Genomic DNA, 144179 nt, shown 5'->3' with positions numbered 1-144179 from the left:
AGGTTAATTGCATCATGAAGTTGCTCAACAAAGTATTTGATCCTGTTGGAGGACGATAGCAACAGCCTAATACTACCTTTTTGTGTCCAATGGAAAGACCTACCCATATTATCTCAAGATCAGATTTTATGTTTATCAAAAAAGATTTAAGATCAGGCACAGCTGCTATCAAAACTCCGCCTCCAGAACGTTCCCTGCGGTCATTCCGGTAAACATCAAAACTTTTACTACAATGAAATATTTCAGAATCCTTAACTTGGGAGGAAAGCCAAGTTTCAGTGAGCACAACCAAACCAGCATCACATGAGTCAATCATTGAGCATAAGTCAATCATTGAGCATAAGTCATCGCGTTTTTTAATCAGACTTCGAATGTTAGAAAAAACAACTGGCACATTAACTGGTCCCCCGCCCCTCTCGGACCGCTAGGCGGAGCCAGACGGTTGAGAAAGGGGGGCTGAAATTAGTGGAAGCACGCTAACATTTCTTTCAGAGCGTTGGAACGAGGTTGACACACATATTCGGTCTTCTTGGGGGTTGTACGTATAGCAGTTGTTATTTTGATAAAGCTTGTTGAAACGCAGTTTGAAAGTACTTCCTTGGGATTTGCCAAATTCTATTAGTTTTCTCCTAGCCAGGCGAGTAGCAAAAGAAAAATCTTCACTGACAGTCACGCCTACCGTTTTTAGTTGCATTTTGCAAGATAAGATAAGATCCCTTGTTTTGAAAGAAGAAAACTGTACGATGATGGGGCGACATTTGTTCGCAGCAAATGCCCCTAGGCTATGTGAGCGCTCTATACCAAATGTTCCGCTTAGGGAAGGCAAGGAGCATTCGGAGAGCAGGAGCCCTAAACTCGTCAGATAGAAAGTTGTAGCCGAAAGTTCGCGGAGCGCGCTGATTGGATGTTGACGAGAAAAACGCGAAGTCATTGTCGTGATTGTCCAATCGGCGCGCTCCGTCAACTTTGCCTCCAACTTTGTATTTGACGAGTTTAGGGCCCCTGGCTTGTTATCTTTTGTTCAGCGTCACTCCACGTTTCTGAAGCAAGATCAGGAATATCGTAAAAGATAACGTGGTTTCGACGAGACCGGTCCTCCATATCATCAAGACGCTCCCGCAGAGCGATGTTTTCGCTCCGTAAGCTATCAGCTGCTTGACCGGCGACACCGTATTCTTGCTGTTTTGTTTCAAGAAGGATTGTTTTAGTCTCAACGACATGCAACCTTTTGTTAATGTCAGCCACCTCTTCTTGCATAAGTTTCTGGTTTTCCTTTATCTCATTTACACTGGTAAGCAGCCTTGCCTGTCCCTGTTCAAACTGAAGCGAGCGAGCATTCAAGCTCTGTAAAAGATCATACATTTGGCTAAACTGCTTAGCCTGAACATCGCTCATGGGATACGGATTGGCCTCAACGTCGCCACAACATAGCAAAGACTGAACAGTGTTTCTGACACACTCAAAAAAATGCACATATTGGTGTGGGCAAGAGACCAGCAGTAAAAAACGATTATCAGATCGGTAACAATGATCATTCCTTCTACCACATACCTGGACAAAGAAGAAGACTCGTTTAAGCATGGTGAACGAGCTGCTGCTGTCCTGCCCACTGGCGTCGAAGCCTTGTCCGAAGGTTTTTATGCCGTCGATGTGCGCCGTAGTCATCCCGGTTGGGCGTCACTGAGTAGCCCGTAAACACGTGACCGCGGTTGTCGTTGTCATACAGAACAGTCTCGGGTATCGGGGAAGATTGTGCTTCAGCACAAATCACGGTACCCGTCACGTCGCTTGGAATCACCACGATGCGATCTTGAAACTGTTCGTCCGAGGCCGCAGAAATCACTTCAAGGTTCCCGAAAGGCAGCAGCAAAATCTGGACAAAGAAGAAGACTCGTTTAAAGGGACCATGAAATGACTTTTTTACTTTTTCCAGATAACTTTTACAATAAACCGTCAATGTTCACTGAATGCCGAACAGGCATCCGTTTTCGTCTCGGTTTATTAACTTCTACACAAAAAATTAATGAAATATCGACTTTTTCTTGACCGCAAAACAAGCCGTGACGTACGATGCTTCCGGAACCGGAAGTTCTCTCTGCAGTAGGAGATGGGAGCGTTAGCGAGTTGGGGTGCGCCGGTGGGTTTTACTGCGCCGATGTCACCGACGTATTTTCTGAATCGGCGCCTTTCATCGCCGCATCGCAGCTGAACGAAATTCAATGAGATACGTTGCGCTACAGCGACAGCATGGGACTAGTCCCATACGCCGGTATGCCTGTTGGGAAGTGCAGATGGGAACAATTTGCCGCGGCGTTTTTCGCGGTCTCGGAGATGCAGGAGCGAGCCGACGTTAAAAAAGATACGTTTGAACTGTCAGCAAGAGCCACGTAAATACCTGTTCACACTCGGAGCGGACGCGCGCGTTTGATGAAGTGCTGTATTCGCGCTGTTGGTAAGCGCTTCGGGACCGATCTTTTACAATTGCAACTCGATACTGACGCGACTCTCGGCAAAGAAAGGTTGGACCGTATACCTCCCACGAACTGTTACAGCTCGACAGTGACGTGCAGTCTGTCAGAATAAAAATGGCATACCAATAACAAAGTGTACATACCGTGCTACGAAGGTAATCCATACAGCGTTTATTTCAGCTCTATATCACACAAAACAAGGAGAGGATCGACGAGGGTCCCTTTTCGACGAGTGTTCGTCAACACTGCCTCGGAAAACAAGGGGAAGAGATTGACCTCACCTCTTAACCTAAAATTGAGGTCAGCGATCAAACTTATAATACGGAAGGGTTTACAAGGGTAGCGCGGGCATATTCCATTCAGTACGCCAGCCGGTCGTAGGCAGACGGTCTTGCGACGAAGCAACGCTGCGCCGAGTCGGAGTGCCTGCTAGGCCTATATTCTGAGAGTTTCGTCGGAGCGGGATTCGCGGCTGTTGTCGCTCTTCTCGGGTGTTTGTGGATCCAGCGTTCTTGTTCGTCGTGGTTTGTTTTAAGTACATTTCTTTCTTGCTGCTTGAAGTCGGCACGCGCGAGATGAACACGTAGAAAAATAAACGTTCAGTCAGTCCGAGTTTTGAGAGGAAGGAAACCAAAGGAAATAACCGTTCTCAACTTGGCCCTGCCCTACTGCGCACGCGCAGTAGTTGCTTCGTTTACCACACGATAGATGGCGCTTGGCTCTCAGCATTATCAAATTTGGCAATTTTCGCCACACATCTCTAATTATGCTACAAAATGTGGATCTGAATATTATTTAACAAAACTTTTAGGAAACATTCGCCGGCTATTTATTGTTTACGATCGCGGTGCTGGTGAGGTAGGCTCTTACCCAATAGGCGATGTGGATTCGGCTGACGTGCACCGATTCTGCGTATGCATCGTAGTGAAAAGGCAGAGCTTTCGAAGGAAAGAAGTCGCAAAAGAGTCCAGTTTTCTTTTAAAAGTTCTATAGCAAATAATTTTTTTTGGCTCCCTAGTCTTGTGTTTTTGTGTTCCTTTTCACACCTTTTACGACGTGCGGTGGATGAAATTCGATGTTAAAATCATTTCATGGTCCCTTTAAGCATGGTGAACGAGCTGCTGCTGTCCTGCCCACACATAATGACGTCAAGCTCTGATTGGATTTGATTGAAAGGATACTGGGTAAACCTCAATGCCAAATGCCTCGAAATCTAGTCACTATTTTTCTTTCTTTTTTTTTTCAATCAGCGAATAAGAGTTTGTCGTTCCGACACCATCGCAATCCCTGTCCAAGAAGCAAACGAACTTCCGCTCCTCATAGTGAGGTGTCTCTTTTTGACGCGCTGATTGGCTCACTGAGGCCGTAGCTTTTCGCCGTTTGCCAAGTTACAGTGGTACGGAGTGTAGGGAGAGAGACTGCTGACTGGACATGGTGAAACCCCCCTCCTGAAGATTGCGGTGTAATAATCGAGCCAATCTTCTTTAGCGATAAAGACGGGTGTTCCCCCTTGAAATGTTGCCGATCGTTCCAGGGTCCCTGATGATAATCAGCTGGATTCTTTTAGTCAGCGTCGGGATTCTCCTCGCCCGTCACTTCAAGAACGTCTGGCCCGCTGAGACCCTGTGTAACCAGAAGGTCTGGTTTGCCGTGAGTAGCCCAACTTTCTCGTCTCCTCAGCTTTGGTGTCGACTCGGAGGAACAGCGTGCTGTCAAGATCAGTGTCACACTAATAACCCAGTATCACGGGCATCCTTAAGCGCAGTTAAGTCTGACCACATTCAAACTTAAAGGGGCACTGACACCCCAAAGGTCGTATTTATTTTTATTGTCTAAAAAGATGCAAGTTGTAGTCATAGACACGCAAAAAAAAACCGCATCGCGAAAAAAAATTTTCCCGCGCGCGCGCGCGCCTTTTTATTTTTGTCGTTTGATTTTCCCGCCTCTCGCCTCCTCGCTTCTTTTGATCGGTGACGTCAAAAATCAGGAAATTTAGAAACTTTGTAGGCGACATCTCTATAACATTTAATTACGGCAATCTTAAAACATGTTTTTTAACGCAATTGCGAACGCACTACGGCCCTTCTTTTTGAAATACCAAAAATCGGGAGTTCGTTGTGGTGCCGTCTCCTGGATTTGTATCCTCCAACGGAAAACAGGCGACACCGCTCAAAACCGGTCCGCCGCAACGCCGGCGCTAGCCGGCGCTCGCTCCTATCCTCCTCGCTTTGGGTCGCCATGGCAACAGCAGGGAGTGGTGACAGGAAAGTGGACTCTCAGGTCTCCTCAATTTTTGACGTCAAGGCACCGGCGCCGATCGCGCGGGAACTTCGAATTCGGCATTTGGAAATTGTTTTTTTACTTCACGAATACTGAATTCCCTAATCTCAAATTTTGAGGGTAATGTCCCGGCATCGTTTTCAATCGTTTCGGATAATAAAAAAAAAAATATGATTTTGATGTGTCAGTGCCCCTTTAAGTTCCAGACTTGGGAAGTAATTCGTTACAAGTAACAGATGACTTGTAATCCGTTACCTTTTCAAGCAATTTTGTAATTGCCACGTTACTTTTTTTAAAGTAATTTGTAATGTGGTTTCGTTAAAAAATTTTGGTTACGGATTACTTTAATTACTCGTTACTTTTTCAAAATATGAGCATAACACAGTAACTGGAGCAATACGAGCAGCACATTCAGCAAGATAAAAAACGCAAGAATCAGGAAGAAGAGAATAGCCGAAACCAAAACACGATTTTTTGTATGATCGGTCACTAGAACCACTAGAAAAATGGGCAAGGCATGTACAAATATACGAAAGACAAATACATATCTAATAAGATAACGCCAAGTAGGCCCTCCATTGCCTTCCATCGTGTTTTTTTTTCTTCTCCCGGGCAGAAGAAAACTCTTCATGTTTTTGTTTTGTTTTGTTTTTGTCTTTTACACCGTTTCACCCTTTCCAACTTCTTCGACGTCTCCCGCCACCTGCACAGACATCAAACGCGGGTCCGTACACCCTCGTTTCGCGGGCTCACAACTCTTGTAACAGACGATGTAGCCTCGTGCGAGGAGGTGGAATTTTCTTTGTCTTTGATGTGCGCTACTTTATTCTTTCTTGAGGCACGTCTGAAAAGCACCCGGCGCGAGGCTTAGAGCATCGTCTTCGAGGGTACGGACGATACTTCTTTTGGTTTTACTTGTCTGTGCATGGTGGACGAGTCCAATTCTCATTTTACAGGCAACTGTCAACATAAAGGGGGGGGGGGGAGGGGTTAGGCCATCTAAGGAGTGCTGGCAGAGAGAAAGAAAACGCGTAAAACTGGTGTGATACTCTATTATTTTGTGAGACCAATGGCCACCGCTTCTATCGCTCTCTATGCCCCCCCTCCCCTGGCCTCCACGAATATTGGTATGAAAGTGAGAACCGATGACCGATCCATAACCCGTAGCCGCCAGTTTTTTTTCTGATTGGTCGAGTTTCGGTCATGGAGTGTCCGTCGTCTCCATGGCCATTTCTTATTGAGATGTTCGAAATTCAGGGCATTAAGGAGAACGGAAACCTGGAGTTTCAGTGCATACTTTGCTTGCCGAAAAACACACATTGTCATCAGCAAGACCAACAAACTCTAATCTACGGGAACATATCAAGGTAAGCTGGGACACCTGCATACTGCATTGTAACGTTAGAACCAAGTTTTTCTTTTCTTGTGAATAACAGGCGAAACACCCGAGTCAAAAGGGAGCTTTCGTAGATTGCTTATATAGCTCTGAACCTCGTAGTGGAGATAGACGCTGCTACTGAGCATGCGCAACGCTAGCTTTGTTTCCGCAATTCCAGGGCTCGTTTCCGGAGGCCGCGGGTATGGTTGCAGCTTTCGTTGCCTTGTCAGCTTACAGGCGAACTGAGTGCGCCTACACTCTTTCTAATATTTACAATACAATATTTTATTTTTACAAGGACTATCATAATACGGGCGAGCGAGAAATGAAAAGTAGAGTTGCAGAATTTTTTTTTTAAATATCAAAATTGATTTAATTTTTTTCTTGATAAGTGTACGGAAAAAGTAACCTGAAAGTAATTTGTAACGTAACGAGTAAAGTAATCTGTTACTTTCCAACGAAAGTAATTTGTAACGGTAATCCATTACATTTCAGGCTCGGTAATCTATTTAATGACATTTTTCAAATACGAGTACAAGTCTGCACCTAACTGCGGTTAGCAGTGCCCGTGTACCTAGGGTATAAGACAGACAAGTTGGTTTCCGTTTATTTGGAGTATTGCGACATGCGACATTTTGTTGGTGACCTTGGATGTGTTTGTCTTTTTGTTACCAGCTTTTAGTTTCCTCGCGCGTTCATTTGTTGTATTTATCGGTCCGTGTGTACTGCTAGGATCGTAGTTCGTAGTTTATTGGTGTGTGTATGTGCGCGTGCGTGTGTGTGTGCGTGCGTGAGTGTGCTCGTGTGAGCGTGCGTGTGCGCGTGTGTGTGTGCAGGGGCGTAGACTTTCCATTTACCCGGGGGGGAGGGGGAGGGGGGGGGGGGCAGGGGGGGGGGGGCAGGCTGAGAAGTTCTTCGGGGGAAAGGGGGGGGGGGTGATTTTCCGCGCAACCTTTTTTACACCGGCAATTATCAGCAGTTTATTTTAGGGGGTACTTTTTGCAGCCTATGTATATCGCCATGTGTCCGTCGCTGTGTGCTCGTTACATGGCTCGTTAGAAGCTCGTTACATGGCACGTAAACAGCGTCTCGGTAAGGATCATGGTCCGGGGAGAGGGGAGGGGGGCTCTGCGCCCCCCCCCCCCTTACCCGTAGTCTACGCCTACATATATATATATATCTGTGTGCGTGTGTGTGTGTGTGTGTGTGTGTTTGTGTGTGTTTGGAACTTTGTGTCGTCTGTCGTCTTTTCTTCTTGTTTTGGGGTCACTATGTCTGCCTTTAGCCAGCCCGTCTCTTCTCGCCATAGTTTCAACGATCCAGAGTACGGTGTTTTAAATAACAACAAATAGATCGTGAGGTAACATTTGTATTCAGATGTTATACGACGACCGCGAACATACTGCGGAATATAGTTCGCGAAACCCTAGAAATCCTATCATTTGTAATGCGGTTTTTGTGTCTCGAACACGTTGCCTCCTTCGCCAGGTGGCGTTATTTTTGTTTTCAATTTCCTCGCATGTTCCATACCAGTAAAACTTCACTCGAACATCTGCCAAAGTTTCAAAAACAAAGCTAAAAAAAAGGTCGAACCTGGCTGAACTCGAACCTTGAGATGTTCGCGACAACTCTGGTCCGTATTGCGCTTATGTGAACTCTCTTTCGCCTGATGACTAGAGCAAGGCAAAGACTTGTTAATTTAAGGTTTCTAAGGTACTTCCAGTGGACGAACACGCTGACTGAATCTGCGTCTTTTGTGGCTCGTAACCTCGCCCCCCCCACCGTTCCCTTCCTGTACATTAAACTAAACGTACGTGGCACGACACGAAGTCTCTTCGTACTAGCACTCGTTACGTCATTGTTTCGTGGCCAATATATAGCTTTGGGCTGACCGTGGTACGTCGGTATGAAACTCCACCAAAGAGTGCGGCTGCATTAGTAACATTGAAAATAAATTGTTGAGGGTTTTCTTTTTCTTTTTTAGTTTTTCTATACGACGAAAGTTTTTTTTTTTTTTTTATTATTATTATTACGAGCACTTAACACAATAGTTGTCCGCATTCGAGGCAGGCATTCAAATTTACTGTGATTCTGTTTGTTTTCTTTCGCTAAAACGAAACAAACTCCTTAAGATAGACCCCTTCCAAATCTCCTTCAACGAAGCTTAGGCGGTCGCCATTTTTGGAGGATGACGCGTGTGATTGGGCCCGTGTCCACGCCGAACGGTGACGCCACACTCGTGTCTAATAATATGCTCAGAATATACGTGCATAAACAATAGCGGACTCAAATAATCGGAATCGCAACCACCAGATGGCGCTCACTTTCAAAAGGGGTCCTTTGAACGAAGTAAAGGCGCATTCACACTGAGCAAAAAACGCGCGTTGCGGTCGACGTCGACGCCGGCGTCGTAAAATACGAAGCAGTCACACAGGACCACCCCACGGCGGCGTCGTCTCGGGGAATCTCACGTTTGTCGAGAGAACACGGAATTTTTTTATTCGTCTGCTTCGCACGATTGTTGCCTTGCCTTCGCGATTGCATATCCGGTGGGAGACAACCGTCTTCACTGAATGGACAACGGTGATGATTATATATACGTTTACACTCCAGTTATATGCAGCATTGGCGAAAGGCACGGACTCGAACGGGCAGCTTCAGGTGCTCTTTTGCCGCGTTTTTGTGCAAACAAAGCACGGTGCTACGCCGGCGCGTCCCAGAGCCTTCGCGTCCGTACCTTTAACACTGCACGCAGCCTGTGCGAAAGTGTTTTCGATGGAAGACTGTTGTATTCCGTAGTGATGGGTGTACACAAAACTACACAACACATTGGGAGTGATCGCTCCTGCACAGTCTGAGGTCGGAACACACCGCGAACTTCGGTGGCAGCTTTCGCGGCAGCTTCGCGCAAACCGATGAAGAGTTGCTTCACGGCGTCCTACACGCACATAAAACACTGCTCACTGTCAGATGTTCCAATCGGCTTGCTTCTTTCCACGCTGAAATGCTTCCGGCCACGTTTGGCGGCGAGTGCACGAATCCCCCGAGCTCTCTGCCTTTTCGCCTTCATTGTGAGTCGAAAATAAAAAAAAATAAAAAACAGCAAAAACATGTCCTAACCGGAAAAGGGCGTACGTCACGTCCGGACGCTCGCTGATTGGCTCAAGCGCGCGCGTCGAGGGAGAAATTGGGTTCCGAAGCGTCGTCTCCCTGCGTCGTCCTCCTCTGCGCGCGACTTTTTTCAATACAAAAATAAGCAAAAAATTCCCCCCACGACGCGCGTCTTTCCGCTGTGTGAATGCGCCTTAAGGGCGACGACTAGAGCTAACGTTTGACACAAGTCTCGGGTTGCTACGTGCATAGTGCCGATCTTTCAACCTAATGGTACACTGTTAGCAAGTCCCGTGTATTTGGCGAATATTTGGGGTGAAAAACACGCTATTTACACAAATTACCATAAATTTACTCGATGAGTAAAGGATAATTCGTTAAGAAATCATGCGAGGTTGCAAAAAACGTGTTTTGGTTCGGTCATACACGCATAACCGTGTAGCCGACCTCGATAACACGCATCGCCCCCGGCGACGACCGCGGCATTGCCGGCTATCGAAGCACCGGAATGCTTGGGGACACACTTATGGTGAATTCCACTCGTAGATCTGGAGCGCTTTCCAAAATCCGCGAGGGAGGCAAAATTCCGCTCCGTGGGACCCGCTCCGTATCGACGAGGGGAAGATAAACTTGCATTTTTGGAGCGACCTCCCCCACACCCCTCCCACCCCTTCTCCTTCCGCCGTTCAAAATGGCCGCTGCTCGAACTTGACCAGCCCACCAACGCCTCAGCCGGCTAATCTTTCCGACGACCAGTGACGACTGTCACTGCTTAGCTGCAGAAGTAACACGCGACACAGGCCGGGCGGAATTATATGTACCACGGCGCCCATGTCACAAATAGCGAAGACGTCCGCGTTCGGCACCGTCACATACCTTTCGGCCGCCTCGAAGCGGCGGGGCACGGACAGCGATTGCCAGCGGTGGAGTTCAGACTTCTGGTACGACTTTAATAAACACAGAGCTAACAAACCATCACTTGCGCGGTCGTTGCCTAACCACATCTTGCTTTATTTCACGGGAAAACGCCGATGGAATGCAGTGTAAAAAGGTAAACAATCACTGGCTGCAGAATGAATAGGCCTAACCTTGCGTCTGCCGCCGGCTTTTCTGTCGTTCTTTTTTTCGTTCTTCCTCGGTGATCACAGATGTCAGCGCTTACGATTTGCCACGCTCCACATTCCCGGATTTTTATCCCTGATCTACGCGAGGTAGAAGCGTTCGAGCCGTCACAGTCCAGAGTAAACAACCGACGCACCCGAACAGATCCAACTCCACCGACCGGCACGCCGATCCAGTGTTGCCAGATGGAGAAAAAAAAAGTCAGCAGATTGATCCCCAAAAAGTCAGTAGATTTGCACAAAAATCAGTAGATTCCACGAAATATGTGTTTTGCCATGTTTTGCTATCTCCATTAATACACACTTCAAAGAAATAGTATAGAGTAACAAATAACATGGTAATAAACACAAATAAAAATGAAAGAAAAAAACAAGACCAGTTCTCAAGTAACTTTATATGAAGGACAAATTAAAATGACACCATAAATGTTTTTGTTTTAGTCATTATTGACTGTTTCGAGGATTATTCTTTAGAATCGAGACTGAGGCACTTTTGGGATCACAGATGAAGGCGACAGTGCGACGTCACCTGTCGCTATTATTGAAACAAAACCGAAACAAGACGCTCCGGCAAGTGCGCGCGAACATGTCCAATGGAAGTCCTCTGCATGCTGCCATCTTTCCTCACTGGGCTGTGGAAGGTTTTTGAAGCAACGCTGTTGGTCCGGAGCACTGTTGCGGCTACGCGTTGTCTGCTACGGGCTTATTTCTTTTTCGCCTGACCCAAAGTTTGCGTTCAAACGTGGCGAAACTTCATTCGTTAGCTTTTTAAGCCACCGAGGAATAGGATTATATCATTTTCTTGCCACAGCCTGCCAAATAAAAAAAAAATAACTGAAATTTGGATGACGATCCCATGCATTCCGCCGAACGAATGAATGAAAATTGCGGCTCTCTCCGCTCAACTTGAAGCTATTCTAGTAGATTGTAGAGGAGCAGCCGAGAGTTCAGGCGCATGCGCAAATACCTCTCGCTCTGAGCCGCGGGCTGATCGGCTCACTCGGGAGAGGGACGTTACGGCGAGATCATAGACTAGCCAAACTCTCTCCATATATGGCTCTGGCCCGGATGTCACCATCGAACCTGCCGAACCTGCTCTGGGTGAATAGATAGATGAATATACGACTACGTCACTCGAATAGGACGGGCTTCTGGGCCATCTTGCCAGTGCTTCGTTCTTAATTCTGGGACATTATGAGTTTCCTTTGATGGGCTGCACTGGGAACTGAAGGGGCCATATAATAAATTTTTAATATGTTTACTAAAAAAAAAGTCAGTACATTTTCTTGTTTTTCAGTGAATCAGTAGACCCGGAACGAAATCAGTAGATCTACTGATAAATCAGTAGACCTGGCAACACTGCGCCGATCTCTCCAACCTCGCCGCGCATGCGCACCGCCGATTTAGACGGAAATCACGTGGGCCGCTCTGTCAATTTCCGGAGAGATCTGTGAAATCCCGCAGAGCAAGTTCGGCGGAGTTTGGGGCGCTCCGTGGAGCGGGCGCTGCCAGAGATCTACGAGCGGAAGATGACCAACTTGAGCCAGATCTGCGAGCGGAATATAATAATAATAATAATTTTTATTTGCACGAGAAAGTTTGCCCACTCAGCGGCGTGCAAGGCTAGACAGAAAGGTTTGTACCCTTACGCATGTGCGCCTGCTAGCCCGCCGCTGAGTAGGTGTAAACATAAACAGTAGTCGTAAATACAAGATAACATATATACATGTATAAAAACAAAGAAATAATCATAACCCAGAGGGGAAGATATGAAACCTCGCTGTGCCCCACCCCACCCCCACGCAGACCACGGCGGAGGCCCCAGCCGCAAGCCCAAACACGCGAGCGCACCGCTGTGTGCGGTGCACCCCGCCCAGCCGAGCCCGCAACCGCGGCCCCCGCCACGCCCCGCCCCAGGGTGACACGGAGCACGCGCGAAGACCCTTGGGCGAACCTCTTACGGGCCATCAACTTGTGAACAGATGCTGGCCGTATCGTTTGCATAGCTCATGGGATTCCTCCCTGCCCCGCGGAAGAGGCTTGCGCTCCCTCAGCGGAACAGAGAGAAGCTCACTTACGCCTGCAGGGATCGCAAACAGACCATGTCTTACAGTCCTGGCATGCAGTGGCTCAGGCTGGCCAGTACGTCTATTCACACGCACTGCCGTTGATAGGTACGACCCGGTCAGTGAGCCGTCCAGCGTGCGGCAAACCAGGCGCACGCGAGCCATTCGCCGACGTTGCTCAAGTGGCCGCCACCCCGCAAGTTTAAGCCTGGTTGAATAATCTGCGTCCGTGGAGCCCGAAGCGCGTGCGCAAAGAATCCGGGAACCGCGTCTCTGCACGCTCTCAATGCGGTCCACGAGATGCCGCTGAGACGGGGACCACACTGAGCCACAATACTCCAATGACAATGACGGCAGCACGATCGATGTATACAAGGTGCGGAAGGCCGAGGGTCCACATGGCCTGGACACCCGAGACACAAACCCCATGGATCGTCGAGCCTTGGCCACGACCCTGGCTATGTGGACAGAAAAATCCAGTGTTCTCGTAAATGTGACCCCTAAGATGGTGAGAGAGAAGTTGGGACGCCTAAAGTAGGGGCTTTAGGGACGCCCAGAGCTGTGGCGTCATTTGTTGCCATCTCGGGACCACTTTTGCCAAACTATGGTGGCTAGAGGACTTCTTCCAAAACCGACGCGCCCCATCGCGGCGAAATACCACGCAGTGCACTCTGGGAACTAGTTGGCCACTCAGTTTCGCTTTCGACTGAGCAGCTCCATCTCATGCTATCACGCCGCGACCGAACGGGCTGCTTGCGTTTTCGATTATCTGACTTTTCATGAACGTACAATACACTTATTCTCGAGCGATACAAAACGAAGACCGGGGCACTTTCCTTGGTTCCCGAAGCAGCGGATATTATGAGTGCGTGAGCAAACGTAGTAAGACGTGGCTTAGTCACCTCACCCCCCAGAGTGCATCTTTGAGTTCAATTTCAATGATCCCGTCTAGTACTAGCGAACTAGAACTGAAATTTGGTCATCTGGAGCCTTACACGTATTTTGTTTGCTAAACGTCCGCTTCTTGTTACTTAGCGAAGAGCAAGCCGCATCCTCACAGGAGAATCAAAGTTGAGCCCAGCGTTGACGCGTGAACTTTTAAGGAAACGCAATAAATTCGACCTCACTACTGCACAAAAGTTACTATGATGTCTTCATCGTGTCATCATATATCTCCCACTCAAATTTTATGCTGATAGAAGATTAAGTTTTCGCAAACGCTGAGATCGGCTATATAGCTACGACGGAGGCCCTAACAAGCGTCCCCTACTCCTCGCTAAGCCTTTTTAGACGAGCATTACTGAAGCCCAAGATCTGTGCATGAACGGTGTGTCTGAAATTATCTCGGCATACTTAGGCAGGAAGAGAGCAAACGCATAATAAATATTATGGCCATTAGCAACCGTCAACCGCGCTTTGAATAGTTTCGTTCGTTTGGTTCATGCCCGTCCGGCGCACTTCCGACGAACGGTGCAACATTCTTCACACAACTGCTCGACTTTTGCTTTCTTAAAACGGTCTGTATGTGCGAATGTGCCTATATGATTGGCAGGATAACTTTATGCGCATACGCGATGTTGAAAACTAGCGGAATGCAAGCGGGTAAGAACTTCACTTCGTGCAGTGCTGCGGGTCAGTACAGATAAGAGATAAGTGAGTTAAAATTAGGGGTGTCGCGAACTTTTGTCGAACCAGATTTTTAGGTCGAACTTTCGGGGTTCGACTGGGTCGAACCGGTACGACGAACCTTCGAACTTTTCCCCAGATTCGACCGGTTCGACTTTGTGGACACTGTGGCCAGACCTTGATACAAGCATGTCTAGGTTTGGAGAATTTGTTTTTTATGCAAAGGGTTATTTTATTTTATGAACAGTTGAAAATAAAAGAAAACAATTCTAATCACTAAAGAAGTTAATAAATTAATCTTCTTGTACTGCATTAACTGAAATAACCAATCAGCGCTGCCCTTAATTCTCCCCATAGCCATCACCATCCAATCCAAAGCCAACTGGCCAGCCTGTCGCGCATGCGCACACGAGTCGAACCTCAATACAAGGTTCGTCGAAATTTCCAATAAAGGTTCGAAAAAGTCGAACCCGGTCGAACTTGAACTTCGGCTGGTTCGCGACACCCCTAGTTAAAATTGAGCTTTTCAATGGCGCCTCCGAGTATTACCTCGCGTACTCGGGCGTATTAAGAAAAACAGTAATTGCAAAAAGTAATATTTCGTCTGTGGACGCACGAAACAAACAAACTTCCTGATCAACCACACCAATACCAATGTAAAGGCGCGAGCTCCATGTATGCATACTTATTGGTTGCTGCAGCTTGTTGATTCGTACACAAGCAAGATTCCCGAGCTTCGCAGCGTCGAAATTCCAACCACAATGACGCACTCGGGACCAGAAAACATGAGATAATGACCGTTAAAAGTCAACGCTCTGTGTATAATCTCTTGTCGACGTGTCGATCGAAACCGAAACCATGCCACCCTCCTCCCTGGCCAACTAGTTCCCAGAGTGCAACGCGCGCCGTGTTGTATGCAGGGCTTTATGGAAGTAGTCTATTGCGCCAGGTCGCAGGACGTTGGCGAAACCCGCGCTTACTAGGGGTGTCGCGAACCGGCCGAGGTTCGAGTTCGACCTGGTTCGACTTTTTCGAACTTTTCGTGGAAATTTCGACGAACCTTGTATTGCGGTTCGACTCGTGTGCGCATGCGCGACAGGCTGGCCAGTTGGCTTCGGATTGGATGGTAATGGCTAATGGATGAATTAAGGGCACCGCTGGTTGGTTATTTCAGTTAATACAGTACAAACAAAATTAAGTTATCAATGTCTTTAGTGATTAGAAGTGGTTTCTTTTAATTCCAACTGCTCATAAAATAAAATAACCATTTGCATAAAAATAAATTCTCCAAACCAAGACATGCGTCTATCAAGGTCTGGCCACACTGTCCGCAAAGTCGAAGCGGTCGAATCTGGTAAAAAGTTTCGAAGGTTCGTCGAACCGGTTCGACTTAGTCGAACCGGTTCGACTTAGTCGAACCCCGAAAGTTCGACCTAAAAATCCGGTTCGACAAAAGTTCGCGACACCCCTAGCGCTTACTAGGGGTGTCGCGAACCGGCCACGGTTCGAGTTCGACCAGGTTCGATCTTTTCGAACTTTTAGTGGAAAGTTCGTCGAACCTTGTATTGAGGTTCGACTCGTATGCGCATGCGCGACAGGCTGGCCAGTTGGCTTCGGATTGGATGGTAATGGCTGAGAGATGAATTAAGTGCAGCGCTGATCCACTATTTCAGACAATACAGTACTAAAATTTAAGTTATTAACTTATTCAGTGAATAGAATTAGTTTCTTTTACTTGCAGCTGTTCACAAAATAAAATAACCCTTTGCATACAAAAACAAAATCTCCAAACCTAGACTTACTTGTTTCAAGGTCTGGCCACACTGTCCACAAAGTCGACAAAGTCGAGCCGTTCGAATCTGTTGAAAAGTTCGAAGGTTCGTCGAACCGGTTCGACCCAGTCGAACCCCCAAAGTTCGACCAAAAAATCTGGTTCGACAAAAGTTCGCGACACCCCTAGCGCTTACCATGCTTGCCCAACGCTCGCCGCCATCTTCTGGTCGATGGCAATGCGGCTTCCCTCATGTCGCCCATGTTTGTATTTAGTTTAGGGGTCCTGATAACAGTTTCTTAGACACCACAAATAAAGTCATGGGTCTAATTATTCGTTCCAAACAGTTAAAATGGATATAAAAAGCGTGTCCTCGATGTGAACACGTGACATTGCAGTTGGTTTCGTTTTTGCTTCAACCTTCAACTGCAAACGATCTGGCCACGGCGCAAGCGCAACGCCGATGTACGCTGGAAGCAAGCGCCGGTTGGCTTTCGTTGTTTTTGTTTGACCGGAGAAAATCTGGCAAGTACGCATGGCGCCGCTACTGTTTTGGTTTGACGGGACGCGAGAAGCTTCGCATAGAGCTTCGGACTTTGCGAGCACATAGTGAAGACGTGACCGGAGAAGTGCCCCTGTGATGTTCCTGGAAGACGGAAAGTAGCATTCGTAATCGTCGTGTGTGCTTTGAAAGCGAAGGGAGTCAGGGTCCACGAGTTCGCAACCACAAGCCAAGGTTCACGACAGCGCGGCGTTGACTTCGGCGATCTCGTTCTGTTTGGTGCAACCCGGCGATGCGAAAAAGAGCTGAAACATTCGTCGTGTGTGGTGCGGTGCTTTGTATTCCGGGTCTGTTTGAACCACGCTTTTAACACGGAGCGCAAATTGTTTGTTGCGTGGTGGAGGTTCAACGGGTACAGTCCCGTCGTCGTCAGCTGATCCGGTCCAGCTGGTCCGGGAGGACGCAGCGAGCGTTTTTAAAAGTAAATCTTCCTTCGTTCCGTTTCAAACTGTGGAAGTATCCCGACACATACCGTGAGTAAGAAGCAGCGGGCGTTTTCAACAAAATTACGGTGTTTTAATTGAATAATGGACTCCGGATTGTTGTCTTAAATTTGCCGTTTTTTATGCTTCGTGTTGGACTGCGTTTGCATAGCGACGCACACCGCTCGAGTAGATGATTCGGTCCTGCAACGAGTTTGTTGCGCCAATCATGCGGCGTGAATAAATTAGGGCAAGGTTTCCTACCTGCCCACAGATGCATGTACTGAGACCATTTTTATGTTGTGAACGTAGTGCTCTTTCATTATTTTGGAAGACGCGTTGGTGCATTTATTATGGTACAATCACTTGAGAGTTGAGAAATTGGAGAGCGAGCAAGCTTTCCCAACTTTGTCTCTTTCTCTCTGGCACTGCCCTGTTTCAGTTTCAGTAGGCATATCTACTAGCAGGTACAAACTGCTCTAAAGCAGGTAGAAAACGGGAAGCTTAGGACGGTGCGGACTCCGTGTTTCGCGCTTTTCGCGAGGTGACAGGGTAAATGCTTTTGTGAGATATGCGGAATATGCAAGCGATTTTGTTATGCCCGTCGTTTGCGTCTCTCCAGCAAAACGAATAAGATGATCTACTATAAAGGCGCAATCACAAGCCAAGATTTAAGATAGCAGTCGCTTGCTTCGGTGATCCGTGTAGCTGTATTTTACCCTGCTCTCTGCAACACCGTGTCATGACGAAGAGCTGGAACGGTCACGGTTTGTGCTGGCCTCCCGGTTGACAGAAACCCGCGTCGCCCGCATCGGCACCGAGTGCGCTTGGGCTGTTGATGCTCAAGCCTTTCATCCGCGGCTTGTCGCCAGCTCATCCTGCTGCTCAACGGTGAGGAAGCGGCGAGAGTAACCTCGGAAGTGAATGTAAATCCTCGTTCATTCAGTTATCCGGTGTCAAAGTGTGGAAGATGTCCAACGTGTACTGAGGGCGGGAACTACGAGCGTTTTGCCTTGCTTTTATAACCGAAACCAGACCAACGAGATAACTGCCTTGCGTACTCTAAAATGACGGAAGCAATAAGTTTCAGCAGGTCGAGTACGTCACCGGGGATGTAGGCGAGACGGTGCACACTGTTTAAACGCTTGCAGTATCCACGAGTGGTACCAGGAAAGCGACGTCAACAGAGAAGGAGCTCGCGATTCAGCATAATGCACTGCTACGGGCCCGTGTATCTTCAAAGTTCGGGGTGGTGGCAGTATAAAAAAAAAAGACGCATCAGCGCCCCACACCAGTGTTCACGAATAACACCGGTCACAAACTCCCAAGCCCCACCGCTCTTCTCGACACCGACACGACATACGACAACAAACTGCATCAAAACGCCCCAAAAGTGAAGGCGTCTGCTCTCGTACTGCAACTGCTGCAGCTAGCGGAAGTGAAGTGTTGGGCGGATGTCCGGATGTCCTTCACAAGAACATATAAAAAATGCTTTGCGCAAGGATTATTTTCATTTATTATTGTATACGTAATGACAAAATCCCAATAATTTGTTTTCCTATCTGATTCAAGCTAGTCGGACTGCTCATAACACTGGTCAAGCAAGAAAATAACAAAAATTTCAACTTTTTCGTGACCGGTTTAAGATTTATTGTTAACATATCGTTATTTATTGCAACGGACTAACATTATAGATTTTGTCTCCATACTTTTTAAATGCAAGCAGTTCTAACACACGGCTGTCCATTGCGCCGTGTTTTGTGTATTCTTCTATAAATCTGTAATGGTCAGCGACCAAAGAGCTCACCCGCACATGTCAAGCTTATACACCAACTCATGTTTACAAACAAACCGGAGCGCCCGGAGCGTCCCTAGCGGACGCCACCGGCGCCGCGCATGCGCGATGGGGGTGTGGGCAAGAATCTCGCCGTCGCCCATAAACAAACCATTGAAATGCGATGTTGTCGGCGTCGGTGTGAGTCCCCCTGCCCTTTTTCGCGTTCAAATTGTTGGTTCTACGTCTTCCTGGCGATGTCTAACTATCGTGAGTGGCGCCAGCGAAATTACCGAGGCTCGTTACACCGCAAAACTTCGCGTGAATAATGTGACATGTGGCGATTCATTCCGCGTGGACGTCGCAGATTGTACGCTAAAGCCTGATTCACACGATGAGATTTCGCTCGGAATTTTCAATAGCGACGTCGCTCGGGATGCCAAAGCGTGGACCGTAGCTGAGATGGTCGACGACGATACTGAAAATTGCAAGCAGAATCGGACCAACTGAATTAGGCATAACAAGTCGGTGTTGGTCACTGGTAACAATGACCAAAGTCTCCTTGTATCTTCTGTTCACATCGAGCCTGCTTACCAACCTTCAAACTTAAGTCTTTTGAGGCCTGCACTCACTTCTTATCGCAAGTACCGGGCCAACATTTGGTCTACGGACCGGCGTCGTCTAAGAGAGCAGACGACAAGCAGGAACGTTTGAAAGCAGACGACAATTCGAACAATCAGGCGGCCGATTGAACTTGAAGACGCACTGAACGTAGACAGGTGGTCCGCACAACTTGAGTTTTCTGGCGTTCATGTTGGAACAAAACAAATAAATCTGATGACCACAAGTATCCGTGAATTCATGCCCAAAGTGCTTCTCGCCCAAGCAATCGTTGTCCGGTGGTGTCTGCTTTTCCCTTTTCACGGCACATTTCCAGATTCTCGGACGAACCGAGCACGTGAAAACTGACCTTCAAACCTTTCTCGGCACTTTTGGTATGGCCCCAGTCGCGGCGTTTTGACGAGAAGGCAGGTTTTTGTCTGGTTCCTTTCAAAACAACACAGGAATACACGTCTGGCATGGGGACTTCTGCCCACAGCCCCAGACCGGAAGTGCGACCGACGCGCCACCACCGCGCCGTGACGTCACAGAGATGAGTTCGTGTATATGCGCCGCGGGGAGAAATGGATATCGAGTAGGAAGTGTCGGGCGTGGCGTCGGTTGTTGTGTTTGTGTACATGTCGGTGCTGTGTAGCTGTGTGCTGTGTTGCCTGCGTTGTATGTTGTAGGGTTGCTGTGTAGTCGTGGTCGTTCGCAGTGTTAACAGACTCGTCTTTTTTTTAAAAAAACAGGCTGCTAGAAATCTCGATAGGTGGCGCAAGTTATTGCCCGATTCTAAACAGTTTGCTCAAGTTATTTATCCATGTAAGTTCGGCAATCGTTTTTTTTTGTATTTTTTTTTTTTTTGTCTAGCGGCTTGTCGAAGCTATTGACGCCGCCGACCGCCGACAACGCACGTACGTACCTTTGCAAGTAGCTACGTCCGCCGCTTGGAGACTTTACTGTGTATAGAAGACATCGAACGAGAGCTAACGCGCCCTGTGTGCTTTCAATTCGGCTGAAAGGCGCGCGGCTCGCTGGGCTCGTCTCTCGCCTGTTCTCGGCCGCTGGCCGCCATGTTTCATAAGGAACCCGCTCGAAACGGTTTTGCGGAAGGCAGACACGGTGTAGCGTGTTACGTTTACACAGCAGCTCATGTGTAGACGAAAAACACAGATGGCCTCGTGTCAAACGAACACGTTTCGACGTGTCCGCTATGGGACAACGGTTTACACGTCTGGGCGTGTTATTTTTGCTAACAGTGTACTTCGTGTATTCAGAAGTTTGTATATGCCACCCTCCCGAATTTTAAACAGAGGAAAAAAGTATTTCCACTTCGGATTCTTTAGAAATGGTAAGGCGCGTTCCCGGTCCAGTTTCACCGATTTAAAATGTACCGGCAGTGTTAACTTTTTATTATTTCCAGGGACACGTCGACAACATTTCCTGTACCTTTTAGTTTGTCTAACGCCACCTGGTGCATGTTAACTTACGTAGGTCCATCGCGGCCTGATGCTAGCCTCGGTGAGCATGATGGTGGCGTCGCTGTTCATCATATTCTACAGGGTTGGAGGCTGGTCGTCGGTGAGCCCCCCCCCCCCCCCCCCCCCTTCTCTCCCTTTTTTCCCCCTCTTTATGAAGCATTGATAATCGTGTTAAATGTTCATCGTGCTAATATTTTTTTTTTTTTCATTTTAGTTTACCAATTTTCATCCTATCCTCGGCGTCATCTGTTCCACCTTGGCTGTTTTGCAGGTAGGACGTGGTTTCTTTAGTCAGTCTTCGAAGACTTACGAATCTGAAAGAGGTATCAAACGAAGCTTGGAATTGTTACGCGACGTTTAATTAAAAAGCTTATTCCTAAAAAAAAAAAAAGTGTTTTGTTGTTGTTTTTAAGACGGTTTTTTTTTTTTCTAGTGTAATTTGGGAAATATAAGTAAATCATTTAGTGAATTCATCAATCAATTTATTTGCATCCATACGTAGCAGAGTTACCCATATAGCTTTTGGATATGGCCGATAAAATAGATACCCGCTTGTAGCTGTATCAGATTTTCAGTGTCTCATTGGTCACATTTTGCCTCGTAAAATACTAATACTACTTTGCTCTTGGTTCTTATAGACCGACACGCGGGCTTGACGTCACGGAGCTGCAGCGGCGCTGTGATCGCTCCGGAGCCGGGTGGTGTGGGCAGAAGGGCGCGCGCTTTATATGGGCGTCCTCGCATTTCAGCATGCCGTAAAGCTGTGCAGCCGTTAATTGCACCGAAATGTACAGCAAAAGTAGCGGAGTGAGTTTCTAGAAGTTTCGGGTGGACTCGGACAGGTGCAGAGGGTTGCTAATATCCGTGGTTCGAAAGGAATCGGTCGCCTCGCCCGGATGACCGTTTGTGCGGCAAGCACTTTCTTGAAGGCAAGCGTGGCGGCCATTTCAATCTCCATCTCGAGGCTTGCTTATGGACAGGGAAACCGTCGTCTGATTGAGACCAACCAGATTTTGTTTCCATGGTGTTCGCGCACAAAGCACCAGCCAAGCGTTCGTCGGTTGCTCACTACGCCCGTGGTACCGAGCGGAAGGAGATCGGCGGCCGAACCGAGAAAGAGTTACCGCTTGTCGTGCCTTGGGGTCATCAGGGTAATCAAATATCATACCTTGACTCGAAGGACGCTGTGTGTATTTCATCAAATAATAAGTATACTTCTGCTGACCCACAGTCTTGAAGTAATCGTAGGCCACGAGAGACTTGTACGCCTTCACCGTGTCGGTCGTGAACTGGCTTGGCGAAAAACCTAAATAAACGCCGACGTGAGCCATTGGCGTCAATGGCAGCAACCTCACATCGGAACACCAGCAGGCCGTGTTTACGGCGTACGGATCGTCGAAGGCAACGCCGTCCACGCGCAGTTTGTCTCGACACCGCTGCCGTTCAGGCTCGGGTAGCAAGCTCAGATAGTCAGAAATAACATAACGACATACCTTGACAAGAAATACGATGCACAAATAAATCTAGAAGCGTCTATATAACGTCAGCAACGAGCGCACGCCACAGAACGCAATCGCGAAAACCCGGAGAGCCTGGCCGCTTCTGCCCACATAGCTCCCGCGCATGCGCGGCTTTCCGGCCGCGTTGGTAAACAAAGCAGCACCGCGTGTCGGTCTATATATGAGTGGCATCCACAATGATGGGCTTGTTCTCATTGTGTTTGTTGTTTCCAGCCGGTCACTGCTTTTTTTCGTTGCCACCCTGGTGACGAGAGGCGGTACATATTCAACTGGATACACTGGTTTAATGGAAATGTAGCCCATCTCACCGCATGTAAGTTTACACGAACAAGCAGTCGCCGATATTTTTCTTCGTTCTTTCTCTCGTCCTTAGAAATAAGCGAAAATCATCATAGTTAGTAATCTTTCGTGAAAATTGCTCACTTGGTGCTTTTACTCAAGATCGGAAGTATGAGGCTTTTCAACGCCACGTTCGAAGAAAGAAAAAAAGCGTCGTTGTTGCGTTCCCGCTAACAGTGTCTCCCAGTGTACATACACAAAGAAGTATGCGCAATGACAGATATCCCCAACTTCTGGCTAGCAATGCAGGTGCGGGTTTAAAGCCATAACTCGAATGTGCTGTTCACACTATCGAGTGCTTTTACACGAGCTAAAGGAATGCGACTATTCCAAGAAACACAGTGATTATCAGAGGTTGGAAAGAAAGCGTCAATAATGTGTGTACTGTAAAGTACTGATCTCCATAACGGGCGTGGTATACACAAGACGAATTGAAATAACGGCGTGAGATTTGAGTCGAAACCGTGATGAAATTTTTGCTAGGAAAGAAAGACAAATTCGTTAGATATTTCTGGACACTGGATAAGCCACAATGTTGGAATAAAATTCATTAATAAGGAATACAGATTTCACAAATTCCTAAAAACACTTGTTATATAGCACAAAAAACAGAAAAGGCTTTTGGGAAATGACTAAGGGCGGGACAAATGGTTTTCACAAAAGTGTGTATGTACATATATATAAATATATGTATACATATATGCGTATTATATTCACACTTCTTATGAAAGCCTTTCGAAAACAGATTAAGAGACGATCTGCATTCCTCAAACATTTTGTGACTATAATGGCGACGACGTACGGTATGCAACAGGCCAAAGATATACGATCGAAGTCATAACTCCTATCAGATATCTTTTATATGAGTTATAGGAGTCACATATCAAAGATAAATTGCATATAAAAAATAGGAGTTATGTCAGTCTATATCACATATCAACGATCTCGATCGGAGTTATAACTCCTATCCCGCATCTATATGTAGTAATCGGGAAACCGCGGCGATGCGTTAAAATTATCACTCGTGCAGAAGGCGGAAGGCTGGCGCAGAGAAAACGTGGATGATAATAAAATCAGCCGCGTTTTTACATCCTTGTATATGGATCAACTTGATTACGAAGAAACAAAGAAGGTCAAGCTCAGCTATTTTTTACAGGTATGCACCAACATACCCAACTCTTGGCCGTTTACACATCGCCAGCCCTTCGCCTGCTGCACGAACGGCACTTCAATAGCGCAACTCCGCGTTTTCCACGAGCGTCACGTTGTCCTAAAATCGACCGATTTATATATATTTTTTTAAGTCTTCGCTGTAACATTAGGGACTTACAACGCCCGGCGTTGTCAAAGCTGTCTCTACAGTAGAGTTGCTATCGGTTTCAGTGGCGACCATATTTCTCGCCACGGGGCTGGACAAGGCCAAGCTCAAGAGCTCCGCCTGGTTCGTGTACGTGCTGGCCGCCTTCCTCATCTTCCACGCCCTGGTGCACACGGGCATGCAGGTCTACACCGTCGCCATCAACAAGGCTCGAGGTACACGCGTACACTTGGGAAAGGAGTTTGTCCGCGTGAAACCGATATGTGAGCGAAACTTCATAGCAATCGGCGTTGTCGTAGTGAGGGTAAAAACATTGCCGAGGATTTCCAACTGCTCGCTCGGGGTCACGTGGTTTATGGAGCGTGTCTCCAATGCGAGGACGCGACGCGAACGCGTTGATCGTCTGCAAGCGTCTCGGCTTTTCCGCCCGCCTTCCTTCCTCGCCACCCATGCTGCAGCGCATGCGCATTTGCGACCCGTGTTTTGGCAGGAGGCGTCCGCCATTAAATTGCAAACGCTTCCCCCCGTGCTTTGAGATGGACGCGTCACGTCGACAGCGGCGGTTGCTATGGTAACGCCACTCATCGTCGCGACGCCACGCACGCGAGTTTCGCTCTCATGTGTTTCACGCTCTATGCGGAGATCAAAAGTCGTCTGCTTCTTGCTCAGGAGTTGGAGTGACGTCAGACGGATGTCGGGCTCTGATTTTCTTTGATTGAAAGGGTCGTGAGTAGACCTCAATGCTAGATGCCTTGAGAGTCTACCCACTATTTTTTTTTTTCAATCAGCCAATAGGAGCTCGGCGTTTTGACGTCTTCGCAACACCTGTGCTAGTGAAGCAGACGAACTTGCGCACTGCATACTGTTGAGTTGCAAGAAGAGAACATTTCTTACGATAAAGTTTGCCTTACCTTCGTCTACGGAATTCGCGAAGTGACGAGACCTACGTGCTTTATTGAACAGTGTGAGAATCGGCCCCGCCATCACCGTGAGTGGACGCGGGAACAGGACCGAGCTTCATTTTCTTTCCATTGCGTGTTGACGTTTGCACGTGTGCCCCTGTGTGTGGGTGAACTGGCGACGCTCGTGCGAGCTGGGGCAGGGGACGTTTTGAGAAGAGAAGAAGACGAGGACCGCACGTGCTGTAGCCTTTTGAGACATTCGAAAATTAGCTTGGCTTGTAAATAGACGTGTTTTTTTTCCTCCTATCCGCGGAGTCCTGTCTGGTTTATTCTTCAGTCAGCGACCATCAGCTGCATGCGTCGTCGGGTCCCGGCGCAATCTCGAAGAAAGAACATCTTTACTGGTGCAGTCGACAGGATTGCGTCAGCGGACCCCGGCGGCGTGATCTTCACAACGGAATCGGCGGGCAGCGACTTGACGCGGCACTGGTGGAGCCTTCTACAGAGAAGACTGGACCACCGAGCTCCTTGAAGATTCGACCACCGAGCTACTTCGTGGTGACAGAGCTACCTCGGACCGGATGCCGTCCCACTCCAGCGAGGAACGCCTGAATCTACAGCTCGGACATCATTTTCGTGCCTGACTATTCTGAGCAGCGGGCTGCGTCTGTGATCCAGCGGCAGTAGTTGACCTTACGGTAAGGTGATTCTTTGACGTGTGCCCGCCATGGATACAGACAGTGCAGAGCGGCGGATGCCGGTTCTAATGCCCGAGCAGAATAGGGGTCGGAACAGGGATGTTGACGGGCCAGGTGAATCGTCACCTTCGTATGGATTAGGGGCAAACTCGCAGACTCAAGGGGAGGGGAACGGAGGATTTTGATCGGACAGCTTAGTTGAAAAGGAGATAGAACTAGTGAGGGAGAAAGAACGGCTAATACGTCTCGAGCTAGAGCTAGAACATCTACGCTCAGGGAACCAAACGCGAGCCAGTGGAGGCGGCATGGAGTTCAACCTCCGAGATGAAGTTTTAAGTTTCTCCAGATTGATGAAAGGAGTATTGACTTCTATGCCATCGTCCGAAATATTAGTGCCGAGCTGGTTTGACGGTGTAGAACAGGTCTTCGAAACGTATGCACTCCCTGAGCGGCTGAGAGGATCCCTGGTGCGACCATATTTCACGAAGCGCATGCGTGCTCTGGTGAATAGGCTGCCCGTGGGGGAGGCAAGTGAATATAAGGCAGTAAAAGAGCGGGTTCTATTAGAGCTCCGATTGTCGCCGGCAGAGTACAGGAGGCTCTTCCTTAAAGCCACCAGAATGGAAAGAGAGTCCTGGACTCAGTTTGCGACGAGGGTTGAGAGCTGCTTCGAATATTATGCTAGAAGCCGCGGGATTGAATCTCTTGAGGACTTAATCGCACTGATGGTGTCCGATCGCATCAGGGACTCCTTGCCCGCCGACATGCAGTCATATGTAACCCTCAACGAGGTGGGTGACTGGTTGAAACCCTTGGAGGTGGCGGTACTGGCTGACCGTTTCGACGAGGGTGAGCGATGTAAAAAGCGAGATCACCCGTCAGGCTCTAAGAGCCGCGCATACGACGCAACAAAGGCCACTTCTCTCGAGGAGAAACACGAAAACCCAAGGCAGGTCATTAAACCTGACAATTCCCGGGTGAAGTGTTTCAACTGCAAGGGAATAGGACACTTTTCTCGTGACTGTCCACCGAAGAAGGCAGATGGAGAAGGAAATAACCCCGTGGTGGGTAAGATCTCAACAAATTTGACACCATCTCAACAGAGTATGTCCCAGGACATAAACGTCAATCAGAGCAGTACACGCGCTGAGTTGCGGAGAGTGGAGGTGAAATGCGGCCCGAGGATGGTGCAGGCGATTAGCGATTCCGGAGCGGAGATTAACGTTGTGCGTGATGGGGTGGCGCCTGAACTGGAGGGGTCGTCCGGAAGAGTGACACTGACCTGGGCGTTCGGGAACAGCGTGAGCGCCGTTCTGCGCCATATACCGATGACTCTTCCCACAAGCTATGTTAAGTACGTTCCTCGGGAGGTGCCGCTCTTGTGCGCCGTTACTGAAAAATTGGTTAACGGCATAGACATGCTGTTGACGTCCGATGACTACGACAGCCTAAAATTGGCTTGCGGGAGGGTTGACTTGGAACCGATGGTTTGTGAAGCTGAAGACCCGCTTACTCACGAAGGTGGTGAGGCCGCAGAAAACGACTGTAGCGCTCGGCTTCGGCTTCTACAAGAACGACCTGCCCGAGGACAAGGTGCGCGTGAGGGCCTTCGTGGACATGGCCCACTCGGTGCTTCATGTGGCGCTTGTGGCCTTCAACAAGGATCGGCTCAAGATGCTGGCCACCACCTTCGATGGAGTCGGGGGCCGCGATTCCGGCATGGTGCTGGTGCGCTACTTTGTACAGGAGTTCATGGAGCGCTACAAGCTGGACATGGCCACCAACCGGTGCGCCCTCATGCGCCTCATCACCGAATGCGAGAAGCTCAAGAACCAGATGTGTGCCAACCCGCACGACTTGCCACTCAACGTCGAGTGCTCCAAGAACGACCGGGACGTTGCGGGCAAGGTGAAGTGGGCGATCTTCGAGGCCATGTCCACCGAGCCGCTAGCGCGTGCCGAGCGCACCATGGCGTGGGCGCCGACGGTGGCCGGGCTGTGGCCACCGGACGTGAAGTCGGTGGAGCGAGTCGGGGGCGGCACCCGGGTGCCGGCGGTCAAGCAGCTGTTCCGCAAGGTGTTCCAACGGGAGCCCTCAACGACACTGCACCAGGACGAGGCGGTGGCCCGGAGCGGGGCCCTGCAGTGTGCCAGGCTGTCACCCATCTTAAAGGTGCGGGACTTCGCGGTGGTGGATGCCCAGCCCTACCCCATGGAGCTGTGCTACGACATGGGCAAGGGAGAGGACAGCCAGGCAGAGGTGTACCCCCGCTGGCACCGGCGGCCCTTCATCAAGATGCTCACCTTCTCCCGGAGCAAGCCCTTCAACCTCGAGGCCAGGTACCCACAAGAGGCGGTGGTGCCCCACCCGGACCTGCAGCTGGGCAGCTTTACGGGGAACAAGGTTGTCTCCGCGGCCGAGGGCGGGGCATCCAAGATCAAGGTGAAAGTGCGTCTCAACCTGCGCGGTATCTTCTCGGTGGTGTCCGCCTCGGCCGTGGACCGCAAGCCCGACGGTCGACAGGCAAGTGCTGGGCGTGCAAACGATGGCGACCTAGCGGTGGCGGGGGCTGTGAGTGGCGAAAAGGCACCCCCACCGAGGGAGGAGACCCCGACAAAGTGGCCGAGGGCGAGCCCGTCAAGAAGGAGGACCGGCCCAGCCCAAAAGAGAAGCAGGCCAAGGCCACGGAGATTCCAGTAAAAGTCCGGGTGCCGCAGCTGAGCGCCTTCGAGATGGACCAGCTTGTGGAGCGCGAGGTCCAAATGGTCCACATGGACCGCGTAGAGAAGGAGTGGGTGGACGTCAAGAACGCGGTGGAAAAGTACGTATAAGAGGAGCGGGACCACCTGTCGGACCGCTACCAGCCGTTCGTGGTGACCTTCAAAAAGGAGGCCTCCCTGGGGGCAATCGACGACGCCCGTGGCTGTACGCCGACGGCGAGAAGCTTATCTAAGGGCGTGATAGAACGTGTTGCGGGACAGCGTAACAGCATCCTTTAGAAGATTTTATTGACTCAACTAGATATGTTACAGCTCATCGTGAGAAGGGATGACGAAAACACTTCTTCTGTTCCTATTTTTGTTCATTAGTCTTGTATCGGTACCTTACACACGTAACGTTTCCTTTTTTTTAAGTCCCTGTTTTGAGTATCAGTATATTATGGGTGTGGACACAAGGCTGGTCATGATAGCATTAGAGCCTTGGCGGGCAAAGTAAGAATCACTTTACTAGCGTGTGATTTGCATATTGGTGGAAATTTCCCTTATAGTTTGGATTCTTGCGGGTCGAGTCACTAACTCTGTGCAAGGTGTGACTGATATGCGTTCGCGTTTGAGTTTAGGTGTTATATATATTATTTTTGACATTTCGGGTCTAAAAAATATACTTAGTCGGGAGGTGTGAGAATCAGCCCCGCCATCACCATGAGTGGACGCGGGAACAGGACCGAGCTTCTTTTTCTTTCCATTGCGTGTTGGCGTTTGCACGTGTGCCCCTGTGTGTGGGTGGACTGGCGACGCTCGTGCGAGCTGGGGCAGAGGACGTTTTGAGAAGAGAAGAAGACGAGGACCGCACGTGTTGTAGCCTTTTGAGACATTCGAAAATTAGCTCGGCTTGTAAATAGACGTGTTTTTTTTCCTCCTATCCGCGGAGTCCTGTCTGGTTTGTTCTTCAGTCAGCGACCATCAGCTGCATGCGTCGTCGGGTCCCGGCGCAATCTCGAAGAAAGAACATCTTTACTAACAGATTGTTTTTTGTTTTTTGAAAACATGCGCAATATTGTCGGCAAATATTTTCTGCTAAGTTATAAGCTGGGAAAGAAGGAAACGGGAGGTTTGCAAGTAGTGAAAATATCTGAACGGCCGGGCTGTGGCAAGCGAGAACTGCACCGTAAACTCTAAAAACAAGTCCGTGAGTCTGCTTTCCCGCGCAACACTCGGAGAGCCAATCACCGCAACTTACGGAGGCAGCTCAGCGAATGACAATGCCGAAACATCTGTTTAGACCGAAAAACGCAGTCTGAGTTGTGACATTAAGCAATGCAAGCGTGACATTTTGCATTGCTTAATGTCACAACTCAGACTGCGTTTTTTGGTCTAAACATATGTTTCGGCATTGTCATTCGCTGAGCTGCCTCTGTAAGTTGCGCTAATTGGCTCTCCGAGTGTTGTGCGTGGACGTAGATAGAGCACTATATAGCTCCTACGGAGCAGAGTAGCTCAATCCTTTGAACCCCGTGTTTTGCCGACAACATGGCCGACAGAGCGGCTCGGCGCGAGTCACGTGGTACTCACGGTTCCAGGAGGCGGCCCGCCCTATGGGAGAATACATGGAGATCGACATAACACGGCTGATTAAAAAACTAACGGCGAGTTCACATTTTTCAAAATTAGCCTGTCGTGAATTTAGTAAAGCGCTAAACACTTTATCAAAGTTTTAATAATATCGGATGCGTGTGCAAATTTTGAGAAGGCAATTTCCAAGGCAATGGCGTTTGAAGCAGACGATTCTTGCTCGCAGCGGAGATGGGCTTTTCGGGTTGGCCGGAGCGGGTCACGTGAATGGTGTGACGTCGCCGTGTCGTCTGCTGCATGATGCCGCTCAGGCAATTTTTTAAAAAAAGTTACGTCCTTGTATGGCACAAAACTTATCGCATATTATTCTAAAATGTTTCATTATTATGTCAAAAATGATTTCCATTCCGCAAATCCCCACAAAACTGAAGAAACAACGATTTTCTCACGTTCTCCATGCATTTCTGACCGCAGTTGGAACCTCCGGGCGTTCGCCGCTAGTCGCCGAGAGGCGGCGTTCTAGATTGCGCTACTCTGCTCCGAAGGAGCTATATAGTGCTCTAGACGTAGACGCACAGACTTTTTTTAGAGTGTACAATACGTGTGCGCTTGTACAACGGGCGGTAGGGTTAATAATATAAATATCATATAATACCGTTGATCTCCATCGATTATTGATGGGCAGTTCAAGAAAAAAAAATATAGTGTGCAGCTTGAGTGGTGCTCAAACCCCTAGAATGGTCAACGTCAAACGTTGTACAAATACACACACACACAAGTATTACACACATAATAGAACTAAAGTGTAAAAAAAAACTAATTGCACGCTTAGAAAACTCGCAAACCTATAGCAAAATAGCATACTTCGCGAACTCATCTACAAAAGTTCAACCTTAAGTCGACCGTTTGGATCAAAACTGTTTACACGAAAGTTATTTATTTAATTATTTAATGTTGTGACGTGAAACGTAGCATCTGAGAGCCATAAATTGTTCTCTGAGTGACCATCCTTCGATTCAACACTGACACATCTAGCGTGCTTAGTTCTGTTTTGTTGTAGAAATACCGTTATCTATCGCGCTATTCCAGATTTAATCGAGGCGAAATTACGTCTCTAAAATTCACCCGTGCTCCGGCGTGACTTACGTAAGAGGAGTCGTACGTTTCGTACATTACGCTTTAAGGATCCGAGCCGGCATGCTGTTGTGCCGTAGTGAAGCGGCCCGAAGCCTCACTGACAAATGGAGTTTGCCCGGAAGTCTACTCGCCGTCATCAATCCTCCGCCATCCACAAACATGTCCAAAATCAGCGGTAGCTTGTAATTCCCGCACCTCAATATCTTTTTTTGGTCTATCTTGTTCTTTCCTAAATTCTTCGCCGATTCTGAGTAAACTAATGGTTGTGTAAGTTCCAGCATCCTTGCGATGCTTAGAACAGGTGAACGGTTGGCGATAAGAACTGTAGCAACCAATTTCTCCCGCTTGTTCTTTATTTCCTTAATCCTATTTTTACTAATGGTCGTGGAAACGCGCCGCCAGTAGCAGACGGCGTCAACAAAAACATTACTCGAAAAAGAATGGAAGAAAGTTTGAGGAATGACGTATCCATGATAGTAAATTAACCCTAAAACGCTTAAGGCGTTTTAAGTGCTTCTCCTCTTTTGGAGCGCTAAAATATTATTAATTTTTTGCTACATGATAGCGAGGGAACTACAAAGCACGTCTTAAATTAGGTTATACAACCATAACATATCACATTTTCCTGGTAACACGTTACTCTCTTTCGGAAACGTAAAATTCGAACGTGCTACACGGTAACACTTTCCACGGGAAATGTGCTTACACAATGGTTGCTTGGCAACGCTGGAGGAATTAAAAAAAAAAAATGGAGGATTAGAAGATGATATGTTACTAATATTTATAGGAGGAGTTTTTTTTTTTTTTTCAGAACATTTTTGCAAAGTGAAAAGAAAAAAAATTATATATATATATATACAGGTTTTTTTTTTAAGTTTAACAGATTTGTTTTAAAAAAGCCGTGAAAGTTACACTTATGCCGCTTGTGGAGGTGAGTTATACGGCCTGGGGAACATATTATAGGGGCTAATCGTAAGAATAAGTCGACTAATTAACTAAAATTTGTTAATTAACTTTTTAATTAATGAAAATAGACATCTGGTTTTAATTAGAAACTTGCTCAGCGTCATCGAAAAACACTGAATCAGTCATTTTAAGAAAGACTTTGAGCGCGTGAGAAGGGTAGTAGTGCGCTAAAGTTAGCACACGTGAAGCAGGTACAAAGCTAGCGGTTGCGATAAGGCGCCCGCGCGATTTTTCTATCTCTTATCTAGCCCCAGCCTTGTACCTGCTCGACGAGTGGTAACTTTAGTGCACTACTACGCTTTTCACGCGCTCAAAGTCTTTCTGAAAATGACTGATTTAGTGGTTTTCGATGACGCTGAGCAAATGTTTAATTGGAACCATATGTCTATTTTCATTAATTAAAGAGTTAATTAACAAATTTTAATTAATTAGACGACTGATCATTACGATTAGCCCCCTATAATATGTCCCCCTGGCCGTATAACTCAGCTTCACAAGCGACATAAGTGTAACCTTCACGGCTCTTTTTAAACAAATCTGTTAAGCTTAAAAAAAAACACCCTGTATATATATATATATATATATATATATATATATATATATATATATATATATATATATATATAGAGAGAGAGAGAGAGAGAGAGAGAGAGAGAGATACTCATTTCTGGAGAAACCCCATGGCCTCACTATGACCCTACATTGCACCGCATAACGCGAAGAATTCTCAGGCTGAATCGACGTACGTTGGAGTAGTTTGGGATCTCACAAAGTCCGTTTCACTTTAGAAATGCAAGGAGTGGCATTTATTTCTCCCTTTTCTGAATACAGATGGAGCTCAAAGTCTTGACTCATTCGTCGATTAGTCGCGCCATCTAGAAGTCCATAACTGATCTACGATTCTGTGAGCCACCCGCAAACTCCGCCACGTCGTTCTTTTTTTCTTCTTTTTTTTTGACGTAGCAATTTAAGCAGCGCTGAAAAGTGCATTGTAATGGCGCTTGTTGTCTTTGTAGCTTTGTTATCATAAACTAAAGCAATCACGCACAGGAAAACAAATTGCAAAATGGCGGCACATTCATTGTTCGTAATTGATTTAGTCGGCAGCAAACGAACGCGCAAAAACGATTAGCGTCCTGACGGGGCTTTTTTGACGCTACTTGATTTCGACTGGCGTTATATTATAGCGTCGGGTGCGCTAAGACTGAAGGGGCAACGAAGTAGAACTTCTGTTTGGGAGTAATTAAGAGTACTTATCTGGCGTATTTCGTGTTCCAGACGCGACCGACATCCGAGCAGCCAAGAGGCCCGCAGCCGATCTGGACGCTAAGACGCCTTCCGGCTCCGAGTCAACCTCCGAGCCACCGCTTTCGGGCGAACAACCTGAAAATGCCTCACCACCGCCTCAAACGCCGGTGAGCTTCACCCGTTGCCTGCCAACTTCGTTCTTCGCTTTGGAGCGGTGTGCGTTTGCCCCTAACGCTTTTCGCAAGTAACTACGAAGTAGTTACGTGCGAATGTAACTACGAAGACCGGTACCGTTGAACGGAACTATAGTAAAACAGAGTAACTATGAAGATCGGTACCGTTGAACGACGCCTGAGATGTAGATCTAGTCGCTGGCAGATTGGTGGAGAGGTCTTTTAGTTGTGCCGCCTCCAACGAATGCGCAGCGCCAGTTCGTCTGCTTTTTTGGCTCTGATTGAAGGTTCTTTTTTTTGGCTCTGATTGCTGGCTCTGATTGAAGGATAGTGGTTAGACCTCAAAGCGGGCTGTCTCGAGGTCTACCCACTATGCTTCAGTCAGAGCCAATCAGAACTCGGTGTTTTGACGTCATTACAACCCATACAAAAGAAGCAGATGAACACGCGCTCCGCATACCTTCGATAATGCTTCGGCGTCTCGTAATTTTCCAGGGCGTACGCAACACTAAAGCACCACGGAAGGCAACGAGCACCTACTGGAGTACGAACGTCCAAAAAAGCGTTCTGATTCTTTGAATGGCTGTACCAACATTTATTTAAAAAACACTTAAAAAGGACATTTGGCCGTAAAACAAAGAAACCCCAAGTATCCTTTCTTGTTTTCGGTTCCGTTACTGCGGTGTCACGATAATTTATATTTTGCCGCGATCCATCTAGTGAGTAAGAAGGAACAGACACATAACCCTGCCTTGGAGTATTACGCAAATAGGGGCCCAAAACATTTCAACCGCGAGGTGTTTGTGAATTTGTGAAACCACTCGCCTCACAAATTCGTAGGAGATCAACGTCCAACTCCCGCCGTAAGAATGATGCGCGTGTAAGCTGTCAGGAACCGGTCGTTGCTAATCCAGAGTACCTCGAGTTCGTATACCGACATGCACAGAGCACGACACTGTTAGCACCAACACGCCGTCGACGCTTTTTCTTTGTTTTATATAAGAAAATATTTTATTCCCCCCCCCCCCCCAAACAAATTGGCCTTCTCTTTTTCTCACCTTCTCCTTCATGGTGCCTCCTCTCATGCTCAGCACGAGCAGGCGGGGGTCGTGAACCCCTCTGTATGTGCGTCGTCGGACTACGGGCGGTGTGATATTAAGTTGTCCCGGCGGACACGCGCGTGTCGCAGTTCACTTCGCTTTATGATACAAGTCGCAAGCTCGCTGGAAGTGTTCTGGTCGTCTTAACAAAATGTCGACGAGGCGCTGAAAAACAAGAAAATGGCGTTTGACTAAGGACAGAGTTGCACGGCGAACTCGCTCTGCTGCGACCGAAAGCCGAGTGACGCAACGAAGTTTGTCTCAATTTAATCTGCGAAATATGGCCTCCGTGGAAGGAACAAATGCAGCCAAGCACCTCACAAACGCAGCATCGTTTTTTTTTCTTTCTCTGGAACACTAGCACACACACACACACACACACACACACACACACACACACACACACGGACTATCTCTCTCACACGCACAAACACACACACACAGCATAGATGAGTTTATCTTTATTAGAACGAATAGCGTGCTAGAATGTTTCTACGTTCAATACCATCCTAGGCGATCAAAATTGAGGTACCTCAAATGTCTGGCAGGTTGATACTTTCGACCCATATTACTGTTAAGAAAAACGATCGCAAAACTCCGGTCTAAAAACATGCTTTTTGTATTAGGCTTGTCAGATTATGAAGCACTGGAGAAAACCAGTCTTCTGCGTTAGGTCCTTACTTCGAACTCTTTTTGTTCGCGTTCCGCACATTGAAAAGCATGCGGAAAGTGCCTTTGCACGCACCTCGTATCGCTGCGCCGCAGTGCTTTTCCATAGCATAAAGGCCGTCTGCCTTTTTTTCCGCACGCTGTCTGCTAGCCAGAGTTTAATATTTTTGTAATGAGCAGCCGCAGGCTGTAGCCGCGAAGCATCGTGATCGCAGGCGGGGGTGGGGGAGGGGGGTGGAAGGGGGGGGGGGGGCGTTTGTTTAACATGCTCCTTAGTGGTACACGCGCCGTCCGAAACGGTCATTCGGCGTTCGTTGCCATGGTGGCGGCAATGAAAGCAGGCGGCCTTTTTGCTGCAGAAGAACACACTGCGGCGCAGCGATACGAGGTACGTGCTGAGGCACTACCCGCATGCTTTTAAGTGGGCGGAAAGCGAACAAAAAGAGTTCGAAATGGGGACTCATCACAGAAGGCTTGGTTTCTCCAGCGCCTCATAATTTGACGAGCCTTACACAAAAAGCGTTTTTTTTTTTTTTTTTTGCCATCCATCGTCTTGTTATTGTTTTTTTATTTGTAACATGGGGGATAAAGTCTCAAATTTCCAAATATCCTCTGTCTGAGAGCAATGCGGAGAGCATGTTCGTCTGCTTCTTGCAGAGGGGTTGCGATGATGTCAGATCGCCGAACTCTTATTGACTGATTGGAAAAAAGATAGTGGGTAGACCTAAAGGCAGCTAGCATTGAGGTCTACCCACTACCCTTTCAATCAAAACCAGTCAGAGTCCCATGTCGTTCTGACGTCAGCACAACTCCTGCGCAAGAAGCGGACGACTTGTTCTCCGCATAGGAGAAAGCGCCAATGTCGCGCTAACTGTGCGACGTAGTGTTCACTTGTTCGTAAACAGTCTTCGGTCCTGAATTCCTCGTCTTCGAACAGTTGGTGCCACCGCCCACCGGAGCAGTTGAGTCGGCAAAGAAAGGCTCACTCACGTTCCTGTGGGCCAGTGCCTTGCCGCGTCCGCACGACGGCCCTCTCGGGGCCGCCTCGCTCGGGCCCCCGACGGTGGAGACTCGTCTGCTGCCGTCGGTCGCGGACGGCTTCCATCGCTTCAGCTGGCAACATCGACGACCGACAACGGATGCCGGTTGCGACGCCGCCGCTGTCTCGGGGCACGATCCTGCGTCCAAAATGGAACGCCCACGCACATTCCTGCTCCAGGTTAGCCGAGATTTACTGCTTGCTATCGTTTCAGTCGCCGATGTCTGTTGTAGTCACTGACAACATAAGAGCGGCAGCGCTTGTCCTTTAGAAGCCCAGCTTGCAGCACTCGCTCGCTCGTTCGAAGAGACGCTAATACAGGTTCGAAAAGACGCGAAATATTATCGGAGGCAGGAGAAGCTCGCTCTGGAGGGGTGGCGACTTTATGACCTCCCTGCCGTCTGTCAGTGCACCAACTCATCTTTACAAACAAACCGGGGCGCCCCTAGCGGGCACCACCGACGCCGCACATGCGCGATGGGGGTGTGGGCAAGAAGCTCGCCGTCGCCCATAAACAAACCGTTGGAATGGGATATTGTTGGCGTCGGTGTGAGTCCCCGCTCTCTTTTTCGCGTTGGAATCGTTGATTGTACGTCTTCCTGGCAATGTCTGGTTACTTGAGCGGCCTCAGCGAAATTACCGAGGCTCCTTACACCGCAAAACTTGGCGCGAATAATGTAACATGCGGCAATTCATTCCGCGTGGACGCCGCAGAATGGACGCTAACGCCTGATTCACATAGTGAGGTTCTGCTCGCTCGACCTCGTCAAGTTGCTTTATGCAGCTTTTTGTCCTTGCCCCTCCGCTCCCTGGAGGGTAAACAAAGTATTATTATATATGTATTATTATTATATTTTCAGTCATGACGTCACTCGGGCTGCAAAACCGTAGCTGAAATGAGATGTCGACGTCGATACTGAAAATCGCAAGCAGAATCAGACCGAGTGAATCGGGCATAACAAATCAGTGATGGCCACTGGTAACAATTATCAACATTTCCTTATATCAACTGTTTACACCGAACCTGCTTGCCCGAAGCAACTTTCAAACTTAAACGTCTTTGAGGTTTGCACTTCTTATCGCAATTACCGTGTCAACATTTCGACTACGGGCCGCTGTCGTTTGAACGAGCAGACGACAAGCAGAAACGTTTAAGGGAGCAGACGACAGCTCGAACGATGAGGCCGCCGTTTCAACGTGATGAGGCACTCAGCGTAGTCCGCAGGTGGTCAGTGCAACTCGACGGTTTTCCCGCGTTCATGTTGGAGCAAAACCAATAGATCGGACGACCACAAGGATCCGTGAATTCAATCCAAAGTGCTTCCCGCCCAAGCAATCGTGGTCCGACGGCGTCTGTTTTTCCCTTTTCACGGCACCTATCAACGTTCTCGGACGAACCGAGCAGGCAGAAAACGCGTGAAAACTGACCTTCAAACCTTTGCCGACTTTTTTGGTACAGCCCCAGTCTCGGCGTTTTGACGATAAGGCAGGTTTTTGTCTGGTTCCTTTCAAAACAACGCGGAAATACACGTCTCACATGGGGACTTCCGCCTACATCCCCAGACCGGAAGTGCGCCCGACGCGCCACCACCACTCCGTGACGTAACGGGGAGGAGTTCGTGTATATACGGCGTGTAAGTTCATCCGCTTCTTGAACACCTTGTACATTTGTTTGTCGGCCATACAAGCCCTCGGGCTCCTGTTTCCCCCCAACCTCAATCAATGACAGCGCGAAGTTGTCTGCTCATCCTCACGCGCTTCCTGCGCGATCTTCATGTTGTCCTTTGATTGGCGAACGCCTTTTAACGTTTCAATGTGCCAAAGACGCGTTTTGACACTTGCTCGCCGGCGCCGTATATACGTTTACGAGAGAAGCTCCTGCGCGCTTCCATTTTGCGCGACACTCGCGGCATCTAACGTCTTCGCGATGTCGGGGCGGGTCAGAGCATAGCCTCGTGTATACTAACAAAACCTGGCAGATCGCCACGAAAAGCGGCCGCCGAAATGGAAAAGGTGGAGCGGCAGACAACGGATGAGAGGAGAGCCACGTGATTGGCGCCCCACTGCGGCAAGACGCCGAAACACACTTCTCCCGAGCGAACAAGTGTGTTCCGAGTCCTCGCCGCTGCAAACGCTGTGCTCTGACGTCCAAGTTCCCCGAGAAATGGCTCTCTGATGCTCTGTGCTACCGGATCCTCGCGCTCCAAATCTGCGACCGGGCACTCTCTGACTCTGTCGTCGAACTGCCAGGCTTTGTGAGTATAGAGGAGGCTATGACCAGGGGCACGTCGCTGGGGCGTGCGAATATGGACCATCCAATAAAGGCAGTGGTCTTGGCGAGCTTTGTAACGCGTGGGCCTGTGAAAGAGAAAGGCGTTAGCACAGCCAAGGGCACACGAGGGGTGCTTCCGACACTTGATTGTTGGGCCTGCTCGGATAAAACAGGCCGAGCAATCTTTGTTAAGCTTGTGAATGAGCGGTATATGCACCGATCCCCGGAGACGTCAGCGTTACGTCCGCCTCGCTAGCGGGCTCTTTGCCGATTGCGGAGGTTACTGGTTACCGATTAGTGGCAGTAACGAGGATGAGGAGGGAGCTTCTGGTACGGCAACCACTCAATTCATGCGTGCGGTATCTCAACGCATTCTGTGTCCTTCGGTCTTCGTCGGAAAGGTCAAACTAGTGTAAATTTTGTACATTATGTGGAAATGCCTGTCCTTAGATAAATATTCATAGCGTCTATTCGTATAATGTAAGCTGCTGTCTTGTGCGGTTTTTGTTTTGTTCGAAACACCGAATCTCAGAATAACAAGATAATAGTTTGTAATTACTACTTAAACAGAAATGCTCGACGTTTCTATTGCAGGAAAGCGACTTCAAGAAGCTGGCACTTGGCATCTACGTGCTTTTTAGTGCTCTCGCTGTGGCAGCCCTTTTGAGTATAATCTGGTTCGGCAGCTCTTGAGGAGCTGAACACCAGGGGGCGACACACAATACCCATACGCGGCGCTCGTGACCTCACTCTGTCTATATATACGAGCGAGGCCGAAAGCATATTATTGGTTTAAAAGAGAAAATAAAAAGTATATGATCGATAGGTTGTAGATCTGGCAAGAAAATCGGCGTCATTTGTTTAGTTTATGTTGGAATTTTTTTCAGTAATTTTGTAACTTATTTTAATCTAGTGGCGCGTTATACCGAATTGTGTATGTCTTTAATGTTTTAACCTGCATTTAAATGTTAAAAATTCTAAAAGCTAATCCGAACACTATGTTTTGCCCGCGAAGAGTGACAGGAAAGATTTAGGATGCCGTAAAATTCTCCTGGCTTGCGGATAACTGATAGTTGTTGTTGTTTAAAGATTCACAACAATTTCAGACGAGCTGCGTGTTCCTAAACTTTTTCTTTTCTCGGCGCGTGGGTAAAGACCTTAGCAAGGTACAGAAAAAACTCCGCCTCTCTTAATTTTCATATAATGATGGTGATGGTTACTTCACGGGAGTCAATATATGCAAACATTGCCGCGGAGAAAATCGAATGCCGGATAGCGTATAATTGCGAGAAATAAACGTATATCAAAATGTTTCCTTTTGAATTATTTTTTTGTCATTTTATGCACCATATTACAGAGACCCAACAAATTCAGAAGCGCAAGAAAAATACAATTTATTCCTTTTATTAAAAAAAAACGCTACGTATTCGCACGCTGGAGTTTTTCTTACTGCCCTATTGAATGTGAAGAAAGTCGAGGGTTAAAACAGTAAAGAAAAAGCCCGAAATGGTGAATCCAGTTCATTGTTATTTACGAAGGACAAACAAATTGTACTGGCTCAACCGCATCTGGTTGAGACGAACATCGCAATTACTTTGAGAAAACCTTATCTCCTCAAGAAGAGTAAATTACATCAAACTGTTTCTAATCCTGGTTGAAAAATTAAAACGTAAGTACTTTACCGTGGTTTGGTTTGTAAACCGATCCTTCATTGCAGCAACGTCTGGGACGTTTATTTACTGTAGGCCCTTACTAGTATTTTTAGCGACATTTTCCAACCTCGCGAGAAAGACGTTTAAGCACGGTCCTCCTCGCAAAAGTTAACTCAACTTGTGGGCGCCATTTCTTTCTGTTAATTAACCCTGTTAACATGATAGGCTTGTTCTCTTTAGACGTGTTTTATATATTAATGCATTCGCTCGTGGTAAGTACCCCCGACAACAATGTCCTCTTAGCGACGCAAATGCAGAACAAATACCTAAATAAAGAAATAACTTATTTAAACCGGGCTTATCGGAGTGTCGGCAGGAGTGTTTCAACAGAAGAAAGACAACAAAGGCGCGAACTTTCAATGCGTGTCGCCGCCCCCCCCCCCCCCCCCAAAAAAAAAAAAGAAAGAAAAAACCGAACACCGAAAACAGACACTTTGTTATCAGTATCCCGGCAGGAAAGGACAACGAGGCCGGCGACTGCAACACGACAAGGTTCATAAATCGCAAACATTGGAGAGAAAAAAAAATAACCTATTTGTTCTCCATAAGATTGGAAACCAAACGCGCTCCGCGTGGAAACCACGCCATCTGTTCTACATGAGCAAAGCACGTGCGTGCGTATATAAATATATATATGTGTGTGCGCGTGTGTGCGTGCGTGCGTGCGTGCGTGCGTGCGTGTGTGTGAAAAAAGAAAGGCGGGAGCTGTAATGGGTGAGTAAGTACACAAACAAATGACCAAATGGTCCATGGTGGACCCGCTTGCTCGTTTTATACATGCTTGGGAGCTTTATATTCTGCCTGTCTTTTCATTTTTGCTTTAATAGTCATGTGCGTCTATTCATGTGTTGATGACAGTCTCTAGGGAACTCCTTTGTCGTGTTCTGTGACCTCGGGCGAAATCGTCGCAAAGGCAGCCATTCCCGTGCACGACAAAAACCCTTCATTGAAGTTAAGTCTTTATTTTTTTTTCTGCGCTTATTTGTATTATAATTACGCGACCAACTGTATTGTATATCGTAATAAAGAGCGAGAAAATGACCCAAAGAAGGGTATTAGCGGGCGACAGAATGTTTAATATCAAAAAGTAAGAAGGGGACTATTAAGATAAGTTCCGTTTGCTTCTCATAGTTTTTTTTAGTTAATCTCCTAAATTAGTTTATAGCGCTCAAACATAACAACTCAGTGTTTCCCCGTGTACTTATTCCATACGCAACCAAAATACGCGACATACAAAAACGAGAAAGTCAGCGATGAATTCTCTCCGTTCATTTCTCACCACTAAAGGGCCGTTTCCACCGAGGCAGCTCGTCAGAATGTGCGTTCGAGCAACAAAGTTTATTTAATATTTATTCATCCGATTACGCGGACACTCTGGAATCCACAGCGTGGAAGTTTGATGATGAAATCATGCTTTTTGACACTAACCTGCAGCGTTTCGCGCAAGCGACAAGACCACCGCCTGTATACGGTATAATCCATCATCTGTTATGATGGTTGCGTTAAAACGCAAGGCGTGTCGTGTTGCTGGCATGGTAGTATCTCCGTGAAACCTACCAGATTGCAGCATGATTCGAGGATAAGGTGGTCAAAGAGCGAATCCCAAGCGAGAAGCGTGAAGATGATTTTTCAAGCGCACGGTGACTAAAGCAATTGTACAAATCACGCATAAGGTCCGTATACGGTGTCGCCTATTACGCACACCCTTCGTCGCGTCGTGTTTGGTCAATGGCCCAGTCAGCTAGTGGCCATATACGTGCATACAAAATCTGACCTCTCATTCAGTATAGCCCGACAGCACGATCTGTGGCACCAATAACCTTATACTTTAGCCGCGCACGCGATGGATATCGGTACAAAATAAAACGGAATTACAGCGTTGCCTAAGAACGAAAAGGGCATGCGCGAGTGCGAGTGCTTTGTGCACTCGGCGGACAGCTCGTAACAAAATGGTGGGCGAAATTTGGGGTCCATGTAAAACACCCGCCAGATTCAACGAACGATTCGTTTTGCATTTACTTAGAGCACGTCGAAGGCCACACTCTCGAAGTCGAAGCAACGAAACGTGCCGAACCTGCGTGCTTAGGTGCGTCTTTCCGTGGCTGTGCGGTCAAGGGTATAAGGCGTGCACGCATTCTCCTGGCGCAATAAGTGTGTGTGTGTGTGTGTGTGGGGGGGGGGGGGGGCAAACGCATGTGAGTGGAGTAGGCAAACATGCACACTGTATAAGGCAGTGTTGCTAAATGGGCATGCTCCCCTCCCCCCCCCCCCCCCCCCCCCCATTTCTATTCCATTCCGAGTAATTAGAGTTTCCGACATTTCCATTCCTTTCAACTCCTCGGAATGGAGATACTGGGTCCATTTCCACTCCTGCAGTGGCTGAACTTTACGATTCCATTCCTATAATCCCTGAAGATGAAAAGATATCCACTGACAGCCACATTGGGTTACTGTAAAAATGAAAGACGTTTACAATTATCTGTAATGCCGAATTAGAGCGCAGCTCTTGAGGAGGAGGAGGGGAGGGTATTTCCCTCCTCCTCTTCTGCACCCCTCCCATTTAGCGGGAAATTTTTGCTAAATATTCCACTAAATTTACCGGAAAAATTTCCTTAAATTTTCCCGTTAATCTTAGCCTAAAAATTTCCCGCCAGATTTAGCGGGAACATTTTTCCCTTGTGACGTCATTATAGCAAACGTCTCATAATGCAACACGCGGTTCGGTTACACCGACGGCGACGCCGCTCCACTCGCAAACGGGCGCCTGAGAACTGCGCTCTAAAAAAAGCAGCATAAATCTTCTACCGTAATCAAACGCGGAGACGATTGCAAAACTATGCAAAAGCATCCTCAAAGTACTTATACACCAACTCATGTTTACAAACAAACCGGAGCGCCCGGAGCGCCCCTAGCGGACGCCACCGGCGCCGCGCATGCGCGATGGGGGTGTGGGCAAGAAGATCGCCGTCGCCCATAAACAAACCATTGAAATGCGATGTTATCGGCGTCTGTGTGAGTCCCCCTGCCCTTTTTCGCGTTCGAATTGTTGATTCTACCTCTTCCTGGGGAATGTCTGACTACTTGAGCGGCCTCAGCGAAATTAACGAGGCTCGTTACACCGCAAAACTTCGCGTCAATAATGTGACATGCGGCGATTCATTCCGCGTGGACGCCGCAGAATGTACGCTAAAGCCTCATTCGCATGATGAGATTTCGCTCGCAATATTCAGTCGCAACGTCGCTCGGGCTGCAAAAGCGTGAACCGCAGCTGAGATGGTCGACATCGATATTGAAAATCTAAAGCAGAATCGGACCATGCGAATCAGGCCTAACAAGTCGGTGATGGCCACTGGTAACAATGATCAACATCTCCTTGTATCTGCTGTTTACATCGAGCCTGCTTAATAACCTTCAATTTTAGGTCTTTTGAGGCGTGCACTTACTTCTTATCGCAAGTACCGGGCCAAGGTATGGTCTACGGGCCGGCGTCGTCTAAGAGAGCAGACGACAAGCAGACGACAAGCAGACGACAATTCGGGCGATCAGGTGGCCGTTTAAACTTGAAGACGCACTGAACGTGGTCAGCACAACTTGGCGGTTTTCTGGCGTTCATGTTGGAATAAAAGAAATAAATCTGATGACCACAAGTATCCGTGAATTCAACCCAAGGTGCTTCCCGCCCAAGCAATTGTTGTCCGACGGCGTCTGCTTTTCTTTTTTCACTGCACATACCCATATTCTCGGACGAACCGAGCACGTGAAAACTGACCTTCAAACCTTTCTCGACACTTTTGGCACGGCCCCAGTGGCGGCGTTTTGACGAGAAGGCAAGTTTTTGTCTCTTCCATTTCAAAATAACGCAGGAATACACGTCTAGCATGGGGACTTCTGCCCACAGCTCCAGACCGGAAATGCGACCCACGCGCCACCACCGCGCCGTGACGTAACAGAGATGAGTTCGTGTATTCTTCTAAGCCGAAAGGTGGCCGCACAAAGCGCTTTTCGTGGCAACCTCTTGTCACTGCAGACATCGATCGCGCGATCAAGCGTAAAAGGCTTGGGAGTCCCAACCGACGCCAAAATAGAAAACCACCCATTTTCTTCGCAAACGAATGTGTATACGCCGTAGCTGGCACGTTCACACTGGAAGTGGTTCCGCAAACGCGAAGCGGATCCGCGCGTTCTCAACCGCAAAGCGTCTGGGATCGAGCGGTTGGAGCACGTTTTTGCCAACCGCTTCGGGACCGATTTGCCCCAAGCGCTTCCACAAATCGCTAAGCGGCAGCCAATCGAAACGCGACGCTGACGTGACGTCGGTGACTTTCGGAACAAGATGGCACCTGTCGCTGGCAAGGCGTCCAAGGCGCTGTAGTCCTAGCGTTACAGCAGACAAATCAACGGGAAAACGTGATGTTCACGTCCGTCACTTGAATCCGCCGCGAAAAGAATTGACTCGTAATCTTAACGGGGCTTCGCACCAGTGATTAGGTTCGGGTAAGAGCTTGTTTATTTTTCCGGGTACCGCAGCCCGAAGCTCGCTGTCTTGTTAGTCTCCGCCCGTAGAACGTCGGAACCCACCCCTGATCGACCGAATGTCAGCTTTCTTACCCACTAAGATAGTCGTGTTAACTATTAAAAGCTTTCGACACTGTGCATGACCACCCCGAAGGCCGACAGAGACATCGTGAGCCTGATTGCGTAGCCAACACACTGCCGCAGAGCTGGCAGGACGCCTGCGCTAGCTCGACCTGTAACGTTTACTACTAACAAGAGAAAACAAAGGGAACATACTCAAGGAATAAACTGTACGTACCAGACGATGCAGAGGTAATCCATACGGCGTTTATTTGAGCTTAATATCAAACAAACAGTAGGCTCGATCGACGTGCGAGTGACGAGAGGAGTGTCCGCCTTCAACGAAGCCACGACCAGCTAGCACCGAACACGTTCCCTTGCAGCACAGTCCACCTCACTGCTCACAACTTCGAAAATGATAAGAACGAACAACGAAGGGGAAAAACTGTCTTGAAAACAAGGTCAGCTATTCATGCGGGAAGGGTCCACTTCAAAGAAAGGGTCAGGTCATCCTGTTCAGAGTCAGCAAGGCGCGCCTAGCTGGGCTTTTTGTGGGCGGAGGTGAGGGAATCGCAGCCGAGCTTTCAGGATCCATGTATCTCTTTTCGCTGCCTGAACTCGTGATGCGTGCGAACATCCCGAAGGAAAATCTTCAGAGTGCCAAAATAGTTTGGTGGCTAGAGCAAACGTTTGGCTTTGTATCGCGAATTGAAGTGGATTTTGGATTGTAAAACAGGGTTGCCAAGCGCAAGTCTCAAAAGATCACGCGTGATCGCCGAGACACCGCCAACCGCCTCTCGCAACCGCCAACCGCGCCTGGGTGTGTCTGAACGGGCTCGCTCGCGAACCGCATCCGCAACCGCTTCGCGTACGCCGATGTGCCATAGAGGTACGGTACATAGTTGGCGTGTTATTTATTTAATAAGGCCTTAAAAATGTCTACTACGTACGTGACGCAACAAGGAGCTATCTTGCTCTCTGCTTCGGATACTTCGCAACAGCACCACTAGTGCGCTGTTAGAAACAACGCCGCCTATACCTGCCGCAACCCTCCATGCACTGCGGCAAGAACAAAATGCCACTGACAAAGTGCAATCGGTATAGGGTGCCAGCATAAAAGACTGTACCACCACATTATGTAACCTGCCTTGAAACGTAAACTTTTACGTTTGCTGTACATTGAATCTCTTTTTTTTTTTTTATTTGTGTTCCACGCAAACGCAAGAAGATTGGCTGAGCTATAAAAAGGGAGTCGAACCGGTCATTATACCAGTTTCGTTAGGGTTCGGGTTGCTTTGCATTTGGTTCGGTTTGGTTCTGGTTCAGGGACGCTTTTGAAATAACGGTTCGGTTGCCAGTTCCACCAAGCGCGAAGCAGTACAAAGCAGTTCTTGAAAGTAAAGTTCACAGCTCCGAGTCGTTAAGAAGAAACGGTGAGTTTAACACGGCGTCACCTTCATTAAAATACATAAGGCCATCAGAAGCCCTGCTGCGAAAACGAGGACAGCAAAACAAGCATATGCTTAATTTCGTTTCGTGATCAGAATTTTTATCGCAAACACCGCTCTATGAAAATTACGTGGTTATACAGGCGCGTGGAAGCAGTACCAAAGTACGGTACTCGCATACGAAATCAATTAGACAGCCAGCACGCGCAGCGACACCGTGCTAGTTTCGTTTGCTACGTGCACGCGCCGATTTCTACAGCCCATTTTCGATCGGGCCCGGTCATTTGAAACACCCTTTATGTAAGGGCATCTAATAGGCTTTCTAATAGGTTCTCTTATCAAGACGTGCAGTTTTGGCAAGTCAAAAGCGTCTTTTCTTGCTTGGACCCTTACAAAAATTATCAATGAGTTTCTATTGAGTTTCTAATGTATTATTATTTTGTTTTTTATTTATGAATACTGTTCACCCCAAGTATGGGGCTTTAACAGGTGTGGGGTATAGAAGAGCACTGAACCATACAACATCAGGACTACAATACAGTACACATTCAGCGACATTCACTTAAAATAAAGGGGCTGAAATAGCACAAACATTCAATATATTATATAGCACTCAACAAAATGAACTCTCAGCACTCGAAATCTTTAACGAAGTTTCCAAAAAATATTTAACTACTATTTATCATCCCAAACCAGCCATATTCAAAATAGAATACATAAGAAACTTAAAAGGAACTCATTTATTATTTTTGTAAGAGGACAACCAAATCTTGCAAGAAATACTTCGTGCAGCGCATGAATAATGCGCAAAACTTTTTTTTATTTTTTTTTGAATGAGACAACAAGTATTCGCAACTTTCACGACCTACAGAGAGCGCTCTTGCACCTATAGAAAATATCAAAATGGCTGTCATCTGGATGATCATCGTAGAACAGCAGTACGAGGCTGAGTGTGGGACGCGTAAGAAATTATACTTTTGCTCCATACGAGCAGTATTTAAGCCTTCGTTTTTTTCACGTCAGGAAGGTGTAGCCAATCGTCCAGGAGCAAGGGGGCGTCATTCTCGCGCCGCGGTAGCAACACCTCTGAAAGTTGCGAATAGAGCTAGTATGTTTGACTGAAAGTCTAGTGTGTAGATAACTGGTATTCGTCATTTTTGTTGCTGCAAAGTAATGGCCGGGTAGTTTTCAAGACCAATCTGTAAACAAAACCACGCGATTTCGCAAGTCGGGGGCCACTAAAAAATTACGAGTTTCTTAAAAAAAAAAAAAAAAATCTCGGCTAAGAAAAGGGTTAACATGCGTTGAAAAGACCAACATTGCATATTTGGTTCTCATTTGAATAAAAGCTCCCGAGTTTTAGCCTCAATCCACGAAAGCAAATACCGGATTGCTCATTTGAATAAACGGTAGGAAGACAGAGGAGAGAAAAAAAAAAAAAACGACTACAAGAGAGATGTGTCCAGCTACTATAAACACTAGCAGAGAAAGCGTGGGGCTGAAACTGTCGAGTCAATGACCTCCAGTGAGTCCTCTTCCTATGTGCGCCCATCTCTTCTCGGACGACACATCTCGTAACTCTGCGAGACGTTCTTTTCCTCTAGTGCCCAGCGCCCTGAATGAGTCGCGAATCTTTTCATCTCTATCATGCGTTCGTGTGTGTGTGTGTGTTATCATGTGCGTGCGCGTGTGCGTGCGTCATGTGTGTTCGTATGCGTGTGTGTTTGTGTGCGTGTCCGTGTCTGGTACGTGTCTGCGCGCAACGTGCGCGCGCGTTTTTGTGTGTATGTGCGTGCACATCTGCGTGTGTATGCGTGTGCGTATGTGCGCGTGTATGCGTGTTTCCTAAAGAGAAATCAGATCTTCCCCCAGAACGTCGGAGAAAGGCGGAATAGAACTGCGTCGTCCGGTCAGAAACAAACAAACAAACAAACGCAGTCGTTAAAGTTTTCGTTCTCTGCGCCGCCGTCTGCGCCATTAAAGCGTCGCGGCGCCGCTCTGTCGGACGGACAACTTCGATTCCTCGATCGTTTGTGGGGGCGCCCCGGGATCTTTCTATGGAGCCCGCGCACGCGCTTGCCTTTCCTCGGAGCCCCACGCACTCCGGGCTCATCTCCGTTGTCTCGAGGGAGAGGGGGCGAACGATGGTCCGAATCAAACATCCCATTTGCCAATCCCGTAGCTTCAAAACCGCCGAAAAATCCGGTAGTTCAAGCTTTATTCGACTTTACGAGGGTCAATTAACAATTATCCACACACCTGTTATCTTAGAACTTCCGTTGGACTCACCGCTATTTCCGCGCTTTTTTTTTTCTTTTCTTTCAAGTTCATTGTGTTTTTAACCATTGCTGTGCAAGCTTGAACATGTTAAGTCAGTTCAGTTGTGACTGCGGCATGAGAAACAATGGCTATCCCGCCTAATATGTGCAAAAAAAAATAGCGTGCAGCGATTTGTGTGTGTGTGTGTGTGTGTGTGTGTGTGTGTGTGCAGTGCCTGTACGGCACCACTATTTATCGAAGATTTTGAGCACAGTATGAAGGAAGTGTTTTATCGCGTTGAAGACAACGAGCTTGAGTTTTACCTTAGAGCGGTAAACCGGAACCCACTGCCTGCAGCGGAAATGGCACCCCCCCGGTTGCCACCATCTTGCCTGTTTGCCACATTAGTGATCACGTGACGTTAAGATGACTGCGCCCAAAGGTGGGCCAGATCAGATTGGCCAGATCGCGGTCAGCAGATGGGCACTCTGTGGCTGCGTTCGAATCTTACTCGAATGGCGCCGAGTTGTTCCGGCGGATCAAGTCACGGGACAAGACAGATGCAGCAACGCTGGAAGCGGGTAGGTTTTCGAATGCAACGGATACAAGATCTTCACCCAGGAGTGAAATAGAAGCTGCTTTCGATTTACTTGCACCTCCTGCACCGGTGCAGAAAAGTGTGGGGCGGTGTACTTCCGGTCGTATCTCAGTACATATACCGGAAGTAGACTGCCCTACACTTTTCTGCACCGGCGCCGGAGGTGCAAGTAACTCGAACGCATCTTTTATCTCACTCTTGGGTGAAGTTCTCGTACCCATTGAGTTTGAAAACCTACCCGCGTCCAGCGTTGCTGCATCTGTCTTGTCACGTGACTTGATCCGCCGGATTAACTCGACGCCATTCGAGTAAGATTCGAACGCAGCCCCAGAGTGCCCATCTGCTGACCGCGATCTGGCCAATCTGATCTGGCCCACCTTTGGGCGCAGCCATCTTAACGTCACGTGATCACTAATGTGGCAAACAGGCAAGATGGCGGCAACCGGGGGGGGTGCCATTTTTGACCGCTGGTTTACCGCTCTAAGTTCACTCAAGCTCGTTGGTTGAAGAGTGGTAGAGTGTATACAGAAATTCAAGGTGGGACGTGCAGCCTTCAATCGTGGTGAAGGACGCCAATCCAGATCTACGACCTATGACAACTTTAAGCGTCCAGTCGAACTGATTTTCTCAGACAGATGATTGACAATGGACGGGGTGGCAAATCATTCGCAAATCTGCCGAGGCTTTGCTTATGCAGTGATCCACGACAGACTGGGGTCCATTGCTGGAAAATCGCAAAATTAATTCTACGGCCAGAAAGAGGGAACATTTTTATTTCCCTTCATAAACTCTACTCGCACGCCCCTGCTTATTTTCCTTTTTATGAAAAATGGTAGGAGAAATTTGTGTGTGGTAATAAGTACTATACTGGCACTGACAGCGTAAGATATACGCGTGGCGAGCTGGATTATAAGACTCATAGATCTGCGGCCAGTAAGACCCCTACACGATAAGAACACAGATAAGAACCCCGTCATCGACTAAAGCTAAATTTACGATTTCCGAACACACAGAAAAAAAAGAAAGACGTTTACCATTCTCTGTAATGCCAAATTAGAGCGCAGCTCTTGAGGAGGAAAAGGCAAGGGTCACATGTGACGTCAGACGAGACGTCGCGTATGACGTCACGCGGGTAAACTTTTTCCAGCTAAATTTAGCGGAAAAGTTTCCCCGCTAAATTTAGCAGATAAATATTCACGTTAAATTTATCGGAAAAAAAAGTTTCTGGCAAATTTAGTGGGAACATTTTGCCCTCGTGACGTCACACGTGACGTCACGTATGACGTAGTTACGGAAAACGTCCCATAATGCAAAGCGCGGTTACGACGACGGTGACACCGCTCAAGCCAGAAACGGGCGCCTAAGAGCTGCGCTCTAAAAGAGGACACATGTCAACTCCGCACACGAAGCTTTAATTGCAGAAAGCGTACGATTATAAGAAAAGCACATTTTAATTCGGATGTGGACTTCACTCACCTCCTAAATATGCGTGACGAGTGCTCACTAGGTGGCAGCAGAGAGCGCTGATCTTCATACAAACACGCACTTTTGCTTATGTGTTGACATCTCAATCATTGTTCTGCCCAATCGTTTTTTTTTATCGTCTTTAGAAGTGCACGCAAACCGGTGAGATTCAGCTAATGCTTAGGCGTCATCTTAACGCACAAATCACACTCACCGAGTGCGCCATCGCGTCTCCCGCTGGTCCACTCGGAGCAACAAAAGATGTCTTCACCCTGAGACGGACAGACGTTCACTTAGGCACCTTACGCGGGCGTAGGGGTTTTCTGTACAGCGGCTTGTGATATAAGCTAGAATGCGCAAACTGCGACCAAGGAGTACAGCCGCGCAGCCTAACAAGCAGTGAGTGCAGGATCCGAACACCAGTGAAGATGTTGAAATGTGTCTACTCACCCACCGCACGCGATGCCCGCCCACCTCCGACGCTAGCCGCGCGACAGCGCGCTTTCTACACCCTGGTCGCCGCCTCAGCATTCAGCCTATATCTCTAGCCACTGTACATACGTCTGTTTCTCTTCTCTCGTCTTTCAAATGTTTTTTTTTTTTGTAATGTGCACTTGAGCGTAGACATTTTTTGTGCACTTTTGTATAAATTGGTGTTTCAACGATGACTTAATAAGGTATAATAGCCGTTTCCTAAAACGCACTTTTTTTTCTAAATTTTTTTGTTACTTTTAGGGAGTCCGCGACCAATCCCAAAATTAAACCTTCGATCACTGTCTCGCTTATCAGCCAACGCAACGTGACTAATTTAAGGTTCTAAAATTACCATCGAGAGAAGAAAAACATTCAGGCGCCTCTGGAGCGAAGTCATAAATCTAGCTCTCGCGCCGCCTTCACCCCACATTGGGCGCCAAATCCTCCGCCCCGCGAGACGTCGCCACCCCGGCGGAGCAAAACACCTGCCGCCGCTCCCACCGGATGGCGCTGCGAGCGGCCACTTGCTACCTTCCGAAAGCGAGCGAAGCGAGCTCCAACCAACTCCCCGCAGATTCCGGACAAACCCCGAGCTCGAAGCCCCGTGTTCCCTCGGCCGAAAAACCCTTCCGCACAACTCGAGAGGAATGGAGTGTGCACATTGCAGCGGTGTTGTGTGGCCCCGTGCTTGGAATCGGCGAGCAGTGTGACCCGGAACACGCGCCCGGGGTTGGGCGATCGAGCCCGAGGCCTGTCAAACCGGCGTCGGTGGTGTGGCAGCCATGCCGGTGGCGTATCGATTCAAGATGGCCGCAGTGCTTCTGATGTTTTCGCTATGCGCGATCGCTGGGCCACCGCTTGTCCGAGGATCCGAAGAGTCGGTGGGTTTCGAAGCCGCTTTTCAAGGTGAGATAACCGATGAGGCGCTTAAGCAGCCCCGGCCACCTCTCGCCGCGAGCTTGCACGAGAAGCCCTTCGTTTTGTGTGTGACGAGAGGATTGGAATCCGGAAGATGAGTAACCAAATTTGCTTTCGTGGAACGAGTGACTTCGGAGACCGGAACTCGTCATTAAGCTGGTGAAAGGGTCTGAACGATTCATCGACTTCGTATCCTAGCACGCGTTTTATCAGACGCAGTATCTTACAGAGCACCCAACGTATAGTGGAAAGAAGCGTGCGAGCGTCGAGTTCATGACGAGCTAGAGCAGATTTTCAATGTAGCTTTATGTTGGGCTGCCTAAATATTAGAGCCGCAGCAATAATCTTGAAGATCCCAATCTGAGGCTCATGTTATTTCCTTTCTAAAATCGCTATCTCACGCTTCCCTTCCACGTTGACGCCAACATCTCAAGAGACCGTCAAATAAGTTGAAGGCTGAAGCTTAAGCAGGTGCGCTGGAAAGTGTACGAGCGTTTTTTCGGCGGGTTTACTACTTTTTAAAGGTGATTCCCAATGCAAGTAACCAGTGTAAATAACAGATATACTACATATTTGTTTTAAAGTGTATCGCTACACTGGCGCAACCACGTCTTCTTGTTTCTGTCACGCAGTCTGACCTGAAAGGCAAATGTAATACAGGCATCAGGTTTCCTCCTGATATCAATTTGTTTAATTGAGGTTTCCTTCCCAGTAAAAGGAGTAGTGAAGGCGATCTATCGTACGATGTTTATAGTTTCATCCTTTAAATTTGTATGCGACTGGGGATAAAAAGCTGAATGACGTATTGTCTTTAAAAAAAAATACCCGTTTGGTTGCGCTAAATAACGCGCTGATAGGTCAAGGCTACGGTCACACTAGGATCGTCGGAACGTGAGTTCGAGGCGAGTGACTTTCAGACGTGCTTCGCTTGTGGCCTCATTCAAGTGAGGCATCTTGTAGAATCACGCTTACGCGCTTGTACTTTTAGAGCACGTGCTTTTGGCGCGCAGCTGAACGAGGGCCCAAAGGCACGTGCTCTAAAAGTACAAGCGTGAGAGCGTCTTTATCCGCCACGCGACGAAGCGTGCATTTCGAGCCGTCGAGCCTCGCGTTTTTGACATACAGTACGAGGGAGCACCCCTTGAGCACGCGTTCCGAACAACGCGTTAAAATAGAAAGTGAAATCAACGGCCCCATCGTAGTAGCGCCGAGATGTTTCGGTGGCGCCCTCTTATGGTTTCCCTCCGTGACGTCACGACTGGGATTTGCCTCGCCGTGACGTCACTAGTTGGTATTCTGGCCACTTACCATCAGGTGCAACGACGGGTTCGAGGGTGTGTTTAAAAAGCACAGTAGAAGCTAGGGGCCATCGCAATCCGAAACTACACCTTCAAAGTTGACCATCTGACAGAGCTCATATGCCCATGGTTTGGCCAGTCGTGGAAAGCTGACCACAGCGACGCTTTTGGCCGCGCACATCAATAATAAGGAGTATTCACTGGGCGCCATATTTGTGGGTGATATCTAGAGCGCATGCTCTGAACGAGCCCACATTAATAGGCTGCTAAGAACGACAATCTTGATGGTGTGGAATGCACGTTGCAAAAGAACCGGGGAAGCTCGCCAACAGCACGCGCTCAGCAGCCGCGCACACAGCTATGGCTCTAGTGAATACTCCCTCCATCAGCACGCGCTCAGCAGCCGCGCACACAGCTATGGCCGCCAGTGAATACTCCCTATAGGGAGTATTCACAGCTATGACCGCCAGTGAATACTTCCTATAGGGAGTATTCACTGGCGGCCATAGCTGTGTGCGCGACTGCTGAGCGCGTGCTGAAGGCTAGTTTCCAGGGTTCTTTTGCAACGTGCATTCCACACCGTCAAAATGGCCGGTCTTAGCAGCCTATTAATGGGGGCTCGTTCTGAGCATGCGCTCTAGACAGAACCCACAAATATGGCGCCCAGTGAATATTCCTTATACAAAAGCGCGAGGCAATATATTTGTAAAAATGCGTCTTTGCACGAACATTCGCGAAAACGTAAGCACTTACTTGATTCACTCGCTATATCTCTCTCTCATCGCAGAACGCTGCTGAGACCAATCAGTGCTCTCAAGCGACTTTGGATAATCGAGATAACCAGATAACCCCACTCCACACCATAATTTAACTTCATTGTCAGTTACATATAATTTTATTCATTTTTTTTTTCTTACGAGGGAGCGTAAAGCAGGTTGAAGAACTCGGGATCTAAAACAAAATGGCAGTTGCTAAGTTTCCACATATCTTATTAAAAAAAATTTAAATTCATTGTGGAGGGTAATGACCATTTGCTATATTACCTAAGCATCAAGGAGAACGCAGGGATTGGTGTTCCACGCACCACACGCGCACGTCTTCCCCGTATAAAAGATTCGAAGTATATAACCAAAATAAAGCGTTGACGAACGCGCGTGCAAAAAGCCATTTGTTTTAGGTATTTGCTTTAGAAAAGCTACTACTGGCTGAGGCCAGCATGTGCGACGCGTGGAACACCAATCCCTGCATTCTCCTTGATGCTTGGGTAATAAAGCAATAGGTCTATTTACTGGAAGAAGTATTTGAGGGCGCTGTTTAGAGCGCATGCTCAGAACTAGCTTTCATTAATAGCCTGCAAAGACCGGCAATCTTGATGGTGTGGAATGCACGTTGCAAAAGAACTGTAGAAGCTTGCCGTCAACATGCGCTCGGCAGTTGCTCACACAGCTATGGCCGCCAGTGAGTGCTCCCTACAGTTATTGACAGTTCGGAAAACGTAAGGCTTGGCTTATTTTCCTTACGAGCCTCGCATAGCGATTGCGTCTTCTGCATTCTTACTAGCCAATACCGTAATCTCGTAACTACAAATTTTTACCAGCTCGTTCGCGCTCTTACATTTTCTGCTGCTATCTCACTGACTGCGCAGATTGATCTGTAAGACATCAGGGACTCGGCACAGCCCGTTTTTCTTAAACTGCCAGTGAGCGTAGAACTGGCGTAAAGTCCGGCCTCTATTCCCCGTGTTGCACTATTCTTTGTCTCAGCCTATGACTAAAGGCCAAAGCCCCGGGCCGCCAGGTCCAATCACGTTCCACCCTATACTATGACACTCTTAACGTTGATTAGAAGTGGACGAATAATGCTCGAATCCAAAAACGCCACTTCATTTCTATAGCTTCGACGCTGCAAAGAACCTATGTGTCGTGGCTTTCTTTGCGATGTAAAATTGTTGAGTCACTCAATGCTCTTCGATTCGAACCACTGTCCACCCGTCCCCTCATCAGTGATCCGAGAAGCGGGAACCGATACGTGCATCGAAGCGAAATACCGCACAATTTCGAAGTGGCTGGTGATTATATCTGGCGGTCCATAGCTTTTGCCTTTAGCCCATCGTAGGGTGAGACGAAGTATAGGTCCGTTCGAACGTAGCCGCGACGCTGCGACACGACGGAACCAGAAAAACAGCACCAAAAGTACGTCGTCAGGGCAATCATCGTCTGCTTGTGTATGATACAGCGAGGTAGAGGGACTGAGAGTGATAAACTGGTGTCCCGTTCTCCAGGCAAAAGTGAACCCCCTATGGCGGCCGCCATGTTGTACAATTCGGACCAATAGACACATTACCGTACCAAATCCTGAGGCTTTTACGCAAAACTGAGCCGAGATTTGTATCCCGATCGCTCTAAAAACAACACGATAAACTAGTTTTTTGACACTGTTAGCCCCAGATATCAGTGTCTGGCTTGGATAGAAACCCAAAATATAGCACCGCGGCTTACGGCACCTAGCGGAGGCATTGCGAAGCTGCCCGAGTTTTTGTCGTAAAAGCACATTTTGGACTTGAAACGAACGAACCATAACTTATCTCGTCGGCACTGTTACTAAAGATCAATAAGCAATTAGTTGTGCGCGGTACTTTGTTAACATCTAGACGTACAAATATAGGGTCACGTGTCTAGTGGTCGAAATTGTGTAACATGGCGGCGGCCAATCGGGGGTCACTTTCGGCAGCCAGTTTATCGCGCTAAGGCCCTCTATTTCGTTGGCGATTGCAAACGCACAAAGCGAGCGCCGGGACGATACAGTTTTGAGGCTGCTTGATTTGCTATATCGAACCGCAGCGTTGACCATGGTCGTATACTCAGAGCCACCAAATAAGCTACGTTTCAGAGTAACGACACTTAACCCATCGTGGTGCTTCAAACCGTGGTTGCCAGTTGTCTGAAGCTTTATCCCAAACCACGGGAAACGTTTTTCGTCCACCATGAATTTTTCGACAGTTCGCAACAGAGCAAAGCAATATCACGTGAGCTTTCCTAACGCCGAATCAATAGTGCCGACAAAGTGGCACTTTTGAATCAGAAAAATCGGCACAGTTGCGGCTGCTCTGCACTAAGCACCCAAGATGGCTGGTGCCCGCAACAATACCGGGGAACAGGGTGGCCATACTCTAAGCGCAGCTCATTTAGTGACTCTAGTCAGACTTAGTTTGAAACGGAGTATAAGACGATCGATAGTCCGCTATTTTTCACTTTTACTTTCGCGTTTTTATTGCCCTCTCTAATCCCCACTTCGACTTGACACGAAGATGTCTCCATTCGAGAACGTTGACTCAACTTTTTTTTTTACGTTATTTTTTTAAAGTCGATCAGATCGTATCTTTTCACTTTCTCCGCTCGGTCGGGCGAGTCTGTTGACCAACCCTCGGGAGAGCCGCTTTCGAGTATCGGTCCGTGCGCAGGGCGATCGCCGTCCAGCGGGCTTCATTACCCGTATTGACGTTGCGCAGCGACTATACCGAAAACGGACTTCGATTTTTCGCTCCGCTGGTCCTCACGGACGTGCACTCGACGCGACCAAGCCGTTTTTTTTGTTTTTTTTTGTCCGCAGATCGTCGGAGGCGAGCGAAACCCCCCGCCGGAAAGCGAGAGCAAAACATTTTTTTTTTTCGTCTGCTTTCGTTTGGAACGTCGGAACGCAAATAAGCATTCAAAAGCTATACGTTTTCCTTGCGCGTAAGTCCACGAGGATTATTTCTATCGTTTCTTTGGTCATTCGCCGTGCAGGTTGTGCCGGACGGTCTAGGTAGCATCTTTGGGATGTGTGTGTTCACTTCTGTTGGTTCCGGTTGGGTTTTTTTTTAATTTTTTTGGTTAGAATTTGGTGACGACAAATTGCATCTCGTTGATTTCTGTTTCAGCAAACTTTGCTGTCGCATTATTGCAATATATATAGCGGCGAGAATACGTCCGTTCCAACTTACGTGGAATAAACGCCGATGTGAACTGTCGAATTTGAGTCAAGTGCAAAGTCGTAAAATTATGTGTTGGGTTTTTCGGTTTCGGTTGTGTACCGCGAGAACGCCGGGATTGAATCGGCATCTATTTATGAGTGTCTACTCCTGGTTTACTAGCTAATAGAAACAAGGTAATGTATTCACTCTTTAACGGGAGAAATACGGTCGCATCACAGCTTGCGTTTAGGCCGAAACTCACTATTCACTTTGTTCACCTCCGATGCTGCTGTGATTGAATGCTCCGCAAGTCACGCCAAAAACTATTCAACCAACTTCTCATCATCTTAAGAAATCTGTTCACGCGCGTGGACAAGTTTTTAAATTCATAACGGCGTAGTTTCAATTCTACACTGTAAAACATTCATCATCTTTAGCTATGTAACCATTTCCCTAACCTTGATTCGAATTCATTCACCCATCAAAATAAAAGTTACATATACTTCTATTGGGCTCAATCAACCTTACAGTGGTTATACCAGCGTTTATGCCCGGGTCGCAACCATCCCTGAAAAAAAAAATCAAGATAACAAACGAAGTAGCCTTTCACTCCATTAACTCAGTAAACATGTGCAGGCCCACACATCGGGAGGCCTAGAGTTCAAATAATCCGGGCTCAGACAAATATTTTTAAACAAAAAGTAAGGGCGCAAACGAGCTGGTGTACATTGCACATGGTTGAAAAAACCCCGAGACTGCGGGTAACTTTTTAGTGTTGTGTAGTTTACCCGCAGTCTCGGGGTTTTTTCAACCATGTGCAAATATTTTTACTTTTGGCGGTTTCGTAAACATTTGGTCCGTTTGATCATGCATCGTTTATTCACCTGCATATTCTCGATTATATATAAATATATCGACGAATGCAGTTGAGACATAGGCAGCTCTACCCACTAATCTATCCAATCAGAGCTCTGCATTCTGATGTCCCCCACGTCTCCGCGTCTCCCTCGGTTTATCGACCAATATTCTCGGATGATTAGTATACATACGCCCATGAAAGTATTGTTGTTAACGCCATAGTTGCTGAGTTGGGTCTTGCTCTTGTTCCTTCCCTTGAGATTTCTTTCGGGAAGGATGTCGGTGACAAAGTAAAAGCCCCGTGTCCGCGGCTACGGTTAAACAGACGCATAAGAAAAAATCCAATCTTTTCCCGGAAAACCCCGCGCGGCTACTTCAGCGTTGTCTAACAACATGTTCACGAAAGCCCGAAGCTGGCTAGAAAAACGCGTCCCCTACAAAAAAATAAAAAATAGGAAACCAACAACACGTGTTTCGAGACGCGAATAGAGATTAGGCGCCTCTTTTTTCTCCCCCGCACACGTCTAAACACAACGCCAGAAAGTGCGGCGGCGAAGATCCCACCCGAAAAAAAAAAGGGGAACATTTTTCCCGCAACAGGATCACGTGGAGAGCGCTCTCTCTGACGAGAATACGAAAAGGCCCCAGCTGCGACTCCCCATCCGGTCACCCCGTGGGCTGACAGTACGGTGAGAGCCACGCATTCGCCGGACCAATCAACCGCCTCCTTTTCACCGCCTGACCGTGCGTTTTGATCTGGACGAGCAACAACGTACCGGCGCGCGGTCGTGTACCACTACTGCCTGATTTAAGAGCATCTTCGAGAGAGATATGTCTAGTTAGGAAAAGGCTGGCTAAAAACTAAACTCTAAACAATGCGCTTTTTTTTCTTTATATATATATAAACAAATTTTCCGACGTTTCGGGACCAACTCGATCCCTTTGTCACTGGTGACTGCCCCCTGAAAGTCACCCTTGAACAAAGCATTGAGTTTGGCCCGAAACGTTGGGAGTTTGTTTGTATAAAAGCGTTGGCTAGAGTTTCAATGTCTACTCTACTGCGCGATGCTCGTTGAAGAACCCGAACTATCAGTGCATGATACTCCACTAGTTAAATTTCTTAACTACGGCGGAAAGACCAGACGCCCATCGGGATTGACCAAGTTCCTCCGGTCTAGCCAAACACACAATTACAATTCCGTGGGTGAGGGCGAGAGCGTGACCACGTGGGCGAACATAGACACGCGACTGGTTTCACGAGCACGTAGCCTCCACCGCACTGTCAGTTTGGGAAGAGGGTACGGCCAGAAAGCCATCGGTTTGTTCCCTGTCTCCCCCCAAGACCGTGGTTCTGTTGTCGGTTCGGTCGCTGGCGCAAGGTTCGGCCTTGAGCGCGAGCCGCCCCCGCCGAATGCGGTTACGGTCTCCAGACGTGCCTGCTCGTCGATTCACCGGCTCCCCCTGTCGCGATCGATGTTCGCAGGACGGCGGCGGCCGATCGCCGCAACGCTGCCCCTCCCGCATGTCCCGCGGGGGGGAAGAGGCCGAACGCTGACCACGCGATGGCACGGCTTCCAGGATAGTATACCGGCAGTGTTTCGGCTAAATCCTCGTTTTTCCGGCGTTTTTTTTTTTTTTTTCTATTTGTAGCTTTGTTGGAAACTGGTGTTGCTTTTGTTGTTCTTCTTCGCATCTGAGAAGCGTATTAGGAACGCGAAGAGGCGTCGCCGTTTGTTTTAGGAAACCCCCGGTGTTTGCCACGTAAAAAAACACGAATAAAAAACGCTGTCTCATCTCTTTTATCCTCCTGGGTGTGCGTCTCTGTGCGGGGGGGAGGCAGTGGCTTGGCTAAAAGGGACAAGGCTGTCTAGACCAGTCCATTTTACCGTCAGCTTCGAAGTTCCTGCCATATTTATGACTGCGTGTGACACTACCGAAAGCACTCAAAGATATTGACGGCGTTTGCGGCGATGGGATATCGTACACTTATCAATAACGGGATATTGTTGAAAGTGAGAAATTATAAACTAAAAAAAGCTATAAACTTTTCTTTTAATTTTATGGTAGGCAGATGTTCGTCACTGAACAATCAACTATGTCGACAGTCCATGACACTTAACCCTTACTGCTTCGAGCAATCGTTCTATGACGTTCATTAATCCTAATGCCGCAATCTCGTTAACGGCTGAATGACTATAAGATGCTCTGGGCTTGCCACGCCACAGTTTTATAACTTTCCCGTGACAAAAACATTATTCTATCACAGCAATACCTAATGGCTTTAGCGACGTAGAGGCCGGCAACGTCGAGGTTCAGACTCTCCTACTCCTCCATCTCACAAGTTGTCCGCTCCACTAGCAAAGTCGCCCATAGCATACCATCCTTTGCCTTCGAGCAAAGCACTTTCTAAAGTCATGCTCTCGAACTCAAGCCTTCTACGACACTGCGCCAAAAAAAAAAAAAAAATGAGGTGGAGCATGCATAAGCTTCCGAATGATCGCTGAGTGGCTAAGGGCTGGAGATAAGTGGAGCATTGCGCGCTCGTTCCGGGCGCGCCGGGCATTACGTATGCAAACCGGGCCACTTTCCGAGGGCCGCCGTGTCTTCAACGTTCACGGGTGTGCTGAGAAGCGTGCAGCTGGACTGAAACGTACCCACACACTGGTCCCAGAGCTGCGGTTAGGTTTGCCTAGGCTGCCTTCATGTGCACTTTGCATGAGGTGATGACATCTGTCCAATTTTTATTATTTATTCTTTATTCGGGAAAACCCCGCAGCGCCTCGTGGGCATTATTGCACGATGCATTGTAAAGTTGGATCAGCATTCTCACGGTACACCACTTCTGCTGGTAACGGATTCCACTCTGATATAGTACGCACAAAAAGAAATAGTGATTAAAAAAAATTTGTCCTGGCGTCGTACTGTCGAACTTCGCAAGAATAATCCGTTCGAGGCGATACATAATTTGTGTGTTGTAAGCGTGATGAGTCAGAAATTCCTGTTTGTTTATGATAAATAAAATTTAAAAAAAAGCTTCAGTCGGAAGTGTATTCGGCGTTCCTCTAAAGAAACCCAGCCCAACTCTTGTGTCGTTTCTTCTGTACATTAAAAAGCGATCGTATCTCCCCAGGACAAACCAAGTAGCGAGAGATTAAAAGCGCTCAAGTGTATTGACATAAACACGGTAAACCGGATCCCGCACAGGGTAAACATATTCCAGAATCGGCCTAACGTATGCTCGATAGCCGGGTTCTTTAACCATACTAACATGCTTGAGGTTACGCTGCAACCAACTAAGAGACCTGCCTGCCTTCCCAATTGCACTCTTTACTTGCGCTGATCATAGATCGTTTTCAAAAAATACTACTCCTAAGTATTTGTAGGTTGATTCTGTTCTTATTGGTTCATTGCAAAAAAAAAAATACTAATTTTTATTTTTGGTAAACTTTACGTGAACGCACTTGCTAACATTTAAGGACAGTCTATTATTTGCACACCATGTTTCAATGCATCTAAGGTCACTCGCAAGCGTTGTGGGATCCGTTCCATAGACAGTATACTATACAATACACAATTGTCTGCGAACAGACGTATTTTGGATTCAACTCCAGAAGAAATATCATTAATAACAACCAAGAAAAAAAAAGAAGTGGCCCCAGGACGGACCCCTGTGGCACACCAGACGTATAACTGAGACCAGGCTGTCCGGACGCTTATTTTTTATTTTTATTTATTTCTTTTTGTTCTGCAGCGTGTGAAAGAGTGTTTTTGCACGCGCTCTTATTTCATTTGAACTATGAAAACGAAATCAACGTCGAAGTCGGTGATGCTTGAGGCCCACATGTTGCTGTCACTAGGGAGGGGGGAATGGGAGGAAAAGGGTATAGACATGTAGAAGGTACCTCCTCTTAAAAGTAACTAAAAGGTGATCAAAATAAAATGGGAAGATCGATTGCGGCAGGAAAGCTCAAGTTCTTAGGTTGGCTTTGGCTTGGGCGGTCGGAGTGCGGGAGAGGATATCCCTGAAATGTTGACAACGCTGTGTTCGTCTTGAGTGGAGGCTTTTTTTGACGCATAGGCACAGGCACATAAGCCAGGCCCCAGTCTAGCTGGTCGCTAATCAGCCTCTTAGAAGACATCTGGGGGCTCCGTGTCCCCTAAGTAGGTTGCTACCTTTCTGAGCGCTGTCTCTGTCGCCTCTTGGGACTCCCCGAACAAATGAGTTTTTCCAGGCTGGTGCTGGGTAGCTTGAGCCGGGAAAAGGTATCCCCGAGGACGGTTCGCTCTTCTTCATGATCGGGCAGTGCAGGAGGAGGTGTTCGGCGTCGGCAGGCACTTCGCAGGTGTGACAGTCGCTGTCGAAATGGGGCGTGAAACAGCTTATCCAAGCTAGGGTAAATGCACTTCCGGTCGGCAAGTGGTACAGTACCGCGGCAGGCTGGCGGTCGAAGCCGCGCGGGGGACGGGCGAGAAAGGCGCCTGGCACAACCCCGTGGTCTGGGTCCTGAAGGATGTCGGCTCTTCTCACGAGAAGCTGGGCGTCCGAAAACCGAGGAACTGTCGACATTGGGCATCTGGGGTTTTTGTGGTTGCTTCCCTCCAGGCGTCCGGCAGCTGGGCTGTCCTCCATACCTCAATAATGAAGGCCAGCATAGCTGGCTGAGCAGACTCGTCGACGTTTCTTAGCGCCTGGTTTGCAACACCATCCGCGGCCTGGCGCCGCGCGGTGTCGGGGCAGAGCATTGAGGGCGTGCTGCAGTTCGTGTAGTCTAACGTCTGTGTCCGTATGCTGCATGGGGGGGGGGGGGGGGGGGCACTGGGGTCTACAAAAGTTTCTCCACCCCTTGGGCGCTGGGCCCGCGGTTGGCACGGGTAGAACCTTCGTGAAGGTTTCCGAAAGCAGCTCGACCATCTGTATTGGCTGAATCCCCATGGCCACGGTCATTCCAAAGACTGGATTCCGGGGGATCGGGCAACTCGCTAATGTTTGCGCCAACCTACAGGCCCGGCTTCCTCCACTTGGTTTGTCCAAAGTTGCGCGCTTGAAACGCCACTGTCGGCGTGCCATTTTTCTTTATGGCTCCTGAATTTGCCATTTAGTTGCCGGTAAGCCTGGACGTACGCCGGTTTCCCGGTGATCCATAACCGTCGCTGGGCTCGACTTCTTGCCTGGAGTTTTAGCCATTCGAGTTTCGGAGTGGGCCGGGTTGTTGGAGCTCTTACCTCTCGGCTGGCCACGCTGAGGGCGCGAGAGTGTGTTTCCAAAGTGAACGGGTGCCCCGCGTTGAGTGCCTCTCCGAGCACGGTCCTGTAGAGGTCCCAGTCGACAAACTCGCAGGTTCTCAAAGGTACTTTAGGTGGCTTACGCGTGACTTTCGGGAGATGATCGCTCACCCAGCTTTCCGTCTGAGGAGTCGCGTTGAGTCGTAGAGCCAAACTCGTAAAGGTTAGGTCGATTACACTCCCAGTGACTCCGGGGCGAACAAACGTCGGGCTCCCGCTGGTGATGTTCCTTAGGTCGAGCCTATCAAGGGTTGAATGCAGTTGGCGCCCTCTCGGGGTGTCGTGTTTGTCACCCTCAAGACTGTGAGTGTGCAATAGTCTCCTGCTACTATCAGCTCTCTTTCGCTCAAGCGCGGATACCTTCAAGTACTTTAGTATCCCACGGAGCACCAGGAACCTCGTAAGCCGAGACGATCGTGAGAAATGATTTTCCCACCTTGATAGTCATTGCCACAAACTCCGCGAACTCAGTTTGTGAAAGTTGTCTTTGTACTAGGAGAATAGCCCGTGGTGTTACGCCCGGCCAAGGGGGCCTGCTGTAGTACGCAACGTGACTTGAGGTCCCTATGCTCCGAGCTGGCATCCTGGGTTCCTGGAGGGCCACTGCATTGTCGGCGTTATCCAGGGGGTGGTTTCGAAGTTCTGGGAATCGCGTTGTCAAGTTACAATTTAACTGGAGAGCTGAGCAGGTGATTGGGGGGGGGGGGGGGGGATTTGAGGGGACAGAGGATGTGAGAGAGGGGACGGGATGGGGATAGTGGTGGCTGGATCATCGTTCGCCGGTGGGACGATCTGCCACTGAATGGCTGCTGGGTGACTGGGGCAAAAAGCGGAGGTGACGCCGTTGTAAGTGATGGCTCCTGGGGAGCATTCCATATTGTTGTTACCTGTCTTAATACGAGTTCGAGAACGGGTGTATAATGTGAAGGAAAATAATGGTGGTTTCTGCCCATTCTGTGCTAATGGAAGACAGGAGGGTGCGGGCCATGCGTATTGTCGACTGCAGTAATGGTTTTCAACCCTCAAATATTGTTTTCGGATTATCAGAAGGACAGTCAACAGAAGCCGGTCGCCTGGAAGATGTTGTGCCTGTTTTTGGCCGTTTTGGACTGTTTTCTTGGGGCTCTAGTTGCAGGGTTTCCACTTATGCAACTGAGTTGCCACCTTGGTAGATTTCTCTTGACGTTTAAGCGCTGAGGAATAACTGGCTTTGAAAGAATTTTCTCCAAGCGGTTTCCTCTTATCGGTCGCGGTGTTTGGGGACGGCTGGATACTTCCTGTCGCTTGCTTAGCCCGTTTAGGCCCGTGTATGGCGGTCTTTGCAACGCGATAGTCAACTGCGTGTGTTTGAGCGTAATTCCTGGCCTCGTTTTCCTTGTTCTACTCCGGCAGAATGAAGATGTGGTAACATGGGCCGCTCCGCAGTTGACGCACTTCTCTTGTGCAGAACACATGTCGCCCTTATGGGTGTCTCTGCAATGGTTGCAGAAAGAGGGGCCCTTGTAGTTTGCTTCATGATGTACATAACCGCAGAACTTGCGTCATTAGATTGGGCGTTCCTTATACTCGGAAACCGGATAACACACGTGGCGGAGATACACATAACTTGGCAGTGCTGATGTGCAGAATAATGATTTCTCTGCAGTGCTCTGGCCAAGTCGGCGCTTTCTAGCCACTCGACCACCCGGCGATCTCAAATGCTGTTCGGTGTCGGCATCCGGTAGCTCTTTGCCGACGTCTTGGATTACGCCGATTGCGTATAGTGGCGAGGGACGGGCTTGTCGATCTCACTTTGAAGGCGCGCAGATCTGAGTGCAGGAGAGGAGTGTCCGCGTTGCTTGGCAATTACGTATATCAATCAATCAATCAATCAATCAATCCGTTATTTCACATCAGAAACTGATGTAGGCTGCAGGGGCAAAAAGTCAAAAGTTTGACTTGACAAGGCCTCTGCAGCCTTACAATTGGCACACGGCGACATACTACACATGAAGTAATAACATTAAGTTTTCAGCTTTTAACATTAAGCAAATAAATAAATAAAAAAAGAACCAGAAGAACAGCATAAGTGAAACACGCTGTTAAAGATAACAAAAAAATCATATGCATATATATATATATATATATATATATATATATATATGTATATATACACATACACATATACATATGTATATACATACATATATATACACGCATACATACACACACATACATACATACGCATCATACACACGCGCATATACACACATGTATATAAGGCACATAGCATATTTAGGTACATGACAGGACTAAAAATAATAATCGTACTACCTCAAGGATAACTGAAACATACAGAACACACGACCTCACAATACAAGCGAAATTTTAATACAAGAAAAAATTTTTAATTGTACTAAGATTCAGTCTCTCGATATTTGTTAAATTATGCTTCTGAAGTTTATTTAGAATAAATGGAAGATTATACCTTAGCATTTGGAAACCGTAATTTGTGCGATTTGTTGGTATTTTCCAATGCTCCCCCTCACGAACGTCATATACCCGGATATTTGGTGTTAGGTTTGAAATATGTCTAAGGAAAGGCTCGTTAGAACGGAGGGCTGATCTATATCGTGTTAGTAGAGTATACTCATATAAGTTAGGGACAGTTATTAGGCGTAGTTCTTTAAATAATGGGGGTGTATGTGAATCGAAAGGAACATTGAGTATTGTGCGAACAGCCTTTTTTTCAAGAAGGTGTAATTTGTTAGCATTTGACAGAGATGTGGTACACCACACTAAATTACAGTAGTTCAGATGGGGTAAAAAAACGGCCCTGTATATAAGCATTTTTATGTGACGAGGCAATAAATTTCTGAATTGACATAATTTCCCAAGCACTCTTGACCACAATTAGGTTAATTCTGCTATTTGGCCTTATCTCGTGGATGCAGTCCGGCCCTTTTGGCTATAAAGCGACTGACATCTTAAGGTGATGAATTTTGTTTTCAGTTAGTTTAGGGGGGGGGGGGGGGGGGGGAGGGGTCTGTTGGCGTGAAGATAACAGTCAGACCCTCTGAGATCATAGGGGGCTTGACCATGGTCGTAGTGCTCCCGCTCGAAATGGAGCTTGGTTTATTGCGCTTCTTGAATGCATAAGGGTCAATCCTGTCACCTTTTTTGGCGTCTGAAAGTTTCATATCAGCATTGAAGTCCTCGGGCCGGTCAGCATTGGGATTCTCGCCCTCAGTTTCAGCGCATATTGAAGAGATCATGCAATACTAGTAGGGGACCTCTTTTTTTTTCTTTTTTTACTTGCCGTTAATAAAGGGTTTTAAATTTACATTGCCAGGTCGATTCCGGTAGCCAAGGGGTAACCTTGAGTGGCAGACCCCTCCGCTGAGAAGCGGAGATAGTCCTTGTGGATGCCTCGAGGTACGAATGTGTAAACTGCTTATAATTTCAAAATATTGGATCGAATAAATCAGCCTACCGAAAAAAGCTGTCCCGCTCAAAAAGCTTCGTCTTCCGTCTCGCACTCTTGGCGCCGACTGTGCTACGGCGACATTTTGCGTTCGCCGAATTCTTTTGTATTTTTCCCGTGAGCGCGTGCTGTCGGCATCGGGTACTACAGAGGTCGGCATCGCCCTAAACAGAAGGGCATTGAGGCACCTATTGTCTTGCCCAATACAGCCTAAAAGACAAGACCTGGGCAATACGTCAATCGCTAAAAGATACTCCTAACTCTGCCGAAGGGCCAAACGCGCTCTCCGCAAAGTGGCAGACGCGTCTGCCTTGCTGTCGCCACGTGCGAGCGTCGTATTCGTTGTGAGACACTGCAAGACGCTCTGACGGCGATTCTGACGCAAAGTAGGCGACCCTGCGAGGATCTGCTAATGATGACGTTGGAAGGGAAAGGCGCTTTGTCTTCTAGGTGGTATATTGGCTTGCCAGATAAGGCAGCACCACGTAGAATAATCGAGGCCTGCGAACATCCTCCTCTTACTTCAGGGAATGGAATCACAGTCGGATGGAGACTGCTCGGAAACTGGATCCGATCCCTATGTCGAGCGTCCTTTGGCACCCTGACTGGACACGAGTTAAGGCCATGCTCTACTCCGACATTGAGCGTAGCAAACTCAGCGTAGCGTAGCGCATACGGATGCCGATTGGTCTCGGATATCGAGTTCCTTGCTCGCCGGCAAGTGAAAGCCGCGCGTTCTGCGCTACGCTGCGTTTGATGTCGGAGTATATAAAAAAGCCTTTACAGTTGAACACTGACACAGCACTCGTGACCAACCTGCGTTTTTTTACAGCGAAGCTGCTTCATGCTCGGGTTCCGTGGATTTTTCGTGTGCGTCAACAAAAACTCAGAGAGGGCTCGCACCGCCCTCTCTTTGTCGTCGTTCCGAGCGCTTGCGTGTCTAGTCTCCTCCGGCTTCTCGGGGCGGCGATAGTCCTTGATATGGGTTTGCGTACCTTTCGTCACGATGGCCACCAATCAAGACAATAAATGTGTTCGTACCTTTGTTCAAAATTTTGTCACGTCTGTGTCGTGTGCTGAGCAGCTTCGCTGGTAACCCACGTTCACAGAATAGAATGGCTGATGATATTTGCTCAATCTCGCTGTGATGACGTCAGAATTCTATAGTTCATAGGCTTTGATTACACGAGGTGGTTTAAAACAAGGTCGCATTCTGTACCAGTTACTCTTAAAAAAGTAACTCCACACCAAACACGAAGGTGGTCGACGAATGAGTATAACTTGAAAAGCCACAGCGTCACAGTGTCAGTCACTTCGAGCTTTCTGACAGGTTACTCTTTCACCCGTTGAAAGGTGATAGCTACTCGAACTTGAACGTAATGAAGACACCCCCTTAGAGGCTTTCAAATGTGCGATCTAGTTACAGTCACAGTCAGGCGAAAAAAGTAAGTTTGCTTCAAACGTGTAGCTTGAAACGTCCAGGTTATGGGTTTCTGACTGCGAGCTTGACGGTTTTGTTTCAACTGCAATCAAGGCACCTGTGTAGTCTTATCTCAATTTGAGGCAATATGCCCGATATATTTAGAGGCATTAACAAAACACCTGTAACTCGAAAAATCGACACTGAAGCAGCAAGACCTATGTCGCTCCATCAAGATTTAATTTTATTGCAACTAAAAAAAAGAACTAAAAAAGTAATTCGTCACCAGTGCTTGCAACCGCGGAATTAGTAGAGCCGATAGGAATTGTGTCGCCAACGGACATCGTTGGCACGTAAATATAGTATATACAACTAAGCCGCCGACGATGCTTTTTATGTATTAAACAACATAACTACTTGTGAGGAGTACGTTAAATCCGTTAAGTCCGCAACAATCAAACTCTTTGTACTTGATTTGTACAGATGAACCCGGTACTTGATTTCTACCGGCTCTGTTTGTAGCATCACTTTACGCGAAGTTTTTTTTTTTTTTTTTTTTTTTGGTTAACAGCTGGGAAACGGTTCATGAAAAGATAGGACCACTCAACACTTCATGAGCATACCTGCGTTAAAACAAAACAAAAAGAACTGCCCCTAACTGACGACTTCTTTGCGGAAGTACGCGAACTTCTGCTACTGTAGTCACCGCCACCTTAAGGAGCGCCAGGGCGTGGTCTATAATGCTCATGCTTCACGCTTTGTGACTGTATCTTAGGCTATCTTATCTCCTAATACCGAAGCCTGATTGGCTGCGGACCGCTAATCGGATATGATCGGGGATCGCAACTTTCTGACCAGACTTGAGATTCTGCAAGGCAGAAGATCCTCCTCTCCGTGGAGGAGGAGGAAAGAGGCGACGGTAGACAGGGTAGAAGGGGGGAGAGGAGGAAACGGGGGAAAAGTGAAAAGCGTGAACTGGTCGTCGGCCTTTAAGTGGTCCTTGACCATAGCGGTATTCTGGTGAGCCGAAGGTGGTCTATCTATCGCCTCACGTTGGTCTCCCCTGCCTTCAACAGGCGAGTGCCGCGTGGACGGGCCCTGCCAGCAGATCTGCTTCGACCTCCACGACGGAACGTTCGAGTGCGGTTGCAGTTCAGGATACCGCCTTTCCAGCAACGGATACGGATGCGAACGTGAGTGGAATTTCTCTCTAAAGGCCCGTTCACACTTCTGCAACCGAGTACGACCGAGAGAGACCAGACCGGTTTTTAAGCCTTTTGCGACTTCTTAGGACCGGATGCGATGCAGCGGAGCTGGTCCTAAGAGATCGCAAGAGGCTTAAAAGCCGGTCTCGTCTCTCTAGGTCTTACTCGGTCGCAAGAGTGTGAACGGGCCTTAAAGCTCTCGAAATCAACAGGCAACGACTTTCGGACAACAAAGATAAATTACGTAAAAAAAAGAAAAGGTTGTTAATCTTTTTGTGGGTCATTAAAAATACTGTGTAAATATATATATATATATATATATATATATATATATGACACGCTCTGGGCTTCTCTTTTTTTTCTTTTTTCTTTTTTTGTTCTTTTGGAGTACAATTTGGGTCGTTTTCTGTGACTGGCACAGGGGGTTTAGTGATAATTCGTACCTGTTGTAAATCTTTCTTTTCTTCGGGGGAGAGAAAATGGATACCACGATACCACGAGCCGATTTTCCTTGATTAAATGACCGCTGAAATAGAATGACGTATATCATCGTAAATAATTTCAGAAAATGGCTGACCCAAGATTCTTGGGTCAATCAAAAAAAAAATCACCCGTTTTTTTATTTTTTATTGTTTAAAATTTTACGTAGCTAAGGTTAATTTGTTGCTTATTCTATTTTTATGTCTGAAAATAAAAGGGGGTGGGTCTTTCCTGCAACTTTTTCAAGTGTCTGTTGATGTGCAGAATCGTGTAAACATTATAATAGCAAAATCTATCTTAAGACAATTCCCGAAACATTCGTAGCGATGAATGCACGACGCTGAATTTTCGACGAACAAACCAAAACGAAAAATACTCCCCACGAGACCGGAGACAGAACAAGTACAAGCTCGCAAAACCGTTTTGACAAAGAGTTCTCAGACTCTACTTCCCATCTGGAAAATAAGACACCATAAACACTCATCCAGTCAACAAACAACAGAAATAAAAAAAAAAATAGGAAAAGACGGCGAGCATCCAGAGGGAACTATCGAAGAACAGGCAGTCCAATTATATCTCGCTAAAAGTTGGCAAGGCGCGCCAAAGGCTGTCTTCGCCGCTTCGATTCCCTCGGCCGGCCAGTGTTGCTTCGGAGCACCTGCGCTACGTCAAAACCATTTAGAGACGGCCAGGAAGCTTCCTCTGGTGCGAAGCACGAAGTACGCTTCCATTCCATTTCGCCCGCCTCCTCTCGGGACCGAGTTGATTCCGCTTTCTTTGCTGCCCTCCGGTGGTCCGAAAAATCTCTAGACGCTAGGAGCACGTTTCTCCTTAGGATGGACCGCAGATGACGCTACGAGCCGTTTCTTGGATTGGATTGGCTTCTTTCGGCGTTTTCTTTGTAACGCGCGATCACGAAATGCTGGGTTCTGGATCTAGCCTACAGCGCCTCAATGTTGTTGTGCTGGCGCAATACCACTTGGAAGACAAGGCCTGCACGTGAAATCATCGTTAGTGGATTCCCGTCCCACCCTAAGTGGCAAACGCGACAGTGGGGACAACTCTGTCGTCTGCTAGTGGAGTTGCCATCTTGTCTCCCACTCTACGCAGCCGTTTAGGGACGCTTACGCAGTTTTGAGTATTACCACTTGCGAAGTGACGCGGAGTAACTTTTAAGTGTACACAACGTCACGCGTTTCATCAAGTATGCCTTTGTTTGCGAATCAAAGAGCAATGCAGGAGAGTTGGTTCGTACTTACAAGTTGGCGATACAGCGCGCCGTAAACAAGGACAGAGAGAGCCGGCAGACGAGACGGGTACTGTTCTCGACGCCGTTCAGGAGGCAGGGGGTACAATGGTGGCCGCGGTCACAAAAAGTCGGCACTCGTCCCTTCCCCCCCCCCCCTTCCCCCCAAAAAAAAGGGTGTCGCCACTCTAGAGGGGCGCCGTAGGCAAGCAACATTGAGGCACTCTAGCGAGACCTAGGCTAGGTGGCGCAAGATACCGCCCGTTAGAAGGGGTACAACCATTAGCATCCATTCATCCAACCAATCTTATTCTGTGTAAAGCAACGTTACTCGATCAACTGACTCGGCAGACTCCCACGGACAGCGTGATCCTTTCTCGTACCCCTCAGGCGGGCTAACGCTGTTCGAAGCGCCAACCTTCTTGCTCGCTGCGGCGCGTCTTGCAACAGCAGTTCAAAACACGGCCGCGGCGAGCAAGAAGGGAGACGCTTCAAACAGCATTTCCGATTCTAGGTGTTATCAGCGGAAACTGACGCGTGTCAGCGCGTTTCTTAGAAGGAATCACGCTCTCCGTGGGAGTTTGCCAACTGAGTTGATCGAGTAACATTTGTGTAAACGCTTCTTCACAGAGTTGCGCCCTGTTGCAACCGACTGCGTTCTGCTCCTGCGTAATAGCTCGCGACGAGAAAGCACACAGGCGCCATCTATCGTGCAGCTGTGGAACATCCGTAATGTTTTTATCGCGCGCGTTTCTATTTTGTTGTTGGCTCTCAAAACTTTCGACAATGTTCTAAACGACGATTTCTCATGGGTAGTATGTGCATTAGATCTCGCGGATACGGCAAAACTTTCACTCTAGTTTAATGCCGTTCCAGGCTCACCTCGTAGATGGCTCCAGCGTGCCAGTCTAATTTCTCGTCGTATGCGGTCACATGGTTGCATACAAAGCAGCAGTTCCGCTGCTTGTAGACCTTTCCGGCGGCACTCTCAAACGAAGCGAGCGGGCAAAAAATGCTGAGTCACTGAGCTGTGGACGCACGCGCAGCGTCCGATATACCGCACAGCAGAACAACAGAGCATGCTTGGAAGGCGTCCCACAGCCCAGCAGACAAAGATGGCAGCGTGCAGGAGGCGATTTCTGCAAAGGTCTATACATTATACAAAAGACGCGCCGTTCCCTGAAGACACGATGGCAGTACCACCTGCGCACACGAGTCAAACATCTTCCACGTACGTCTCTTTTATACATACGTATGATTCGAACATCTCTGCAGACAGTTTTTTTCTGTATGACCAATGTGACAGAACAGTCATACAGGAAAGAAACATATCTCCGAGAATGCCTGCCGACTGTCTTTTGTTCGATGTATTAGCTGTGTGGCGTAAGGCTCCACACGACTGCAGAACGCACTCGGATGCGACCATAGTCAAATGTGCGTGTGAAGCATGCCCGCGTGACCTTCACCACTCCTGAAGTTTACGTGAAGCATGTCACGTGACCTTCGGGAGTGGTGCAGCTTCACGCGGGACGCGTGGCTGGCATTTTTTGAAGTAACGCGTTAGAAGGAACGAGGTTACTGATGACGCGTTAGTTTTTAAGCAACGTACTAACGTACCCGTTAGATTTCCAAAATGACTACCGCATAAAGTAGTTATGTTATTGTGTTCACCGTACTATCTATCTAATTACGTTTTTGTTACTTGTTCACGGCATTAGAGTTTTAGTAGCTCGTTCGGACGTGTGTGATAACGACACCTGATACTCCGCCGCCGCCTTTGCGCATGCGTCGTATCCTTATCGGGTGTCGTCCGTCCGTCTAACTACGTTACTCGTTACTTTTGATTCAAATTAGTCCGATTTATTTGTATTTTCAAAAGGGACCACGCGCCATCGGAACCTCGCCTAATTCTACTACTTTGATAAACAAAAGATTAAAAAATATTATGAAATCACTCCTTAAAAGTTTATTTACTTTCGAAGGTCGTAACCACGGCTTATCGCTGCCAAAACCTGAAATCCAAAGCGACGAAAAGACATAACGTTCGTCAAGCTCTGGAAGCAACGGTAACGGTATATTTCGTTACATTTGCAGGATGTAAAAACGCATTTTAGCAACGCGCTATGTGTTTCGGCCAGGTATAACGAGTCTATGACTGTCTCGTTACTTATTTTCGGTAACGGGCCCTACACTGGCAACCATGTGATACGTACCTTCCCAGCGCTGGATTGGCCGAGTAGGCTCGTCGTGCCCGCCACGGTCCATCCTAAAGTGGAATGGAGTATAGAACACGTTCCGAGGAACGACGAAGAACGGAAGAACAGAAAGAGGAATAGACGGAGAGAACCACGCCGCCACGCCAGAACGGTTTTTATCACTTTCCGTTTTGTTACCCTCTGGTTTACAATTTCCTTTTCGTGCGTTTCAATTTGTAGATTCACTTTTTTTACTTCTTTTTTTAGGAGGGGGCAGGTTCTGAAGATGTTCGGAGATTCCTTCCTTCTGCTTCGACGACTGTTGCCAAACGGGGGAACGCGAAGCGGGAGATTCTTCGGCTCTCAGAATGATTTTTCCGCGGATGATCGTTCTATTTATGGCCCGAGATCGGAGTACCGCGCACGTTTTGCCATCCTAGGAAGCTTAGAAAATCGGTTATTTTAAGCTCGCTTCTTTTTTTTTTTTTTTTGGTTAGGTTAGGTGTGTTAGGTTTATCCGAGGTTCTATAGCTGAAAGAATAAAGCGTGCGCTCTAAAGCAGGCGATATCCTTTCTCAAATATATTTTTCTTTTACATTACTAATATACATCACATATATTTTATTCATAATATTCTGATATACATAAATACTGATATACATGATTACTTATATACATGATATACAGGGGTTTTCACAGGAATTGAAATTAGGGGGGGAAGGGTGTCTAAATTTTTAGAGGGAGGGGAATTCAGCATAGGGGAGTCGTTGCGAATTAAGGGGGTGCTTTCAGAAAAACAAGGGGGGGGGGGGGGTGTTGGGAAATCAGGGATGATATACATGATACGCATTTTTAGATAGCTCATTTCTGTGCATCTTCCTCAGCATAAGACGCGAACTGTATGTAGGCGAGTTCTTGTAACTTAGTGGGTTCGTCGTGCGCTTGTGAAGCAATTTAATTTGCTTCATTTGACCTCTTTGGGATGATGTACCATTAACTAGATCCACTTTACACGTTAGAATATATTTGGTAACATTTGTATTGCTGCTTCATTTTTTTGTGTGTGTGCGTGTGCGTGTGTGACCAGTTTGATTGCTACTAGATATGTTGTCACGGTTAGACGAGTCAAATTGACATCTGACCATGAGCTAAGAGCCCGAGTGAGAGATCTCTAAGGCTTTCTTTCACACATGTTCATGCACAAAAAAAAAAAAAAGAGCTCGCACGTGCATTTAAAAGAAACCACTTCTAATTTACTTGGTGGCTACCGGAGTAGCTTATTTTTGGCTTTGACCATGTCCCATGATGATACGCGGGACGTCACGTGACCCTTGTGGCGTCACGTGACCCACGTGACCCACGAGTCCCGCGCGTTGCAATATGGGACATTTCCCATATTGCACCGCGCGGGGAAGAGGAGGAGGGAGGAGGGGGGAAGAGGAGGGAGGAGAGGAGGGGAGGAGGAGGACGAGGTGGAGGAAAGTGAGCGAGGAGGGGTAGCAGGGAAGATGAGGAGGGGTACACCCTCCCCTCAGTACCCTTCCCTCCTCCTCCTTAAGAGCTGCGCTCCGATTCGGCGTTACAGGGATTTGTAAACATCCTTCATTTTTTTTTTTTCAATTTTTAGAGCAGTCAAACACGTAACTTTATCAAATAAAATATTCAGAAATATATACGTGTATATTGCCAAAAGAAAAAGTTTTGATTGTTGTCAGCAGCTTTTGTCAATTAGTCAGACACGAGAAGAAAACAGTGCAAAGATTCGCGTTTAATTGTGAATAAATACGCAAAAGGAAGAAAAACGTAATAATGATCACGTCAAAACCAGCTGTCAAATCGGGAGTTTTTTGGTCGCTGACAGCGTAATAATAGATAGAGTTTGTCAAGCTTCTTGGGAAATATTACGTTATGGCGTTTGTTGCTCTTTTATGCGTTTGTTACCACCAACCGATCCAATCAAGCGCAAAACAAACAAATCGCGTTTCTTGTCTTTAAGTTTGTGTTTGCGCTGCGACTAGTCTTAGCCCTGCTCAGGCGTGAGATGAAATGGATTATAGACCTTTTCTACAAGGGCACCGCCATCTTGAATAATGTCACTTCCAGGATGGGCGAAAACATTGTTTTGTCGTCGCCACGCCAATAGAATACATTTAAGATAGTGTCACGAACGAAAATTGATGAGGCGACAAAAACTGAAGAAAACTAAACGTGTAACGGGCCAACTCTTGCCCAAAACTAAATAGAACGAGGTTGGCATCGCAAGCGTCGGTGTCGGCGGAACAGCAGAGTCGAGCGCTTGGGCGAGACTGACTGCGGCTCGCCACGCGGAGCACCCCGTGGGCTTCTGGAACAATCGGCGTAGAAGGTTCGGCGCGTAGAACATTCCGACCTCGAACAAGCAACAGTGTTCTCGAACTTACCAGAACGCGACGTCTACAGAACCAACAAAAAGATGCACACGCGGCCAGGCATCAAACCTCGGCCCTTTGCGCAAGATTAACGTGAAAGCTCTATAGGCAGAAAGCGCGCTGCAACGTTGTTGTCGTTGTTTCTGTTGTTGTTGTTGTTGTTTTTGTGGTTAATGACATAAATACAAATGAAAAGATTATGGTTGTAACCATAAAATGTCCTAACAAATAAGTCAGAACCTTCCACCAGTTGTCAAACACACAGCGCTATGCGACAGGTGCACGTCGGGCGAATATGTTTAAATCAGGCTGCGAGAGCTACGAACAGAGTCCTGTTAGAACGAAGAAGACGCTAAGTCGGGTGGGTATTGTTTCGGGCGTCGCGTTAACGATGTTCCCCCTTAGAACCAATTTCTCGGCAGAGCGGCTGGGACAATGGGAAGGGGGCGTGGACAAATTTGTCAGCGGGTGTAATATGAGCGGAGTGGGGGGAGGGCCGATTGTTCCTCGGGAGTGTAAAAGGGCAGGTGGGAGGGAAGAAATTATCTCTCCGCGCGCAGGGTCTGTCTTCCTTTCGGGAAACGGTGGGAAGGCCCATGAGAGAATAGAGAAAAGAGATAAGAGAGAAGGAAGAGAGGCATTTGGAGAGGAGGGCAAGGCACAGAAAGAGAGCAAAAGAGAGAGAAAACAAAGAATCAAAAGAAGATAAAAATGAAACAGAAATAACGACAAATATATAAAAGAAAAAGCCAAAACAAAGAAGCAAGGTGAAAAATAAGTAAACAATAAACAAAAACAAGAAATAGGAAAATAGAAAAATAAATAAACAAACTACAAACTACCAAGACAATAAGAAAGAGCTTGATAAAAAAATAATACGTTTATTGCGTTTTTTTTTTTTTTTTTTCATGCCCTGTATTTTGTCTTATGAACGCAAACCACCAAACAAAAATGAAAAAAAGAAAGGAAGAATCGAACAACGAAAACCAAAAATGTAGATAAAAATAAAAGATGAGATAATTCAATAGACGAACGACCGTGACAAAAATAGATAAAATGATGAAATCGAAAAGACAATGTTTGTAGTGAGTTGAAAATCGAGTGCGAAGAAAATACCCCACAAAAGTAAACCTGAAAGAAGAAAAGAATATAGTAAACAAAACAAGGAAAGAAAGACAGATGAAACTTGGGACTAGGGGTGATAAAAAAATAAACTTGAAGATGAAGCTATCGCTTCTTCGCCGGCTCGTGCTCCCAACTCGAGGCGAAGGGCCACCAAGCTGTCGCGCGCTCTCGATCAATTGGGAATTTTCGGCCTCGGTCGTTACAAATACCGAGAGGGCCAATGTTCGCGCCGAGCCTTTTACCGCGATGAAAAAGGCGCCTTTTTTTCTCTTGAAGTGTTCAATAGTCGCACCTAACCGAAGTTACGTAGCTTGTTCGTAGCCTTTATGTATATATATATATAGATAGATAGATAGAGAGAGAGGAAGAGGGGGCATTTTCGGTACTGTGTATCGACTGTAGCTTAGTGTTTCGAGGTATAAGTTACGAAATTATTCAAACTTTTAGTCTGCTGGACAACTAAAAGGAAGTTTTTTTTTGTTGTTGTTCTTTCTCGCGAAAAACAATTTACGAAGCGAAAAGCTTGCGCACATAATACTATAGTTACAACACGCAGTGTTCATAGCACTCGGGAATACAAATAGGTTGTCAATGGTCCGCGTGCGTGACACAAACAAGTAAACTTGCGAGCAACGGCTAGATGGAAGCAGCGCAAGTGCATAAAATGTCAAGTTTTTTTGTTGTTTTTTTTCGCTACGTATCTATTAACGTAAATGTCGAGATTGGTGTCGCAATTGTTGAAGAAGCCATAAAACGCACTGCCTTTTTTTCTCTCTAAGAGACGGGATTTGGTTGTTTGCATAAGGCGTGGTCGGTGTTCTTGAAATTTTTCGACGAACTTGCATAAGTAACCAGTCCGGTTATATATAGGATGATCAGATAAACCGAGTATGACGAGTTTACTCGTTTTTGTGTCAATGAAATATTTCTTTATTTGTTACATTAAAATAGAGGACGTGCACATTGTACAGCACCATTTCGAAGCCCCGCAAGAGCTAAGTCCGCCTCTTTGGTTGCGGCCAGAAAACTATAGAATCTGGACCGGTGAAGATCGCATGTAAACGAGCGTCCACATTTCGTGTGAGAGGTGCGATTCCAAAGCAGCTGTGTTATGCTGTGTAAGAAGCGAAGAACCACCGATCTTTACGGGAACAATGTGCATACGTAAACAAGGTTAAAGTTTTTTTTTTTAATATTTATTTGTTACTTTACGCGCGGCTTTTGATAGCGAAGTCGGCAGCAACACGAAGAAACCGGCGTGCGTTCTCGTGCGGCAGGAACCTATCCACAACTGCTGTCCTGATCCCTAATCTCTGCAATCACCGACGTTTTTAATTAATGTTTTCATTTGTAGACTTGCGCGGTGCTCGCTTTAATGTGAGGTGCACGTTGTAGGTTGTTTTTTTTTTTTTTTTTTTCTAACTGATAAAGCAAGTCGCTAGATGTAGAGAATACCAAACCCGAGGAAGCAAAGCAAACGCTAATCATATTACAGCTTCAGGAATGTATTCTATTAAGTAAATTTCAACTTCTATATAATGAACGGTGAAAAACAAGAGCATAAAAGGCCACAAAATCCTTCGTTTTAATGTCGCATATGAAATCCAAAAAATAACCAAGGATAGCCAACAACAAGAAAATATTAATTGCGTAGAACTTTCTAAACACTTCACATGGAGTCAGTAAATGAAGTTGGTAAACGACAGCACTTCTGGAACCAACGCCGATTGTGTAGTTGTTAAATAGTCTTGAAGATTTAGAGCGCGGATATAAAGAACGAAGAAATAACGAACGCAGCCGACGCTTCTGTTTGCCCTCAACCCTTCCAGAGATACTTAATGTTTCTCTCGGTTTTTACACCACTTGCTTAGGTTCAACGCAATACCGAACACTGCAATCCAATCTCGTCTGCAAAAAAAAAAAAGGACGCGACGTTGTGGATGTTGAGTGAAGTAACACCAAGAACGCCAACTTTATTTCTCGGACTCCTTTGTTGTACCTTAAATCCAAATTTTGTCCTTTGCGCAAAAACTCGGCGGGTGGTTTCTGGAATGTCGTGTTTTACAAAGCCGATATCGAGATGTGGACAGATCCTCGTTTACCTGCACGGTATTTCGCGTCTGTACTCTTCTGAGGTCGAAGCTATCTCAATCCTAATTAAGCTCTTTGCATCCACTAAAGGGTCCCTTGAAAAGACAAAAAAAAATTTTTTAAACAGTCTGATTTGGGACACCTGTGTCAAAAAAATAAATATTACGCGAAAAAAAAAAGATTTGAAAAATATTGACGGCGAGAAATTTATTTTTATTCTGCGTGCAAAGTTCATGACGTCGCGGGTCATTCCGGAATGACCATCTCGGTCGTGAAGGCGAAGCCGGAAAAGAAGGTGAGTGCCGACTAAATCGCGTATTGCGCTGTCAATATTGCTCTAAAAAAAAGATCGCGTAATTTTTTTTTTGCACGCGTGTCTTGACAATACATTAAAAAAAATTCTTTTTATTGGCCTTTCAAAAATTTACCGGGGCGCAGTTGATTGTGTGGGAACTTTCATATTTTTATCGGTTGAGACTATCGCCAGTAACAGTCTAAAAAATTACTAACATTCGGTTTTTGGGGATTCTTTGAGTCGATGGAGCTTTTGTATCGAAAAGAAAATAGAAAGTGCCTTTTGAAATAAAAGGCAAAATGACCAAGTTCTTTCTTCATACTGTGTGGCCGGGAAATAAAAAAAAAAATAAAGTTGTGGCACCATAGACAATGGCAGAACGCCACCTCCCACGAAATACCGAGAAACCAAAAACAAACAAACAAAAAAAAACCTTGACCTAACTAATATGGCCACGCGGAAAATGTTCCCAGACCTCCAAGCAATTTAACACATCCCATATTGTGTTATCTAAAATTAATATTTGTTATCCCCGTGGAGCGACCCGCTGAGATTGGGTGTACTGCTTTCTGGAGTTTTTCAAATAAGGAGTCACTTGAAGCCTCCATTTAAGTTTTAAATGCACGTATTTTCGACAATTTATGACACTGATTTAATATTTGTAGACCGCCCCTTCAAGAGGTGCTAATAAAGTTACACCTCTCAAATGGGCTTCGTATTAGCATAAACCAACGAAACAGATACAACAAATCCTCCCCCTCTCCTTCCCTTTGTCGCTTATTTTAGTAATTCGATTACTCTAACTTTCGCAGTAATCGAACACAAAAACGCGACGCAGAAAAAACGAAACCACGTCCCACGACAACCAAATCCAACCTCATTTATTATTCTTTTTTTCTTTTTTCAACGGAACCAATCAAGCATCTGGTTAACCCCCCATTAAACGAAGTTGTATTTCCCCTTTCCTCTCTTCCGGATCTCCTCCTCCACACGAGTGCAGCAATCAAAAGTTTGCCTGCCGAGTCAAACCAACCCCTCCTAACACCAGAGATTAAAAAAAAAAAAAGAGGGGGTGGAACCCTTATTTCCCCTCAACGTGACAAAACACCGGTGATGGGTACGATTCTACGATTCTGTGTGCGTGCGTGTGTGGTTGTGTGTGTGCGACTGTGCGTGTGCGCGCGCACGCAAGCGAAGTGTGTGTACGAAGGGGCGTGTGCTCGGCGAACAGAACCCCGAGTTCTGCGAATGTGCGCCGGCGGTGGGGAGACGGGGGAACCGCGCCGCACACGATCGAATTCGCATCGACCGTGCGATGAAGCCGACGGCACAGTCCCACAGCGGGCGCCGTAGGCGGCACTACCTCAGTGCCTCTCTGCCGCCGCTGAGCTCACCTACCAACTCAAACTGCCGAGACCCTTCCCCCCCCCCTCCTCTCACTCCACTTCCCTTTCTCTCTTCCATCCAAAGTCCTGCCCCCGCTTTCCTGGTTTATGTCGTGTGCTTTCCCGGTTTAGCTTTGTCTTCCTCTCTTCACACTGTCCTAGCTGCTATCTACCACGAATGGTGGAGGAAAGAGCGTCTGTTGGTGTTTTAGGTTTCTTTCTTGTACGGTCTCTATTGAGCTCTCTGTTGTATATGTTTTTTTTCCTCGTCCCGATCGCCCGCGGTTCCAGACTGTGTAGGCCTAAGGCAAGCAATACACGGGTTATTGAGGTAATATTATTACCGTTCTACTGGCGTTGCCGTCAGCACCTTTTATCCCGCTTTTTTTTATTATTATTCGGTGTTTTTGGTCCTTTTCGCTCTATCGTCTAAACTTACCGTAATGCTTTCGTTTATTTTTTATTTTTTTTACAAGTAGCAGATTCTTTTTTTTAGGAAGCAGACGGCAACTCTTCTCGTGGAGTCGAGACAAAGCACGATGCTGGCAACATTGCCGTTCTTGAGTGGCACCAAGCCTAGAGAAGCACGTCTGAGTTTCTGACGTTTTCTCGTTGTTTTTCTACAGTTTGGCCTAACGGGGTCGTCGATTAATATGTGTTGTCTGAGAATAAAGTATTCCCATCATTAGTGTAGTAAAAATGGGATTCACTATTCTTTCTTTATACTGCCTTATTTATTTATTGCTTTTTAGTTTACCTATCACCTTCTTTTTCTCTCTCGCTCTCTTTTTCTCTTTCTCTCCCTTTATCTTTTTACTCAGTGCACTGTTTTCTTTCTTTACGCGAAAGAAACAAAAGCAAAAAAAAAAAAAAACACGCAAAAATATTACATTTTCTAAATAACGCGTGCGTTGGCTTTCCCTCATTATACCTCCTTATGTGGAGGAGTACCCTTCTCAGGGGCAACCTCGTGGGGCACCGAGTTTTTTGTGTTGCGGGGTGTTTCGCAGGGCACTGCTTTATCTGTAAAGTTTCGTACAAACAAATGTATTTAGCTGTGAGTTATGATTCACTTGTAAGGCCTTGTATAATAAATTACTTGACAAAAAAAAAAGATTCTTTTCTGTGAAAACAACATGCACAACTTGAGGAAACATAAATGGCGCTCTGAAAATGACATGTCTAAACAAGGTGTAAAATGCATATTATTTTTATAATAAAAAGAGGCGTGTTTCAAAAACAGACAATAGTTCCATTTTTTTTTCATCTGTCTTTTTGCTAGAAGCATGTAATATGAATTTCTTTAACATCGTTTTTTTATTTATTTTTAACTATTATTGACGTTAAACAACATGCTACAGAGAGGTCCATATTATTGAAAGAAGTAATTTTACTAGAAAGAGTCAATAATTCATACTCGTTAATTGTCAAACAATCAACTATTTAAAAAAAACTTGATTAAGCTAAAAGTGAACGCATCTTCGCGAAAAATGTTGTTGGTTGCCTGCCCATGAATAGGATAAGCACAGTCCACACTGAAAACTATATATATAAAGGCAATTCAATTTTCGACACACTCTTTCTTTCTAAATAAACCTTCTTTTTTTCGACAGATTCGTTACGTTAACAAATGCGTGTACGGTCACACAGGAATTTCCGGAGTCGCTCGCATGCTCGTAACCACAAGGCCAAACATTCGGACCAAGTATACCTCCTGCGTGATTCACGGCCTTACGTGTTTCTTTGGTCACGCACGCACGCACTTCAGAGCTCAAGCGACGTGGGGCAAACACCACTGAAGCTACAGCACACTGTGCCTTTTTTTCCAGTGAGCTTCGACCGCGTGCGTACATCTTCTCCCCTAATATTGCGTTCCGCAATCGCCATTTTTTTATGTGTGTGTGTGGGGGGGGGGGGGGGGGGGGGGGGTATATTTTCCAGCACGGCCAACATTGTCAACACAAATCGATGTGCATATTTTGCCCATTTTTACCTTTGTTTTTTGAGTATCGGTAGTATGGGGCATAAAACGCAATGAGAATCGATACAACGGCTCGACCTTAATGCGTTCTGGCAGGCAGAAGCTTGTTAGGCTACCCTTCATTTGTAGTTTGATGACGAACCCCCCAGATGGCACTCGTTACTCGAAAAAGATAATATAAGAGTTCGTAGAAGAAACAAAATTATAAGATTAAAATTAAAAATATTAGAAGAATGGTGGATGAAATCTGCGGACAGATAGAGGTTATGTTCGATTAAATTGACTAAACATTACTTAATCTGGAGCTAAAATACTATTTTGGCTAGGTGGCGCAAGTCACCGCCTGGTTCAAAGGGAACAGCCACTATGCAAAAAGTATGCATCCATCCATTCATCCATCTGTAGTCAACATATCGAGAAGCGTTCTTTGCTGACTAATTGATATTTACATAATTTGCGGAGAGATATTTACAAACGGGGGAGTCCGAGATAATATCTGAGGTAGGCGAGCCGAACCTGAGGTTGCAACTAGGCGTGCTCCATCGGAGCTTGTGTCGCGTATCCGCCGCTCGTGGTGCGTGGCTCCTGCCTCGTTCACTCTGCGTGCGTTGGTGCACCTTGCCCTACCAAGTAGGAGGCGTCTCCCGCTTGTTCACTGCGCCTCCATTTAGATTCATTCAAAAGAGACGTATACATCCCGCCCTCCTAATCCCATTTTGGGACTATTGTATCGGTACGTACGAAACGCAGCTCACTCCAAGAACTCCTACCCCTTTCCCAACGGCAAGAGGATTACTCCCCTCACGCGGAAGACACCTGTCCTTCTGCGTGCGTAATGAACACACAATGCCCTCCCTTCCTCCCTTCTTTCCCCTCCCCCAACCTACCCTCCAAATATCGATCCTTTGTTTCAAATTAGAATTTCCCATTATCGCGTGACCGGATATCAACCCCATTTTTTTAAATTTTATTTTATTCCCAATTTTCGAATCGAAAAGGACAGCTGCAATTCCGCGTCAGACAGGACGGCTCTCCGGACTAACATACTTTTCTCAGCAGAGGGAATTAAGATAACGGCATAGCATAAAAACTTATCCTCCTTTTTTTTTTTTTTTTTTTCCAAATTAGGAAGGATGGTGGCCAGCTTTCGAGGATCTCACTCTTCTCGCGTTTCCGGGCTTTTCCCAGTTTCTCCCGACTAATTGCGACGTCAGCCGAGGTCTCCTCCTTACGGCCGCTCGTTTCGCCTTCGTGGCGCGCTCGCTTCCTTCGCTCGGAATTAGGCCTAGAGCTAGATTCGAGAAGACAGCGATAAAATGCGCGGCGCCGCGAAGCCAACGCGTGCATGGTGACGCGGACATAATGCGTCTAACGTCGTTAGGTAGCGACTCTCGGTCCCTTCTTTAGATTCGCGTTGGAGATAGTTCTCCCGGGACTTTTAGCGAGGTTACCGGACCATCGGCATGGAGAGACCCGTCGGGTGCCCCCATTTCCGGTTTTCTGATGGCGCCCCCTAGATTAAGCGCGTTCCATTTCCGGTCAACGTTGCTCTGGTTGTAAACAAAATGTTGTTCGGTTTATTTATGAGCACGCTATTATTAATATCCTAATTCAAACATTCATTTATTTATTCCTCAATGTATTGTGTATTACCTTACCAAACGACTGCTGGAATGTTTTCTTCGCAAAATAAAATTCAGTTGTTATTCGATCAGAAAAACCTCGGACGCAAAAGCGTTCAGGAGATCGTGTCGCGAAAAATTCTGGCGTCGGCGTCCGCGGGACCGAAAATCCCATAATGCAGTAATGCAACCTGTGGAGCCACATTTGTCACACGTGACGCCACACGAGGCTGCTCGCGTTGCATTATGGGATATGCCCGCTAAATATGGCGGAAACATTTTTCGACAAACTTAGCAGAAACTTTTTCCGCCAAATTCAACGGGAAATTTCCCCGCCAATTTAGGGGGGAAATTTCCACGCAAATATTTAGCGTAATGTTTTCCCGCCAAATTTGAAGGGTCGATAAGGTCATAGGACGTCACAGCCACGCGTGACGTCATGTGACATGTGGCACTACCGACTAGACCACGCACACCGGCTTGCACGGCTTGGCAGCGAGCACGCGTTTATATAAAAAAAAACTTTGCGAACAGGGCCCGATAACGCCCTCGCGTTCCACCCTTAAAGGCGAAGCTTAAGTGTCCGCCAAGTTTTTTCTTGTTTTTTTTTTTTACAAACCACCGCGCGATATTGCTCCCTCATAGGTTCACATCAATATCGAGTTTTTAGGCATAATATGGTATTGTGTCGTTTGTCATGTGCGTAACTATAAATTGCAGAGTATAAAATAAAACAGGTTCGCTAGATTGTTTCTGCGTAGAGCTTAGACGTATGTCTTTTTATACGTTAACTCGTGCTTTTAAAACATTCATAAATTAGAAACAACACAAAATACTATGTCCACAGCTCGATCAATTCATGTTTTCTTTTTTTCTTTTTTTTAAGAAATTTACACAAGTCATTGCGCGATAACACGGGTGAAGCGCCGGCAGTCACTGTGGCTCATTCGGGTTCATTTTATCGCTAAATACTTTGTATAGAGAAAGTAATTTTATTATGGCCCAAAACTGAACACGTCACATATATCCTCTCACCACAATGTCACGTCCCAGTTGTGTATACAGTATATATGTTTAAAAATATATATATTTAAAAAAAAAATAAAGGTGCGAGCTTTCAACTTTGTTTCTGTTGTTTGCTTTCGTTTTCACAGCGCTGAAGCAGGGAGAGTCGATCCCCGACGGTCGACACAGGGGTCCCGGCCCCACGGGATCTGTGCTGGACAAACAGGGCTCGCCGCGACAACAACTGGTCCGCAGGAGAGCCCACGGCTCGGGACTGGCCGGGGCCAAAGCGCAATCCAAGTCGCAATCCAAGTCGACGGCGAGGTCGAATCCAAACGCGGAGCCAGAGCCAGGTAAGTTTCTTGTCGCGTGCTCCTCTACTTCTTTCGTGGAGACAGCGTTTACGGAAAAAGTGCAATTCTATCGAATTCAATTCCGTCCATTCCACGTGTTTTTAAACTAATATAAAAAATATGTTTAAACGAAAACGGAGTAAGAAATAAATGAGGATTAGTTAAAAATCTACTTTGGGTATGGCTATTTTTTTTTTCGTTCTGTCGCGGTCACGGGGCGACAATAATGCTAAAAGTAATCGATGGTTATATTAAGACCCGCTGTATTCTTGTACTGATTTTTAAAGAAAATTATCATCTATACTCACAGACAGTTTTAAAAACGCAAGGCGTCCGTCTTTTTCGATTGATTTATTGATTGATTTCTTTATTTATTGATCGAGTGATTGATTGGCTGTTTCCGACATTAATCGATGAGAAAACTAGAGAACAAATTACGAGCCAAGGAGCACAATAAACCACGTACTGCGGTTTTTCAGGCTTTCGGTGACCACAGTAAGGACATGCCTTCAAACCTTGAACCGCAGCATGGCCCATAAACCCGATTATTAAGAAGTTCATTAAAACATTCCATTATGATTCCTATTCGACTGTGAGGGTTCTTCCTCATTTCCGCCGAGCCAGTCAGACAACGCACAGTGAAGTGGCCATCAGCGTAACGGTCATTCAGCTTTTTTGTATTATTATTTTATTTTAGAAAGACGTTTGTATCGATCAAACAGTCACCCGATATATTGTCCGCTTTCGTAAATAGCCCAAATATAAGCGTGCTTTGGCAGTGACGCGCGAAGGTCGAGATAAAGAAATAAAACACGATTAACTTACGAAACGAGTATTAGCGAGTACGGTAAGATGAATAGCCTAACCGGCATCCTCCCCTAATATCTTCATTAATCAAACTCCATGCGAAAAAAAAAACTCTTAACTTTCAATTGTTTGAAAAATCTCAGGGAAACTCATCGTGGTGCGATGCCTTTCACCTTGCGATGGAGCGCGGCAGAAGCTACGAGCCGTCCTCATCCAATACCACGCTTTGAGCTTTTCACGTGACAAGCCGCTTTGAGCTTGTCTGTGCCCGTCCCCAATGTCACGTGACTCTCAGGTGGCACTGCATTGGCGGGAATGGCTCGTAGCGTCCGCTACCGTCCAGGGGGGAAAAAAAGGTACAGGGATGCCAGGCTAAAGTGTTTTCATTATTCAGCGGAGGGCCATTTAAATCGCACTTTATATGGGCGATTCCCTGAAAATCAGAAGCTACAATTTGAGGTTCATTTTGATTATTTTGTACGCTTTCTCCCTAATTTATCTTCTTCACTCCCCCCCCCCCCCCCCCCCCTCCCCCCCGGGGACCTGTTTAGAAAAACAGCACACATGGTTCTCTAACGAAGTGGATGGCGGGCGCTCTCTAAAAACGTCCCACCTTTCCACTCTCCAAACAAAGCAATACCATCATTCACCCCCCATTTATAACGTTTCGTTTTAAGATTCTTCTTTTATTTTCATTTTGTGATCCTTTATTTTGATTTATATTGACTTCCCCCATTTTGATATATCTCACTCCACTCTTTTATATAAACATAAAAGCGAGCGAGATATAACTCTTTTTTTTTTTCAGCCCGAGTAAACACTTTTTGCTTTATTTTCTTCTCTCCGGTTCTGCTCTCACTTTTTGTTTTTGATTTTCTTCTCTTCTCCCGATTGCTGCAGGTTCGGCAGTTAATTCAACACCTCCTAGATAAAATGACAGGTTGTCCTTGTTGTTTTGTTTGCTCTTGTTGTTGTTGATTTTGGTGGGATGAAGTCAGGGGGGGAACAAAGACAAGAAATTTGGAGGCGGTTCCCTTCTTGCACGCCATCCCTCTCCCTCCCTCTTAGCTTCCTATGATTAGGGAGGTTTAGCATAGGGTTACTACAGGCTGCCGTACTGAACGCCATCGTTACCCGGTTGCTTGAACTGCGACACCGAAGCATACGCTTAAGCGCGCGCCAGGAGCGTTGCCGTGGACAAGTAGCCTACTGTAACGCTATGCTGAAACCCTTTAGTAAACGCAGAACGCGTTTGCACGGAATACAGGTTAGGATTCGTTTCGCGTCGCCGTACCACGTGACGCGCTCCACGCCATGCCAAGTAAAATGGTTTTCTGATGCCACGTCATCGCGTTGGGTCACGTGACGTCACGGCATCAACGGGTCTAGATCTATCAACGTTGGCTGTCAAGTCAGGATGTAGCGTCAAGTCAAGTGACCGCGCCGTGTGACGTAGGTTACGAGACAACTCGTGACACGAAAAGAGACCCTGGGTGAAGACGAAGCAGCGGTCGTGCGGTGCGCTCGTGTTTCTCCGCAGAGTACGACAACGGAATCGACGTGATGCTGAGCGACGACCCCGGGAGAAGTCCGAGCGGCTCCAGAGTCACGGAGAGGAAGCGAACCCCAAAGTCTCGAGACGACTCCTGGCCGGACCTCAGCTGGGCAGAAGAGGACGCGTCGTGGGAGGTGAGCGACGACACCCCAATCGCTTCCCCCGAAGGCCCGTTTGCACGTATACATGGCATTGCTGAATCGAACTCTAGGAGGAGCGCCGATGCAGCGCAAACTTGAACGTAACTCAGTGATTCAGCACTGTGTATCAGCCCTGTATCATTAGTATAGAGGCCAGTCAGCGCCGCACCAGCAAGGTCAGCGCTATTTCCAGCGCCGACTAATAGCGTTGAGGTGGCTCTGTGGGGTACCTGTGGCCTTGAAATCAATTATATTACAGTCCATTTATATTTTTGCTTTCTAATAGTAAACGACGGGGTTTGAGGGACATTAGAAAAGGCTGCAACAATGCAGCTAGACAAGGTCCCTACTCTTAACGTGTTTAAAAAATTCGAGAAAACCCTGTTTTTTCGGCAGCCAAAAAAGGGAACTGCTGTTACATGGTCGCTCTCAAGTGTGGTTGAGCCGAAAAAGTTCGGCTGGTGGGCTTTTGGTCGGAGTTGCGCGTGCGAGCTAGCGATACTTGAGCCCAAGTGAGCTCGCCTGCCGCAGTTGGCCCGAGTGACTTCCGCCGTAGCCGCCTGTATGCTCTCTGCCTCTCGAAAGGGCTCCCTGAGGCCGTCCCGTTTATTCCTCTCCCAATTATTCCTCCCTCTCCTCTACTAATGCTCGTGTACGCCGCGAGACGGCGCTGCCTATTTTGGGAGGTTGAGATGAAGTTGAGAGGCTGAGGATACAGAATATAACAGTTGAGAGAGCTAGTAAATACAAGTATCTAGGAGTAAGAATATGTGATGGTGCAGAATATCTCAGTAAGCATGAAAAGTATATAATACGTAAGAGCAACAGAAATGCAGCTGTAATGAAAAATAAAGCACTTTGGAAATACAACAGGTATGAGGTGTTGAGAGAGATTTGGAAAGGGGTCATGGTGCCTGGCTTGACTTTTGGAAACGCAGTGCTATGCATGAAATCCGAAGTGCATGCAAGACTAGAAATAAAACAGCGTGGAGTAGGTAGGCTGACTTTGGGGGCACATTGCAAAGCGCCAAACCAGGGAGTACAAGGAGACATGGGATGGGCGTCATTTGAGAGCAGGGAAGCGGTGAGCAAGATCGAATTTGACGATAGGTTGAGGCAAATGGATGGGGAGCAATGGGCACGAAAGGTTTTCAGCTATTTATACATGAGGAGTGTAGACATAAAGTGGAGACAGCGCACTAGGAAATTAAGAGGAAAGTTTTTGGGCTATAGCGAAGATATGGAAGAGCAAGTGTCAGTTAAGAAGAAAGTTAAGGCCACAGAAAGTGATCGGTGGCTAGAGGAAATGCAGACAAAGACGGCTCTGGAAAGCTATAGATTAAACAAAACAGTTATTGCGAAAGGAAGCATTTATGACAATTCTAGGGGAAGCTTATTGCTGTTCGAGGCGAGGACGGGTGTTCTGCGAACCAGAACATACAGAGCGAAGTACCAGAAAATGGATACAGTGAGTGCTGCTTGTGGAGAGGAGGGCGAGACAACTGAGCACTTGATACTCTACTGTAAAGGGCTTCACCCTTTGCCTACCGAAGACAACATAGATTTAATAAAGTCATCGGGTTTTAGAGGCAGCGAAGGAAAAGTTGATTTCAAGACAGAAGAAATTACCAAGCAAAGATTAAGTGAATGGTGAAAGCGAGAAAAAACTAGGTATTTTCTTATTAACTGATGGCAAGGGGATTCTATAGCCTCACTTTCTTTTCAGTGCGGAGTGAATATAGTTTTCACACTTAAATATTCTAAGCTTAAATGGTAAAACAAAATGGCTAGGTGGCGTAAGCTACCGCCCGATCCAAAGAACTCAGCCGGATTTATCCCTCCATTCATCCATCCGGTTATAGACAGCCGATTGAAGAGCGGGTCCATCTCAGACCATGGGGAGCGTCTGAAATTGAATGGCGGACGCCTCCTGCAGAGGTCGGTCGCAAGTGTGTATGCGCTGCGTTTTCGCGTGGCGAGGCGGAAAGCAGGCGGAAAGACGGAGATGATCGCCGACGATCAACGCTTTCGGCACGTCCTCGAGCTCGCATTGCAAACGTGGCCCATAAACCACGTGACCTCGATCGAGCAGTTGGACACTCTCTGCAATAGAGGCACTCTGGAGGCCAACCCCAGGGCTTTGTGCGCGACGCGTCGTCTGCGAAGGTGGCGCCCGCACCCCGAAAGCAACGGGGGCGGCGCACAGCTTCTAGGATCCGCCACGAAATTTCGGCTATAACGGATGTTGCCGTAAAAGCGCCGATGTCGTGAGCGCGCTAAGTCTGCTTCGCACTGTACAAACGTGTCGTGGGACAAAACATAAATGGCGATAGTCTGCTGAAGGTTGAAAAAAGACGGACGGGGCCCTTCCCGCGAAGCTTTCTGTTCGCCATGATTAGTGCTTTCCTCCTCCCTACTCGCCTCCTCTCTAGCCTTCGTTCTGCTAAACTGGAAAGGGCTTTGTGGGAGAACCCACTATACACCGATTCAGTCCTCTGACGTCACGCCAGTGCGGTGGCGCTGCTGTCGGCACTGCGCATGCGCAGACGCTTCATCTCGCCCGATTATGGTTTCTGAGCAGGCGCGGTACCCACGCCTGGTGTGGACAAAGACGGTCTCGTTTGGAAGCAGCGTGTCGGTGTATTACTACAACCGCTCTTTCGCTCCACGTTCCCAGGTCTCAAGGAGGCGACGGACAGGGCCCTCTGACGGCGACTCGGTCGACGCCGACGAAGACGACGATCCTTCGGGCCGCTATGAGTCGCCCCTCAACACGGTGGCGGCCACAACCACGGTGGCGACGTCTCCCCACGACGGCGTCGCGGGACCCGCGGCGGAGTCGTGCGACGTGCTCGCCTGCTCTCCGGAGGGACGCTGCGTCCAGGACGAAAGGCGGGGCGGCGTCCGGTGCGCCTGCTCCCTCGGCACGGGGGGTCCCTTCTGCGACCAGGGTGGGTCACGACGGGCTCTTCGCGAGACAAGATTCTGCCACACTCTTAAAGCCCCAGTCACGCTGCTCATACTTTCTACTAAAGACGAGGTGTTGTATGACAGACGCAACAAGACCCTCTTACGGGACAGTGTCTCCAGACTATTGTTTGCGTGATGCGCTGCGATGCTGAAGAGACAGCATAGGTACGCGAAACGTCATGTACAGTGTCACGGCACAGCTTGCATTTTAACGCGCGACGTTCCTTGTAGTTCCGAATGTCGTGCAGCCGCGTTTCGGTAAGCTGTGGCATGTGACGTCCCATAATGCAACGCCCGCAGTGTTGCATTATGGGCACGCCACAGACCTACACACCGATCCAGTTGCTCCGCTAAATTTAGTGGGGACGGTGAACTGTTGTATTAGTCACGTGACGTCAATTTTTCCGCTAACTTTAGCGGTAAAATTAACGTCAGGTGACCTACAAACCAATTCATTTTCCCCGCTAAATGTAGCGGGGAAATCGACGTAGCATGACGATGTCACGTGTTGCTGGAATGTTTCATGTACCCTGCAGAATTGCCCAGCAATTGGCCACGCACATTTTTTATTGTTTTTTAGGTCAAGATGTATAAAGTGTCCCAAGTCGCGAGGTTCAATCTAAAATGGACCGTAAAAATGGACGCCTGCACGTAGCAATCTAAACTTTTCGTCATAAGTGCATTACACAAATCAGTTTTCTTTTTTAATTAGAAAGCGTAGCTTTTTTGTGGCAATAGAGCGTACTGGTTAAGTTACGGTGCTAGAGAAGAATAACGTAAAGGACCGTAGCTCCCTTTCTGCAAACAATAGTGCCAAGAAACTTGCCAGGGTCAGCGGCGGGCTGCGACGCAGACGACGAAGTCGACTGGCAGGGCGCGTTTGGCTCTAGTATTTATAGATGGCACTACCTCCTTATCGAGACTGCTCGCAAACACCGTGGTTTATTAAAATCAGCATAATCTTTTTCTTAGAGTACCTTTAGTCTAAAAGCTAATGGGGACAATAAAAGCAAAACTTAAAGGGGGGAAAAATGCGTTTGCATAACGACGGCGCTTTTGCTACCAACGGATTTCGTCTGCGTGTCGTCTGTTTTATCTCACTGTGGGCTACACCTTCGGACGATGCTTCTGACGCCATGTCTCAATACGCCTGCCAAACGCGCCCCACAACTCGACTCGGTCGTCTGCGTCGCCTTCTTCCGTTGACCAGAGCAAGCTTCTTGGCAACAAGTTTCACAGAAAGAAAGCTACGCTTTGTAATTTTACAAGGAAAAACCGACGTGTGAAATATATCTTTGACGAAAAGTTTCGATAGCTACGTGCAGGCGTCGATTTTTACGGTCCATTTTAGATCGAGTCTCGTGATCTGGGATATCCTATAGTTTGAGGCTCGTCATTCGCCGAGCGTTCTTTGTAAACTGTGGTGATTGGCCCTGCCAAGTGCATTGCGGAAAGAATGGCACACTGGTGTATACAATCACCAAAAACCAAAAAAAAAAAAAACCGGCACATGTCTATTTCGTTTACGCATCTTGCTTTCTTAATTGGCCAATACCCCAACCGCATGGGCTGTATAGCGATAATAAGGTGCTAGGGAATTGGCCACTCCCTGCGCTTTTCTTAAGCTGTCGATACTACTTAGATTTGAAATTGTTTTCAACTTCTCGATCGGATTTTCGTGGTTTACTTTAAAACATGAGTTCTCAAATGGGGGTCCGCGAAGCCCTGCCTCGTCAGTCAAGCCCGGTGATAAAAGTTCGACATCTTGTCAACCCTGAGATGGGGAACGATAAAAATCTTGTAAACATGCATCATACCAAAGACAGTCCGCAAACACAAGTCACCACAATATCCGTGGTTCGAATGCCGCCTGCCAAGTTTTCTCCTCGAACCCCTTCCCATGCCGCATTCGAAGCACGGATCTCGCGGTGATTCGCTTTCGAATCTGTATGATGCGGACTGTCTTTTGTACGAGGTATAAGCAGTCTGACCCCAGCTTAACGATGCCCAATAACGATACGATGCATGCACGATGTGAGGCGGTGGAGTAACGGCTATCGTTATCGGAGTCTTCTGAACTATATCTACTAGACCTCTCTAATGAACCCGTCTGCACATGCGCCCAACCAGCGCAGTCCACCATTACATTGCAAGGGCTATCCACCGTTAGATTTGCTTCCTCTCTGAAATCTATAAGGCTCTCTAACCTCGAAGTTAGATCGCCGCGAGCATTGAGGGAAACGGTGGAACCATGCTTTGTTTTTCCTCTACAGCGGCGATTACGGCCGCGATGCTAGAGTCGTGGAAGGGGCAGGCCCAGTCTGGTCGCTTGTGCGGTGGATGTGGCTCTCGGGACTAATGGCGCGTTCACACTGGAAGCGGATCCGCGTTCGCGAAGCGGATCCGCGCGTTCTCAACCGCAAAGCGGCTAGGATCGAGCGGTTGGAGCGCGTTTTTGCCAACCGCTTCGGGACCGATTTCTCCCAACCGCTTTCACGAACCGCAAAGCGGCAACCAATCACAACGCGACGCTGACGTGACGTCAGTGACTTTCGAAACAAGATGGCACCTGTCGCTGGTGAGGCGCCCAAGGCGCGGTAGTCCTAACGCTGTAGTCTTAGCTTTCGACAAATCAACGGAGAAACTTGATGTTCACGTCCGTCACTTGAATCCGCCGCGAAAAGAATTGACTCGGTAATTTTAACGGGCTTCGCACCAGTGATTTGGTTCGGGTAAGAGTTTGTTGATTATTCCGGGTGCCACAGCCCAAGCTCGCTGCCTTGTTAATCTCTGCTGTAGAACGTCGGAACCCGCCCCTGATCGACCGAAATGTCAGCTTTTCTACCCATAGGATAGTCGCGTGAACTATTGAAAGCTTTCGACACCGTGCATGACCACCACGAAGGCCGATAGAGACGTCGTGAGCTTGATTGCGTAGCCAACGCACTACCGCGGAGGGGGCAGGGTACCTGCGCTAGCCCGACCTGTAACGTTTACTACTAATAACATAAATAAAGGAAACCTACTCAAGGAATAAAGTGTACGTACCAGACAATGCAGACGTAATCCATACGGCGTTTATTTGAGCTTAATGTCAAACGAACAGTAGACTCGATCGACGAGCGAGTGACGAGAGGAGAGTCTGCCACCAACGAAGCCACGACCGGCTAGCACCGAACACATTTCCCCGCACCACGGTCCACCCCACCGCTCACAACTTCGAAAATGATAAGAGCGAACAACAACGAGGGGGAAAACTGGCCCTCTATCCCGAAAACAAGGTCAGCTATTCATGAGGGAAGGGTCCACTTCGAAGAAAAGGTCGGGGGCATCCTGTTCTGAGTCAGCAAGGCGCGCCTAGCTGGGCTTTGCGTGTGGGCGAAGTGGAGGGAATCACAGGCGGGTTTGGCGGGTCCATGCTTCCCTTTTCGCTGCCTGAACTCGTGATGCGCGCGAACATCCCGGAGAGAAATATTCTGAGTGCCAAAATAGCCAAACTTTGGCTTTGGATCTTGAATTAAAGTGGATTCTGGATTGTAAAACAGGGTTGCCAAACGCAAGTCTCGAAAGATCACGCGTGATCGCCGAGAAACCGCCAACCGGCTCTCGGTGAGTCTGAACGGGGTCGCTCGCGAACCGCGACCGCTTCGCGAACGCGGATCCGCTTCCAGTGTGAATGCGCCATAACGGCCTGTTCACACACTTGCGTTTTCTTACGACTGGGTTTTAGTAAGCTCTTACAGCGAGAGAACACACTGGCCATCTGTGAGGTGGGGACCCTGGAACTGCGTTTCACAAGAGCGAAGGTTTTGCAGCCTCTGCGATATCAAATGTACCTATACCAGCTATGAGAAATGGTACTCTATAACACTGTCAAAAGTTTCTTGAACAAAAAAATATTACCCAAGAAAAAAGAAGAAATATACGGAAATGCCAAGTGTTCAACGGCTACCCGGTAGTGGGCGCCAGCGCGTTCTCTCGTCATAAGAGGTCTCAAGAGGTTTTAAGGCGCACGGTCGTAAGCAGCTGAAAATGTGTGAGCCAGCCTTAAGAGCTTAAAACTTAGACATCTCGGCGTTCAGAAGTGTCAATGATTGCACTCCAATCGCTGCGTGAGCAAGGCAGAATCACATTTTGAATGATACGGTTCAGGGGACGAGCAAAAGTATATGTACACACGCTGTCGATAGCCTACGCTCGGAAGAAGATAATATATTTTTGATAGCGCTATGAGGACGTTGACCCGCTTCTAAGGAATGGATGGTAACTTTGGTAAACTCTTTAAGAAAAACAGTACCTAGTGTTAACTGATCCGTGCTGCACTTAAGCTGCGCCAGTCACTTTGGTTTACAGGGAGCCCTCAACCACTTTTAATTACGACCACCCCGTGCCTTAACTAATGGCCAGGTCAAAAAAAAAAGTTTCACACACAAATGGCGTATAACGTGAAACGAATGTTCAGTGTCTCGCGCAGATCCCATCACTGAATCAACAACAAAAAAATTAAACACGTTTACAACTCCCTGTAACGCCGAATCAGAGCGCAGCTCTTGAGGAGGAGGTGGGGGAAGTAAGGATAGTCGAATATGCTCCTCCTCCTCATCCGTACCCTCCCCTCCTCCTCTCCTGCTCCCCTCCCAATTAGCGGGAAATGTTCGCTAAATTTCCTACTAAATTTAGCGGAAAAAATTCCCCGCTAAATTTAGTGGGGAATTGTTTTCGCTAAATATAGCGGGGATGTTTTTCTGCAGAATTTAGAGGAAAGATTTTTCCGATAAATTTAACAGGAATTTTTTCCGTTAAATTTAGTCTGAAGTTTTGCCGCTATATTTAGCAGTAAATTTTTTCCCGCTAAATTTAGAGGGGAATTTTTTCCCGCTAATTTCAGGGAGGATTTTTTTCCGCTAAACTTAGAGGGGAAGTTTTCCCGCTAAATTTAGCGGTGAAATTTTTACACTAAATTTAGCGCGGAATTTGTTTCGCTAAATTTAGCGAGGATTTTTTTTTTCGCTACATTGAGCGGGGAAATTTTTTTGCTAAATTTGGTGGGAATTTTTTCTACAAAATTTAACCCGCTTAATATAGAGGGAATTTGTTTCCTCTAAATTTAGCGGGCAAATTTGCTTATAATGCAACGCGCGGTGACTTTACGTGTGACGTAATTATGAGAAACGTCCTATAATGCAACGCCGACGCCGCTCAAGCCGGAAACGGGCGCCTAAGAGCTGCGCTCTAAAAGTTGACTTAGTACCATCGTTAACCCAACTCCTCGGTGGATCGCAATGGTTAGACATCTGCGTGCTTCGAAAAAAAGTAGGCGCGCGAGTATCTCAAAAGTGTTGCTGCGAGGGCAGTGTGCTCTAATAAATGCGGACCTGTTTACATCCCCGCGATTCTCCCAATTAACACACCATGCAGTCGTCGGTCCTCCTTTAATCAGCTTATCCAGTGACGTAAGATAGTATTATCGAACCCCAACGGGGAATCCATGCTATTTTTATCTGTTCTTGTCGGAGTAGGGCTTCTCCATTCTTCCTCCCGTGCTATTGCATCCTTGGAGAGTGATACTGCTCGAGCTTCTTAGCGGCTAAGCCGATTAACTCGAGAACAACTGAGAAGTCCGCCACAATAGCCAGGCACTCACGGAGCTCTGATCGTCACTGTAATTGCCTTCGATGTGCTACGCCACACTTGATCTTCTCGCTAGATTACGAGCATTTGTAAGCATTAGAAATGGCTCCATCGCCAGAGTTGTCTGCTTCAAACAGGAAGTCGTCTTCTTGAGATGCTGTTCTGCACACACGTTGGTCTTTTACACGGCCACTTAATGAACACAAACATGACTCCCTCGCGTGGTTTGCAGTTATTTTTCTGATTATAGTCCGCACTACGTATACATCTGGAGTAAATATCCGGTGGAAAACATTTTGTTTTCCTTGGATAATCTGCACGTGCAAAGTTCGCACCCGATGCTTCATGTGGGCGAAAAACAAATCCTCGTACACAGCATACCTTGAGAGATGCTTGCTTTGTAGCTCACAAAGACGTTCATGACATATAAATCGACATTAGCATACTCTGTCGTTCCCAAAATTTGCCGTAAGCGATCTAGAAAAAAAAAAGCATTTTACAGTCGTCATTTGTCTATGTTGCGTACTTTTAAAACGGGCCTAGTCCGCGGTGGACGGTATACATCAGCACGCGGCTCTGACGATACACCGTAGCAGAGGTTCTGCTGTCGTCACAGCGCAGACTCCTCACCTCCCTGGTTTCTGACTTGTTTTTGTTAGCAGCGAGTTGGTCTATAGTCTGGAAAGTTCGGTGTGTTCGGGTAGGCGGAGGATCAACCCCAGCGTCGATGACCGTGCGGCCCTCATGACTCGAACCCCGACGTGATAGACACTGAGCATATACTGGACACGAGGGTTGCGTCGGCGTTCGGCGAAGACTCGGATCCAGTCACACGCTTCGTACTCAATGAATGGATGGATGAATGTTAGTGGCTATACCTTTTGTAACGGGTGGTAGCTCGCGCCACCTAGCCTAGAAATGGTGGCCGCCACTGTTGCTTGATCTGTTGTTGTTTCGGCTGTTTTCAGAGCTGGAGCTGCGTCACCCCCGGTTCTCGGGCGCTTCCTACCTGGCCCTGCCCACTCTGCGGGACGCCCACAAGTCCATGCAGGTGTCGCTGCAGTTCCGGCCCGAGACCCACGACGCCCTACTCCTGTACTCCGGGGAGACGCCCGAGCTCCTGGGGGACTACTTCGCCATCGTCCTAGACAAGGGATTCGTCGAGTTCAGGCGAGAAAGAGTCCTCGACGTGTATTTAGCATTTATGTGAAGGATACTGCGGCTCACACGTGCGGGCCATAGGAGGGATGGGAACGGTAAAATATATATTCTTTCGTTTTAGCAGGCCCTACTCCAATCTCAAACTATTTCGCGACATAAAAATCGCGTCTACAGAACCTTCAAGTAACGGAAGCCACAAATTCAGTTGACAAGAAATTTTATTTGTTAAATGTCCCCGATAAAAATATACTTTGAAGGCATTATATTTAGGTTGGAATCCTTTTAATGGCATGGTATAATTTAATCAGTCTAGACGGTGTTTTCAAAAAACGCAAAGGACTGGAAGAGAAGGAGAGGACAGGACAGAGCGCTGTATCCTGTCCCCTCCTTCTCTTCTTAGTCCTTTGCGCTTTTTAAAACCACCGTCTAGATAATCAACCAACTGGCCCCCCAATTAATTCTGATTATTCTCAGTCTACTTATCTTCTTCGCTCTTGTCTTTAATGGCTGTATCAAGTTTGCTTTTAAAATGAAACTTGGTACAGAAGAGGTAAACATTCTTAATAATAACCGGGATATGTCTTTGTTGTGACGGTGTTGGTCGGTTCCCGCCTTATTTCTGGTACTTGGTGGTTGACGCTTCGTTCGGATTGGCTGCTCGTCGATTGGCAAAATGATTGGAGCTGCTAATGCCCTTGCCTTATTGACTTTTCAGTGAAATTAATCAGCATTCCCTAACTCAAGCCTGTTCAGACGGTGGCCATCTTCAGAAGGCTGCAACCAATGGTATTTTAATGGACGTGGCGTGTCACTCGAAAGTCACAATGACGTAAGTTAATAATAAAAAAAATGAGGGTCATCTGGTTCATTTCCCAACTTAGGTCCCGGTCAATGTGTCTCGAGAAAACTGCCGCATCATCGGAAAGACACAATGACGTGATCAGTGGCGTAACCAGGGGGGGGGGGGGGGGGGGGGGGGCAGGGGGGTACAAGTGCCCCGGGCGCCACTTGGGAAGGGGGCGCCGAGCCAACACCACCTAGACAGAAGGCCTCCACACGCGTCATCATAGTCAGACCGATCGAGGCGAGAGATTGGGCACGAGTGCTGCGTCAGCGTTCGGCTGCGGCTCGTGGCCAATCAGCGCGTCGAAGGTCGGGCTCGGGTCCAATAGCCGACCGAGCGCGATCCGACTGAGATGACGTTTCATAGAGGAAGAGGAAACCATGCGGAGGCCTTCTGTCTAGGTGGTGTTGGCCGAGCCCGAGTCCACCCATAATAATAACATGATGATGATGATGATGTCATTATCACTATCATCATGAGGGGCGCGAAATTTCATTTGCCATGGGCGCCGTCATATCTAGTTAAGCCACTGGACGTGATTTGATGGTTGAAAGAAGTGTGATCTGGTTTCCAATGAGCTTTCCGGCCTTTTTCAGTTACCCCGAAATTCGTTTAAAAGTGATTAAGTGGCCACTTCGTGTGTCGCGTCTCGAAGCAAGAGTTTTCAACTCTACAGTGCGCTGCCGCTTGGCTCTGCAGGTTCGACTGTGGCATGGGCCAGGGCATCCTGCGCAGCGACCAGCCCGTGCTCCTGAACGCCTGGAACACTCTGACCGTGTACAGGGACCGCTGGGACGCCTGGATGCAGCTCAACAGTGGCCACCAGGTGCAGGGACGCTCCAAGGTAACCTCTGGGTACCGCGTAGTTGCCGAAAAAACGTCGATAAGTGCACGTTGGCATTACCCTTAGCGAAGCCATGAATAAGCAAATTAATAAAAATTAAATGTGCGTCAAATTTGGAAAATCATCTTTCGATTTTAAACATTCTCAAGTATTTATTTGATGCCTGATTTCAATCATTGGTTCAGTCATTTTACTTCATTAGATTTTTTATCAATACACGATCAGTGCTTGAACTGATGGCCTTAGGTGCTCGCCTCGAGGTTCAATAACAAAATCGGCCTTATAGTGTGGCATACAAACTAAGCATGTCACAAGATAAATATAGATTACCATAAAATAGCAACTTATCGAAATAGTTATACATATCAGTAACCTTAAACACCAGATGGCAAGATGGCTTACCAGTCATCTTGGAAATCAAGCAAAAGCCATCAAGCAAGAGCGTACGTATTTTGACATGGTGGTAAATTAAACAAACTCAACAGGTAATTTAACATTGCGATCTTGACCTCTCGCAATTCACAATCACCTTCAGCGCTACTTTGTGGCCGAGTTTTACCCTTCTGCAATGGTTTCCATATTTGCGCGACGTGACATAAATAGAGGAGGATTTTCTATTCTTGCACCTGCTACCCTTACCAACCGCGTTCTTTATACAACCGCGTTCGCAACAGCTTTGCCCAGTACAATACTCCAGTACAATTACACGCGCACTCGACGACACCAAGTGCGCGTGACATTGTACTGAACCTTTATACAACCGCGTTCGCAACCGCTTTGCGAACGCGGATCCGCTTCCAGTGTGAATGAGCGGTTAGTTTGTACCGGCCACCGCGTCTCGGAAACCCAAGGCCTCGACAAAACGGTGCTTCGGCCGTTCTCTCGACAGGGCCTGTTCTCGAGGATCACGCTCCGGCTGCACGTGTACCTGGGCGGTTCCCCGAACGCCAGCCTGGCCGCCGGAAGACTGGGCACGAGGGAGGGCCTCGTCGGCTGCGTCAGACGCCTGGAGATCAACGGACGACGCTACGACTTCAGGACGGGAGGCCGAGGGGACGCAGTCGGAGGCATCGACGTCGGTCAGTGTTGCCAATCGCCTTGTTCGGGTGTCTTTAGGTCTCCCATTCCCGGAGCAGTCATAACACGTAACTGAATGTTTGTAATGCTCAGCACGCATCGCTACTCTGTACGTGAATGTGAATGGTTCTTGTGCGCCGTAAATTACAAGTATGATTAGCCAACTCGCTCAATCCTCCATCTTAATAACTGAATGACCTTGAGAAGGATCATCGGGTTGTCCAACCTCCCCTCTGCGCAACTGCCTTTATCTACTCTTCTAAAGTTTGCCTTCTTGATAACCGCTCTGCAAAATACGGCACTTTCGAGTCTCGTATAACCTCTCAAACGTGCCTCAACTTGAGTATAGCTCGCAGTTACTCGAATAAAAATATTTCCATACCGAACCCTAAGTTAGCTGATAAGAAACACGCTCTTCTAGATAGTTGATATTGTTGTTTCCGAACGTTATTTGGCACTCACTCATAGCGGGGCCAAGGGTCTAAATAGGTTGATCATTTGTTATTTTTGTTGTCGTTATATCTGAATATAACTGACTCTAGTCTATCAGCAAGTTCGGAAAGGCTTAACGAGATAATGATCTGGATGTTGTAGCAAATTTAAGCGACGCATTACGTACCACGCTCTGAACGTAGCGCACTGTAATTGCCCCAAAAGAAAGTAGGTCCGTAACAACAAGGGGAACTCCCATCCCCGAGAGGGCTGCTCTATCAGGCGGACCGCATATATTCGAAAAGTTTTTTTTTTTTTTTTTTTTTAATTGTTTATAGTTGTTTTTCTGCCAGAGACACGTAGTCTTCAAACTAAAAGGCCGACGTTCAACCTCGGTTTTCTGCAGGGAAGTTAATCCTCTTAGCACTCCCCCTCTCCTAAGCTTCGAGGGGAGCCACGTTGGGGCAAGATAAAAAGTGGAGAGGACATAGAAAAGGACGTGGCGGGAACGCGTGGAATGCACGTAGCGCACGTCGGCCTTTAAGGCCGTTTCTAGGTAGCCCAAGCATTGCGCAATTTCAGGTTTATCAAAATAAATCCGTCACCAGCTGGGATACATTGTCCCGGGTGATCTAATCTAAGACAGGGGTCGGCAACCAGCGGCCCACAAGGTCATATGATACGGCCCCTGGCACGATGCCAGAAACCCCACTTCCCTTCTAAACACCACCACCACACACCCACATACACATACGTACAAACATACGTAGAAACACCACCACGACACACACACACACACAGAGATTCTAAAGGTGCAAGAACTATGGTTGGTTCTTTGCACCAGGCGGTTAGTTTTCTGTGCACGTTTACTGTATGTATCACCATCCGCAATGTTGTGCGCCGAGGTGGTGTATTGAGATGCAGTAAATAAGGTCACTGTATCCAGCATAAACTAGTCGAAGTCACGGTTTTGTACCGTTGACAATTTCAACAGTTTCTGTCACACACACAGAGACTTAATATGGAGATTCTACGCCAAGCGACTGGTCAGAATTTTAGTATAAATCCTGTAGTCCATCATTAGAAAGAGCAATTGAATTCATGGTTTTTAGTTTCTCATTTTCTTTGGATGTTGCAATGAGAACTGTGGGCTCTTGAAAGTGATGGAGGAGAACCTGGACCGCAAGAGCTTCGCAAGATACAGCGTCAGTACAGGTCATAGCTGTTCACTGTGTTCAGAACTTAATACCCTCCCCCAGTTTTTCGTCAGGCCCGCTCCGCCTCCGTTTCGCGGCATTTGGCCCGCTGCAGCGGAAACGTCCGACCCCTGATCTAAGAAAACGTTTTTTGCGAAAGTGTCAAAAACTTTTTGGATGCTAGTTTGGGGATGACTGTATGTTCACGCTGTACGGTGTCACTCAACGCTGCTCTCTGCGACTTGCAGACGACTGCGGCGGGGATGCCTGCAGCCACGTCGTCTGCCAGAACGGGGGCCAGTGCATCGCCACGGGGACAGAGCGCGGCGTCTGCCTCTGCGCCCTGGGATTCGCGGGAAGTTCCTGCGAGACGCGTGAGTTCGTCTCTGCATCAAAGACACGAGCGTTTCGCGAGGGCTTCTGAAACTGTTCTTTTCCAATATTTTAGAAAGCTGTTGCTACCGTCCAGACACCCTAAAAAATGCGAGCAAGTGAATGCCATCGGGCCTCGTGAGTTTCCGAGCCGACGATACCGCGATTATGATTCTGTTCGGGTATACATAAAAGTCATAATTTTGGTAAGGTTGACGAGACTGTGGACACTGAAGCCTCCGACCCACTACTCATACATCATACAATAAGTTCGGCGTCCGCTGCAGCATAGCCTCCTATATTCACTCCGTGCGACGCGACCGGCGCGCCGCCGAGCGGCCATTACCGAAGGTAGCCAGTGAGAGCCCCGGCGAAACGAAACCACGCCGCGTACGTTGGTACGCATTGAAGTCGGAGCGATGCGGTTGCGCTGGGTTGACAGCATAAACTGCTGCGTCGTTAAGTGCTCCAATAGTTATGCGTCGTATCTCGTGGGAACGAAGTTTCACAGTTTTTCACCTCGCCAATGTTTTGTAGCACAGCAACAACAATGGACCCGTGCCGTACGACGCGAGGAATTTGGTCTCCCTATCATATCTGCCACAGTGTCGGCACGGCTGACATATTCTACACTACCGCTTTGCGCTCTGTGTTTGTTTTCGTACCAGCAACGCCTACATATCTCGGCTCGAACTGAAATGCCGTCCCACACTCGCGGGTATGCAGTACGAATTTCGTTGAAGGAATGCCCTCCAAAAAAGTTTCGTCCCCATCGTACGTGTCGATGATATTTCCGGACCAGTATAGGACCCAGTCTGTACTTCATGGAGAAAGATTCGGACGGTGCAAACAGTGACAAACATGAATCTAAGGAAAACTACAATGAGACTTGGAAACATTGGACAATTCATGTTTGAGTATGGAAGTTTATGTGGTGTGCTTTCTTTTTTGATCAGACTCCTTTTGAATGTGGAAACGCTGACACCCCGAGCCTTGTAGACAACAATTTTTTTTTCTCGGCTTTAGAGCCACCTATCGCAAAGTTGTTCGAACTGGGAGTACTGTCCACTGGTCCCTTCCTACCTGTAAAGTGTGCACCTCCCGGCCATGATGAGTGGCATACTCTTGACAGCCTTTGACGGGTAAAACCGGTTCCCGTTTAGTTACGCCGCCCAAAAATATTTCCACCTGGTTAAACTATGCCACCTCTTTTAGGTATAATAAGTGTTTTTTCAAGTTACGGTCGTCAAAGTACCTGTGTGCCGGAAATAAGCACCTCGCACAACCATATTACTACACAACAGCTGACCGCAAAAGCCTTTGACGGCCAAACCGTGTGTTGGCCGGCAACTTGGTTTTCTCAGCTTTGAAGCCATCTTTTGTAAAGTTTTTTCAACTCCAATTGCAGTGCACTAGTCCCTTCCTACCTGTAAAGCCTCCATCTCCCACGACGAGTGGCATTCTCTTGACAGCCCTTTCACGGTGAAAACAGTCTCCCATTCAGTTGCGCCGGCCAAACCAAATTTCCAGCTGGTTTCCCTATGTCACCTATTTTGATATTATAACTGTTGTGTCAAGTTACGGTCATGTCCAAGAACCTCTGTGTCCCAATCTGCACTTCGCACAGCCCGGTTATAACACAACATTTTGGGTCCAATATTGGATATTCCTTACAGTTTATTCCTTTATTCGTGCGAACCATAACTTTTACATCTGCTATCTTAAAAATACTTGGCCCACTTAGTGCACAAACTTAGTGAACATTTCACTCGCCTCCAAATATCATCGTCCCAGCAGCCCTGCGTTTACAGCAACGAGCGAAACTAATTTCCCACTGAGAGCAATTATGGTGGCGGCCGTCTAGCTTTTCGGAAAATTGCTCAAACCCCTTTTTCGACCGCAACTCAAGAAATTACACCTAATAACGACTCAAACTCAATATATAAGAAGTGGAGAACAGCTAATTGCCTTTCTGCCCCAGCACTCACGCAACGTCACCCTCAACGTATCGGCTCAAAAAGCAAAAGTTCCGTCCGTGCGTGCTTCCGCCGCCACAGCTTCGCACGCGAAAAGGCGCCACAGGCTACTGAGCGCGCCTCACTGTCGAACGCCAGCTTCTCCGCTAGCGGCGCTACGCGCGTTTTTCAAAGCGCCCCCTATAGTTCCCGCACCGAGCGTATACTAAAAACGCCTGGCAAACGCCACGAGTAGCGGCCGCCGAAATGAAAAAGATGGAGCGACAGACAACGGATGAGAGGGGAGCCACGTGACTGGCGCCCCGCTGCGGCGAGACGCCAAAATACACTTATCCCGAACGAACGAGTGTGTTTCGGGTCCTCACCGCTGCAAAAGTTGTGCTCTCACGCCCAGGTTCCCCGAGAAAGGGCTCTTTGATGCTCTGTGCTAGCAGATCCTCGCGCTCCAAATCTGCGACCGGGCACTCTTCCGTCGTCGAAATGGCAGGCTTTGTGAGTATAGAGGAGGCTATGGCTGCAGACATGATGACCGAATTACCTGCGAAGACACCTAAAGCATCATGTTCGAAACACGTTTGTTTCATACATACGTATGTTTTGAACTTGTCTGCATGTATAGTTTTTGTATGACCAGGTGTGACCGTCACAGAAGCAACGCCTCCAACAGTATCCGCTGACTGTATTTTGTGAGATGTTTTAGCAAGGCGTGCGCGGCTTTAGAGTGCCTTATTTGCGCTATATATCTCCGCTCTAAAGAGGAAAATCTTTCAGCGCGCCTATGATTGCACGACCCCGTCGCAGTACGTACAATGTCCATTCATATTGGAAGGGTTGCGAACAAACTCGGAACTTTTTGCGTTTTACAGCGTGACTTTTTGCACTCTGCGCGTGCTCCAAATGCAGTGAGCAAGCACCACCACCCCTCTAATACGAACGACCACTTCGCAAGAGTCTGTGTACCTATAGAAACTATTTTATGTGCACGGAATTAGTGAGGACAACAATTCGCGTGATCTTGGACATTGTAGAGTCTTATTCACGTGTTGCGATTTTACTAGCGATTTTGCAGTTGCGGCGTCGCTAGTGCGGAAAACAAAATGCGTGATAGAATCCGAGGTGTTCAACGTCGCAGTCGCAAAATCGCGAGTGAAATCGCACCATGCGAGTCAGACTAAACAGAGCAGCAGCATCATTTGATGGGCTCGTTCCGAAATCGACGCAAAAGAATGTCGCGCGCGTTCGGCAAAAAAATCTCAACGTGTTCATTCCACCACGTATCCTCAACCTTTTCGCGAAACAAGGGCAAATTGATAACGCTCTAGCTGTGGCTGTTTATTGTTGAACAAAGAAAAAAGTATCGACTGCGGCCGTTTCCATCTTCTTGGCGCAGCGGTGGACATCGTGGTGCCCTCGTTCAACGGGTCGTCCTACCTGCGGTTCTCCGGCCTGGGCAACGCACACCTGTCCTTCCTAGACGTGCAGGTGGCCTTCAAGCCGCTCTCCCCGCACGGCGTCTTCTTCTACAACGGCTGCAAGATGGACGGCACGGGGGACTTCGTCGCCCTCCAGATGGCTAACGGATACGTCGAGTTCCGCTTTGACCTCTCCTCCGGCACCGCGGTGCTCAGGCAAGCGCACACCCTCCTGCCAAAACTTTCCTCGTCAGAACGGTCGCGGAGCGCAAGTTCGTCTGCTTCTTTCTCGGGGTTGTTGTGACGTCAGAAAGACGCCGATCTCTTATTGGCTCATGATTGAAGGATAGTGGGTACGCCTCTAAGCAAGCTGCCTTGAGGTCTACCCACTATCCTTCAATCAGGGCCAATCAGAGCTCGGAGTTCTGACGTCACAACAACCCTCGCGAAAGAAGCAGACGAACTTGCGCTCCGCGTGCGAGTAGAAACTGAGGGAGAGAAGGAGATGAGACTTTTTTTTATATATATCTATGTAAAATATATATGTAAAATATATATGGTGAAAGCCATGTTTCTTTGCAGAGGTGCAATCAGCTCTATATATGAACGCCGTAACTCATTTTCTTACGGGGATACGAAATTTCGAAGCTCAAGGCGTTGGGATAGCCAAGGTTTCGCTGTGGGATTTTGCGCGGCTGTCAATTTCACACCAAAAAATGCGCGTAGTAATAAATTTTCTCACTTGTTTTGTAGAAGGTTTATAGCAATCATGCAGAATATTAAAATATAGAATAAAGAACTTCTATATAAACAAAGCTACGAAACACGTCAAGTAGACACGTTTTAAGGACACATTCGCAAACTATTTATCAGCAAAGTACTTTGTATAAAATGTGAAACAATGTATTTAAATGAGAATCTTTTTAAGCTCATTTTACGAATATATAAAATATATATATGCTTGCCATTATTTTAATTGTGGAAATGCACAAACGCATTAGTTTTTTATTATTTGGTAAAATTGCACGGTAATATTTAATGAAAAACTCCCTATATTTTTTTGTTTTACTTTCATTCATCCTTCGCAATGTTTTGACCCAACTCGTGATTGCAAGACATCGAGCAACCTATGACCTCCCTAAGAGAAAAATGATAACAAACCTTCACTCAAATTGAGCTAGCTTGTCTTCCATATAGGGGCTCTGCCGCACGACGCAGGCTTCAAAGAGACATTATCTAGAACCAAGAAAAGGCTGTAGATCGATGCTATAGTCTATCTTAAGGTCTAGAAAGTCGTGCTGCCTCTTGCTTATCTTTGTATTTGTGTTGCAATGCATTGTCGTCTCAACCTCCCTCCCCCACCCCTCCGCCCCATCCATCTTTCCATCTGGGGCCTTTCGCCTATGAAGGACTCTCGGGTGACGCCTCAGCTGCCGAGAGTTAAAAGCTGTAGGCACGGTCCATTATCGTGAAACGGAATACCCGCACACGAGGAACGTCTGTCATGGCGAAAACAAGGCCAGGGAAGTTGTGTCTGGAAGTCGGTATCTTGGTGTTCAACGTTGTGCGACGGCAAACAAACCAGCTTACCATCTCTAAGTGTGTACCGTACAATGGAATGCAGATAGAAGTTGACAACTACAGGACTTTCGTTGTTGGGTGTCTTTAGGTCAGTTCCTAAAACGATAGTCCGAGTCATATTTTGTAGATTTCCGTGAAATGCACACTATATAAAAGGCGTGTCTTTGAGAGAATCACTCAGCTGTAGCACTCAGAGTGATTCACGAAACGCGGGCCAAATCGTTCCTGCGAAAAGTACGCATCGAACAGGCAAATAGTTTATGAATATTGGTCCGCTGGCAAAAATGCAAATTCAGGAGAGAACAGGGTTTGATATAGTTAGGGTAACATTAAATTTTAGCAATTAATTTCGAAATCATTACCATGCTGGGCATCATAGAAAACTGTTAAATTCACTATTACTTTAAATGTGTAAGTCATCCGCAGCATTTTAGACGCTCCAAAAAAGACGCTTCACTTAAACGCGTTTTGGAAGGTCTGTGCAGAGTTTGTAGGAGGGACTACACACTAGGGACAAATCGAGTTTCTACACCCTACGATAGGGCAGCACCGCTGCCTATCGTGGGTCATATGTTACTCAATGTTACTTATCGTAGGTCATATGCTACTCAAAGTTTCGACATCACAAATTAGTTCAAGACACTGCAGACGGTCACGGGGAGTTTAAAAGTAATAAAATATACCGTTTTGGATAGTGACGTTTAATTTTGTGACATTTAAAAAGATCAGCTGCGTTTCTGCATTAATAACACAACTACAACAAAGGCTAAGCGTATCGTTTTATATATTGTAAAAAAATATCTACAATTGGTCATTTTGAAATATTTTGCACCATTTTGTATAAAGCAGTTTGTTAATAGATATTTGTGAATATGTCTCTAAAATGTGTTCACTTGACGTTCTTTGTAGCTTTTTGGCCTACGAACTTTTTATTGGTAGTTTTAATAGTTTGTTGTAAATTGTTGTAAATTTCTCATAAAATAATTAGGGAAAATTATTACTGCGTGCGTGGTTAGGTGTAAAATTGATGACTGTGCAAAGTACCATGATAAAAATGAAGAAATTTTCATGTCTCGAGATTAGAAATTTCATCTCTCCGGAAGAAAAGTAGCTACAACTTTCATATATAGCTGAATGCTTCTTCCAAAAAATATGACTTTCAGACATATGTTTTTTACAAAGATATAAAAAGTATGATCCAGGCAATCATTCTACGATCTGACATGAAAACGCCGAGGTGTAAACGTACATATTATATAACTCGGTCCTTGGTTCGGGTGTATATATTTTCATCAACCTACTTTTTCTTTCTTTTTTTTTTTTTTTTTTTTTGCTTCTAGGACATCGGGGTTGTTCAAACTTTCATCACGAAAGGGTATTGCGGGACAAAATTTACCACCGAAGTTAGTGTCTCACATCAGCCCTTTCCACCATATGATTAGTTTTTTTTTTTCTTCTTGTTTTTATGGTTCAAATTACAATAGAAAAAACATTACACTACTAGCTTGAGCAAGCTGACAAAGACCGGGTAGCACAGAATGTTTGGTGAATGAGCTGGGCATACGTAATATGTGGGTGCGTGACATCAAACAACGTCATGACATCACATAACTGTGACGTCACACGATGTCGTGGTTTCGCGTGACGTTACAGTCACGTGACCTCATGACGTCATATGCGTCATGATGTTAAATGTAAACATTTCGGTGGAACTCCACCTGGTTAGGTACGCAATATGAAAGGGTTACATTGTAGAGAACCAATATCTTCTTCGTGCTCGACGTTTCGAAGCCGGTTTTGCTCCTTGTTCAAGGGTGACTGGGCCCAAAGGTTGCGATCATCGTTCTAATCTTTTTTATGTCAGTACTGTTTCCTCTTAGTTTTTTGTTTGGCGCATCGTAGCCCGTGTGTATAGTTGCTTGGCAGCGTTTCGATTGATCGGTTCAGGTTGTTGCTCGTATTTTGTATGTGCCAGAATCGTTGTAAGAGCCGTTTCGTCCAGTTTCTTTCTCTGTCAAGAATGGAAGTGCTGTCGAAGGCGATAACGTGGCCGGTCTTCTCAGTCTGTTCCGCGAGCGCGTTGCATTGGATCCCTCTCTTCTTCACGTCATACTTACGTCTGTGCAGAGGTTCGGGAAAGTTCTTTGTTTCCCTCACACACGAGGCGTCGCATTCAGCACAAGGAATTCGGTGAACCGTCCTTGAGCTTTTTGTTTTTGTGCGGCAACCCTTTGGAGAGGAAGGTAATGACCTATAATTGAGACGGGCTCGTGTTATGGTCTCAGAGCGCGAGCGAGCACCTCACTCTTGCCGTAGAGGTACGGGACGCACATGTATTTGTTTATGTTTTTGTTTACTGCTTTTAGAAAGCGTCGTGGCATTCCATACAATTTTTCGACAAAAAGGTTACACAAAAAGAGCAGAGCACGGGCAGCACATGTTCCTAGGAAGATGTGCTGTCCGTGCTACGTTCTTTATGTATAACTCGGTAAAAAAAATAGTATTTTTTTTTTTCTTGGCTGCAAGAGGGTAACGTTTCCTGTATATCTTGTTGGCGAATCTTGTTGGGTAGTTGTTTTTTCTGAGGCTTCGTTTTATAAGATCGACTTCCATTTTAAGGGACTTTTTTATTGAGCAGACCGTGAGGGCGCGTCAAAAGAATGCCGACACCACAGAGAATTTTTGAGTTGTGGGGTGGTCTGACGAGAAGTTTAGATAGCGACCGGTGTGCATGGCATTCCTGTGTACCTCGAAGGTTAAAAGGAAGTCAATCTTATAAAACAAGACCTCTAAAAAAGTAACTACATAACAAGATACATCAACAAGATATGCAGGAAACTACGTTACCTTCCTGCAGCCAGGAACGAAAACACATCCAGCCACATGTGCGCCCCGTACCTTTATGGCACGAGTGAGGTCCTCGCCCGCGCTCTGAGACCGTAGGGCATCGCAGTTACTCACAAACCCGTCTCAACCATAGGTCATTACCTTCCTGCTCCAAAGGACCGCCGCCCAAACGAAAAATTTCAAGGACTGGTTTAGCGAATTCCTTGTGCTGAATGCGACTCCTCGTATGTCGGAGAAACAAAGAACTTTCCTGAACGGCTGCGCAGACATAAGTATGACGTAAAGAACAGAAACATCCAATGCAACGCGCTGGCGGGACATGCTGAGAAGACCAGGCAGCAGTTCCATCTTCGACAAAGCAAAAACTGGAGGAAACGGCTCTTACTACAATGCTGGCACATATAAAATACGAGCAACAACCTGAACCTATCCACCGGAACGCTGCCAAGCAGCTATACACACGGGCTACGATGCGTTACACACAAAAAGAAGAAGAAAACAATACTGGCGTGAAGAAGATATCAACGACAGATTGCAACTTTTGGGCCCACTTACAGTCATTCGTGAACAAGGAGCCAGCCGGCTTCGAAACGTCGGGCACGGAGAAGAAATTGGTTAGAGTCTACGAAATTTCATACGTCATGATGTTACGTGACACTTGACGATTTTTTTTTTCATAAACTTCGGCAGATAAACCTTATTCTGTGCTAAAACTGAAATCACTCATTGTCGATCTGACCGCTGCGCTGAGGGACAACTTCTTTCCCTGTCCCGGCCCAGGAGCGCGTCCCCCGTGGCCCTGGGCGAGTGGCACACGGCGCGGGCGTCGCGGACGGGCCGGCTGGGCAGCCTGTCGGTGGACGAGCAGCCCCGCGTGGAAGCCCACTCACCGGGGGCCTTCACCCAGCTTTCGCTGCCCCTTAACCTGTACCTCGGAGGGGTGCCGGACCCCGGGGAGACTGCCGCGGGTGCCGCCGTGCTGCAGTCCTTCGTCGGTTGCGTGCAGAGGGTGAGTTGATCGGCGATCTCTCGCGTCGAGTCGGGCCAGCGAGAGTCCGTTCACCCAGTCACTTCGGGCCATACCGCCTAGAAGACAAGCCCTGCGCCTGACGTCGTTAACAGATCCCCCGACCCGTTCAAAGCGACGACGACGCTGAAGCTCGGACGAGAGAGACTTTAAAGCGACAGACGCGTCTGTCTTGGTGACGTCGCGTGCTAGCGTCGCGCTCGTTAGGAGGCGCTTCGAGGTTCTCCTATTATTGCTTAGGGCATGGTTGTGGGTTTTGGTCTCAAGCCTGCGGTTGCTGGCCAGTACTAATACCTACTTGGTAGAGTTTAGCCGATGGCTTTTTACTAGCTAGAACTAGAGTAGCTAAACGACGGAGCCATGAGTATCGCATTTGTTTTCCTTTTTCCACCGACTCCTCATTGGCGGAGAAAGGGTCACGTACACAGAACAATACTTTAACAAATTGTTTGCTGAACGCACGTGCGCGCGAATTCAAACGAGAGGGTTACTGCGAGCGCACCACGGCGCAAACGTTGGCCAAAGTCGCACGCCGCACGCCGCGCGCCGTCTCCTGCAAGACCAACGGTTACTTCCCCGTAGCACTACAAGAATAAAAAAAAACAAAAAAAAACGTTGCTATACTTTTTTTTTGCACTGGAGCATATACAGTTACTCCAGTGAAAACAAGCTCAATTCTCAACAACGCAAAATGGCACGTTATCTTTTCTTGAGAAACTGGCATGGTTCGTGCATCAGAACAGAGGAGGGTACATAGCGTTTCCCGATAGCCAGAGGCACCAGATTCTTAGTGACTGTAAAATGTCGGCGTCTATTGAAGACTGGCGAGTTCTTCCAGTATAAGCGGTTCTACTTGTTGTAAAAAAAATCCCGACATTTGTATCTCCAATATACAAGGACGTTGCTGTTGTTGTTTACGAGAGCTTTTGGCTTTGACCTAAAAAGTCGATTTGGCAAAGTCTTCGTGAATTAAGGACAAGCTGGCTTTTTCTTCTCTCTTCGTTTGCCATGATCGAAATTTAGGTCGCTTGCATCCATTTCTCTCTATACTCCTTGTGGCGGTTCCACGCTGGTGCACTCTCTATGCCCCGGTGCGGCATTCACGTTTCCTATTATAATTATTTAGAGTTAACGTTTTGGCTTCCATTTTCTATTCCTACCAAAATAAAGAATTCTGTCACCACGTTGGCGTACGAATTAAAATCAATGAATTCATTACTTAGTTATGTGTTTAATTAATTGTGTAATTAAATATTTAATCTTAATTATAATTAATTGAATAATATTTTATTGAGTTCCACTCCATTGCTTGCTTTTCCGCACCAGTGAGGCAGCGGATGAGGGACGGGATGAGATTGAAGATATCTAAAAGGCGTTCCGAATCTTCGCCTCCCTGGTACATAGAAGGAGAGAGTCCAGGTTCGCTTTGCAAAGCGGATTCTAATAAAAACATTAAAAAATCAGCGAGATACGTGCGGTGTACACTTTCCAAAGCACTCCACCAAAAAGGTTCCGCGGCGTCCTTTTCACTTGACGTACACCATTCCGACGTTACGCACCAACCCAAACCTCTGACGTCACTCCCCTGCAGTGGCGTTGCCGTCGGCAGTGCGCATGCGCGGACGTTTCGTCTCCTGCGGTTTCTGCGCACGCGCAGTGCCCGGTGTGGGCAAAAGCGGGCTTGTTTCTAAAGAACTTTCAGCCTTTTTACTCTCGTGAAGAAGGAAGACCAGCGGAGCTTTACTCGATACACTGTGTGCTTCTTCTTCGTCGTCGTCTGTTTTGCGCACTGTTTCCTACGATGAATTCCCACCAACGCGCCCAACTATTCATTACTTTATTATAGCTGGAAAGGTTGCGCCATCTACGAGCGACGGCGGAAACCATACTGGTTGTATGCTTGCCGCCGTCGCTTATAGATGGCGGTAGCTGTCCAGGTAGGTTTGTGTCGACATACAGGACACGATCCTGGGGGAACCTACCCCTTAACAACTCCGCTGTAAAAAAAGAAAAAAAAAGAAAAAGAAAAAGCGCTTTGGTGTATATAGTGATGGTTTGTCGCCGGCGTGCCCAGCTGACGATCAACAACCGTCCTCTGCGGCTGATGCAAGAGGCGCTGTCCGGCGTGAACGTGGCCAACTGCGTGCACCCTTGCGTGACGGGCCCCTGCTACAACGGGGGCGCCTGCCAGCCCCGCATGGACCTCTACTCGTGCCACTGCAAGCTCGGCTACGCGGGATCAAACTGCCAGACCGGTACGACCCGCCATCGAAAAACCTCGATTCCTTAAACGGGAATCACATTTCCTATAAAAAGGTCCGAAGGGCCTCGATATACAATAGAGTATATCACAAAATAAACTTTAAAAAAAATAATGTCGCGAAATATTTACGTCCCGAGTCCAAATCGAAACCCAATTATACGCTTGTGTTTAGACAGCGTCGGCCTGCCTTTGAGGTATGGCGACGCTGGTTTACGCAGTTGATGATAAATGTATTGCCAGTGCGGAATGACTGCTAGCCTGAGGCCTTTAACGAGCGCTACGCATTGCGCCCGCACGTCGCGAGACGTATTTTGATTTAGAAGCTATCTCGATACCTGCATCTATTTCGGAGCTTGTTATCGAAATCGCTCAAATTGGTCTTGCAACTGAAAAAAACAAAAATATGTATTACTTTATTTGTTTGTTTTTGTATTAGAAAACAGTTAATTTTGTGACATACTTCTTCAGCAGTTCAGTGTCCATCTAAGTTTGCCATCGGGAAGGCTCCTTAGCCGTCGTAGGAAAACGCTCTTCGTTTGTGTCACTCCCCGAACATGTTGTACAAATTTGCAGAAGTCAAGGAGGCCATAGCGGAGCCGATGATGGGGGGAGCGAGCTACCTGCACTACACGTCGGACGACATCATGAAAAGGCAAGTTGAAGTCGCTCGGCGATCGCCTATACGGTAGCATCTACGCGAAGTACAGCACAAAAATGCGAGGGTTTCGTGACTGGGCCATGAACGGTGTGTGTGGGCTGACAACACGGGCATCAAAGAGGTCTGTTGTCACCTGCAAACCATGCAGGGCCACGTGCGTGTCTCAATCAATCCTTTTGAGACGTGTCACGCGGAGACCAGTTCTTCTCACTCGGGTTAACTGCGGTTCAAACATAAGCGTCTACATAAAAGTAATCCGTCGTCGGCAGACAACTGCCGTTTATCATCATAAAATGTTCTTGTTGTCTTGACATTGATAATCGAAGCGCCAGCTCTCGTGGCCAGCAGACAATTGATAAAAGTGCCATATCGGGCATTCTTGTGATACCGTGGTATCATTATGCCGCGATATCACACAAATGTGCGAATATTTTACGGCAGATATTTGTTGACAGCTTAGGTCTATAGTTGTACGTATACGGTTTCAACTATTGTTTGCCGATGGCAATAAGCACCCGCTAACTATGACCTCACTCAATCACGGGGGACCTGGAGCGACAAGTGGTCTTTGGGGACCCGAGGGAACCTAAGCCCCGAGGTTCCGACTTTCTAGGGTGGGATTCGTATGGCTAGCGTTTATAGCATTCGTCCTCGGTAATATTCCTAAAGTTCGGAGCCCTGACTGAGTTAGGTCTCCTAGGGTCCGTATTCCTGAAATTCGGATTTCTGGGGTTCCCTCATTCCTCAAGTGCTGACTTCTAACCACCGAATTCAGAAACCTCACTCAAACTACACTCAGACTGAAGGGGCCCTCGCGCCTTCCTCGAGGAAGTGGAGGGGCCCTTCAGTTTGAGTGTAGTTTGAGTGAGGTTTCTGAATTCGGCGGTAAGGCTCATATTCCTAAAGTTCGAATTTCTAGGGTCCAGATTCCTAAAGTCTGGATTTTTATGGTTCAGAAGCGCGGACTTCTAGAGGTCGTAATTCTAAACTTGGAATTTTTTGGACTCGGATTCCTAAAGTGCGGACTTCTACGGTTAGGGTTCTTAAAGCTAAAATTTCTAGAGTTGGGGCTTGCCGACTGGACTCCAGGATCCCCGGCCAACTCCGCTGAGTCGAGCCGGCCAACGCTTGTACAGGATCCGCGGCGACAGGCTCGAGGTGCAACTGGCCTTCCGATCCTTCTCGAGCCACGGGCTCCTGCTGTGGGCCGGAGACGCCGAGCAGCGGCCGGCCTCGGACTTTGTCTCCCTGGGCCTGGAGAAGGGACAACTCACGCTCCGCTACAACCTGGGCTCGGGCGAGGCGGCGCTCACCTGCAACGCTAGCCGCGTGGACGACGGGCGCTGGCACTGGGCACACCTGTCCCGAAGCCAGCAGGCCGCCACCCTTGCACTGGACAAGTCCGCTCCGGTCGCGGTGTCGGCACCGGGCCGTCTGAGGCAACTCAACGTGCACAGCGGACTCTACGTCGGTGAGTTCCTTCAACAATGTACCGGACGTCTCTAAAAAAAAAGAAAAAAAAGAAATGTCATGTTTCTTTTTTTTTACATATAGGAATCTTGTGAAGTAAATAGTGAATCCCCAGCACAGAGTGCCCCTATAGAAGCCCTGAAAATACAAGGTATCCCCGAAAAGAATTACAGTATTTGTTTTTCCTGTTTTTTTTTTTTTTTTTGCTGTTGTTATTTTTTCCAGAACTTACCGTTTTGTTTTTAAGCAATTTTCGGAAATTTTTAAAGAAAAATGGTGGCCGACAAATGCCCACGAGTACATAGGAATAAATAGCGACGGGGAACGGGCCACATTTTTTCAATTGAGAGTTTCAGAAGATCACATTACTTTTAAACAAGCTTAGTCGATTAGTATTGAAACTTTGGTATCTAGTCCGAACCACTAGGACTACCCTTGTCCGTAGACTGGGCGTTCGGTGGTACGTGAATCATTTTTCTAATAAAAAAGACAGCATTTTGTTTATAAGAAACAAAAAGGTGTGTGTGTTTGTGTGTGTGTGTGTGTGTGTGTGTGTGCGCGTGTGTGTGCGTGTGCGTGCGTGCGTGCGTGCGTGTGTGTGTGTGTGTGCGTGCGTGTGTGCGTGTGTGCGTGTGTGTGTGTGTGTGTGTGTTGGGGGGAAGGGGGGGGGGGCAGGTTGTACGTAGGACACAATACATCAGCGTTGAGTATTGCTGAAGCGTTGGAATCCGTGAGGAGCGGTCTGCAGGTTGAGATTGGGCCAACTCTTTGAAGACCAAATCGTCGAAACTTTACACGTCGAAGGCCCACTCGTCGAATAAGCCAACTTGTGGAAAAGGTCAATCGGTCGAAGGGCAATTTATCAAAGGGCCGAAAGAAGGTAATTCAAACATGGATTGTGGTTCAAAACCATCAACCTTTTAAGATACATCTTGGCTCATTTGAACAATCAGAGAGCAAGAAACGCCAAAGACGCACTCTTCGTGCAACTCAGATCCTGCGTTTATTACAGCGAAGCTCTTCATGACACACAGGTCGGATTTCTGGAATGTTTTCGTGTCGTCATCCTCACAGAGAAAAAAAAGCCCTTCAGCGATTGAAGCGAAAAGGGCATACATCACGCATACAACATACAGCACAGCATTCGTTTCAATAAATAACAAGCACAAAGCAAGCATCCGAACAAGATAGTCGATGATCAGGCACTCCTGATAACAATGTGGAGCACGTAGTGCTCACCGCATACGTTTCGCGGTAAAGATTACTGTTGCGCAAGCTGCGGCGGCGACGGCAGCTTGCGACTTGGGGAGTGGCGTCACTAGCCTTCGATATTATAAGACTCTTGCGCTATTTACAAACTTGAACTGCCGCTTGCGTCCCAAGCGACTTCCGGTCTATCCGCCTTGCACGCCTGTCAAGCTTGCTTATGTAACCAGCGCTAGAAAGCATAAATGCTACACGGACGACGAAGTTGGACACTTAGCGAGGGCCTTTGGCTGTACAGTCTAATGTCTTGGAGGAGGCAAGTTGGTTTACAAGAATATCCGAAAAAACTTTTAATAAATCTTGCGCTTATAAAGTCGAAGTTTTCGGGATAGTCAAAGACTGGAGTGCCGCCTGGTGGCGTTTGGAATGAAAAGGGTCTATATAAAGCGTTTTCGTACAGTGCCTCTACTTTTCTTTCGTCAATCATTTGGTATAGTGCAGAGGGCAATCGTTGCAGACGATACCACAGTTTCGCTGGCCAGCCGCCTTCACAGCGTGGATTGGCGCCCCAAATTGCTTGTTGAAAACCGACACGTTACGAATAAAGCTATTCTATAGTTTTACATTTCTATTATCACTGAGTTGCTTACACAAGTTGGCGGTAACTCGTATCATCGAAGTGTTCATAATCTGCTGTACACGTGAAACTAATAATGTGTTATATGACTCACTAAATATGTCCAATTTGTCTGCGTCCCCGCAGTCTGCACCTTTTTGAAAAAAGAAATGTTTGACATGTGCACCTGCTGGAGTAACGTCTTATTTTTATTGAGACAGTCCCCACGTCGCCCCGAGAAAGCGTTATTGGAGGGGAACAATGAAAAACCTTTTGATTTGTCACAGACCTATATGAAGCAAGAAATTGAGCAAAGCGCACCGTGGTTATGCAAATTACAACCTACGGGAATCGCTTATAATCATTTACATTCGTGCTCGGATACAGAAGCTAAATGTAATGATCAAAAAGTGGCAACCAGATTGTCCCTTCGACGAACTGCCCTTCGATGAGTTGGCCTATTCGACTAGTTGGCGTTCGACGAATTTTCAATCGACGGGTTGGCTTTCAACAAGTTGGCCTAGACCACTGCGGGTTAAGCTGTTCTCTTCCCCACGCAGGCGGAGTTGGTGACGTCAGCCACGTGACTCGTGGTCGCTACAAGTCGGGCCTGGTGGGCTGCGTGGCCAATCTGACTCTGGCCACGGATCTGCACGTCCGCCTCGTGTCCCACGCCGCCACGGGCATCAACGTGCAACCCTGCCTGTGAAAGCGTCTCGCTTCTCCGACGCTAAAACCCACGCAAGTGCCAGGCCAGTCGCAGCACCGCGACCTCGACGTCGTGTTCTGTAGATACGGCAGAGACTGTGTCCGTTCGGTGAAGACGTGCGCCGAGAGGCTTCTTGAAGACAGTTCCCGTAGTCAAACAGTCAAACGTGGACTGCGCACGCGAGCACCCCGATGACCGTGCCGTGGACATCGGGTAGACGTCTTCAGAGAGCCGTCTGTTGGCTGCCTCGCGGTCGTGTGATCGGCATCTTGGTGAACAGCAGAGGGACATCACTCTCGCTAGGCGTCTCGGTCAGGAAAAGACGTTGAAAAGAAGATGTTTGCCGGAGGTTGATTGAGGTTCTCTCGACCATGGAGGATGGCGATGGTACTTCCGCATGGGTCGGCTCAGCCATAAAACGTTACTCGAGGACAATTCACTGCAGAACTCTCACGTTGTGCTTTAGATTAGGTCCCAGCCCTCTGGTGCAACGGGATTATTGTACTGAGAAGACCAGCAAAAAATGTATATCCAAATGCTTAGCTGGTCCACGATACTAGCTAAGTGCGGCTGACGAGTTGTGGTTTTGCGATATAGTTACTACCTACTACTTCTACTCTCAGGCTTCGAGACGACTTCGCGGACGTTGTAAGAGGCGTGTAGCGGCTACCACGAGTCTGCGGCCCAGAGTAGCGCAGGCTCCTCCGGGACTGGTATACGCCTGGAGCATGTCTCCGACTGGTATGTTTTCCGCGTCCTAAAAAGCGGTCTACCGAATTCCGCCTGATGACGTCACGGCAGTCCGGCATCTGTGACGTCATTGATCGCCACTTGGGGACCACTTTTGATGTACGAGCGCGGGATAGAATGCTAAACACGCCAGTCGAGGAGGCGTTCCAGGGTAGCGTCGGTACCCAGGGGGACTGCCAAGCGGGCTCCGTGAAGCGGGCGCGTGGCCTTTCTCTCCCCGTGGTGTTGTCCCCTCGACGCGTGCAACCCTTCTGCACCCACCTATTGTGATACTACTGACTCCGAGACCAAACCACCCCGCCGCGGCGTCGACCGTGTGTGTGTGTGTATGTGTGTGCGTGTGTCTGAGCTTGCGCGCCTGACTGTTAGAAGAAGCCGGCCTGGAATGTATGCATGCGACCGACCGGCGGTCGATTCATCGAAGCAGCACAAGGCGTGATCCTGTCACTGTAGCAGGCACCGTAGAGCTGGAAGTAACCGTGCCTCTATCTCTCTCTCTTTCTCTCTACTCACTGGGAAGGACCACTAGCAGCCCCTGAATGTTCGTTAGTCTGCGCTGCAAGCCACGCGTCGATTTGGGGAAGTACTCCAGGTCTGTCGCGATATGTTCAGTGTTTTGTTTTCCCTGCTTGTATTTTCTTTTGTACGTACCACATACGGTACGATCGTCATAGAAGAAAGTGTAGGGGAAGAATGAAACGCAGTTATCTTCTACGTGACCTATCATCCTTCAGAGCTTCTTGCCGTTCTCAGTACAGCCATCACTTAGTACGGTACAATCTCATCGAAAGGAACATGAGTAACTTCAAAATAAAAGGGGTTCAAATCTAAAGAATTGCCGTCGACATACCATGTGTAGGTAAATAACTGTCAGACAACAATTATCGCTGAAATTTTAGAAAGGACTCGACGACCTTTTGCTCGGTCGCACCATCTTCAGTGTCAAAGTTTTTGCCACCCATAGTGCTTTTGGCGTGCGCACATGCTTCAGGCATGCAAATATCAAAAGCAACATTGAAGGTAGAGGCCTTTCAGTTGTAAGGCTGTCATCGAGCACGTTGTTAATAGTATTCCAAAATGCGAGAAAAAAAATCTGAATACTATCAAACAGAGGTAATCTATCTCTCCAGTCAAAACACAGTAGTACCTTCAAATAATTTGCAGAAAAGATTGCAAACGTGTCTAGTCGTATGAGAGAATATTTGGCTAATATGTGATACATTCTCCTCCGGTGAAAGTAAAGTAACCCACGAGGTGAAAACATAACCACTGGAAAAGTCAGTACACCGCGCTTGGTTGATTTGCTTTTACCGGCCCTGGCACTGCGATGCGCGCTAGTTTTGTTTCATAAACTTCGTACAGCCTCTCCTTTGTACGAACGCTCGTACAACCAAAGCACAAACCAAAGCCACGCGCTAGTCATTCGACCACGTTTACGTGAGAAAGAACGTAGGTTTTCCAGCGTGCTTCATAAGTTCACATAAATCTATGCAGAGGATAGAGTAACATCATATGGACCCGAGGCCGGACACAGGAAACGACGTCATGAAGGAAGTCGAGAGGCAATGACACAGATCGTAATCACTTTTGGGAACACAGTAGGTTACAGGTGGTATTACGCACCCCTTCGTGTACAAGCGAATATGGCGTGGCTAAGGAACGCTACTTCTCTGCGACACTGCGGAAGTTTGTGACGTCTGCGTTTCGGCACGAGCATTCAGGTTACGCTAGCTGAGATTTTTCTAGCACTTCACAAGCTGAAGACATCACAGCTGCCATATCAAATAGACTCTGATAGTCGACTCGGTTCGCCCCTGTTGTTTACATAATTTGCATACTTTAAAGGGTGGCTGAGTACGCGTCACGGATGCACTAGAGAGCAGCTATACCCGCAGCAAACGCACCACTATTCGAACCGCCACTTCCTGCCGCGGCAATAGACCGGATGCAAAAATCCCAGGAGGCAGCGCGAGAAGCGCTACGAATTATGGGAGCGTTCTATACACCAACTCAACTCTCCAACACCGCACCACTGCGGTGGCGCTGCTGTCGGCACTGCGCACGCCGACAGCAGCGCAGCGCAGTGCTTCGCCTCATACAAATATCGTTTCTGCGCGTGCGCAGTGCCCACACCTTGTGTGGAAAAACGCGGGATAGTTTCTAAACAGCAAGTTGGTGTATATTCTCCTTCTTGGGAGAAGGTAGCGCAGTTGCGCGCCTGCCTTCGTCCGCATTGCCTCTTTCGTTAGCTACGGCCCGTTCCCAGAATTCCGGCGCCGCGGAGGGGCGCTGCACGTTTTGCAACAGGTCTATTGCGCTGCGGCAGTTTTAAGTTCAGGAGCGCGTTATAGCTTCCTAGCAATGACGGTATACACGTCAGTGTTTTGTTGGCTGCTAACATATCAGCTCTTGTAGACGGCAGGCCGTAGTCGCTCGAACATGGGGCCGGCCATGTTGTGAGAACCGCGGCAATGTAGAAGAAGCACATGCCGGAAGTACGATGGCGATCCTGGCGGAGGTGTCGTGCAGCTGCCTCCACGCCACAGCACTCTGGTGTCATGGACCCACCAGGCCGAGATGTGTACTGTCGCTTTCTTTGTGACGAGTAAAGATCGATCGACCGATGAACTGATTTGGTCTCCCTCACTTTTTGTACTTATCTTATTGGTTTCGTTCGTTCTGTTGTTTTCGACGAACCTGAGCGAAATGTGAATTAGCGGTTTCTGTTATGTCTGCCGACAGACGCGGAATGTTGTACGCGCTGAATATTATTCGAAAGAATCGGTGGAAATAAATTATCGCCGGAAATTTCATAGACCACTGATTTAATTTTTTTTTTTTTTTTTTTCAAATTGTCTTACGAATAGAAACGAAAATGTTCATATGAAACGTTGGTCGTAATAAGGCATTCCTCTTGGAGATATGCGGCCAGAAAAGTTTGGGCCATGCAGGAAGTGGGGAGTGTAATAGTTATGTTCCACAAAGTGCTCCCAAAATATTTACAAATTTCATTTTTTTTATCGAAAAAATAAATTACGCGTCCCCGAACGCTGATTCTCCGCCCGAATGTAGCTCTAGCGGTCTAAACCAGATGCCAAAGTTTCAACACCAACCGTTATCACATCCAAAGTTATAAATGATTTACTGAAATTTTCAATTGGAAAATGGAGGCCGATGCAGCTCTCGAATGCATGGAGGTGAATAGATGTCAGTTACCAAAAACGGGTGAATACTGGCACCGTTCTACCATTGAAGTCAACAGGGAATCACTTATTACTTCTGAATGAAATGACCGTTAGTTCTAAAACTTTGGCATCTGGTTCGACGAGTTGAAACATGAAAGTTGCTTTGTATGGCTAATGCTAGAGTCACTGAATGTTCCCAGAGTACCGAAACTTCCCGACTCGAGGTGCCAAGATGGCGCCTCAATCTATTTTCATTACTGTGGTCATCATGAGCTTTAAGAAAACATGATTTTCCGTAAAACCAAACGTAAAAAGCTCTTACTGTTGGAAATTTTAATGGAGGTTAGTGCAGAATGAAAAGAGCGTGCATAAAACTTAGGTTTACAGGGGTTTGCGGCACAGGCTATCTTATTTATTATTAGCACTATCTCTCGGCGGCCGTGCGCACTTACGCGCCATCTTTGAGGCTTCCCGGCCCGCCGTCCCGGCTCTGCCTGCGTAGCATTCTGTGCGCTAGGTCTAATGACGTTGCTTTTTTAGGGGGGTGTGGTAATGGTGTTAGTATTTCGAAAAATATTATATTAGCAACCGCTGCGTTGCATTCGTTGAGAATGACTGCAACGACTCCAATGAGCTAGTCAGCGGAAAAACTGCCGTGCAGAACAAGCAATGCAAGAATCGTGAGACGATCATGAACCGCTGTTTTTGTTGTTGCTCTCGTGTTGGCGGTTGCGAACGCAACCGATTCAAATGTGTGAATCAGCCTTCAATGCGTTAATGTGGAGTGCCACATATCGAGAAAATTTGAGAGCCCGCAGTGGAAATAGGCGGCTCTGTCATTTTGACACTCGGAGGCTCCAAGTAAAACGCTACAATTATTTCAAGATTCTTTCTAAGAAGTTCCGCTTTAAAATGGAAAACAAAACAATTCGTAAATCTAATTTGTTTGGTTTGTTATTTTCTCGTTGGCCGCACAACGAGACATAATAGAAGTGTGGCATCACGTTCAACCTTCAGCAGCGCTCTGCCCGCAGCCTCAGACATCGGTCACCATGTTTGAGGCTGCTGAAAGAGATTGGCGCAACGTACGACAGATGGAGCTCGAATCTGAGTGAGTTCTATGAATATTGTTTTTATACAGCCATGATTCACCGGTAGACTCTGGTAGCGCGTCCAGACCTGGGTGCGTCTAACTTCGGTGATTAAATGCGGCGCGTCCATTTGGGAGACGGGGCTTGGCAGCCTGAAACCCTTTCCGCCCTATACGTTTCGGCTCCAAAATGGCCGATCAAAGCCAAAGTTGAAGAGTAACAGCGGACGCTATCCAATGCGATACTCTGACTACTGCGAAAAGGCGCCACCGGCCCTTGCGCGACGCAACCTGAACGAATATGTGCAGCCGTGCAGTTCCATGAGTTGCCGCTGCGGGAGAAAGGGCGGCGTTGCGATCGCCATTAGTTCGGTTCTCCAGTACGGAGGTTGCGACCGTCATCAGTTCGGTTCTCGAGTACGGGAAGACGGACCGGCAGCGTGCGGCGCGAGAGAGGTTGCGAGTTTTTGCCCTAGGAACCGGAGCTCTTGGGTGAGCGTTGCATGCCTTGGCGATCGCCTCCTCCGCTAACTCGAAAGACGTCCATTTTTTTTTTTTTATATCTCCCCCGTGGCCCATTTTTTGAGCCAAGAAGGGGACGAAGCGCTAGGCCTAACGGCTAGGCCTAACGCGGCCATGCTGTCACTGAACGGCATGGAAGATTCGAGAGGCGACGAGCATACTCGCACGCGTGACGAGGATATCCGTAGATGCTTGGAAGCTATTGCAGGACAAGAGCAAGGGAATGATGACGGAAAAGGAAATTCTCCGACTACGCGAAATGAATGGCAAACCGCAAGCGGCAAGCAACGCAAGTCTAAGCTAGAGAGGGAGTTCACCGCGGCGGTAAGGAACGAGAACAAGACTCGCACGGTTGTGACTATAGGATGCAAAACCTTGACGCGAAGAGTGTCGCAGGCTCTCAGCTCTTGAATGTAATTATCAAGGCTGCCGGAGTGCATGTCACGACGGCGCACCTCGAAGATAGCTTCCGGATCAATAGCAGAAGCAACACGGTATCCATACTTACAGACAACTTAGAAGGAGCACGCAAGTATGCAGAAATTAAAGACTTTACCCTCCACGGCAAGAAAGTCGAGGTGTACGGGCACGGAACTACCCCCGGCAGATTTCGCCGTATCGTCGTTCCGAGATTGCTTGACCCTTCAGAGGACGTTAACGAAGCCGAAATTCTGGAGCACCTCATCAGGTGTAACCCACATACGGCCATCATAGATGCCAAACGTTGTGGTCGGTTTGCCTTGCTGCATACCCGACCCGGAGGAATAACACGGAGCCAACGGTTTCAACAACAAGAAACTACATTTAATTGGACATGGACAAGACGATTAACATTGCTACCGGCGCTGCCGGAGTCCAGGCAGCGACTCTCCGTGCGCCGCCTCTGATCTGCCTTATCAAGGCGGCGCATCCGATGTGCGCGTGGCTGGCGTGACGTCGCCGCCACGCGGGAAAAGTTCGGCTTGAGCCTCGCAGTCGGGCAACTTGGCTTGGGAGCCGCCAGGGTGCCCACACTTCCCCCCCCTCAAGCTTCGTCCGGCATGTCGATGACGGAGACGTTGTGGGCGTCAGGGGGTGGATGGCGCTGTTGGGCGGACTGACGTTTAAGTCCGGCCGGCGCCTGCTGGACGAGCGCGGCGGCTGCTGACGAGCGCGGCGGCTCGGTCAGCTCCAGCTTGTCGCTTGTTCGGGATCAGGGCTCCACCAGGTGGCTGCTTTGCCCGTGGTCCTGTAGAGGGTGGCCGCGGTCCACGATGAGACCGGCCGCCGTGTCGTTCAGATGGCGGGTGTGGCGACGGTTTTGTCCATGAGTCAGCTTCGTAGAAAACATGGAAGCAGACGACATGGGACTCAGTTGAGGGCTGAGCCTGACGTTATTTTCGGACCCCTTCCAGAAAGTTTGAAATAACGGATCTGAGGTGGGCACACAATCTTCTCCCCCCTCTCTTGAAAAAGGGGCAGATCCGTGGAAGTAGAAAACTACCCCCAAAATGCGAAAGAGGCCAAGGAGACAAAAAAAAAGTTCCTCTCTCTTTGGTGTCACCGACGTCGCAGGTTATACCGCCGCCTTGGTGGAGACAAGGGGGTTTCCGGAACGGGACTGCCGTCAGTGTCGTTCCGGTCCTGCGAGGAATCTTCGTCTTCTGCTTGGAAAAATCGTTTAAGGTCGGTGACATGAACAGGTCCGGTTTCCTCACTAGACTCACAGTTAACTAGTTTGTAAGTGAGTGGCGAGCACTTTTCACGCACGCGAAACGGACCTTCCCACCTGTTGGCGAGGGAGGCTGCGAAGCCTCGAGCGGCGTCACTCAGTGGGTGAGTACGCCGGAGTACAAAATCTCCCACCTCGAACTGCAAGTCACGTCGCCCCCGGTTGTACTGTTCAGCCTGCTGTACCCGGGCGACGTCGAGATTTTCTCTGGCCTCTCGAAGGTTATCGGAGAAGCGCTTTCGCAGGTCCTCTGCGAACTTCACGTAGGGGCGAGGCCTTCCTCCAGACTCTGTAGAAAGGAGGCTGTTAGAAAGCGGGAATGCGAGCTCCTTGCCGAAATTTAATTGGGCAGGAGTGAGACCCGTTGACCGATTAGTGGTTGTACGGGTCGCGAATGCCAGCTCGGGCAGTTTCGCGTCCCAGTCCTTGTGGCGCTCGGTGTAGGCCACTAGCATCATCTTAAGGTTTCGATTTACCCTTTCCGTGATGTTTGCTTGCGGGTGGTACGGGGAAGTTCTTTTGTGTTTGATTCCCAGTACCGCGCATGCGTCCACAAACACCTTACTCGTGAAATAGGAGGCATTATCGCTTACAAGCTGTGCAGGAAAGCCAAACCTAGCGAATGTTTCGAGTAGACACTCCCAGATTTTTTGCGAATCTAGCTTCCGCAATGGAAATAACTCAACCCACTTCGTGAAGTGGTCGGTTACCACGAACAAGTACTGATTGCCCCGGGTACTACGTGGGAAGGGGCCCATGACGTCACAGCAACAAATCTGCCAAGGGCTCTGACTCGCGATTGGTTGCATGAGACCGGGGGGCTGGCCACCACGTGGTTTTGCCTTCTGGCACACCGAGCAGCTACGAGCGTATCGGAGCACATCCTGCCTCATGCCTGGCCAGGTAGCAATTTGGGATAACTTTTCGTAAGTCTTGCTCCCACTGCTGTGTCCTGCCAAGGCAGAGTCATGCATGTATCGGATGAAAAGCTTACGTAGCTTGCGGGGTATCACGGTCCGGAATGCCGAGCCATCCGGATCGTCGTCGGCCTGGGGGATGTAGCGCAGCAGGAGGCCGTCGTCGCTCATCAAGTAGGAGTCGAACTCCTCGTCACTTGGGCGGTCGACTGGACCTCTTGCTGCCAGCCAAGCGGACACGCGTTGGCAGAGTCCGTCATCCAGCTGCGCCTTGCGAAGCTCCTCGCGGCTCACCAATGTACCCCACCGTGAATCTGGGGATCCTCGTGTCGTGGCCGCGACGGTCACCAAGCCATGGGTATCCTGCGAGTGTTCCTCGGGAAGTGGAGCACGAGAAAGCGCATCAGCAACTTTGTTAGTTGACCCCGGGCGGTACACAATGGAGTAGTCGTACTGTTGTAGCGTAAGCGCCCAACGAGCAAGACGTCCAGCTGGATTCTTAAGGCCCCTTAGCCATGATAGCGCTAAGTGATCAGATTGAATTTGGAACGTTGCGCCATCTAGGTACATATCGAAGCGCTTCAAAGCATGAATAATGGCGAGACATTCACGTTCTGCGACACTGTAGTTGCGCTCGGCTGGAGTTAGCGTGTGGCTCGTGAAAGCAACTGGCCGAAGCACACCGCCATACTGCTGCAGCAAGACAGCACCCAGGCCACAGTCGCTTGCATCTGTCTGCAGAACGAACGGCTTGTTCAAGTCTGGGAGCTGTAAACAAGCGTTGTCAGTCACGGCTTTTGAAAGGGCTGCGAATGCGCATTGTTGTTGTTCGGACCAACACCACTTGACGCCTTTTTTTAGAAGGTGATTGAGCGGTTGCGATATCTCGGAACAGTGTGGAATGAAATCCCTGTAGAACGCAATCATTCCGAGGTATCTTTGTAGGCTCTTTACGTCATGTGGGCTTGGGTATTCCGTTAGCGCGCGCAACTTATCTTCGTTGGGGCGGAGCGTGCCGTTATCCACAACGAATCCAAGGAGGTTAATCTTGGGCGCGGCTAACTGAACCTTTCCAGGATGAATCGTGAGCCCAGCATTACGCATTCGCTCAAGTATAATGCGAAGGTGCTCGACATGCTCTTCGATAGTTCTCGAGAAAACAACCACGTCATCCATGTATGCCATGGCAAATTCGTACTTCGAGTTCCCAAGTACAACATCCATCAGGCGTTGAAAACTGGCTGGAGAGTTAGACAAGCCAAACGGCAGTCGGGTGAACTCGAACAACCCTCTGTGGCAGATGAAAGCCGTTTTTGGAACGTCTGATGGGTGAATCTCGATCTGAAGGAACCCGCGACTGCAATCCAGCGTTGTAAACACGGTCGCGTTACCGAGCGCGTACATCACGGAGGAAATGCTGGGGAAAGGGTAGCTGTCTCGTACGGACACATCGTTAAGCCGCCTGTAATCCACACAGAGTCTGGCTGTTCCGTCTTTTTTCGGGGCGAGAACAACGGGGAATGCCCAGGGGCTCTTCGACTCACGTACTGAACCGGTGTCGATCATTTCCTCGAGCGCCGCATCAAGGAGTGCCCTTTTGTGGACGCTGATCGGTCGAGGGTTGCACCTCCGAGGCGCCGCGTCACCGGTTTCAATGCGGTGCAGCAGAATGTCAGTCTTTCCAGGTGTTTCCGTGAACATCGGTGAGAAAGACTCCAGGACGGCTTGCAGCACCTGCTTCTGCTGGCTGCTTGCGGGGCACTTTCGCAACGATTCTCGAACGCCGGCAGGCAAGACGTCGGGCACCGTGGTGAAGTGGGCTGCAGTGGTCGAGTTAGGGATGCAGTCCTCCCTTTTGGTAAATGGAGTCAGCTCCGGTTGTTGTCCCAGCCGGTATCCACCACCAGAAAAGTCGAGTGTCATGCTTTCGCCTGTAATGAAATCTCGGCCCAAGATCACGGGTACCACAAGTCCTGGCATATAAAGAAATCGCTGACGTCGCTTCTTTCCATTAAACCGAATCTGCAGCCTCACGGCTCCTCCAGCTGTTATCGCTGTACCAGAAGCTAGCTGCAAACGGGTTTCGCACTCCCGGAGGCTTATCTTTTTTGCTTTGCAGAGTTCGAAAACGAAATCCCCTATGAGCGAGATAGCGGCCCCAGAATCCAAAAGTGCGGCAATGGGAAAATCGAGCAGTGATATTGTCATGCGCGGTTCAATGATGTTAGGCTCGGGCTGGATTTGACATACCGATGGAATCTGTGCAACGGCCTCACTGCTCCCAGGGACTGCAACGGCCGTCGGCGAGTGGCTGTCTGGTTTCAGCGTCGCCGGCCGTAGTAGTTTCCCTGGTTCTGGTTCCGGCCCTTTGCCGCCGTCTCGTGCCACCTCTTGTTTGTAGTGTCCGGAAGTCTTGGACACTGGTTTCGGTGATGGCCGGGCTGCTCGCACTCGTAGCAGCAGTCCGACGACAGTTGCCTGCTTAGGCCACCGGCACCGAGGTGCCCGTCGGACCGCCTCCAGTGATCGGATAAGGAACCACTATGGGAGGGCCTCCACCAGGCTTGCGACTGGCTGTTGTGGGGAGGGCTTGTTCCGTTGCGGCGGGGGTCAATGCTGCTGGGCTGCGGGTTTGCGACCGCACCGTGCCAGTTTTCGCCAGCACTTGCAGGAGCAGACTGATGAAGATGGTTCGCTTGGGTGGTGATCTCCGTTGGGCCCCAGCTTGCGATAGGGCACGGCCAACGACCTCCCACCTGTCGTGGCGACCCCCGCCCGAAACCCTCACGGGCCTCGCTGTGACCTCCGGGGACCTCTCGGGGAGAGTTAGGCGAACATACGCTTATCCCGCACGGGATATCACCATGCATGCCACGCCAACTCTCCTGGTTGACGTGGTGGGGAAGGGAGGTCTCGTTCGGACAGTCCACTTGCGTGGAGGCCTCGGGGCCCCGCCATGCGCATGCCGGTTCGAGCGCGTACTTGGCTGGTGGCGGCGGCACGTAGTTCCGCTCGGCATGAAGAGCTTCCTCGATGAGGCGGGCGCCCCGGGCTAGCTCTTCAAGGGTCTCAAAGGTGCGGTTGACCAGGTAGACGTGGTACCTGGGGTGACACTGTCTTCTGACCCGAGCTACTCTGTCCGACTCCGGTGACTTCGGGTCCGCCCTCTTGAAGAGCTCTTGCATGACCCGAACGTACCGGACCAGACTTTCATCCGGGTGCTGCGTCCTTGCCTCGAGCTCTCGGAGAATCTGCGTCGCGTAGCCTGCAGGCAGGAACTCTTCTCGAAGCCTTGTCTGGAAGTCCGCCAGGCTGGTGAAGGGGGCCTGTGACCCCAACCAGCACCTGGCGCTGGCTTGCAACGCCAGCGGGACAATCCGCTCCACGATGAAGGCTTCCGAGGCACCGGAGGCAAGGTGGTACGTCTGCAGCTCGCCCAGGAAGTCTGCCACGGACTTGACGTCGTTGTACCCCATGTAGACCGGAACAGTCAAGTGTGGTCTGGGCTCTCGCGGTGGGGTTTCCTGCTGGCCAGGCGTGTGGGCCAGGCGCTGCATCACGGAGTCGCACATCTCCGTGACCTTCGTGAGCAAGTTCATTTGTGCTGCTGCGGCCATCGCGGCTTCCTGCTCCCGCGTGAGCATGCCTGCGAGCACAAAAAAAGAAACGCCCCCAAAAACCCAACACAAGCGCGCAAAACGATTGCCGCGTTCACATAGACACGGTCACAAACACGCCAATACAACAAACGTAGACGTGACGGAAGCACGAAACAACGATAGGAAACACGGGGAATATGAAAAAGGCTTACCGAAAGAAGAAACCAAGCCCCGTGAAATTCCTGCGAGTGGGTAGCATACCACGGTTGGGCGCCATTGTGGTCGGTTTGCCTTGCTGCATACCCGACCCGGAGGAATAACACGGAGCCAACGGTTTCAACAACAAGAAACTACATTTAATTGGACATGGACAAGACGATTAACATTGCTACCGGCGCTGCCGGAGTCCAGGCAGCGACTCTCCGTGCGCCGCCTCTGATCTGCCTTATCAAGGCGGCACATCCGATGTGCGCGTGGCTGGCGTGACGTCGCCGCCACGCGGGAAAAGTTCGGCTTGAGCCTCGCAGTCGGGCAACTTGGCTTGGGAGCCGCCAGGGTGCCCACAACGTATGGGAAGGTCTCCCTCCATCTTGATCACGCTAGGAACACAAAAGTCTCCTGGCTGCATCAAGTTTCTCTGTGGGCTCTTCCCTTTCCACGATTATCTGGAAACCAAACAAGCATGCACAAGCTGCTGGGAACTAGGGCATAAAGCGGAAGCCTGCCCGACCCCCAATACTGGTAGGTGCCCGAACTGCGGCGAGATTCACAGCCACCCCGCCAGGGTCGAAGCGGTACGTACGGAATACGACTGCACCCCGCGGTGCCTCATCTGTAATGAACAACATTACACGGGGAGCAGAGTCTGCAAGCAAAAGTATAAAGCTATTCATGAACCTAAGACCCCTCTGAAAAAGCCAACCGCCAAGGAAGAAGATTTTGTGGCACTAACCCCGCGAGCAGACAAAACGACCACCGACCAAACCAAGAACTACTCGCAAGCTCTCCGCAAGCAAGGGGGGGGGGGGGGGGGGGGGGGGGGCAAAGAAGCCTACGGAACAGAACCCTGTCCAGACAGAAATCGAGGCTTCCGCAAAGCTATGAGAGAAGAAAGAACGGTGCTCGAGAAAGAGTGGCGTGAAGAGAAGGAAGCGCTATAGCGTGAAATCCTTGATCTCAGACGTCAACTTCAAAGAGAAACTGGAGCCCCTAGTCGATAATGCCCAAGAAGGGCCTCCGTCTCCAGCGAGACCTCAATGGCCGCACCCCCGACGCCCCAGGTAGAACAGGAAAGCATGCAGGTGGAAGAACGCACCACGAGGAAGAGAGGGCAACGCACAGAATTTGAATGCATTGACGCCTCCGCGGTCACGAACAGCGAGGGGCCCAAGGCACGTCGGGTGGAGTCCAGCCCGGCCTCCGACGCCCTTCTAGAGAGCTTGGCCAAGGCAGTCCACGACATGCAGGAAAGCACAACCAAGAGCATTACAGCTTTTGGGAGCACACTCACAGCATTCGACGAGCGACTCCACAAAATTGAATACATTGGCCTATTACAGCAGTCAGTCAAGAACCAAATGAACCCCAAGCCCGCCACCCAGAATGGAAAGTAACGACTTCCTTGTGGTGTGGCATGTGGAATGCTGGGGGCCTCGGCACAAAAGGTAACTCACTTAAGATGATGATCTCGCATATCACAACCCCTCCTGATGTCCTCAAGATTCAAGAGGCGGACCCCAACTGCGCCCTACCTGGTTATGACCGCTACGGCATGGACTATGACACCTCACGCAAACCCATCTTCACATTCGTCCGGCGAGGTCTGGATGTTCATCCACACGACATTGAGTTGGAGGGGACGGTTAAAGCAGTTACGCTTGAGATCCTCCCGACGCGCAAAAGACAGGAAAGTTTATTCATCAGCTACATATACTCCGCACCAAGGGACCATCACCCATTGCTAGAGGATAATGCTGCCTTGGTCGTGGGAGACTTCAATAAGGACACCGTCAAAGGCAAGGCCATCGTGGAGCTGGCGGAAGCTCCATGATGCGCTCCTCGTAAACGAAATCTCGTGTCCCACCCGGATTGGCAACAGCGTGCGGAAAGACACCAACCCTGACCTAACATATGGGATGAACCTGGACGATGTCTCTTGGCATAACACACGGGAGAACCTTGGCAGTGATCATTATATTATCGAGCTCAAGATATCGTTACCCGGCATGAAGCGCCCTAAACCCCGCGTGCAGGAATGCACAGACTGGGACCTATTCCAACAGAAACGCTCCGAAAGAGGAATGGAGTCAATAGAAGCATGGTATGCAGACGTGTGGACGATACAGCCCAGGCTCCAAAGGAAGTTGAAAATCCCACTCAGGCCAACGCCATCGATTCCAGACTTCATCACATGTTAGAAACTTATCGCTCACCTTACGGCAGGTGGAAAAGTACGGGTTAGCGCTTTCCTAAACTTCGTAAGCGCGCGGCCAGACTTTATAAGGGCATTGAGAGTTACGCCGGGCAAGTGAACCATCAGCGATGGCAGCAACTGTGCAATGAAATACGAGGCCAACTCCACACGAAAAGCCCTTGGCGCATCCTTGCACCAGACGACACAAAGGGCGAGAAGCGCAATCTCCTCACCAGGATCGTGAGGGAGCAGGAGGGAGACATGGCCAGCATCTTTGAAGAGCTCAAGACGAAGTGCTTGTACTCTACTTCAAGTAGCAACACGGGTGACATGGTCTACTCTGGGGAACCAAACGAACGCCTGGACGCTCCCATCACGGAGCACGAACTGAGAAGAGCTCTGGAAGACCTCAAGATCTCATCGGCCCCTGGGGCAGACAAAATCACCGATAAGATGCTGAGGAATCTGGACGACAAATCGATAGGAGTACTCACTTCCTTCTTCAACGAGGTATGGTGCACCCGTCGGCTACCGAAGAGCTTTAAACATGCGATAGTGTGCTTCATTTCGCAGTGCAGCAAACCCCTCAAGATGGAAAATCTCAGACCCATCTCGATTACCTCGTGTGTCGGGAAGTTGCTGGAGCGCATTATACAAGCTAAGAGTCCAAGGCTTCGCGGAGGAGAAGGAACTATTCACGAGCCACATGTTCGGGTTCCGAAAGCACCTCTCTACGCAGGATGTTTTCATTCAAATGAAGGAAGGCGAAAACACCAAAAGATGGACGGCTCTTGCGGCCCTGGATCTAAAGAAAACATTTGATCGCGTCTCACACGAGGCCATCTTGCACCAGGTATCCCAATTGAACCTTGGAGAAGGGACCTTCAATTACATCCAAGACTTTCTATCAGACAGAACGGCCCAAATACAAATGAAAGGCGAAATGTGTGAATGAAGCAAACGTTGGACGGGGAACCCAGCAAGGGGCAGTCATTTCCCCGCTTCTTTTTAACCTGGCCATGCTCCCAATGTCGAAAAGACTGCAAGATATCGGAGGCCTCAGTCACGCAATTTATGCGGACGATGTAACGATATGGACCGCTCTCCGGTCACCGTACATGGGCAACACCATCAAGGCAGGAGCCGACGCGGTTAAAAAGAAGCCGCTGCCATTGGTCTCGAATGTGCGGCGGACAAGTCCGCCTTCCTCCTCAGAGCCCCAAGGCACGGTAGCAGCAACAATGACATAGATTTCTACCTCAACTTACAAACAATTGATATACCACGGGCTACCCAGGTAAATGTGCTTGATAGGGAAATATCGACTGGCAACAAGCAAAGCGACACCATCAGAAAGCTTCGGAAACAGGCGAACAATACAGCACGGTTGATCCGGAGAGTCTCCAGACGCAGCTATGGGCTCAAAGAAAATGGCACCTGCCGGCTCGTCCAAGCCTTCACGCTGAGTAGGATCATGTACGCCGCTCCGTAAATGTACCTGAAGCAATCCGGCAAAACCGCAATAGACACCATCATTCGGAAGTCCTTCAAAACCGCCGTAGGCATCAAACCGGCCACGTCGAATGAGGCGCTCGGACAAATCGGCATTCACAACAGATTTGAGGAGATGTTCCAGACGCAACGGAAGACCCAAGTTCTGCGGCTCCCTAAGACTACCACTGGGAGACAAGTCTTGCGCCGAATGGAAATAACCCCACACCAGGAGAGAGATATCAAGTTCACAATGCCGACAGAGTGGACAGGCAGCATGCGGTGCATCCCACTGCCTAAAAATATGAACTCGGAGCACAACCTAGGACGAAGACTTGCCAGAGCAAAAGCACTCGACAAGCTGCACTCTGGGAAAGAGCACGTGTTCCGTGCGGACGCAGGACCCTAACCCGGCGAACCTGGAAGATATGTAATAGCGGTACATAACTCCCAACGTGACACTGTTGCTACAATCAAGGCAACGGACATAGATCAGAATCAGAATCAGAATCACTTTATTTCGTCTATATGCACAGACGACAGGGGCATGGGCAAAAATCCAACGCATGTTGGCTTGACTGGGCCCCACCCCCGTTTTCTTGACAGAAGCGGATAAGCAAATTGTAAGAAAATGTAAACAAAATCGATAGTTATATAGCAGAAAGACTAGTAAAAAAACATTAAAAAATAACATGTAGACACTTGTAACCGGGAAGTAGAACACTGATATCATGAGGCACAATACAAAAATAAGTGAGCTATAGAAACATAATTTTGATGGCACGAAGTGTTAGTGTTTCTATGGTGAAGTTGTTGCTCCTTAGATTGTTCAATAATGATGGGAGGTGGTGTCTCAACATCCGCGTTCCATAGTTTGTTCTGCTGTATGGTACCTTCCAGACATCCTTATTACGAGTAGAATAAAATTTATACTTCGTGCTAGACCAACGATCTCTTGAAATAAAGGATTGTCCAGTTTAATGCCTGCTGTGTATCTTAAAATTATTGTGTAGTCATACAGGTTTGTAACTGGAATGGTATGCAGAGTCTTAAAAAGGGGCTGTGTATGAGAATCATATGGGGCATTGACGATACTCCGTATGACCTTCTTCTGAGAGACATGAGGATTGTTTATATTGGTTAATTTTGCGGTTCCCCAAACCAGATGACAATAATTTAGATGTGAAGAAAATAAAGAGTTGTATAAAAGGAGTTTAGTTTTTACTAGGAGGTCGAAGCGAAACCTGTTAAAAATGCAAACGGCTTTCGAAATCTTGCGAATGAGACCTTCAATGTGAAAATCCCATGACAGATTTTCCTTAAAAATTACGCCTAGGGTTTTAGTACTAGGTACCAGTTCAATGATGAAGGGCCCAAGAACAAGGTTGTAGTCGAAAAACACACACTCATTCTTCGGTTTAAAGAGCACTGCCTTAGTTTTGGAAGTGTTAATATGAAGAGCTCCATTTGTGAAGCGAGTTAAGAGTATAAGAGTATGATTTGCAACTTGCGCGAGCGTTTCCTTATCTTGAGCAAAAAATAAAAAATAAACTAGTGTCATCGGCATATATAATAAGTTGCCTCCGTACTAATTTTTACAATATAATTGACATATATATATATATTAAAAAGTAGAGGACCCAGTATACTTCCCTGAGGAACACCGGCAGCAAATGACTGTGAACCTGGACGCTGATTGTCGATGACAGCACACTGTTGGCGAAATTCTAAATATGAAGCCACAACGTCAAGAGTTACCCCACGAAAGCCGTAAAACTCAAGCTTTTTAAGTACAGTGATATGATTAATGCGGTCAAATGCCTTAGAAAGGTCCACAACTATACCCTAAGTGGTACACTTTTCTTCAAATGATTTCAAGATTATTTCTTTCTGGGTTAGCAAGGCAAGTTCAGTCGAACGCCCCTTTCGAAAGCCATACTGCGAGGGGGTCAGAATAGATAATTGGTTGCAAAACGAAGAAATTTTGGTGTGGATGGCACTTAGAGAAGACGAGTAAAATGGAGATAGGCCAGTAATTAGATTGATAATTCTTGTCGCCACCTTTAAAAGTAACCACCACCTTGGCAATTTGCATTTGACGCGGAAAAGTACCCGAAGAAATTGCAACATTGTAAATGTGAGATAATACCGGTGCTAATAAGTCCAGAACGTATTTGACAGGCCTAATTTGAATATCGTCAATGTCACTTGATTTACCATTTTGGATGGAATTGAATGTACTGAAAACTTCGTATTCGTCAGTAGGGTGAAAAAAGGCACTGCTTTCATTGCGAGTTTCTAGGTCGCTTGTCGACAGAGGGTTATGACTGCTATGAACGCTGTTAGCGAAATAGTTGTTAAACGATTTCGCGAGTTCTTGTCCGCGCAATATTTTATCGCCAATTTTAATTTCTAGAATGCTATTGTTTTCAAGAGATCGATTTAGGAGTTGATTTACTATTTTCCATGTTTTGTCTACTCTTGACATTGTGGCTTCATTAAATAAAGAGAGCAAATAATTTTTCTTTGCTTGCCTAAGCATTGTAGTCAGTCTATTTCTATGTGTCTTGAACTTTTTAAATCACCAGGCTTCCTAGTATTTATGAATTTATGGTATAATTTATTTTTCATACGAATCCTCCTGAGACATTCTTGGGTTACCCACGGCTTATGAGCGTTTTTTTTTTTTTTTTTTGGATTGGTTTATAGTGAAAACTACTGTTATATGCTTCCAAAAAAGAGCTAGGAAATTGATATACGCGTCATCAGCGGAACTTGAGTTGTATACTGGGTTCCAGTTTACGTCACCAATCAAAGACCTAAAGGTTTCGAGTGTCTGAGAATTTATATCTCGAAACACACGAATGCCTGCAGGTGTCTCACAATGAATAACATTGACGTCGCTTGCGATCATGAATATTGGCAAATGATCACTTATCTGCACACCAATGACACCGCCATATGCGCTACCTAAATCGGTATTGGTTATGAATAGGTCGAAAACCGTGGATGAGGCACTTGTAACATGTGTTGGCGATGTAATGACGTTGACGCACTCGTTTGAATCAAGGACACTTTTAAATGAACATTGCACTCTTGAGGCAGTAAGCATGTTGATATTAAAATCCCCACCCACAAAAATATTATACTTGTTTGCACTTGAAAAATCTAGAAACTTATCGAAATAACACAAAAAATTGTTAGAGTTTCCACTTGGGGGCCTCTACACCACACTAAAAATATTTTGCGCACACTTTCAGCGTCAGAATCTCAAAATCAGCACATATGCTAGAAAACTCAGTAACAAGTTCGCAGTCGAAAGTAGCTTTTACACAGATCAATATTCCTCCACCCCTTTTGCAATCACGATTTAAGAAAAACGTTTTGTATTTATTCAGTTTCGGTACCTCCTCCTTACTTTGGTACCAGGTTTCGATGAGCATAATTACGTCAAACAAGAATCCAAAATCTTGTAACAGTGCACACAGCTTGTCCTCTTTATTACGCGCAGAACGCGGATTCGAATGAAAGAAAGATATCGATTTTCCTTTAGTGGGTGTAAAAAGAGCGGTTATTTCCCTTGGCGTAAGATGCGCATGAGCAGCCGTGATGAAGAAACGAGACTACAAGAAAAGATATGCCAAAGTTGCTACATCATCTTGGCAAGATCACTGGTGCTACTGATATGGACAACCCGTGACTCATCTGTTTTTCGTGCGTAGATTTTTCCTCTTCTCGTCCACGCAGATTTCCACTTTGGTTCGTTCTTTTTGGCGATTGTCATGCCAAGCAGTTGTTTTAGCTCCGGACACAAGTGTTCGTTGACGTAGACAGGGGCGCGTGTAGCATGACCTAGATCGGCCGTTGATACCCGTTTCCTCCGCGCTTTCTCAATTACAGCATCCCGTCTCAAACGATACTTGAACTGTGCAATGATGAGCGGGCATGCCGATGAATGGCCAGCAGGAACGCGATGACATACATCGATATCACACGGAAGGATTGGTTCATCAATCAAATTGCCTTTTTTTTTTTTTTTGTAGGATTGCTGCCAGATCTTTATTTTGGACTGAGGGAACACCCATAATCTCTGTTGCGATTTCTACAGTACTGTTCACAGGCCGTGAGCCGACGTTCACTCTGTTCGGCTTGGCTTTTCAGGACTTTACATTCTTCTCGGAGGTTAGCGTTGTTGTTTTTCAAGCTTGCATTTTCTTATTTTTTTAGCATGGCGACATCAGCCCTCATATCCTCAAAGTCTTTGTTGAAATTATCGAGACTGAGCTTGATCTCTCTGAGCTCTTTCGGAATTTCTCTCTTGAAAGCACTACGGAAATCTTTGAACTCTTGTTTTATCTCTTTTTTTAGGTCGTCACACAGTTTAGCAAAATCAGTAGTCAGATGAAGCGGAGGAAGCTGCTGTGGCCCTAGCGCGTCTGCAAGATGAGCTCCAGGGTGTAAAGGTCGCTACCATCACAACTGGCTCCAGAACGGCCCTATTCAACATGAGTCGGGGAAGAATTGGACAAGCGGCGCACCTGCTGCGCAAGAGAAGACTCGCAAGCTACGACGCAACACACACGTGACCTGGGTGCCCGGACACTCTTGGTCATAGGCGTAGACTACGGGGGAGGGGGGCTCCTGCACCCCCCCCCCCCCCCCGGGCCCGGGCCATGATCCTTATCGAGACGCTGTTTACATGTAACGAGTGTCTAGGAGTGGCATGTAAACAAAAATATGCCCACATTGCCTTTATTGACAAAATGCATGGGAAATGAAATCCCAGCGTATTTCCGGGGAAATGGGGGGGGGGGGGGGGGGTTCTTTTCTGCTTGCGCGGAAAAGCACCTCCTCCCCCTGTGGAGAACTTCTTAGCTTGCCCCCCCTTCCTTGGGAAATGGAAGGTCTACGCCGCTGCTCTGGGCATACAGGCAACGAGATGGCCCACTCACTCGTGGTGCGCGCACCTCATCACCGTACCACGAGGGAGTCAGGCCTCCTCACGATCAATGGTGACCACAGTAAGTTTTCTCATCCTACACCCGAGGCCCCGTAACCTATAGCAAGCTCCTGAGGGGCCTCCGGCTCCAACGGAAAATCCTGGCCGGGCCCCAGGGGCTTTCCCGACAGCAGGAAACCATCTAGAGTAAGTTGCAGCTCCGCAACACTCTTATCCCCCACATCTTGAAGAGAACCTGGCCAGACCTCTTCAGCGGGAGGTGCGCGGAGTGTGGCAGCGGCGACGGGCCCTGGCGGCACACCTATGGGGAGTGCCTCGGGGACCTGCTGCCTGCTGCCCTACGGGAGCTGCAACCCGAGCAAGACGACGGGCCGCCTGTCTGGTAGACCATCCTGGCGGCCGAGGATCTGGACACCCAGCTAGCGGCCATCGCTCGGGCAAAAGAAATTGAAGACCGGCTGAGAGCCCGACTACGACAAAAAAGAGTCAACCCTCCCATACTCTCCATCCCCTAATCTCGAACCCACGGTACTAGGTCTTGCGGCCTAGTAATTTGGTTCAATAAAGTCGTTCACTCACTCACACACCAGTGCTATATTTTTTCTGTTTTTTTCTTTCTTTCTTTTTTTTTTTTTGTGTGTGTGTGTGTGTGTTTTTTTTTTTTTTTTTTTTTCTTAGAGCGGGGAGATTCACTCACACCCCCTGCAGCGAGTTGTCGCCTCCGTCGCCCTCTCAGCATTTGAGCATTCCGGTGCCGACTCGGACTCTTCCATATGCCCGCGGACTCCACCACCACACCCTGTTGACTCGGGCTTCGTCGAACGCCGGTGTTTTCGACGGCCACTCTTCGAGCGTTCCATTGAACGCGGCCGCTACCCCGGACAGCCAAACCTCGGACGCTTCGTCGAACGCTGCCGCCACCCTCGGATCTCGCGGCACCGACTTCGACGACTAAGCGACGATTCCGACCGCCTTTTCATCGCGGGGGAAAGCAACGCGACTCCAGGCCATAGACATCTGCCCTCTAAGCCAGAGACTTCAGCGCTCGGACGCCAGGCGCGTTTTCTCGTCTGCTGGCGGGGGCTCGGACGCGTCTCCCACGTCGTGAGTGAAAAAGAAGCGTCTCGGTTCTATAGGCGCCAACTACTGTGGGGGGGGGGGGGGGGGGGGGGGGGGGGGGGGGGGCTGGCTGAACTCCTCTTTTCTCCCCATCCCTTCGGGGACGCTTATGGCCAAAAGGTGCAACGCGTCATGGCCGATTCACACGACGGACTGATCCGCGGACAGATTGATCACGTGACGACATGTCCGCGGTTCGTCCGTCTCTCAAGCGCGTCCACACGAGGGAGACGACGGGCAGACGTTAGCGAGGACGGACCGAACCTGTTCGCCACCCCACAGAGCCGCAAAACTCCAACATCTCACCGTGGCACCGTTGTCCAAGAGAAAAATCGACGCTTGCGATAAAGGGTGGCACGCGGCTGTGACGTACAGATTGAGAGAAAACACCGCGATAGGCTTCGCACGAAGCGCCACCGGCTTTACTTATCCAAAGCATGACAGTGACACAGGCATGGTCGAGCTCGAGAAGGGTTCGGCGTAGAACCGACGAAGTTCTGGACTCGCGGAGGGGCGTTGCCCTCGCGCATTCCGCGCTCGTGCACAACACTCAAGTACACCACAGCCACAAGAGAGTTCTTGCTCGGTGAAATCCTGATTGGACGTGCAAGAATTATCGCGGCGTGCTAGACGAGTTTTGACAGGAACATCTTGACGCGGACCCAGAGGACTACCAAAACCTGCGTCGAGTCAGCCGGACAAAGTGTCTGTAGTTTCTTTCACGCGTGGAACCCAGAATCGCGCGACAAAATGAACCAGCGAACGCGCAGAACACAACGATGCGCCAGTTTTGATTTAATCGTCCAGAAACAAAAAAAAGAAAAAAAGCTATGCACCGTTGCCAGACTAAACGCTTTTCAAGTCAATCGCCCACCAAAAATTCATGAGTGAAAAGGGCGCACGACTTTATCCTGAAATAGTCAGTTCAGGCTCATAGAAGGTCGATACCACTTCAGCAATGGTCCCCTTGCGCGTTCACTCTGAAGGAAAGTGGGAAGTGGAATCCCTAGTCAGCGATCAGCAGTTCACACCATCCCTTGCAGGACCACAATGAATCACGAACAAACAAAAACGCACGCGCACGCACAAACACGCACACACACACAGACAAAGAAAAAAGGGAGTATAATAATTACAGGCAAAAACTTCGATGCCCGGGGATCCACCAAGTTCCGTTATCGGCGCAAACATCGGCCCACCTGGGCGCTTTACTTGAAAATAAAAGCAATGTTAGCCCGTTATTGCGATCTAGCGCTACACTTCACCGCACTGCATTCAGTTGACGGGAAGTACGATGCATAAAAGTTGCGAAGAAGCAAAGGAAACAATAAAACAAACAAAACATCTCGCGTGTGTCTTTTGTGTTTTCTGTAGGCACGCCAAGTTAAATTATCTTAAGAAATTCGCTGGAATTTAGGCAAGCAGAGCTGAAAAACAGGGTCTCAAACATTCCACTGTATACTTGGGGCCTGCCATCGCTCCTTGAAATTTACCCGTAAACGCTAGCTTCAGGCTGATTTAGTTGCTTGGTGCTTGCCAATAGATCGCAATCGCGCGACCCAACTGTCCTTTTTTGAGCACTCATCTGGATTTCGTCAATTAAAGTGTGGTGATTGGCCCGAGCGTTTAGCATGTTGGAGCACTCCTACGGCACTTGTTGGCCCAGTACGCGCATCAAGTGACAAGCGTTCCATGATATAAGCTGGCCTCCTTACCATGCCCCAAGAACCAGCGAAAGTGGCGAGCTTGCTGAGGATTTTTTTAACAAAGATTTGTTACATCTGTTGCTGAAAAGAGACGCGTTGCACTTTAGCTGAGCCCCAAGTGAGCGTCCTGCCCTCGAAGCAGAATGGAATTGCCCGGAGTGCTCGCAGCGCCCCCACCAGCCACTGCCTCGGCCACGCACTCCCAGTGGGTCTTTCATATTGCAGCGCACTGTACAAGTAACAAACATTACAATTGCACCAAGGAAAGGTTTCCACAGTGAACACTGTTCAGCATTAGTCTAGCGGCACAACCGAGTTGCACAGGTTGACAAGTGCTGAACACACCGCACTACTTTATCTACTGGGGCCAAATCGGACTCGGACGTTTTCAGAAATTCCACAGGGAGAGGACCTTTCAAAATGCTAAACTTGTTCCGGACGAGCCCGATCACTCTCTCAACGTGAATTCTAACATTTGCTAGCTCTCTAGTGTACACTACATCCGAATGGCCAAGCTGGCGTTTCCCTCTCGCCGAGAATGGTACATGGAGGGTGGCACAACACATGCCGACACTTTCTGCAATCCAAAATCCCCGGTCAGCTAAAACCATATCTCCGTACTCTAGTAGTGCCAAAAAGCCACAATCTTCTGTAATAGTCTTATCGCTTGCCCTTCCACCGTATGCCTTGGAAAGAAAAGTTACGCTGCCTTGTGGACAAATGCCGATCAGAAACTTCACAGTATTATGATGCTTGTATTGGGACCAGGTTGCAGCCCTTGTAATGAGTGAACTCGGCCGGTCAATAAAAACCTTAAAACAATCCAGAATCAGTCACCTTCCTTCTAAAACCAAACGCTTTAGGCCAGTTAATTCAATTTTTCATCTCGAACAGAAACCATCTACCATCAACAATTCTGCTCGGCGACAGCCCGCCGACCGCAAATGGAGGGCCAACCTCTTCTGTGAGTAGCAGAAAGCGTTTGACGCCCAATCTGTCTGACAAGATGGACGCCATAAGCGACCACATAAATTCCAATGGCCAACAGGAGGATGGACGCCCGCTGCTTCACCCTCCTCAATTGGTTGTTCAAGAAATAAGTGGAACAGTATCGGACGAGAACATCCCATCCAAACGAATCCGTACCGCCGATGTCGAGAGGGACCAAGGCGAGGATAACACCTCATTATATTCCTTGAGGGACATAACCGATGAGACCGACAATGACGAACCGTACACAGTCGTGACATACCGAAAAAACCGGGCAACAGGAATTCCCGTAGTCTTCAAGCCGACAACACCAAACACGTCCTTCTGGCGTGTCAACCCAAACGTGCTTGCCAACGAGATCATAGCGGTCACACAAGAAAAGATTGTCTCGCACAAAATCAACAAAGAAGGCAATCTCTCCGTAAATGTTTCATCCCTGCACTCGGCAAACAAGCTTCTCGCAGTCACCTCTCTCGGAGAGATTCAGGTAACTGCTCATATTCCGGAGACATATTCCAGGAACTATGGAAAAGTAAAACATGTGCCACTCGAATACAGCAACGATGAGCTCTTGGATTATTTAAAAGACTTTGGAGTCACGTCTGTTCAACGTCAAGTGGCCTACCGACGCCAGGACGACGGAATTGTGGAACAACACCCTTCAACTACAGTCGTCCTCACATTTCGGACGGACCGAGCCGTGCCTCAGCACATCTACCTCGGATTCACAAGCCATCCCGTTGAAGAATACTTTGGACAGGCAGTTCAGTGCTTCAACTGCCAAAGATATGGACATCTCGCCAGGAACTGTAGAGGAGAGCGTCGTTGCAAGGTGTGTGCAGGACCACACAGCCACAAGGAGTGTAGCTCCAGAAAAGAACCAAAATGTGCCAACTGCAGCGGCAACCATACATCCACATATTCCGGATGTCCGTGAAAAAAGGCCGCCACTGCTGCAAAACAACGCTCTATCATCAACGGAAGGCAAACAAGGCGTCGAGCTCCGTCACCAAATCCACAAGTTGTTCGCCGCCAAGCACGACCAGAACATCCCAACGGAGGAGCACCTGCAAAGAAAACCTACAGTGAGATCCTGAAGCGTCCTCGCAAGGTTCAAAAAGATCAAAGAAATACACAAGAGGACGACTTTCTTCCCTTGGAGGAGCGTCCAGGGCGGTCGACAATGCCAACACCCATACCAGCACCTCGTCGATCTCGGAAAACTCAAGCGCCTCCCGCTGGAACACCAGCAACGTACCCAATGTCAAACCAGTCACCGCATCCACGAAAACAAAAAGATCTTGCGCAGGTACTCCTACCCATGTTATTTGTGGCGTTAAAAGCTATCATACAAGAATACCCTGGGGCAAACAACATTCCAGAAGTAGAGGCTCTGCTTACTATGGAGTGATTGATAATTCCCATTAGCGATCACCGCTATCACAAATAGCGTACGTCAGTACAATGGATGAACATTACA

General features: G+C 48.0%; 2 protein-coding genes and 1 pseudogene across 2 annotated transcripts; all 3 read left to right on the top strand.

Annotated features, from left to right (window-relative positions):
- The first annotated feature begins 51651 nt into the window (after nt 1-51651).
- Nucleotides 51652-118590, top strand: LOC8035018 (pikachurin). The gene is made up of 15 exons (XM_040213204.3): nt 51652-51775; nt 69138-69254; nt 85249-85452; nt 87800-87948; nt 90632-90905; nt 97524-97725; nt 99260-99404; nt 100294-100483; nt 102358-102483; nt 105848-106085; nt 111078-111306; nt 113399-113579; nt 114161-114239; nt 115382-115716; nt 118098-118590. The coding sequence occupies exons 1-15, from the start codon at nt 51652-51654 to the stop codon at nt 118244-118246; spliced, it is 2742 nt and encodes a 913-aa protein (XP_040069138.2). The 3' UTR covers nt 118247-118590.
- Nucleotides 118591-124158: 5568 nt separating this feature from the next.
- Nucleotides 124159-131633, top strand: LOC115323253. The gene is made up of 3 exons (XM_040213200.1): nt 124159-124526; nt 130598-131032; nt 131267-131633. Exons 1-3 carry the CDS (start codon nt 124159-124161, stop codon nt 131631-131633), a joined length of 1170 nt encoding a protein of 389 aa, XP_040069134.1.
- A 20-nt stretch (nt 131634-131653) lies between these two features.
- Nucleotides 131654-139399, top strand: LOC120842168 (annotated as a pseudogene).
- Nucleotides 139400-144179: the final 4780 nt, after the last annotated feature.

This window comes from Ixodes scapularis, unplaced genomic scaffold (genome assembly GCF_016920785.2).
Source record: "Ixodes scapularis isolate PalLabHiFi unplaced genomic scaffold, ASM1692078v2 PGA_scaffold12__126_contigs__length_90152505, whole genome shotgun sequence".
NCBI lineage: Eukaryota > Metazoa > Arthropoda > Arachnida > Ixodida > Ixodidae > Ixodes > Ixodes scapularis.
The sequence above is the reverse complement of the archived record's forward strand: the minus strand, read 5'-3'. Positions and strand labels throughout refer to the sequence as shown.

What these genes read in the sequence shown, in the direction of transcription:
- LOC8035018 (XM_040213204.3), top strand. Translation starts at nt 51,652, where the DNA reads ATGCCGGTGGCGTATCGATTCAAGATGGCCGCAGTGCTTCTGATGTTT. An exon ending in AAACGCGGAGCCAGAGCCAG is followed by an intron (nt 85,453 to 87,799) that starts GTAAGTTTCTTG and finishes GTTTCTCCGCAG; the next exon opens with AGTACGACAACGGAATCGAC. An exon ending in TCGGACGACATCATGAAAAG is followed by an intron (nt 114,240 to 115,381) that starts GCAAGTTGAAGT and finishes ACGCTTGTACAG; the next exon opens with GATCCGCGGCGACAGGCTCG.
- LOC115323253 (XM_040213200.1), top strand. Translation starts at nt 124,159, where the DNA reads ATGCAAAACCTTGACGCGAAGAGTGTCGCAGGCTCTCAGCTCTTGAAT. An exon ending in GATGCCAAACGTTGTGGTCG is followed by an intron (nt 124,527 to 130,597) that starts GTTTGCCTTGCT and finishes ACGTATGGGAAG; the next exon opens with GTCTCCCTCCATCTTGATCA. An exon ending in TACTCGCAAGCTCTCCGCAA is followed by an intron (nt 131,033 to 131,266) that starts GCAAGGGGGGGG and finishes CTCCGTCTCCAG; the next exon opens with CGAGACCTCAATGGCCGCAC.